The 110,668-nt window shown below is 38.6% G+C and overlaps 3 protein-coding genes and 1 long non-coding RNA gene across 8 annotated transcripts; 3 read left to right on the top strand and 1 right to left on the bottom strand.

Annotated features, from left to right (window-relative positions):
• Positions 1–3,100: 3,100 nt before the first annotated feature.
• hephl1b (hephaestin-like 1b) lies at positions 3,101–41,390 on the top strand. Its single transcript, XM_061962502.2, has 20 exons — positions 3,101–3,394; positions 13,600–13,844; positions 15,035–15,247; positions 18,769–18,948; positions 19,027–19,281; positions 19,520–19,688; positions 21,473–21,612; positions 21,697–21,828; positions 21,903–22,108; positions 25,910–26,054; positions 26,141–26,353; positions 31,371–31,587; positions 31,654–31,793; positions 33,761–33,886; positions 34,980–35,086; positions 35,377–35,608; positions 37,343–37,482; positions 37,571–37,724; positions 39,503–39,523; positions 41,021–41,390. Exons 1-20 carry the CDS (start codon positions 3,219–3,221, stop codon positions 41,089–41,091), a joined length of 3,282 nt encoding a protein of 1,093 aa, XP_061818486.1. The 5' UTR covers positions 3,101–3,218; the 3' UTR covers positions 41,092–41,390.
• A 5,211-nt stretch (positions 41,391–46,601) lies between these two features.
• slc43a2b (solute carrier family 43 member 2b) lies at positions 46,602–66,007 on the top strand. 2 transcript variants are annotated; one of them, XM_061962504.1, is made up of 14 exons: positions 46,602–46,888; positions 50,343–50,637; positions 50,717–50,772; positions 50,886–50,962; positions 53,907–53,999; positions 54,079–54,212; positions 58,379–58,575; positions 58,657–58,800; positions 59,091–59,108; positions 59,538–59,670; positions 59,962–60,094; positions 62,267–62,340; positions 62,448–62,571; positions 64,535–66,007. In XM_061962504.1, the coding sequence occupies exons 1-14, from the start codon at positions 46,729–46,731 to the stop codon at positions 64,694–64,696; spliced, it is 1,800 nt and encodes a 599-aa protein (XP_061818488.1). In that variant the 5' UTR covers positions 46,602–46,728; the 3' UTR covers positions 64,697–66,007. The 2 variants fall into 2 exon arrangements, with proteins under 2 accessions (XP_061818488.1, XP_061818489.1); XM_061962505.1 differs by lacking the exon at positions 59,091–59,108.
• On the bottom strand, positions 47,242–73,061 carry LOC133607665 (uncharacterized). Its single transcript, XR_009815434.1, has 5 exons — positions 73,013–73,061; positions 54,101–54,182; positions 53,904–53,988; positions 53,622–53,763; positions 47,242–47,303 (listed from the first exon to the last, which is right to left on the bottom strand). It is a non-coding gene; the product is annotated as an uncharacterized lncRNA (long non-coding RNA).
• Positions 72,452–106,282, top strand: LOC133607663 (prolyl 4-hydroxylase subunit alpha-2-like). Of its 4 annotated transcripts, XM_061962506.1 has the most exons (16): positions 72,452–72,595; positions 77,205–77,307; positions 77,630–77,726; positions 79,156–79,307; positions 81,683–81,820; positions 81,972–82,211; positions 82,572–82,774; positions 87,812–87,988; positions 88,892–88,962; positions 89,239–89,338; positions 89,556–89,609; positions 93,713–93,772; positions 93,833–93,898; positions 94,644–94,712; positions 98,166–98,262; positions 105,899–106,282. In XM_061962506.1, exons 2-16 carry the CDS (start codon positions 77,223–77,225, stop codon positions 105,967–105,969), a joined length of 1,680 nt encoding a protein of 559 aa, XP_061818490.1. In that variant the 5' UTR covers positions 72,452–72,595; positions 77,205–77,222; the 3' UTR covers positions 105,970–106,282. The 4 variants fall into 4 exon arrangements, with proteins under 4 accessions (XP_061818490.1, XP_061818491.1, XP_061818492.1 ...); XM_061962507.1 differs by lacking the exon at positions 93,713–93,772; XM_061962508.1 differs by lacking the exon at positions 93,833–93,898.
• The last annotated feature ends 4,386 nt before the right edge of the window (positions 106,283–110,668 follow it).

The raw sequence follows: 110,668 nt of genomic DNA, 5'->3' as shown, positions 1-110,668 counted from the left end.
AGGGGAAGAGAACCTATGGCTCTAGAGCCAGATGTGGCTCTTTTGATGACTGCATCTGGCTCTCAGATAAATCATAGCTATCATTGCTTAACACGATAAGTAATGAATAATTCCGCTGGTAATTACAGTGTTAAAAATAACCACGTATCAACCAGACTACAAAGCCATCAGCAAAACCATGCAGCACCAGAAGTTGCATTAATGGTAAGAAGTATTTTATTTATTATTGGTTAGCTTCACAATAACACTGTGATTAAAAATAATAAGAAAATAATAAGAAACTTATGGTAACGTGTGGAGTCCCCCAGGGTTCGGTTCTTGGCCCTGCACTCTTTAGCATTTACATGCTGCCACTAGGCGACATCATACGCAAATACGGTGTTAGCTTTCACTGTTATGCTGATGACACCCAACTCTACATGCCCCTAAAGCTGACCAACACGCCGAATTGTAGTCAGCTGGAGGCGTGTCTTAATGAAATTAAACAATGGATGTCCGCTAACTTTTTGCAACTCAACACTAAGAAAACGGAAATGCTGATTATCGGTCCTGCTAAACACCGACACCTATTTAATAATACCACCTTAACATTTGACAACCAAACAATTACACAAAGCGACTCGGTAAAGAATCTGGGAATTATCTTCGACCCAACTCTTTTGTTTGAGTCACACATTAAGAGTGTTACTAAAACGGCCTTCTTTCATCTCCGTAATATCGCTAAAATTCGTTCCATTTTGTCCACTAGCGACGCTGAGATCATTATTCATGCGTTCATTACGTATCGTCTCGATTAATGTAACGTATTATTTTCGGGTCTCCCTATGTCTAGCATTAAAAGATTACAGTTGGTACAAAATGCGGCTGCTAGACTTTTGACAAGAACAAGAAAGTTTGATCATGTTACGCATTTACTGGCTCACCTGCACTGGCTTCCTGTGCACTTAGGATGTGACTTTAAGGTTTTACTACTTACGTATAAAATACCACACGGTCTAGCTCCAGCCTATCTTGCCGATTGTATTGTACCATATGTCCCGGCAAGAAATCTGCGTTCAAAGAACTCCGGCTTATTAGTGATTCCCAGAGCCCAAAAAAAGTCTGCGGGCTACAGAGCGTTTTCTATTCGGGCTCCAGTACTCTGGAATGCCCTACCGGTAACAGTTAGAGATGCTACCTCAGTAGAAGCATTTAAGTCCCATCTTAAAACTCATTTGTATACTCTAGCCTTTAAATAGACCCCCCTTTTAGACCAGTTGATCTGCCGTTTCATTTCTTTTCTCCTCTGCCTCCTCGCCGGATTACTCCGGTTCCGGTGACCATGGATGAAGTGCTGGCTGTCCAGAGTTGGGACCCGGGGTGGACCGCTCGCCTGTGCATCGGTTGGGGACATCTCTGCGCTGCTGACCCGTCTCCGCTCGGGATGGTCTCCTGCTGGCCTCACTATGGACTGGACTCTCACTACTATGTTAGATCCACTAAGGACTGTTCTTTCACAATATTATGTCACTCGACATCCATTGCTTTCGGTCTCCCCTAGAGAGGGGGGGTTACCCACATATGCGGTCCTCTCCAAGGTTTCTCATAGTCATTCACATCGACGTCCCGAGGATGTCGTTGTGGCTTGTGCAGCCCTTTGAGACTTTTGTGATTTAGGGCTATATAAATAAACATTGATTGATTGATTGATCCGCCCGGAAAAGGGTGCAGTGCCATCTACGGGTTGGGGGGGAGATCTTGCCCCAAGTGGAGGAGTTCAAGTACCTCGGAGTCTTGTTCACGAGTGAGGGAAGAGTGGATCGTGAGATCGACAGGCGGATCAGTGCGGCGTCTTCAGTAATGCGGACGCTGTATCGATCCGTTGTGGTGAAGAAGGAGCTGAGCCGGAAGGCAAAGCTCTCAATTTACCGGTCGATCTACGTTCCCATCCTCACCTATGGTCATGAGCTTTGGGTTATGACCGAAAGGACAAGATCACGGGTACAAGCGGCCGAAATGAGTTTTCTCCGTCGGGTGGCCGGGCTCTCCCTTAGAGATAGGGTGAGAAGCTCTGCCATCTGGGGGGAGCTCAAAGTAAAGCCGCTGCTCCTCCACATCGAGAGGAGCCAGATGAGGTGGTTCGGGCATCTGGTCAGGATGCCACCCGAACGCCTCCCTAGGGAGGTGTTTAGGGCACGTCCGACCGGTAGGAGGCCGCGGGGAAGACCCAGGACACGTTGGGAAGACTATGTCTCCCGGCTGGCCTGGGAACGCCTCGGGGTCCCACAGGAAGAGCTGGACGAAGTGGCTGGGGAGAGGGAAGTCTTGGCTTCCCTGCTTAGGCTGCTGCCCCCGCGACCCGACCTCGGATAAGCGGAAGAAGATGGATGGATGGATGGATGATTGATTGATTGATTATACTCTAAAAATGTCGGTCTATCTTAAAAATGCACGCATTTAGTTGTATTCAGTGTTAACATTTTTTATACGGCTCTTACGGAAATACATGTTAAAATATTTGGCTTTCATGGCTCTCTCAGCCAAAAAGGTTACCGACCCCTGCACTACAGTATTATGTTCTACCAAGAGCTCAATCATCCGCAGTTGCAGTACGCACGTAACGCCAGCAGATGCCAGCATTGCATATTACACCATTGGCCACAACATAAGAGAGTCAGCAATTCTGCCTTAATAATAATAACAACATGGATAATTATTGATTAGCACTGTTAATAAGTAGTAATTTAACAATATTATTTTTATTTTACATTTTGGTAATCTGCTTCATTTATTTGCTACAAAAGAAAGGCTAAAACAACTCTAAAAGTTACTTGTTAAGCGTCTATTATTACTATTACATTACGTCGCACTATAAATGCTACACTATTATAATAAGATAATATGTAAACAAGAGTGTTTGCTTTGTGGAAATATATCATGACCGTGCACGTTCATATAATTGGATCAATTACTTTCATTTCCCAGTTGAATGATATCATTTCAAAACTGTCCTAATTATCGCGAGAAGATTGCATGGTTGTTGTTTTTTTTAATGCATGATTCCACGGAGGCGGTCGCTGCTTTCCTGCCTCAAAGGGCTGCCTGTTTCCTTGTGCACGTATTCCGCTGTTACTTGTTGCGCTGCCAGGGCACAGTGCGCGCTCCCACAGAGGCGGTCCGTAGTGTTTGTTTCTTCGGGGGGTCCCCCCACGCCCCGTCCTCAGACCAGCCGCGTGACAATGGTGAAGACGTGGAGCTTGTTGATGACGGCTTGTTTGTTGTCAGCCTTGCGTCCGTCCGTGGAGGGGCGGCGGGGCCGAGAGAGGGTCTATTATGTGGCGGCCGTGGAGGGCTTGTGGGACTATGCGCCAAGTGGAAAAAACCTGCTCAACAACGTGGACGTCGCCAAGGATGAGTGAGTAAAAAGTCAATCTGAAGTCTTTTGGAATTTTGTGGACGACATCCAGTCTATTCCACCATAAAGGTGTAGTTTCCGCTCTTATGTAATAAACTTTCATTATAAAAGCAATCCGATGATGATCCCCACTGGGGGTCTTTTGTTGTAGCATGACAAAGAAAGTGACTCTGAAAGTGTTTACTTTTCCTGTCACATTAACAACCATCTTAAGTTAAGTTAAAGTACCAATGCTTGTCACACACACACACACTAGGTGTGGGGAAATTTGACCTCTGCATTTGACCCATCCCCTTATTCACCCCCTGGGAGGTGAGGGGAGCAGTGGGCAGCAGCAGTAGTTGCGCCCAGGAATCATTTTTGGTGATTTAACCACCAATTCCAACCCTTGATGCTGGGCAGGGGCGCTGAAAAGGGGGGGGTAAAGGAGATGGATTCTAGGGGCCCATGATGGAGGGGGGCCCAGGGAGGCCCCTAATGATGATGAAATTATAATACAGAAAAAATAATGACACTGTGTTGGGGGCCCTGTAAAGATTATGTTCATGGGGCCCAAAATCCCTAGCGGCGCCCCTGATGCTGGGTGCCAAACAGGGAGGTAATGGGTCCCATTTGTATAGTTTTTGGTATGACTCGGCCGAGGTTTTAACTCATAACCTACCGATCTCAGGGCAGACACTCTAACCCAGTGGTTCTTAACCTTGTTGGAGGTACCGAACCCCACCAGTTTCATATGCGCATTCACAGAACCCTTCTTTAGTGAAAAATGAAATTATGTTTTTTTTTTCAAATTCAAGACAAAGTTATATGTTTTTGGAAACAATATGGGGAACATATTCTAAGTAACAAAGACTTAATTTAGAGTTTTTTGGACACTAGGGGAACATATTCTAAGTAACAAAGACTTAATTTAGAGTTATTTGGTTAGGGTTAGGGTTAGAGAGTTAGGGCCAGGGTTAGAGGGTTAGGGTTATAATAAGGCCATGCCAAATAAGGCATGTACTCAATAATGACTAGTTAAGAGCCAATATGTTACTAATTTGCATGTTAATGCCACGTCTCTTACTGCGTACGTAAGCAGCTTACCCTCACCTATGCAGTGCATTCACTTTTTGGTTTTGAATATTTTATTTTATGGTGAATATGTTCCACATACTAAAGTGTTATCATGTTTTTTTACTGGTGCACAAAATTAACCAATTTGCATGTTAATAAGCAACTAATTAATGGTGAATATGTTCCCCATACTAAAGTGTTACCATGTTTTTTTACTGGTGCACAAAATGAACCGTGCATGAACATCACCTTGTTCAAAGAACAAAACCAACACAGTGCATAAACTCACAACAAATTACACACCTGCAAATCAGTGTGACTTCTGCTGTTGCAGTATCCGTAATAAGCCGATAGGGAGAAGTTTTTATTTACACGATGAGTCCGGTGTGTCTTGACCTGCGCCGAACCCCTTGAGCCCGACTCACCGAACCCCTAGGGCAGTGTTTTTCAACCTTTTTTGAGCCATGGCACATTTTTTGCGTTGAAAAAATGCGGAGGCACAAGACCAGCAGAAATTAAAAAACAAAACTCAGTTGACAGTAAAAAGTCGTTGTCGCAATTGTTGTATACGACTTTAAACCATACCGCCCGAATGCAGCTGAGATAGGCTCCAGCGAACCCGAAAGGGACAAGCGGTCGAAAATGGATGGATGGACTTTAAACCATGACCAAGCATGCATCAATATACAAACCCTGTTTCCATATGAGTTGGGAAATTGTGTTAGATGTAAATATAAACGGAATACAATGATTTGCAAATCATTTTCAACCCAAATTCAGTTGAATATGCTACAAAGACAACATATTTGATGTTCAAACTGATAAACTTTTTTTTTTTTGCAAAAAATCATTAACTTTAGAATTTGATGCCAGCAACATGTGACAAAGAAGTTGGGAAAGGTGGCAATAAATACTGATAAAGTTGAGGAATGCTCATCAAACACTTATTTGGAACATCCCACAGGTGTGCAGGCTAATTGGGAACAGGTGGGTGCCATGATTGGGTATAAAAACAACTTCCCAAAAAATGCTCAGTCTTTCACAAGAAAGGATGGGGCGAGGTACACCCCTTTGTCCACAACTGCGTGAGCAAATAGTCAAACAGTTTAAGAACAACGTTTCTCAAAGTGCAATTGCAAGAAATTTAGGGATTTCAACATCTGCGGTCCATAATATCATCAAAAGGTTCAGAGAATCTGGAGAAATCACTGCACGTAAGCGGCATGGCCGGAAACCAACATTGAATGAACGTGACCTTCGATCCCTCAGACGGCACTGTATCAAAAACCGACATCAATCTCTAAAGGATATCACCACATGGGCTCAGGAACACTTCAGAAAACCACTGTCACTAAATACAGTTCGTCGCTACATCTGTAAGTGCAAGTTAAAGCTCTACTATGCAAAGCGAAAACCATTCATCAACAACATCCAGAAATGCAGCCGGCTTCTCTGGGCCCGAGATCATCTAAGATGGACTCATGCAAAGTGGAAAAGTGTTCTGCGGTCTGACGAGTCCACATTTCAAATTGTTTTTGGAAATATTCGACATCGTGTCATCCGGACCAAAGGGGAAGCGAACCATCCAGACTGTTATCGACGCAAAGTTCAAAAGCCAGCATCTGTGATGGTATGGGGGTGCATTAGTGCCCAAGGCATGGGTAACTTACACAACTGTGAAGGCACCATTAATGCTGAAAGGTACATACAGGTTTTGGAACAACATATGCTGCCATCTAAGCGCCATCTTTTTCATGGACGCCCCTGCTTATTTCAGCAAGACAATGCCAAGCCACATTCAGCACGTGTTACAACAGCGTGGCTTCGTAAAAAAAGAGTGCGGGTACTTTCCTGGCCCGCCTGCAGTCCAGACCTATCTCCCATCGAAAATGTGTGGCGCATTATGAAGCGTAAAATACGACAGCGGAGACCCCGGACTGTTGAACGACTGAAGCTCTACATAAAACAAGAATGGGAAAGAATTCCACTTTCAAAGCTTCAACAATTAGTTTCCTCAGTTCCCAATCGTTTATTGAGTGTTGTTAAAAGAAAAGATGATGTAACACAGTGGTGAACATGCTCTCTCCCAACCAATTTGGCACGTGTTGCAGCCATGAAATTCTAAGTCAATTATTATTTGCAAAAAAAAAATAAAGTTTATGAGTTTGAACATCAAATATCTTGTCTTTGTAGTGCATTCAATTGAATATGGGTTGAAAAGGATTTGCAAATCATTGTATTCCGTTTATATTTACATCTAACACAATTTCCCAACTCATATGGAAACGGGGTTTGTACTTTGTTTTAGCAATCAATAATATTTCAGTTGTTTTATCCTTCTTTGTGTGGACATTGTTGATTGTCATGTCATGTTCGGACGTACATTGTGGACGCCGTCTTTGCTCCACAGTAAGTCTTTGCTGTCGTCCAGCATTCTGTTTTTGTTTACTTTGTATCCAGTTTAGTTCTGCATAGCCTTCCCTAAGTTTCATTGCCTTTTCTTAGGGGCACTCGCCTTTTGTTTATTTTTGGTTTAAGCATTAGACACCTTTTTCCCTGCACTCTGCCTCCCGCTGTTTCGACATCTACAAAGCAATTAGCTACCGGCTGCCACCTACGTATATGGAAGAGTATTACAAGGTTACTCTGCCGAGCTCTAGACAACACCGACACTCAACAACAACACATCATTTGCAGACTAGAATTACTGGTTGGCAATTTTTTTTTAACCCAAATAGGTGAAATTATATAATCTCCCACGGCACACCAGACGTATCTCACGGCAACGCGGCACAGTGGTTGAAAAACACTGCCCTAGGGTTCGATCAAACCCAGGTTAAGAACCACTGCTCTAACAACTAGGCCACTGAGTAGGTTATTTTTAGTAAAGGGAACATATTCACCATTAATTAGTTGCTTATTAACATGCAAATTAGTAACATCTTGGCTCTTAATGAGTCATTATTAAGTACTTATTCATGCCTTATTCTGCATGCCCTTATCATACAATCAGTAAGCCATTAACTAAGAGTCTTCCCTCAATAACCTCAGAATTATTGCTTATTAGTCACCCTAACCCTAACCCTTATAAGTTCCCCTAGTGTCCAAATAACTCTAAATTAACTCTTTGCTACTTAGAATATGTTCCCCATACTAAAGTGTTACCCATATTTCATTATACAGTGCCAGAGGACATTCATTTACTCAACTTCAGAGAGTACCAGGCTGCTATTAGGGGTGAGGCGTTGACTGTCTTTGTACAACGCATTTCTTCATACAGTGACCGATTGTCACCTGCTTAAAGTAACAGACGTTTTTTTAGGAAGAGGCGTTTATTAAGTGGACACCTTTACTGTCTTTGTGTATAAATCCATTTCCTCTCATAGAGGCCAAGGTATTTTTTTACTTAACCGCAGAGAGTATCAGGTGCCTATTAGGGGTAAGGAGTTTACAGTCTTTATACAAATGCCCATCCATCCATTTACTACCGCTTGTCCTTTCGGGGTCGCAAATGCATTTTCTCAAATAGTCGCCAATGGTCTTTATTCACTTAACCACAGAGGGCACCTGGCTGCTATTAGGGGTGAGGCGTTTACTGTCTTTGGATAATGCATTTCTTCATACAGTGGCCGATTATCACCTGCTTAAAGTAATAGTTATTTGGGAAAAGGTGTTTATTCAGTGGGCGTGTCTTTGTACAAATCCATTTCTTCTTACAGAGGCCGAGGTAATTTGTTTTTTACTTAACCGCAGAGCGTATCAGGTGCCCTAGGAATATACAGTCTTCTTACAAATGCATTTCCTCAAATAGTCGCCAAGGGCGTTTATTTACTTAACCTAATGTGGGATCTGAACCGAAGATGTCGTTGTGGCTTGTGCAGCCCTTTGAGACTCTTGGGATTGAGGGCTGTATAAATAAACATTGATTGATTGATTGATTAACCACAAAGGGCACCTGGCTGCTCTTAGGGCATGGTGTTTACTTTATTTGTACAAATGTATTTCATCATATAATAGCAGACATCATTTATTCATTTAACAACAAATAATACCATGTATGGGTATATTAGGGGTAAGGTGTTGATTAGTGTACATAGTCAATGGGGATATTTAAACCACTAAACCTAAGAGTATAACAAACAGGTCTAGGATATGGCCAAAACAGTTATTAAAGGGGAGGCCTTTATTGCATTTGTACAAATGCATTTCCTTTTATAGAGGCCAAGAACATTTATTTTCTTCTTCACAGCGAGTATCTATTTGAGCAGAGGCCACTATTTGAGTTATGAAAGACGACCTATATATAGCCTATCACCCAATGGCATATTTTATCATCTATTTAAGGGGCTGATAACTTACACACACATTCATTTCAATACAATGTGATTGTTTTCTTATCGTATTCCTAATCAATGTTTATTATACCCTCCTTTAAATGGAATGGGTAACTTTTTGTACTACGACTTCTCTCACTTCTTTGATTCAGGTTTAAACTTGTCTTTTTTCACAAAGTTACTAAAGATATGATAGAGATCCGTCACGCAAGTGTCACAACATCCAATATGTGGAGCATGATTGCATAACACAGGACTTTTTTGAGTTACTGCATGGGCCAAACTGCTTTTCCCAGAAGTCAGCGACCAATGCGGTCTACTTCACTTTTTAGTTTTAGTTTTTTGTCCTGTCCAGCTACTTAGGCAAATCATATTGTTGATGTATATGCCCGTATTTGCTGCACAGATTTACTTTACAAAAGAGAAGTGTGGGATAATTTTCTTGTTGCCTTATTTGTATTTTACTTTATAAATAGATTTATATTTATGTTTGGCGCAGCCGGACCGCAGCAGAAGGAGATAGAAAGAGAAAGAAAGGAAAACAGAGGGGGAAATTGCAGGGACAAGAGAGGGATAAGACCGAGAGAAAAACAACAACAACAATAACGACCACAACCACAACAACAACAACAATAAAACCGAATCAGCAATTTACGATATGTACAAATATGACAGTAAAAGTGTGTGAGGGAGCCAAAGTACGGCCCCAGCCACCCAGAGAGCCCGACCTAAAACAGCATGTGCAGTGCCCAGGGAACAAGGGACCACTGGCCCCATTGCAGTCAGGCCGGGCAGCAACAGGAACCCCAGACCGGCCCCAACGTGCCACCCGGCAAGCCATGGGCAGACGCGCCCAGCAGAGGACAAGGCACGGGAGAAGCAGAGGACAGCCAGCGCCCAAGCCAACGAGAGACCACACCTCACGCAGGCAGAAAGACGGGACGCCCCGTGCCGAGTGGCCCAAAGACTCTCCGCAGGCAGACAGGAAGACCGCCCCCGCCCCACCAGTAACCGGGTCCCCACGAGCCCACTGTCCACCAAGAACCAACCGATCACTTCACCCCCTACCGCGCACCTCCCTCCCCTTTAGGGACAATCCCCGACAAACCCGCACCCAGACGATGGCACGACACTGGGCGTGAAGGACGGCGCAGCAGAGTGCGAGGGCAGGCCCGGGCCGACACCTGACAAGCCAAACAACACGACAACAAACGAGAATAAAGCTGGGAAGTTTGCCAGCCTCGACAACCACCATGTGCACGTGCTGCCACAAACCACAACATCGGCCAACCCCCGTACCGGACCCAGCAGCCACGGGCGCCCACACTACAAACAAACGGCAGCAGAAACAACAGCTGCAATACCAGCTGACAACCAGCACCACTCGATAAAATCAAAGCGACCGACACACGCCAACAGGACCATGGAGACCAGCCAGCGCCAGCTTGCTCATCAGCCCAAACGCCATGCAAACAAGAGACATCAACACCTCCCCCACTAAAAGACTCCACTTCCCATTCCAAACCCAATAACCGAGACACAGCACTCACACCAAACAAAGAAGGCCAGGGGCCAAAGCCACCGACACAGACCCCACAGCGCAAGCACGGACCCCGGCCAACAGGAAACAAAACCTGCGTGACGCAACACAAACAGGAAGTTAAGACAATCCACCTCTATTTAAAAAAATAAAAATGATTAAATTAAATTTTTAAACATTTAAAACTTCAGAATTGATTACCATGAATTGATTAATGTGGACCCCGACTTAAACAAGTTGAAAAACTTATTTGGGAGTTACCAGTTAGTGGTCAATTGTACGGAATATGTACTGTACTGTACAATCTACTAATACAAGTTTCAATCAATCAATCAGACCCTCAGCGAGGTCTCTGCACGGGAATGGCAGGCCCCCAGACCGCAGTCCCCGGAGCCTGCGCCGGCCGAGGAGGCAATGAGGGGCGTGCCGCACCCCGAACCCCAACCCACCCGTGCATGCGATGTGTGGGTTATAAGTAGGAGGAGCAGAGGGCCCGGACACACCCCCAAATCCCCCCCAGTCCATGCAGGAGGCAACCAAGAACTACAGTCAGGAGGCCAGCCTCCCCCCACAGCCCATGACCCCGCAGGCGCTCTACACCAGGCCAACACAACGCCACGCGAGTCCGTCCCCCGCCAAACAAAGCCAGCGCCCGCCCGCCCCAACCCTACTCTGCCGAGTCCACACCAGCAACCCCACGCAAAATAACTGCACAGCCCCCATGCTCAACACTAACACTGCATTCAAGCTATCCACACAGCAATGTGCTCACACCAGTCCCGGCCAGGGAACAAAGCCTCTCGATGGGGAAAGAAGTCAACGCATCACATGTCAGCACCCAAGCCAGCCAGTCCCCACAATTTCATCAGCGCACGTACGGTTTACTTCAGTTCAGTGTTATCCACACCAAGCTATTTTTGGCCAGACTTTTTTGTTTTGTACTCTCATCACATTTTGCTTCCTTGTTTTGGGTACGACATCTCTTTCACCTCTCAGCAATGCTGTCGACTCATCGAGTTGTTGTTTCATTTACATTTGAAGTGAAGTGAAGTGAAGTGAAGTGAATTACATTTATATAGCGCTTTTTCTCAAGTGACTCAAAGCGTTTTACATTGTGAAACCCAATATCTAAGTTACATTTAAACCAGTGTGGGTGGCACTGGGAGCAGGTGGGTAAAGTGTCTTGCCCAAGGACACAACGGTAGTGACTAGGATGGCGGAAGCGGGGATCGAACCTGCAACCCTCATGTTGCTGGCACGGCCGCTCTACCAACCGAGCTATACCGCCCTATATTTGAAGGATAAGTGACTCATTTCCTATCGAGTGTGTGACTGAAATCAAATGAACACTATTTAAATGCCACTCCTCTTGTTCAATTTAGACATCTTAAGGTAGGAAATGAGGAATTGCAGGTACACTCATACATGCTGTAGAGTTTTTTTTTGTCATATTTGAATAAAGATTTTGTTTAATACGTACTATAGAATTATTGAGTTGCACTACTATGTCTAGCTAGATTACAGTTATCAATGTTGTTCTCAGTATCTCTTGGAATGTTCTGCACTCCTGCTTCAATTTCAGTGTTGTGTTTAGAAGATTAACATTGTCTGGAGGAGTTGTACTATAGCGTGGATGTAGCGAGGGCTGCAGCTATCGATTATTTTAGTAATCGAGTAATCTATTGATTGATCAAGTAATTGGATAAAACACACTTTATATTTACATATACTTGATATATTATAATATGTAATATAATAATATATATTTTATTATATATAATATCCATCCATTCATCCATTTTCTACCGCTTGTCCTTTTCGGGGTCGCGGTGGTGCTGGAGCCTATCTCAGCTGCATTCCGGCGGTATATATAGTATATAATATATATTTATATATCCTTTAATCATGCGTAATTTAGGAAAAATAGTTTTTAAAACATGTTTATGCTTGCAATAAACTTCATTCTTTTTTTTCCTCATAAATGCACATAATCAATACTATGTTCACGTATATTCAAATGTTCGAGCACTCCATGCAGTCCGGATTTTTAAAACTTTTATTAGTTACACTCATTAAACGATTAATCAAAGCAAGTAAAAGCTTTTTTTTTAAATCAATAACAACAATATAAATTGTTGCAACCCGAGAGGTAGCTCAATTTCCTTTAGCTGACATCATGTTATTCTTTTAGATGTGATAACATTTTGATGCCATTAATCAATGCTCAATTAATCTGTTATGTTCATCCCTTGTAGTTATGTTTGAATTAGCCTAAACAACACATTTCTAAATGTAAAATAACTAAAGCTGCAGCTATCGATTATTTTAGTAATTGTGTAATCTATCGATTAGTCTGTTCGATTATTCCAGTAATCGGATAAAAAACGCTTTATACCCTCAATGCATATTTTCAGGGGAACTGTTAAAGTCAAAAACATTTCTGCTTGGAAGCATATCATCAACATTGACATTTAACATTTAACATGTGTGCATTTAAATGTTGTTTTGAACATCTCTGCTATGTCCGCGTATTTAAATTTGGAGGTACTCCATGCTGTCCGGATTTTTTAAATGTGTATTACTTACGCTCATTAAATGATTAATCAAAGCAACAGAATATAAAAGGAAGCTTTTTATCAAATTGATTGATTTAATCAATTAATCGTTGCAGCTATAGTTTGAATGAACCTAAACAACCAATTTCCGATGTAAAACAACTATAACTGCAGCTATCGATTATTTTAGTAATCAACTTATCCAGGCTGTATCCTGCCTGTCACCCGAGTGCAGCTGGGCTCCCCTGCAACCCTGAAAGAGACAACCGGTAGGAAATGGATGGATGGAGTAATCGATCGATTAGTTTAATCTAGTAATCGGATTAAACACACTTTATAACCTCAATGCCTCAAAAATAGTTTTAATTAACCATTTTTCTGCTTGCTATAACCTTCATTCTTTTTATTCTAATGTATGCACATCATAAACATTGAAATTGCACTTTTTCATGTGTGCATTAATGACAATACAAAAAAAAAAACACTCACTGCTGTTTACAAATTAAGACACCCGCACACCACCAATTTAATGTGCAATCTATTGCAGCAGCCATACAGAAATTAATGTCAACATATTTTTAAAGTTCCGGGCACTTAATCAATTTGTATTAGTTACAAGCATTAAATGATCGAGAAACAAAATATAAATCAAAGCTTTTGTCTGCTCTAAATTAATAGCTCTAAAAATGACATTGTCTTATTTTATTTGATTCATTCCAGGTTTGCGTCAATATTCCTGCAGAAAGGACCCCAACGTATTGGCAGTGTGTACAAAAAGGCCATGTTCCGACAGTACACCGATGCCACATACAGCACACAAGCCCCCCGACCACCCTGGTTGGGCTTCCTGGGGCCCGTACTGCGAGCGGAGGTTGACGAAGTTATCGTGGTCCACCTGAAAAACCTCGCATCCAGGAGCTACTCCATGCATCCTCATGGAGTTTTTTACGAGAAGAACATGGAGGGTAACTGTCCTGTTGTTGAAGAGATACTGGAAGATATCTTTAAGCCACGGGTGTCAAACTCATTTTAGATCGGGGGGCCACATGGAGAAAAATCTACTCCCAAGTGGGCCGGACTGGTAAAATCAAGGCACGATAACTTAAAAATAAAGACAACTTCAGATTGTTTTCTTTGTTAAAAAATAGAACAAGCACATTCTGAAATTGTACAAATCATATTGTTGTTTTTTTACACTTACATGTTGCGGTTAGTAGTATTCCATCTTTATTTGTCGTTATTTGTATTTTCTGAATAAATTATGTGATAATGTTCATCAGTCAACTCATTGGTGTTATTTTTCAATCTATCAAGATAACAAAATAATATCCAAATCAAATTACAGGATGTTATTCATGTAGTTTCATCATTATCCTCGACTTTTACCATGAATTGATTAACGTGGACCCCGACTTAAACAAGTTGAAAAACTTATTCGGGTGTTACCATTTAGTGGTCAATTGTACGGAATATGTACTGTACTGTGCAATCTACTAATAAAAGTTTCAATCAATCAATTTCAATCAATGATGTTCTAACATCATGTGGTTTATTTTGTACATATGTAGCATCATCTACAAATATATAAAGAATTGCTGTTGCGACATCCAGTGGACACATTTAGAACAGCTGTTTCTTTCATTCAAAAATTTCAGGTTAATTGTTATACTTAGCAAAGTCATCCCGCGGGCCACATAAAACCTGTTCGCGGGCCTGATCCGGCCCTCGGGCCGTACGTTTGACACCCCTGGTTTAAGCCTATTGTTATGCAACAGGCCCCCATCCCCCAGTCACCAGTGGGAGAGATAGCCCTTGCCTTTGGAATGTCCTTTTGCTGACGGAAACCTAAAGTAAACATTTGTTTTCCATGAAAAAGAACAGTGCTAGATATATTTATTCCAATTGATAAGCTTATGGTGAGGGTTGTTGAGGACACGTGTGGACAATGAAGAAGAGTGGTGCTTTCTGTCCGTACAAGAAAAAGTACTGATAAAATCAGCAAATGCAGAGAAAATACTGCAGCTGTGGAATTTCAACAATGTGGGATAAATGAAGTTGATCTTTACTAAATAAAAAAGTATCAATAACTATTTCAACATATTTTCATATTTTACTCACCATAATATGTTGAGTTAATACTCTTTTAAATTCTAAGGAGCGCTCTATCCAGACGGGACGTCTGGTAAGCTAAAGGAGGACGACTCCGTACCACCGGGGGGAAGCTACACGTACCGCTGGGAGGTCAGATCCCAATTTGCCCCCACGGATGACGATGCCAACTGCCTGACCTGGGTCTACCACTCTCACGTGGACGCCCCCAGGGATATCGCCTCAGGACTTATAGGGGCCCTGCTTACATGCAAAAAAGGTACGCACTGGAGACGTGTCCTTCCATGTCATGAATTACTGTATAGTGCACATTCATTTAGGTTTAGGGGACGGCGTGGCGCGGGTTGGGAGAGTGGCCGTACCAGCAACCTGAGGGTTCCTAGTTCGATTCCCACCTACTACCAACCTCGTCACGTCTGTTGTGTCCTTGAACAAGACACTTCACCCTTGCTCCTGATGGGTTAGGGCCTTGCATGGCAGCTCCTGCCATCAGTGTGTGAAAGTGTGTGTGAATGTGGAAATAGTGTCAAAGCGCTTTGAGTACCTTGAAGGTAGAAAAGCGCTATACAAGTACCGTATTTTTCGGAGTATAAGTCGCACCGGAGTATAAGTCGCACCTGCCGAAAATGCATAATAAAAAAGGAAAAAAACATATATAAGTCGCACTGGAGCCCGGCCAAACTATGAAAAAACTGCGACTTATAGTCCGAAAAATACGGTGTAACCCATTTTTGGATTTTGGAAAAACAACCAAAAAATAGGACTGAGCAGACTGCAGACTTCCATTGCATTCAACGAAAACTACTTCCTGGATCATGCTAATAAATTTAGAGACTTCAAAAACGTAATTTTGTTTGTGTGGTGGACTGTTCCATTCATACCATAAAACATCATTCCACCGAATGGTACAGTTCAGTCTGGTTTGCCTCATTTCCTGCATACGTCTCTACAATGGCAATTATTAATTACATCACTATGTAAACAATCATTCAAGTACAGTGGTATGTTTAGCTCCACTCTGCATACCGTACTACTGCGACCCATACCCAAAAGCAGACTAAAAATTAGGAAAGATATGTTCAAATATGTCAAAATATTTACCATACTGGACAATTAATCAATTAACTAATTGTTCAGAATTGGCTTCAGGCTACTTACTGAGTGCAATACTTGGCTGTAGCCACTAGAGTTGCTGTGGGTTGAGTCTCAACTACCGTATTCAATATAACTGAAGATTTTTTTAATAGAATACATCATATTTTGAGTCTATGAGTTTTAGCCATGCAAATCAACAGGTGGTTAACAAATTGCAGGGCTTTTCTTCCTGTCACTCACACACACCGGTGACTTGGGGCTTCATTTACAAAGAAAAGTTGCGTCAACAGGGGTGCAATGTACGTACGTAACTTTCTCCGCAAACGGCATTCATAGAAAAATTCTACGTCGAAAAAGTTGCCTATTCCTGCGCAACCTTTCGACCACGCGTAGAGCTCACACAAAGTTTTTCAGACATGGGAATCAGCGACGCCCGATGGTGCTATGAAGTAAAGTTCATACTCACATGAAAAAACACATATGTACTATAAAATACTTCAAGCATTCCTCTACTTGTGAATGTATTGTATATTTAATTGTTAGGGCCTAAATCAGGGGTGTCCAAACTACGGCTTGTGGGCCAATAGCAGCCCGCCGGCTTGTTCAATTTGGCCCGCTAGACGTCAGGAGTCTAATTGGAAACTAAAAAGGAATCTGGCCCGTGGGGTGTTTTCAACTTAACACACATTGGTCACAACAAAACCTGCTCACTGAACTTTGTAGATTTATTTTATTTTTTTTAAACAGTTAAGCAGAATAAGAATAATTACAATAAGAGCACAATTCATTTAGAGTCTCTGTATTCATTAATATGCAAAATATATCCTGATCATCAGAACAATACGGGGAGGAGAACATGCAATATCATTATTTAGCCCACGCAGACTGTTTTACTAAACTATAAAGCGGCATTTAAATGAGTATCATTATTTAAATAATCTGACAGTTACACACAGAATCAGTGCCGCTGCTGCAAAGACAGACGATGGACAGACAAGAATCCTCCGTCCTACGTGTGTGTGTCAACATATTTGGCCTGACATAAATAAAAAATATTAGACATATTGTCTATTCAGCAACAACCTTTTATCATTGATACTGCATGCTGAGTGACTTAGAGGGGAATTGCACTCTTTTTAGAATTTTGACTATCGTTCACAATCGTTATGAAAGACAAGACGACGGATCGATTTATTTTCAATGCATTCTAAATAATAAGTAAACGTAAATAAAAGTCAGCTTACAGCAGAGCCAATGGAAGTTCCACTATTCTGTCCATAAAATCAAATAAATAACCATTCAAAAAGCGCCAACAATACTCAATTTACATTTCGTGACTTGAATATTAACCAAGTATTAGTGATATTATTATAAGCGCTAACGCAGATGAACTATTTAAAGCAGCTACGTGATCACTTCCACGTGTCCCTATGTCCCCATGCTGCTTCCTCGCTTTCTTGCTCCCTGCAAGTTTATTCTAAACCATAAATCATGCCTCTCACCTGAAAAGTAGATGGCTGAGAATATAATGCAACAAGTTGGTACACTTTGACTGCCATTTAGGACCTGGAACTGGCGAGAACAACACGAAAAGTGCTTGTTGCCCCCCTACCCTGTTTCTTCGCCAGGATTATGAGACATTTTTTTATCTAAATAGGAATATATGAATATCCTAGCAGTTGGCATCCTAATGACAGCAGACATTGTACAGTAAGTGATGTTTTATTACGTTTGTTGGTTCTCATAAAGTCTGCAGTGAGTTGTCTGTGGAGACAGTGCACACAATGTTCATTGTTGAAAATGACTGGCCTCTGGTCTTAGTATTGTAGGAGTCAATTTCTGTCATTAACATTTTGGTGTGTGACATTTACAAAAAATCTGGCTGAGCTCAGAAGGATGTGTGTGTGTGTGTGTGTGTGTGTGTGTGTGTGTGTGTGTGTGTGTGTGTGTGTGTGTGTGTGTGTGTGTGTGCGCGCGTGTGTGTGTGTGGAAGGGATGGAGTGATGTTCCTGTTTGCCCATGCGTATGATGTGGCTCTTTGCGGTAACACAGTAAAAAATGGGGCTCTTGGTCTCTGACTGGTTGGTCACCACCGGTACCGAGCTAAAACCAGGTACTAATATGTAAGAAAAGTTGCATAATAGGTACCCTTTAGATGTCATTGTCAAGTATCATTGCGTCGAAACCAAGGGTAGTATCAGTATATGATCGATACTAGACTGATAAGGTAGATATTTTATATTTTAAAAATAATTGTTTTTGTTGTGTAAATGTTTACCAACTCTGGGAATGATTCCCTGGAAACAGGAGGACTTTGAGAACAAAACCCAAAGGATTTAAATGAGAAGTAGATAGTAGTTTTGGTTGAGTTGTTGCTTTGTTTGGCTTAAACAATTGTATGTAACAAAAGACAATAAGGGACTAGTTTGAATATTGTGTTGATATTGGTAAACTGTCAATAGCACTCACCAGAAATACATTGAACAAATTAACTGTTAATACATGTGATTGGTATTGGTGTTGGTATTGGTACAGCGGATCCCACTCATGGATGATCGGTATCAGAATCGACAGCATAAAACCCTGATCGGACCATTCCTAGTACATACATATACTATTACATACTATACTAAACAATATAAAATAATAATTTACGGCGTAACTTGTACACGTTTCATTTTGCAGGAATCCTTAATGATAGTGAAAAGGGGACCGGTCGCAACGACGTGGCCCAGGATGTCTTTCTGATGTTCAACGTAGTGGATGAGAACCTGAGCTGGTACCTTGAGGACAATATTGAGAGCTTCACAGATCGACCCGAGGTCTTCGAGGATGAAGACTTTGAGGAGTCAAACCTGATGCACGGTGAACTTAACGAAAAATTTTAAGTTTGTTTGAACTAATCCCTCCTTCTAACCTGTGCTTGTCCTCCCTGTGTGATAGCCATCAATGGGTACATGTTTGGTAACCTGCCCGGAATTGAGCTGTGCCAGCAGCGTGCAGTGGCTTGGCATTTGTTTGGCATGGGTAACGAGGTGGATATTCACTCGGCCTTTTTCCACGGGAATACTTTACTGGACCGCGGCCACCGAACGGACGTCCTGAGCCTTTTCCCGGCCACTTTTGCTACCGCTGAGATGGTCCCGACAGCGAAGGGCAAATGGCTGTTGTCCTGCCAAGTTAACGACCACATGCAGGGTACAGCGCCTGACCTTTAACCCCTATCCACATCTGAGCCTGTACTGTAAACATGCAGAGACTTGCTGTGTATCCTGAAAGTCTGTCCAAAGTCTCTCCAACAAAGAAATTATTGAGACAGTCGTAACTCCATACCCATGCCGTTCCCTTGTATCATAATTGTATTTTATTTATTCTCTGATATTAAGAAAGCGGAATCATCCTCGTTTTTATTGCTATTTCTGTCTTTTCCTTGCAGCCGGGATGCAGGCCTTTTATCAAGTCAAGTCCTGCAGCAATGAGGTCAACTCCACAGCCATGAGCGGTGTTGTCAGGAATTACTATGTAGCAGCAGAGGAATTGATGTGGGACTACGCTCCATCAGAAAGAGATTTGATCAGAAATGTTTCCCTAACTGAAGCCAACAGGTATGATTTCTAAATAGGAGAAAACTATCTCATTAGCCCTCCATAGAGCACTTTTTAAAATGCATGGTAAAAGTAGTCAGATTAAATTTAATTAAATACATTTTTGGGGAATTCCTATTATTCCATAATTATTATGTTCAATTTGAAGAAATATAATTAATTGTTTTTATATTTTATTTATATATACTACATATTAGTACCTCAACTTAAGAGTGCCCCAACTTTGTTTTGAAATAAGAGCTGTCTCTTAATTCCTTTAAGTTGCAAGCATAAATTTGAGTTACAAGCCGGTAAGATCCGCCCAAAACATCTGTACTCGCTAGCATTAGCTTATAGATAGAGATGGACATAACTTTCTTTTCCGAACATTGGAAGGAAAAAAGTGAGTGTAAAGGACAGTGCTGAGAAGAAGAAGTGGATGATATTCTTTGAATTAATGAAATAAATAATCAGAAACATCCCCTGAGCGTGTCGCCAACTTGGCAAAGCAATTCCAGCGTATTACTGCTTCTCTGCACCTTACTGAAGCAGAACAGGTCTAACGCCAACCAAGAAGGATACAATAATATCTAATCGGCGGATAGTCATCAATGAAAAAATGGAGAAGCAGCTGGAAAAAAATATCGTATAAATCCACTCTCCAAGCTCAATGTTGTACAAAACAATTACATTACATAATACAAATACTGTAGTTGTTAGTAGTACACACAACTAATTAAACTGATTTAGATTAATTTCAATAGAAATATGTATTTGATATACAAGTATTTTGAGTTAAGTGCTCTGTCACAGAACCAATAAAGCTTCAATTTGAGGTACTACTGAATTGTTGTCAGTTGAACATACAACATGTTTCTTTTCAGGACTACGCTATAATCCTGTTTATATTTATATAAACAGGAGGATAGTTTTACTAAACATGACTTTTAGAAGTATTTATAATTGTTCTCTTCATATTTAATTTATAAAAACATTATTTATATTTTGGTCAAGTTTATACACTTAAGAAAAAATTACACTATTTGTTTTGATGTTTTCAAGACTATATTATCTTTAATTTCCCTTAATATGATAACTTTTTACAGTGTATATTTATCCCATTATTTTATATTGCATACTTTTATGTATTTATATTGTAATGTGCTCTCTTTTATTTATTTGTATTTTTTAAAGATGCTGCTGTTATTTCTGGTGCGGCTAAATTGTGTTTTATTGTCTCACTGAAGCAATGACATTACATAACTTAATTCATCATTCAAACAGAAAAATAATGTAATCATATATTTAAATAAATATAATTTTTTTTAAACATGTTACATAGTCTTAGTGTTACCAATAAATACCAAAGCGGTTTTGCAGTGTCTTGTTTTGTAAAGAAAATTATTCAAACAAATAGAAATAGGATGGGCACAAAACAATTACTGTATACATTGATATGTTTTATACGCTGTATATTACATATATATACACACAGTATGTATATATATATATATATATATATATATATATATATATATATATATATATATATATATATATATATATATATATATATATATATATATATATACATATATCATGAAACAGGCCTGTAGAGATGAAATAGTCTTGTGATTTTTTCCCACACATACATATATATATACCGGTATATATATATATACATACACATATATATATATATATTTGTTAATGATTAAATAATTAATCAGTTTTTTTCAAGTGACTCAAAATGTACATTTTGTACTAATTACTGCATCACCTTTTTGTTCATTCCTCATTTCCAGTGCATCAGAGACGTTTTTCGGTAAAGACGGCGGTCGGATTGGTGGTCGCTATTATAAGGCATTATACAGAGAGTACACAGACGATACATTCAGCACTAAAAAAAGCCGTCAATCGGATTCCTTCCACCTGGGAATCTTAGGTGAGGTTTAAAGTTCCTAAAAGTTTGAGTTGAACTTAAATTTTTCCCCATAACGTCTTCGACTTACACCCCTTAAATGTTCAGGTCCGATCCTTAGGGCGGAGGAAGGAGACACCCTCCGAGTGACTTTCAAGAATAAAGCTGCTGGAAGTTGCAGTATTCAGCCTCATGGTCTGCACTATGATAAACGTTTCCAGGGAAGCAGCTATGAGGATGGTGAGAACGCAATGAACGAAGGTCGTAAAAAACCTACATTATCTTTCCTGATGTCAGTTCTTTCCGTGAATAAGGTGTTGACAAGCCTGGCGCCCACGTTGGTCCGGGGGAAACCTTTATCTACAACTGGCAGGTCCTTGAAGGTCCGTCGTCCTCGGATTCTCCATGCATCCCTTACTTGTACTACTCTGCAACGGACCCTGTGGAGGATACCAACACAGGATTAGTAGGACCTTTGCTCGTGTGTGCCAAAGGAACGCTAGGAGAGAACGGAACTCAGGTTATTTAATGTGAAATAATACTCTGAGAAAATGCTGCAGCTTTCTCTTTAAATAAGTGGTTACTTTCACTATTGTTAGCTAAACAAAACAGCTGACAACGACATTAGGTACAGAACAATATTCCTTGTGGATCAATAACGTTTGTCTAAGTCTTAGTCTAAGTCTACAGTCGCGATCAAAAGTTTACATACACTTGTAAAGAACATAATGTCATGGCTGTCTTGAGTTTCCAATAATTTCTACAATTCTTTTTTTTTTTGTGATGGAGTGATTGGAGCACAAACTTGTTTGTCACAAAAAACATTCATGAAGTTTGGTTCTTTTATGAATTTATTATGGGTCTACTGAAAATGTGACCAAATATGCTGGGTCAAAAGTATGCATACAGCAATGTTAATATTTGGTTACATGTCCCTTGGCAAGTTTCACTGCAATAAGGCGCTTTTGGTAGCCTTCCACAAGCTTCTGGCAAGCTTCTGGTTGATTTTTTGACCACTTTTGACAAAATTGGTGCAGTTCAGCTAAATTTGTTGGTTTTCTGACATGGACTTGTTTCTTCAGCATTGTCCACACGTTTAAGTCAGGACTTTGGGAAGGCCAGTCCAAAATCTTAATTCTAGCCTGATTTAGCCATTCCTTTACCACATTTGACATGTGTTTGGGGTCATTGTCCTGTTGGAACACCCAACTGCGCCCAAGACCCAACCTCCGGGTTCATTTTAGGTTGTCCTGAAGAATTTGGAGGTAAACCTCCTTTTTCATTGTCCCATTTAAAGCACCAGTTCCATTGGCAGCAAAACAGGCCCAGAGCATAATACTACCACCACCATGCTTGACGGTGGGCGTGGTGTTCCTGGGATTAAAGGCCTCACCTTTTCTACTCCAAACATATTGCTGGGTATTGTGGCCAAACAGCTCAATTTTTGTTTCATCTGACCACAGAACTTTCCTCCAGAAGGTCTTATCTTTGTCCATGTGATGTCAGATGAAACAAAAAGTGAGCTGTTTGGCCACAATACCCAACAATATGTTTGGAGGAGAAAAGGTGAGGCCTTTAATCCCAGGAACACCATTCCTACCGTCAAGCATGGTGGTGGTAGTATTATGCTATTGGCCTGTTTTGCTGCCAATGGAACTGGTGCTTTAAATGGGACAATGAAAAAGGAGGTTTACCTCCAAATTCTTCAGGACAACCTAAAATGAACCCGGAGGTTGGGTCTTGGGCGCAGTTGGGTGTTCCAACAGGACAATGACCCCAAACACATGTCAAAAGTGGTAAAGGAATGACTAAATGAGGCTAGAATTAAGGTTTTAGAATGACCTTCCCAAAGTCCTGACTTAAACGTGTGGACAATGCTGAAGAAACAAGTCCATGTCAGAAAACCAACAAACTTAGCTGAACTGCACCAATTTTGTCAAGAGGAGTGGTCAAAAATTCAACCAGAAGCTTGTGGAGGGCTACCAAAAGCGCCTTATTGCAGTGAAACTTGCCAAGGGACATGTAACCAAATATTAGCATTGCTGTATTTATACTTTTGACCCAGCAGATTTGGTCACATTTTCAGTAGACCCATAATAAATTCATAAAAGAACCAAACTTCATGAATGTTTTTTGTGACCAACAAGTATGTGCTCCAATCACCCTATCTAAAAATAAGAGTTGTAGAAATTATTGCAAACTCAAGACAGCCATGACATTATGTTCTTCACAAGTGTATGTAAACTTTTGATCGCGACTGTAAGTCCAAGGTACACTTGCACAATATAAAGCAACCACATTCAACTGGTGGACCATGATTATTATTACTAGTAGTAAAAACAACAGAGCTATACTGTCTATAGAGGATGTTATGCTATAATTGATGCAATATTGCATAAATACAGGACGTTCAATTTGAATTTTTCTTCAAATCCAAACAGTACACACAAGTCGTTTTGTTTTGAAGGGCGTAAAAATATTTTGGAGTCATATTCTTTTCCCACTTTTTTTTTGCTTAAATCAATCAAATTATTTAGATAATCTTACAGGTTTAAATGAGTAAAATTGTTAATGTTATGCCAATTTATACTAATTAACAATTGTGAGATAATTTGGGGCAGTACGGTGGGACAGGTGTTAGTGCATGTGCCTCACAATACGAAGGTACTGGGTTCGATCCCCGGGCTCGGGGTCTTTCTGTGTGGAATTTGCATGTTCTCCCCGTGACTGCATGAGTTCCCTGCGGGTACGCCATCCAAAGATGCACCTGGGGATAGGTTGATTGGCAACACTAAATTGGCCCTAGTGCGTGAATGTGAGTGTGAATGTTGTTTGTCTATCTGTGTTAGCCCTGTGATGAGGTGGCAACTTGTCCAGGGTGTACCCTGCCTTCCGCCCGAATGCAGCTGAGATAGGCTCCGGCACTCCCCGCGACCCCGAAAGGGACAGGCGGTAGAAAATGGATGGATGGATGACATAATTTGATCAAAAAGGCCTGCAAAAGGTAAACATTAGGGCTGTCAAAATGTTAACTCATATGATTAATCACAATATATACTGCATTAATTATGTATGAATGCAAAATGAATCACTCAATTTATTTTGACCGTACATGCTCCTTTACCGTAACTGTGGATGGTTACCTGAAAGGCGGCACAGGTTGTTATACAGTCAGTGATCAGGTCAATGCATACATCAGTGTAAAGATGAGTGAGGAGACTCTGCCTGCTGTGCTCGCTGGCAAATTTCACTTCAAAATACTTTCCTTACTTTCGATAAAACTCCTTAGTAAGTTTTCAGCAAATACATGACAATCATTCAATTACAACATTAAAAAATGTTCTCCAATGACATTCTGATTATAAAATTGCATTTGTTTCCAAATATTGGGCTCTTTTTTAGTTATTTCAAATTATGCCACCTGTGCTTAATCATGATTCATATGAATTCAAAAGTGTGATTAATCTGATTTTCCTTTTTTTTTTAATCATTTGACAGCACAAATTGTATTATATTTTTTTAATTTGTTTTCCAAAGTTATCATATTTATAGAAATGAACGATATCATAGTTGTAAAAACATTTAAACAAATAATGTAAAGTATTTTTAGAGTACAAATATGACCAAAATATATTTATATGCAAGTGAATAATAATATGTGACTAATAATCATTAATCCAATTTCAGAAGTGCGATTAATCTGATTGAAAAATGAATCATTTTGCAGCATTTGTTAAAATAGAATTTAATTTAAAAAAAAACATTAAATTTTTGGTATTTTTGCTTAGAGCTGAAGTTTATTTAGAGATTTTATGAACGAAATTTAAAAAAACAATAATAATCCAAAATGCTTTCATGCACTTTGAAAATGTAGAGACTTAAATGTTCTGTTTGGCTTTAGGGCAATTTCCAATAACTGTGAGTGTATTGTACACCTGTGAAAGAATCGGACATTAAAAAATCTTAGGAAAAATCATGTCCAATGGAGTCACTCAACAAGAATCATTGACTGGAAAATGCTATAAAAGGACAAAAAAAAATCAGTCTGCATGTTTGCAGTACTGGCTGAAAAACAGCAGAGCCATTCTGAGAATCCTTGACCTAGTGTAAGCAGTTATACAGCAATGTAAAAGTAAACATGTTGTTAAAATAGAAATGCATGGTTGTAAATGACCACAAACTAACCCAATTAGCAGCCGGACGTTTATGATACTGTATAAAGCATGGAACACAAACTTCTATAATAAGTTTATCAGTACATTATTATCCTGGTAAAGACTAATGTTGTGACTTAAGGTTATTGTTTGTGCCTCGTACACAGAAGAGTGTGGACAAGGAGTTCTTTCTGCTGTTTTCTGTCATGGATGAAAACCTGAGCTGGTATTTGGAGTACAACATGGCGATGTTTGGCAGCAACGACACAAACATGGATGATGAAGACTTCCAGGAGAGCAATAAAATGCATGGTATGAAAAGTATTGGGACTTTTTGGAACTTTTTTGGGTTCATACTTATCATGTAATGTACCTCATGTTTTTGTCCATCTCTCCAGCCGTAAACGGTTACATGTACGGGAACCTTCCAGGACTGGATATGTGTGCGGGTGACAAAGTCATGTGGTACACGTTCGGGCTCGGTACCGAGGTGGACATCCACGGCGTTTACTTCCAAGGGAACACCTTCAAAAAGCAGGGCACCACGCGTGACACCGTCAGCCTCTTCCCTCACACCACTGCTACTGTGGAAATGGACCCAAACACTCCTGGTGAGTCATGCTGAATGTTGACAACCTGTTTTGGGAGTGGTCACACATTCATTCATAAGACTGTATTTCATGCAAATATATCATCAACAATCCTGTTTAGATAGCTTCAACTGTGGGGTTCCTGGCAACAGACTTGGTTTCCTACTCATTGTCAGGAAACCCAAGCAAAGTTTTGACATTTTCCGCTGCAGAGATATGTCGAGTATGTACAGTATTTTATCCTAAACAGACATGAGGGTATCATCCCAGCATAGTTCAAGGAGAATTTTGACTATTTACGAGAAATTGTTTGTAGCTGAAATGCCTAGAAAAGAAAGACTGCGCGTAAAGGCCGCCTGGAAGATAACCCCTGTGCTGTGTGAAGAAGCACATGTAAAATGTCAATTAATGAATGACAGGGCGCTTTGTATGAGATTTTACCATCCACGTATTCCTAGCTACTTCCTGTGCTGTCACTGATAAGAATATAATGACAAATTTCCCCTCGTAGTTCAACTATCACGCCGCTAGCGATGTAAAGATAAACCGTAATGATGATAACCGCAGTAAAACCCCAGACGGTTAGTATTGATGTTTTAAGTTTAACTTTGATAAACTCACAAACTGAGTGGTACTAGCTTGCTAGCTTAAATGCTAACATGAAAACAAGAGACATTAACTTTTTTCCCCATTAAAAAACAATATACCCCTATTTGAACTTAAATAAACACATTGCTGTCTGAGCTTCTAAGCTATTCAACTGTGCACATTGAACCCAGAAGCTGTGCTCTCTGAGCCTAAGTGATCGAGGATTACCAGACAGAGGTGTTTTTACGGTGCGTTCAAGGAGCGCTGAACAGACTAGGACACAACACCGGCCAGAAATAATAAGTAATATCTATAGATTTTATTTGTTACGCACTTTTCATTTAATACATCTTAAAGTGCTACAGTACAAATCAATATTTGAAACAATAAAAGCTATTAAAACTAAAACCAAAACACTAAAGCAAACGCGAAACATGCAACATGGGTTTTCTAACAGTGTCTATTTATCTAAGGTTTTTTTTTTGTCTAATAACTTGGTCAAAAGATTTCAGTGTATGTATAAGTACTTTTACAGCACATTCGACAATACTATGATAATAGTGATCATTTTGGTCAGAATATTTGTGACAGGAAATGTTCATATCGTTACATGAGCATGAGTGCTTTTCGAGATAAGCACTAGTACTGGGTTCGAATCCCATTCAGAAATGAGTTACAATGATTTACACATTTATGTTATCCATTCATCCATATTCTACCATATTCTGTCCCTCTCAGGGTCGTGAGGGCTGGTTGCATTAATAATGGTAAATTGTTATTTTGCACACACAAAAAAAAAATTAAAGGGGACCTATGGTGAATTTTGTCTTTTCTGACGTATAAATGTTACAAATGTTGGATACTCTTGTTTAACAATGCCAAAGCGTCAAATCAAAAGGTTTGTGCGTTTTGGGATGAGCTTGCACACATTTCTGCATGGCTGTGTTGGCAGGGTTTTGCAGTCTGGCTACATCGTGACATCGCCGAAAGGCGGCAGCACTTATTTAGACAGTATGTCAAGCTCTGCTTTAGGCTATGAGAAAACACAAAAAGTTAGAATGAAGTATTATTTACATCTAATTTTGCCATGCGCAGAACAACACCAACGTGCAACATGCAGTGACGTAAAAGCTGCTATAACCAAAACATTTTTGTGCAGGTTTGTTCGATTGCAGAGTGTGCAGGTTTACCTAAAGTTGTGACCGGGTGAATCTAAGTTTCTTTTCAAACCAGTGACTGGGAGGAAAAATTTCGGTGACATCTTCAAGATATATATTGAAAGCATATCCAATGCATATGATATTGATCAAAGATTCTGAAACTGTGGTACGGGTACCACTAGTGGTACGCAGACATGTTTTATTTTCCTATATTCAAACAAAATGTTACTGTTTAAACTGTGTAATGTTCTAATATACTTGCTAAATGAAACATCTGTCTTGTTTTGAATCAATGCTTTGGCCTGCTACTGTATTTTATTGTTGGTCATTATGGTGGTACTTGAAGAGTCAAGTGTTTTCTGAGGTGGTATTTGGTGAGAAAAGTTTGAGAACTATAAAGTTAAAGTTAAAGTACCCATGATAAGATTTTAAATGCAGATTAAAATCATCGTAGGGCCCCTTTAGGCATTTTTCCCCCATGGTTTTGTTTTAGTACAAACAAAACAAAACAAAAATTGTTTCACATCAATAAAAAAGTGTGACATTTTTTTGTAATGAGGGGGCCTCGAAAAAAAATACTCTGCTTAGGGCCCCAATTTAGACTGGGGCAGCACTGGAAGAAATATTGGGGACTAAATCAACCTTGCAGTATTCTTTCTTCAGAGCTACTTTTAGAAGCCTCTTTCTCGCTAAATCTGGCAACTTTCCAACTCCTCTTAACAAAAGTTTTCTTCAAAAGCAACAAGCGATTAATCTAGCGACTTTCCCGGATGTTTTGGAGACATGAATGCACATGTCACTCTGCAGTTAATATGCTTGACGAGCAGCGGGGGCTGCCGTGAGCCCCTCCTCACAGACGGTTAGGTTGACAGGAGCCTCGCGCAGCAGTCCTGGCTGCAGTCAGAGCAGAGAGGAGTGTCCAGGCTGCACAAAGCTGCCGCTGTCTACGCCTTGGTTTAAAGACCGATATGTAGGGTAAATGTTAAAATGAAATCGCTGCAACGTACCAGTCCCTTCATTCATGTTAATGAGCCAGTCAATAGGTTCACTCTGTTAGTGACTATCACAACCCTCTAGTCTTTTGATCACAAATAACATGAAACTATGCAGAACAAAATCGATTTAAATTTAAAGAAAACAAACTAAGATTTAACAGACGAAAAGTAATTTGCAATTCACTTTTTATCTCTCCCACACCGTTATTCCATCGTAATTAATTACATAATTGAGGCAACCCTAGTCAGGGGTCAAACTGCATTTGTGAATACACTTTTACGACTTTGTGGTGGTTGACTTTGTCCCAGGTTTACAAGCAGTTTTTAAAGGGGTTGGAGGTGGAGCAGAGACAGTACGCCAACACCTGACACACACCTCTACCGCACTGTTGTAGTAGAAGTAATTCGGGGTCTGACAGCAGATGAAAACTAGCCTTCTGGCTAATTCTGGCTTTTTAAACCGTGTGTAGTCATGTCTTTTATGAAATTGCATTGTGTCCTTTGAAATAAACTAATGTAATCTAATGCATGTCAGACGTTAATTTGCGTAATGGAGCCACTCACTGCTACTTTGTGGGTTGCTAGCATGCCCGCTGTCAGCATTTCTTTTTCAAAGATTAAGTAGCAGCTCAACTTACAAGCTTAATTGGTTTTCTGACGTAGCTCTTACCTCAAAACACTAAATTAAATCAATGTCTCCCATTGAAAGGAGTTGCAATTGTTTTATTTGTGGCTTGGCCCCTAAATCTTTTTTACATGTTACATGTTTTAAAAGAAAAACAAAGTTTAGGATAAAAAAAAGTTGTATAAAAACAATAGAATATATCGTACTACTAACAACCACAGTAGTTTATTGAAGTAATGTAATAATACTGTACAGCACTTACCTTAGAGAGTGAACTTCTACGATATCTCTTTCCAGCTGCTTCTCTGTCAAACACACCATCAGCAGCTTTTTAATATTTGAATGGATAAATGTCTGCCATTTAGATATTATTTTAGCATTTACGACTGCGTTAGACTCATTCTGCTTCAGTCTGGTGCAGACTAGCAGTGTATTATCAATATGCTTTGCCAAGCCATCTTTTTGATGATTTTGTTCTTCAACTCAATGAATATCATCTGATTCTAATGGCGCAGATGCTTGTAACTCAAATTTTGCTTTTAACTCAAAGAACAACAATTAGCCAAGATACATCTCTTATCACAAAACATTCTTAAGTTGGGCCACTCAATGCACAAGCAAATTATAACCTGCTTCTCAGAAAAATAAGAGAAATATAACCTTAGAGAAAAATGTCACTTAAAACGTTTGTATGCATGTACAACACTTAAAACATTTACTATGTGAGAATAAATTATGGAATGGAGTATGCAAAGAAATCAAACAATGTACTAATTTGATGCAGTTTAAGTATTTACAAAGTACAATGAAAAATAATTATGATACACGTCTTAAACTTATTGAAAAAATACATTATTCATGTCATTATATATAACATAACGGACTTAACAATACTGTAGGAGAACTGTTGTATTTTGAATTCATTGATGTAAATTGTGTAACAAATTGAGAACAGGAAGTGAAAATATGTGTTAGTCGTTGCTATGAAGTGGAAAGGAGGTAGGATTAAATAAAGTTTGCTTTTTCCTACACCTTTTTGGACATGTTGTAAAGAGAAATAAAAATATATGATGTATCATGCTAAAATTGTATTCACATTCAAAATAAAAAACGCGCCAACAATACTTAATTTCCATTTCGTGACTTGAATATTAACCAAGTCTTAGTGATATTGTTATTATAAGCGTTAACACAGACAAGTACCGTATTTTTCGGAGTATAAGTCGCACCTGCCAAAAATGCATAATAAAAAAAGAAAAATAACATATATAAGTCGCACTGGAGCCCGGCCAAACTATGAAAAAAACTGCGACTTATAGTCCGAAAAATACGGTAATCAGGAGGCCCAGAATTCCTAGCAACTGCCCTGACTTTTCAGTCAAATTATTCAAAAGTGGAAGAATTTAGAGTTAACCCAAAAGGGTCCTGTTAAAATATGACAAAAAAATGTGCTCTTAGCGCTAAACACTTAAGTTGGGCCTCTCTTAAGTTGAGTGGCCCAACTGTTGTTTAAAAGGCCAAGTCGGGCCAGAGGTTCACAACCGGTACAGTAGCAGGCCCAGTCAAAATTTCCACAGGAATTGTTGTAGTTATGAGAATAAGATGCTCTGCGTGAAAGCTCCTACAAGTGTATAAAGTGTATCGTCTTCTTCTTTTTCTTTATCTGACAGACACTTACGAGGTGAGCTGCAGGGTAACAGACCACTATTCAGCCGGAATGAGGCAACAGTACAGGGTGACCTCCTGCCCGGGCCGCAACATAAAGAGCATGCACACTGTGCCTACCAACACGGTTGAGTATTTTATCGCGGCTGAAGAAGTGGAGTGGGACTACTCGCCTGACAGGCAGTGGGAGCTGGAGAAACACCACAGCACATCTGAGGACAGGTATGCAGGCCTGGGATGTGGGATGAAATGTATTATTCGATGTAAATGCTATTGTTTTTATTCCAGTCCAGGCGATATATTTGTGGGTAAAGGGCTAAATCAAATCGGTTCCCGCTACAAGAAGGCGGTGTATCGAGAATACACCGATGACACCTTCAGAGTTCAGAAGAGAAGGAATGGCAACCAACAGCACTTGGGAATTTTGGGTAATTATTAAGTCTAAGTATAGCTAATTAAAAACGGATGTACAGAAAATTTTGAAAAAATAATTACACCCCTACTTTAGTACAGTATATCTTCTCAAGTGATGATACTAAATAAATGAAGATTGGCTATGACGGAGTCGTTAGTGCCCAAAAAAGACTAAACCCATTGACATTTTTGGTTAAATAGTTGGCAACACAAGTGAATACACTTCACAGTGAACATGTCCCAACACGACACAACCATCTTTGCTTCAGGTGTGCCCTTCGTGCTTAATCAAGCTACAACTGAAGGTGTTATGTGCCAGTCATCAGTGGTTGATTTTTCTGACTTGGACAAAATGTGAATGACAGCCAATGAATGTGATTTTATGTGGAGAGACATTGTATTTAAACCTCACTTGTGTTGGTAGACATTTTTTTCCCCAAGTTGTGCCTATACTGATGAGAGGCAAAATGTCTTGTAAGTCAACCTCAACATTCCAGTTGTTTTTTGGGAATTTTGCCTATGAGAGACATGCCAATTTATTTTTTTGCATTCTAAATCAAAAGTCCGCTTACAATCGAGCCTATGGGAGTCGCACTATTCTGCCTATAAAGCCATTCAATCAGTCAATCAAAGTTTACTTATATAGCCCTTAATCACAAATGTCTCAAAAGGCTGCACAAGCCACAACGACATCCTCGGCTCAGATCCCACATCTTTAAAAAAACAAAACATCCAAAGACCTTCATTAAGGTTTTATATACATGATGTAAGTATGTATGTAATGTAGTAATGGCCACATTTATAATAGCATTTAATATTTACGTATTTTGCTCATTTTAAGCATTACTTACTGCAGACTTCATGAGAATCAACAAACATAATAAAACATCACTTACTGTACAATGTCTGCTGTCATTGGGATGCAGACTGCTATATGTTAATATATTCCCATTTAGATGAAGAATGACCATAATCCTCATGAAGAAATGGGACGGAGACCTTTTCGTGTCGTTCTGGCTATTTTCGGGTCCTAAATGGCTGTTAAGTGTACCGACTTGTCGGAATACGTCCTCAGACTTCTTCTGTCCAGGTGAAATGCACAATTTACGATCTACAATAAACTTCCAGGGAGCAAGGAAGCAAGGAAACACCTCGCCAGTCAATCATGTCGACACAAGCTTGTGATCACAGCGCTGCTATAAATAGTCTGTCTGCGTTATCGCTTGTAATAACAATATCACTAATACTTGGTTAATATTGAAGTCACAAAATGTAAGTGGAGTATTGTTGGCGGTTTTTGAATAGTTATTTATTAAATTTTATGGACGAAATAGCTGACCTGTCATTGACTCTGCTTTAAGATGACTTTTATTTATGTTAATTTACAAGTTGAAATGCATTTTTAAAAACCCTCTATCGTCATGTCTTTCATAATGATTGTGAACGATAGGCAAAATTCCCCAAAAAAGTGTAGTTCCCTTAAGGATGCCACATTAGGTTTAGCTTTGGAGGGACCTACTTGTCCACTCCATCACCTTTAGCATCTTCTAAGTGTTTGGTGTCATTACCATGTTGGAAAAATTCCATGTGGCCCATTTTCCCAAGGGAGGGTATCATGCTCTGCATCATTATGTCACAGAACACTGCAGTACATGATTGCAGCCCCAGACCATGACATTATCACCACTGTTTTTTTTACAGCAAACAAGACAGTGATTTTGCTACTCGTTTTTCCAACTATTTGTGTGTTGACTCATTTTCAATGGATAGCAAATCTATAGAAGCTGTACACTGACTACTCACAAGAATATCAATTTCATTCATAGTTTTGTCCTTTGAGAAGATATCATTAAAATGTTTGCTGAAATGAGAGCAACATAATCACTGTTGTGATATATTGTACATATAAGCCCTGTAAGAGCCAGTTTAGGGTCTTTTTCATGTTTTGGTAGTTAAATCTATTCATCTTTTTCCCGTGTAGGTCCAGTCATCAAGGCAGAGGTGGGAGAACAGATCGTGATTACATTCAAGAACAAAGCCAGCTATCTGTATAACATTAATGCACATGGAGTTCAAGCCAGTGGCACTTCGATTGCTGTCGAACCCGGTAAAAATGCAAGCGAAACTGAGGGCCTGATCTACTAAGATCTAAATATGACACGCTAAACAACGTGTGCAAACTATAAACTTGCACAGAGGGCATGTTGCAGGTGATCTACTAAGACTGCGTGTACAATTGATGACAAGTACAAAAGGGGCCCAGACAGCCCTATTTAAAAGAGGATTTTGCATGCACTATAGAAGCTGTTCCTATAGACATTGATTTCCCTCCACATTCATGACATGCTTTGCTCCAACGGTCCAACATGTGCCGTTTCGTTATGTTGTGCAATATGCAGCACAGGCCACATTTTGTGCAATAAAGAATTGTAATCTACACAACAGAACCAAATTTTTAGCACACTGAAGCTAAGATGCACTCTGGTAGGTGCCGCTGATGTGGTGGTGCATATGGAATGGGCCAAAAAATGCATGTAAACATTTATGTTGCAAGAAGTTTTTTCATATTGGATATATAATAATGAAGTATCTTCTATATGAAAAAAAACGAAAAGCCATTAAAAAAACGCAAGCAGACATCGAAACAAATTGAATTTGTTTTAATCAATTTCTTAAGTCATCAAACAGCTATACAATTATAAAATTATATTGCTGAATAGACAATATGTCTAATATTTTTGTTATTTCTCACAGTCTATATCTGTTGACACACACGAATGGAGGATTCTCTCCCAATCATCTGTCTTTGCAGTGCAATCACCTCCTTTCTTACAGCCAATTCTTTGCAACTGCCAGTTTGCACACACATTTCTGACGTTCTAAATGTAGAGGCAAAACAGCAGCTGCAGTCTTGATAAATCAAATTGTGAGTGCTAAATTATTATATTTGCATTTCCTTCTCCAAGTACTGTAGGAGTTCTAATAATTAGCATATATTATGCATTTTCATGCAGATAGAAATGCTAAATGGATTGCGCTCCTTATTTTGCTCACTTAAAAGACGCAATCTCCTGCGGACAAGCTTAGTAGATCAGCTTTTGTGTTTTCCGTGTGTTTTAATACAAGCAACCCTCTAGTAAATCAGGCCCTAAATGTAGAACACGTCAAACTGTGCTTATGTATCTATAATGTCTTAACAGGCTACGTGATGACGGTGCAGTGGGATGTACCTGAGCGCTCTGGACCGGGGGACTCGGACCCAAACTGCATTTCCTACGCCTACTACTCAGATGTTGATTTCATCAAGGTACACCTTGCCTGTATACAGTAAAAGTCACATGGAAGCTCACAATGTTTACAGTGTGTCATAACAGTGTTAATTGTTAACTTGGCTGAAATATATAGGATTTGAAATATAGCATATGGATAAAATAATTAGTACACAGATTATTACTTTGTTACAATTTTGGCAAGATTACTTTGTTCTCCCTGAAGACGTAAGACAATTTCCCTTGACAGCACATGGCCTTTACAGTGGAGGTTTAAACCCAAGAGGACACGTGACATGTTAATGATAGAGCATTTGTGTATGTTCAGGATGTATACAGCGGTCTTCTGGGCCCGCTGATAGTCTGCAGGCGTGGTACTCTGAGGGGCAAGGGGCCCGACCGACAGAGGACGGACGTGGAGAAGGAGTTCGCTTTGCTTTTTATTGTCCATGATGAAAACCAGTCCCACTATCTGAAAGACAACATCAAAGAGTACCTGGGGGAGAACCCTGACAACTTCACACCAGATGAAGCCTTTGAGGAGAGCAACAAGATGCACGGTAACATAAGGAGAGGATCGCTTTCGTCAAATTTCTGTCTCTCTCAATTCATCACTTATGGAGTTAACGCCCTTGTCGCATCCAGGACCGACCATAGATTTTTTGTGGTCCTAAACAAGATTTGGTTTGTGGCCCCATTTCTGTCTATAAAATTACTTGTTTAACACGCCAAAAAACTAGGGCTGACTACAGCCTAGTGAGTATTATAATAAAGTCGTCGCTTGGAAGTTTGCGACTTGTAAAGGTGACCATGTGGGTGCTATTTCATGTCTAGAGGGCTTCCTTAATGTTAAACTGTATTTAGAAAGCCTTCAACAGTTTTTTATGCTCCAGCTATGAGAATTTTACATTTATAAAATTCCTACTTCGCGGATATTATTTTACCACTGCCAGGCCAGGAACCAGTTAACAGCAGTAAATGAGGGTTTACTATTACTATTTGTATTTACCATAAGTAACCAATCCCTCCATCCATTTTCTACCGCTTGTCCTTTTCGGGGTCGCGGGGGGGGGTGCTGGAGCCTATCTCAGCTGCATTTGGGCGGTAGGCGGGGTACACCCTGGACAAGTCGCCACCTCATCGGCAACGATTCCCGGGCGCGGCCATCGCTGCTGCTCACTGCTCCCCTCACCTCCCAGGGGGTGATCAAGGGTGATGGGTCAAATGCAGAGAATAATTTCGCCACACCTAGTGTGTGTGTGACAATCATTGGTACTTTAACTTTTTTCTTTTTTTTTTAACACAAATAGACAACATTCACACTCTAGGGCCAATTTTAGTGTTGCCAATCAACCTATCCACGTATGATAAAAAAACACAAAGACTACATTTACAACTAAATTCAGTTCAATCCAATACATCTAATAGTTATATTTATATTCCAGATAATGTTCAAAGTTTATATGAGAAGGTAAAAAAACAGGTTGATAGGTCCAAGGGAAAAGAAAAAGTGTCAATATCTCCTATCGCAGTGAAGCCAATTCAAACCTGCTATGCCACTTTGGCATTAATTGAAAAAGTAAGCAAAACACAAAAAATAGGCAAAAACTACAAAAAACAATGTTCTTTACAAATTATATATATAGGGAAAAGGATTGGCTACAATATCAACTTAAATACGGCCATAAATCTGTCACGATGACGGCGTTCAAAGCATGCTAAATTAGCAATTATCTCTATGCGCTTTTGAATGAATGCGGCTGCGATTCTGCTATACCAAACTAAAACTACTACAAAGGACATGTTGACTCAGCAGAATAGATTTATTATTATTTTTTGTTTTTTTTGTTTTGTCCCCACAATTTCCCTCTGTGTCTTATTTTTTTCTTCTTTCTATCCCCTTCTACTCAGGTCCGGCCGCGCCAAACACTAAATACATCTAAACATTAATTTAAGGCAACAAGAGAAGTCTCACATACTTTTTTTACAGATAAAAAAATTATAATAATATTTTTTTTAATATTGGATCAGATTGGCGGGCCAGATTGTGAACGCTGGAGGGCCGGCTGGATCCACCATGCAGGTTGTAGTTTTGGGACCCCTAATTTAGTGGATAGTGCTCTCTTTGGAGGGTCCACTGTATTCACTCCACTGTCATTTATTAAATCTCATTAGATTGTGCAAATGTGCCTAATGTTGTTCAAGTCAAATATTAAGGTTTCACAGATTTAGCCTAAAAAATATTTTGTTTCTCAAGCATTATTCGATCTTTGGTTTCAATCTGTGTTTTGTAGGGATTAATGGTAAATTGTATGGTAACCTACGAGGACTGGAGATGACCCAGGGCCAAAAGGTGGACTGGTACTTACTGGGGATGGGCAACGAGGTGGACATGCACACCGTACACTTTCACGCTGAGACTTTTACCTACAAGGTGAATCACATACACACACAACGGGTGGGGTAAAAATAATTCTATATGTTTATCGTGTCAGCAAGATTAGCTGTCTGTTTTGTGTCAGACGGACCGCGTGCACCGCGCAGACGTCTTTGACCTCTTCCCGGGGACTTTTCAAACGGTGGAGATGGTGGCTGGAAACCCGGGAACTTGGCTGCTCCACTGTCACGTGACCGACCATATCCATGCAGGCATGGAGACCACGTTTACCATCAAAGGTGCGTCCAATATTACAGTAGTACCTCAACTCACAACATTAATTGGTTCTTTGATGGAGCTCTTAAAACACTTAAAATCAATGTCTCCCATTGAAATGAATTGAAGTGGTGCTTGTCTCCCCCAAAAAACAGCACAATTTGAACGTGTAACATGCATTTTAAACAGCAAAAAATACTTTTAGATAAGAAATATTATATAAAAACAATACAACAGAATGTACTACAAACAAATACAGTAGTTTTATGAAGTAATGTAATAACAATGGACAGCATTTAGTATGGGAAATGTACTTCTATGTTATCTCCTACCAGCTACGTTCTCCCTCAAACACACCATCAGCAGCTTTACCATATTTTCATGGTTAAATGTCTGCCGTTTAATATCATTTAACATCCTTGGCTGCCGTCAGACTCATTCTGCTTCAGTATGGTGCAGACTACCATTTACCTGGATTTCACAGCATTTTTTCCACAGTAAAATACTGTATCAAAATGTACTGTAACATTACAACAAATGACTGTAAAAATCACAATACCCTTATATTTCGGTGTAATTAACTGTTATTTCAAAATAAAATACTGTAATCAAAGTCTTCTGTAATATCACAAAATATTGCTGTCAATTCAAACTGATTTGTCTCGTGAGAGGTTCCTTAGACTATGTTGCACACTCTTGTACAGTAGGTGGCGATATGCTGTTAGACAGAGGGAGTACATACATTACAAGTGTAAACTTACAGCATACAGATGTAATTCTATTGTAAGTACTGTAACTATAACATCACGATTGTGAAGTTACAGCATTTATGTGCAACTTTATTGTAATTGACCCTAAAATCACAGCTCTGCATTTACAGGAAATGTCTGTAAAGATATTTCACAGTAAATTACTTTAGATGTTACTTTTTTTTACAGTGTACGCTAAAACTGCTTCACCTTGGTCGATCATTTTTTTAATGATGATTTATTTTTATTTTTATTAATATAATCCACACTCAGCACTGTCCTTTACACTCATTCTTTGTTCGCAAGATTGGAAAACAAAATGATGTCAATATCCCCCTATAAGGTAATGCTAGCAAGTAAGACCAGATGTTTTTGGGCTAATTTTACCGGGTTCAGTTTGGTTCAGTTTACAATGGACACCAAATCTGATTTTTTTTGCCCCCAAGTGACACGGATCAGATTTTTTTTTTGCCAATCCAAACGCTCCAAAGTGTTTAAAATATGATATTTTCGCATTAGATTTAGGCCACATAAGGAGGTAGTCTGAACATGTTTGGAATCAGATCTTTTCAAACCACTAACAAGCTGATCTGTGGCGTCCATGTTTTCTCATCTAGTAGTGACTTCCTTGTTCTTTTACGGAATCCAGTCAACTTCCCTTGTTTTCACCTTATCGAACTGCACTTGCAAGTGACGTCGAGGCCACATTGGGGCCTGTGTGTGTTTATAACGGAGTCTAATAAAGATCACATTTAATTTTTTAACTACTCAGTCAACTCGAAAAAAATCATATTTAAAAAAAAAAATCTGATTTGATCCACTTTAGCCTGCATTGTGACATTTGGCGGAGCTTGTCACATTTGTCACAATTCAATTTCAACTAATAGCCGGGATGCTTGTAACTCAAATTTTTGCTTGCTAAAGCATAACAATTAGCTGATAGACAGCTGTTATCTCAAAACACTCTTAAGTTGAGGTACCACTGTATATACATTTGTTTAACACAGACCACAGAGGATTTCGCTCACTGATTACCATCTGCCTTTTTTCAGATTCAAACAACTCTTCACATGGTAAGATATGATTTATCTTTATTTTTCCTATATATATATATATATATATATATATATATATATATATATGTATATATATATATATATATATATATACAGTGGTGGGCCGTCAGGGCCAGCAAGGCCTTCTCTGCTGGCCTAACATAACCAGAAATCATGATCATAATTAAAGATAAAAGTAATTTTTTATTTACTTTCCCTAAATATCTAAAAGTATTCATATTCTCTTCATGTCATATTATGCTCCTTCCAGCGCTGTTGTTTTTAGATTTTCGAGTTTTTATCCAATCAGATTTCTGCTAGCTTATGTTGCCATGCTGTACCAAATCTGTCCGAGGCCTTCAGAATCAACAATGCGGGCGTCTGTGCACTGTAAGTGAACAGACACAAACATTTGACAGACAGTTGTGATAGCCAATCCGATCACGAGCTGTTGTCAGTAAGGCCTTCTAGCTGGCCTAAGGCAGATATATGTTGTGATGTAAGAACTCCATTACCCAGCATGCCACAGTAGTGAAGAGCATGTGCAGTAGCCCCGTTTAGGTTGTTGAATGTAGACATGCCGGCAGCTGGATGTTTTTGATGAGCACGCTGTAGAGTAAACTTTAAGAACTCAGCCAACACGCCTCGTCTGCATCTTTTATGATTAGACAAGACAACACATATATTTGCAAGGCGATTTTCAAGAAGGATATTTAAAGAGAAACTACATCTTGTGAGACGATGTGGGCCAACCCCGGGAGCTATGGGGAAATGCCCGCCACACAACGAGCGGCACCACTGGCTTATACGGCGTCGAATGGGTTCTACAAATTGTAAGTTCTAATATTTTATTTGTTAATTTTTTTCACATTTATACTTTTTTGCAATTTAAATCTTGACAGTACCACATAAGATATCTTTTAATTGCTGATGCAGGTTTTTTTTATTTTTAAATGCGCAAGAAAATAACCCGTTTTGTACACTGTTGATGTGGTTCAATACATTTTTGCAATTTAAATCTTGACAGTACCACATAAGATATCTTTTAATTGCTGATGCAGGTTTTTTTTATTTTTAAATGCGCAAGAAAATAACCCGTTTTGTACACTGTTGATGTGGTTCAATACACAGTAAATGTGTTTCTGTATAGTATTTCTCCAGCAATGGTCATGTGGTGACATAAATGAGAAGTAATTTTGAGAGGTAATCATTGAAGTCGGACATCACTGAAGGCCTAGGTGGGAAACGCACGGCCCGCCACTATATATATATATATATATATATATATATATATATATAACCAGTATGTATATCTACCTACATACATACATATATATTTATATATATCCAGTATGTATATCTACATACATACATACATATATATTTATATATATCCAGTATGTATATCTACATACATACATACATATATATTTATACATAGATTATTGTAGCAAAATAAAAGGATAGTAAACGAGAATGGGTTTAAATTGCTGTCATTTGTCTTACGTACTACAGCACCTGCTACTGAAGGCTCCGTATGGATGCTGCTGCTCTTCCTCACATTTGGACTTGTGGTTGCGCACTGATGAACTCCGGGGGCTGTCAAACTACACTGGAAAAAAAAGGGCAAAATCACAATTGAGTTTATGTTTGCTTGATTTGTGTCACAATATATGGAAGACTGTACAATCATGGTTGGACTTAAAGTGAATGTGATGACCATAGAATCTTTTTATGTATCCTGTATGTGAAATCTTTCGGTTTTGTATCGTGTTGCACTATGTTCAGCGTCATTTACTCGGCTGGGTTCGCCAAGCACTGCTGCACCAAATATTTGATATGAATGTACTGTACAATAAAGCTGCTTGCTTAATATATACATCCACAGGGTGGCGCTAATTCGTTCTCGTTTGATTCATGTTTGGTGAGGCCTGCTTGTACATGCAGCAATGTTATGTGACTATATGCTTGCCAAAAATGGTTGATGTTATGAAAAGACACGATGTACTTTAAGAAGGGAGGGGTTTGTGTCTTGAGCTGGAATAATTTCAAAATCCTGCTTAATGTAAAATATTTCCTTTTTTTTTTAAATGCACCCAATACCTTTTTTCATTGAATTTAGCTAGAACATAATTTGAAAATATTCTGCTCATTCAGCAATTTTTTTCTCTCAGTCAAAATGTGTATCCATTCCCCAAAATTGGCCATTTTTCTTGCAATAAAATCCTAGATGAAACAAAGTACAGAAAATCGATGCATGACGCCGCAACTAAGGGCCTTATTTATTGAAGGTTGGCATATACTGTATTAAAACACGTGCAAACCCGATAGCACAGGCAAAGCTGATCGATTAAGCGTAGCCAAAGTAGATTGTGCCTTTTAAGTGAGCAGAACAAGGGGTGCAATCCATTTTGCGTCTGTGTCTTCATTGATATGCAAAATATATGCTGATCATCAATACGCCAACAATACTGAGAGGAGATAAAGCAAATATAAGTACCGTATTTAGCACGTGCAATGTCATTTATCAACACCCATTGCTGTTTTGTGAGCACTATTTTGCATTTTATTTAGCACGTGTCAGAAGGATTTGCAATCTAACAATGCCACACACCTCTGGAGGATATACGTGTGTTAACATTTTGGTGGACAGTCAGAAATAAATATTTTAGACGTATCGTCTATTCAGCAATTACATTTTATAATTGTATTGCTGCTGGATGACTTATGGTCTGGAGCTGAATAAAATTAATTCCAATTGTTGCATATTGGTGTCTGCTGGTCCATCCATCCATCCATTTTCTACCGCTTATCCCTTTCGGGGTCGCGGGGGGTGTTGGAGCCTATCTCAGCTACAATCGAGCGGAAGGCGGAGTACACCCTGGACAAGTCGCCACCTCAACGCAGGGCCAACACCTGGTGTTTTTTTTAATGATGTATGTTTTTTTTTTCTATTTAGGAAATATTTTACTATAATATACCTCTTACATAGAGAGACTTCTTTCATTGTGCATTTTCTTGCGTTTTTGTCATTCTATACGCACAAATACGCTGGTGATGCGAACTACAGCCTGGCGCACAAAATGTGAAAGTGAAAGGAAGTGTCAGAGGTCCCGTTTACACTGCAGGCCAAAGTGGCCCAAATCGGATTGTTTTGTATCTGATTTTTTTCCAGCTGACTGTTTCCACAGCAAGTAAAATGTGATGTTTCTGAGACTGCAGTGTAAACGTGCACAGACCGCAATGTGGCCTTGATGTAACTTGCAAGCGCAGTTCGATAAAGTGAAAACAAATTAAGTTGACCAGATTCCATAAATTAACAAGGAAGTCGCTACTTTTAATACAAAATCAAATAAAAGTCTCCACATCTTAAAAATGTGTGTTTTTTACCTGAAAATTAATTAAAGTAATATAATATATGAATGGATAATATAGTGTAATATATTTGGGAGGGTTCTAATCTTTTATTGGCTATAAAGTAGAGGAGACATGGACATTAACGTGGATCTACTCTAGCTATATTTTTCAACTCACATGTAAGCAAATGCGCCACAGCGTCAATTCCCGTCCTTCAAAAATCACTGTTTCTTCGGATTTAAAATATAAATTCATATATTACATGTAACCTATTATTTGCACAGTATTCACAAGTGATGCACCAAACATTTTGCTGTTGAAAATAAACTTTGTTTACCGAAACCAGATGTTGTGATGAAGTATCCACTTCCACTGACAGGCTGCGGCTTTTCCGCCGCACACGAATGACGTAGCTCACGCGAAGCTGACGAAAAAGTCACATACGGGACGCATTCAGGTCGCATTGCGTTTAGACTGAAGTCACATTTCAAAAGATTAGATTCAGACTACGGTACTTACTAATGGTCACGTTTACACTGCACCTCAAATCTGATTTTTTTTGCACTCAAGTGACACAGATCAGATTTTTTTGCCCGTCTAAACACTCCAAATCTGATCTTTTCCCATCAGATTCAGGCCACATCAGGAAGTAGTCTGAATCTAATTGGAATCTGATCCTTTCAAATGTGACATCAGTCTAAACGCAATGCCACCTGAATGCGACTTGACAACAGTTGAGCTGAATTCGAATCCCAGTCGAAGATGTGTCATATTTGTAAATGTATGCTTAATTGTGCAAGATTTGCTATTTTGCCCTAAAAATATTTATTATTTGTTTTTGTACAAAACATGCACTAAATCAAATTCAAGTTTGGTTAAAAAAGTATAAAAATCGTTTCTCATGAATAACAAAGTGTGAAAAAATATTGTATGGTAAGGGATCAAAATAAAATTCTGCCTAGGGTCCCAATTTAGCCAGGGATATACCTTATATTAACACAGAATAACATATATTGTACATAGTTTTCTTAGCATAACAATGTTAGATTGATTTTAGCCTTTTTACAAATGTAAAATATCACAGTGTTGCTAGCACATTGATTTTTTTAGTACCATATTCAGATTGGATCCTACGCGGATTTATAAGCTATTGTTACAGTCTTGAATTTATTGATTTATTTGATGCATTCAAATGCAGCTTAACAGGTTTTTAAATCTTACTGTTTATTTATTATCATTACAGGACAGTGATTGTATATAAAATACAAATATTTGTGTCTTTGTTAAATTATGGTATTTGTGACATTTATTGTAAGTAAATACTGTCCTTTCATGCAGTTTGATTAATCGATGACCAATTGATCAAACGACAATAGGATTTAATCCCAGACATTGACCACTTGGTAACGACACATAATAACACATCATCGTTAGTGTGATGTCTTTACCGACAAACATCCATCCATCCATTTTCAAACACTCAGTGACTAATTTGCATGTTGTTGATCACAGGTCAATGCTCTAAGTCACGCAAACCAGCAGTGACAAAAACAACATTAAATAGGCCAAACAAATATATTTTTTTTGTTTCCTAGTGATTTTCTTTCCTCAGACGTAATAATCAATACATTCCTGGGATAATTCAGCCCGCAGCATCTTATCAGCACTTGTATTGATCCAGACAGTCACCACTCATCCTTATCGACAAGAATCCATTATACCTCTAACTACATGTATTTGAACTAATCTGCCATTTGCGTCCTAGCAGTTTAAACTTCCCTTGTGGACTCAAACCAGTTTCATTTTCAAAATTAGATGTTTTTTTTTTTTTTTTAATAAAGTATTTAAATGCATTTTCACACTACAAACAAACAGTTAATTGTGTTGTAAACGCCAATCTAAACCTATTGACCTGTTGTTGTTTTTGTTGAAGCTGTTTTGGCAGAGATGACTACATCAGTCAGCCAATAGCCTTTAGGAGGCGCCCTTGAGGGACCTTGGGGGTGTGTGTATATAAAGACACAGTCTGAAAGAATGGGCCTTTTTACATATGCAGCAATCTGTTGCTGGATGGTGTTGCATACGGACTTAACAGGTAAGACCTATTTTTTCACTATTGAGCAATAAAGGATCATTTAGAGTAGCTTTATCTCAATAAAAACACTTAAGGGGCCCTGTAATGATATTTACTCATTTGTCACAAACAAAAGTAATGCCAAACAAAATTGTATTTAATATATTTTTCCACCACAAAACCTAATTTGTTAATGAACTCCGTCTTAAATACACTTACACTTTTATATTTCTAACCCCTTTAAAGGCCACATGGCTTCACAGTAAAAACAAATAGTTTATTAGTCAGTTAAACAATTTCCTTAAAATGCATTTGAAGAAGTATTTGCTATTAGGCCCAGAGGTTGGTCAGTGATTGGCAACAACAATGATTTTCATGCTGTGCTTTTAATTTATTCACCCTTGAGGTCATGATGACCAAAAATTAACACTCCCCAAAAACTGCAGCAAATACCTTATGTACCAAGAATTATTTTCTACATTAAACAAGTCCAAAAACTACTTTAGCCTGAAATATATATATATATATATATATATATATATATATATATATATAGCAAATGGTAATAATATATTGGTTATTTGACCCTTTAAAAGCGAATATATAGCCGCCGTTTTTATGGGAAATGTTGTTTTTAAATAATAACACATACACCGTCACAGACACACACACAAACAAACACTGTTAAAATACATGGTAAATCCTACAATAGTGACATGCACCCTTGCAGAAAACTGTAAAATGTGTGTAATTTTGCTGCATGCTTTAAATGGGAAAAAGTGGCACCATCTGGTGGACAAAAATGAATATAAAAATGAAAGCCAGTACAAGTGCAGTCCAAGTAATTAAAATGTTGCATTAGTGTGTGATGAAAATTTGCTTTTTAAATTAAGTGACAGAGATGACGACTGAAATATATTTTTTGAAATTAATATATCTTCTTGCAACACATTTAACACAAACAAAATTATTTGGAAAATTAAATATAGGATGACCCAAAATGTCACTAAGATCTCTTAAGCTGCTGCTCACTGCTCCCCTCACCTCCCAGGGGGTGAACAATGGAAGGGGTCAAATGCAGAGGACAGATTTCACCACACCTAGTGTGTGTGTGACAATCATTGGTACTTCAACTTTAACTTTAAGGGTTAACACATGAGACACTGGAATGAAAGCAAACGCAACTATGATGCCCTGAGTAGCTGACTTGTTTCATCCAGACTGAGTCACTTGCTTGTCTGCTGGTCAGGGTACAGTTATAGCAAGGACAAAGCTCCGTTGGATGGACCTCTATAGCTGAGGACAATTAGGCAGGGAGTTTAGGGGAGGGGGGCGTCAGCGAGTGCGGGGGCAGTGAGGTGATGAGTCCCATTTTTCTCTCAGGTCCAGTTTGGACCAGTTTTGCCCGCTTTTTCTTTTCAGCAAACAACAGAACTCTAGTGGTTCCGTCATAGGTGCTCACTCAGTCATAGTGGGGATCTCAGGCTAATAATGTTCCAGCTGTCCTTTCTCATGTGAACATGAAGGATGACTTAAACACACATGCAGCACATTCGGTTATCTTCAGCAGGGTTCAAAGTTAATTGCCATCATAAAAGCTGCCCTAACAGTACTTTTGCAACGATAGGCTGAATATAAAAGCTCCCCTTCCCCCTTGTTCTTTTGTCTTCCCAGATAAAGTGATCTCTGAGTCTTCATCAGTCAGCGAGGCGACACAACCAACTCCCTCTCCTTCCCCTCAGTCTCTCTACACTCCAGATCTTCACCAGTGTAATATTTCCTTCCCTGGACCATGGCTCCGACGCTGGCAACGGCGTTCGCCCGCCGCTGGTGGATGGCGGTGACCGCTATCGTTGAGAATCTCCTCTTCTCGGCCGTGCTTCTGGGATGGGGATCGCTCCTCATTATGCTCAAATCCGAGGGCTTCTACTCGTACCTTTGCAGCGACGAGGGTGAGTCGAACAACTGTTGGGGTAACTCAACACCACAGCTTTTTCACTGTGTTTGAACAATGGAGAGGTTCTCCTTTACCTCTTTGGATTCAGGTACATTTCAAATAGATCAAAAAGGTGCTATTTACACCAAATGTTTTACAACATTCTGTGACGAGGGAAAAAAATTGGGCATCAACACATCAAACCTTGTCAACCACCTGAAACGCCAGAGTTGCTATGACAGTGTTTTAAAAGCCTATGAAAACACCGGCTGCTAACGAAGCTGCCCTGAAGCCAGCCGTAAAGAAAGGTGTATACAAACTACTGTTAAATCTATATTTAAAAAATAATAGATATGAATAAGTTATCGGTATCGGTCTTGATAAGTGGTTATTTACCTGTATCTGAGATAGGCTCCAGCACCCCCGCAACCCTAAAAGGGACAAGCGGTAGAAAATGGATGGATGTATCAGCTTGAAAATAAAAATATTGTCTGTCTATAGCTTTTAGCATCACCAATTCAACTTTTTCTTGTTACTTTACACCCATTTTCTCTTTTATTCTACCTTTTATGTGTGTTTTCTTAATACTATTTTAAGAATATGCGACGGGCCATTAAAAAAATTGCTGCGGGCCGCACTTTGGATAGCCCTGCACCAATTTGTCTTATCCCAAATCATCCCAATATCCTTTGAATTTGGATATGGGTTGTCCTGTTTTTTTTTTTTTTTAACAGACTTTCAGTATCTGTTCATAAAAGCTAGGGCTATTCAGCTAAGTTCAGTTAAGAAGACTAACATTGTTGCAGAAGATTCTTATAAACACAAGAGTTCTGTCAGATACAGATAACCCTTGACCATCTGTTTTGCAGTACGTCCTCAAAAACAACCGATTCTCAGGACTATACAAAATAAGAATAACAGTGAAGAAATAAGTCTGGCCCCCTGGCTCTTATTTCCCACAAAATGTGGCCTCAAAACAATTTGGTTTATTAGCCCTGATATTATCAACTCTTCTACACTAGTACTGATCTGCTGCTGATAAAAAGGTGACAAATGGTCAAAATGCCCACTCTTGCTTTGTTGCCGGTGCTATTATTTTTCTTACAAGCTGTTATTAAACCCCAAAGTTTGACCACATAACTCACATTGTCTATTGATATTCTCATTCATCCAGATCATTGTAATCTCAAGACATTCAATCGATCACAACTGGACTGTTTGGTTTGTCTTAGAAGACGTTTAGAGCTAGACGAGATCTGACCAGTCTAAGACTAGATCTGACCAATCCAAGTCCATGAGCATGAACTGATGAAGACTACTTGGATGACAGGCGTAACGTCTTCTACGACAAACCAAACAGTCCAGTTGCGATCGATTGAATGCCCTGAGATAAGTCACATTGACTTGAAATTTCTCACACAGCTCTACAAAACACCCACTGTAACTTTAGGGTGTTGAGCCCAAACCCCACGTACTTTGCTACACAACTTTAGGGGACTGACAAGCACATGTGTGTAAAACTTGAACAAGAGTGTTTACAAAAAATGGCAAAACATCTTCAAAACTTTTCGCCAAGTCATTTACAAAAATGTTAGCACGTCTTCTGAAGCATTTTTGACCACAACCCATAAGAGGCACCACAAACATATTTTACAGTTACATTGGGTGTCCTTATTTTTAAATTTACTATGAACATTAGTGTTGTAATTGTACCGTATTTAGAGTATTTCTATTTACTTGTGCCAGTTATCATTGATCAATCGCAGTAATTGCATAAGACATATACTGTGAGTGTGAATAAGAACACGTTTGCGAAGGAGTAAGAGTTGTTTTATTGTCGAGCTACAATCTACGCTATATATATTTGACCAAAAAGCTGACACTTGTGTTTTTACGTGCAAAGTTTAGGAATATGCAAACCATTCCAGCAAAGAAGCAGCAAAGGTTGATTCATGTCAGACTTACACTATCATCTTCCCCTATGTACTCTTTTATAGTTAGTTTATTTAACTTATCTCCTCTAATATCCTCTCTTCTCCTCTAATTAATTAATTTGTTGACAATTCGAGGATGTGGGTCCATATTGTGGCGTCTGTCAGAGATCCTCAAAAATGCCAAAACGCTCAAAAACATAAACTAAACTAAGTCTTAAAAACAAACTTAGACATAGGGGCAGAAAACCAAAGAACAAAATGATTGTTCTGTATACTATTACTATGGTAGTTAACTGTTATTTATTAGCTCTTGTACAGAAATCAGTACTCGTCATGTAATTTTACTATATGAGGTATGCTCCGGCACGCCCTGCGACCTCAAAAGGGACAAGCGGTAGAAAATGGATGGATGGCTGGAACCCCTTATGTTCATTTTCTCATTTTGTTTGTCAGCTTAAACACAAATTAAAAGTGAATTTATAGAAAGAAAAGCAACAATGTCCTAAATCATATATAGGGACGGCGTGGCGCAGTGGAAGAATGGCCGTGCGCGACCCAAGGGTCCCTGGTTCAATCCCCACCTAGTACCAACCTCGTCATGTCCGTTGTGTCCTGAGCAAGACACTTCACCCTTGCTCCTGATGGGTGCTGGTTAGCGCCTTGCATGGCAGCTCCCTCCATCAGTGTGTGAATGTGTGTGTAAATGTGGAAGTAGTGTCAAAAGCGCTTTGAGTACCTTGAAGGTAGAAAAGCACTATACAAATACAACCCATTTATTATTTATCATTTATATATATATGTATACTGAGTATATTCTTAGGTGTATTATGCCATTTTTAGTACTTTTTATTTGTATTAATCTAACGTATCGATCTATCTATCTATATATCTATCTATCTATTATCACACAATCTCAGAGGGAATGTCAATTTAATAATAATAATAATGATACCCAGTTGTTAAAATCTGGCGATTGCATAGAACCCGAACCCTGACCTCAGTAAATATCTGACGCCATGTTTGTATAGGTAACTTCCTGCAGCGATGATGCAAGTGTCTTATCTTGCAGATGATGTAAGAGATGACTGCAGCGCAAGCTCAGCTCTTTTCAGGCATGTGACAGGTGATAGCGAGACTGAGCAACGCAGCAGCCAACACTTTATTAACAGTAATATGGAAGTTTAAAGTTCGCTGATAAAGGACAGGGAGGGAACAACAGGCTGATAGGAAAAAGTGATGAGGAGGAGGAATTTGAGGGGGGGTATGTGATAACAAAATGCAGGAAATGACGAATGATAATGAAGTGTGTCCATCTTTTCTCCATATTTGTTGCTGTTGTTTAGTTTAAAAACAACATCACAAACTTATTTGTATTTTATTTTACAATTCATATTGGGATTAAACTACTTCCTGGGATGGAAGTTTATACTTCTCGTTAAACCGATATGAATGAAATGATGAGTCACACAAACGGAGGATTCAAACATCCACCAAAACTCACTGTCATGTCCAATTGGACTTCCTGTACATTTGCAGGCAACAGCTCCAGCTACAACTTGTCCCTGACGACGACCGAAGCTCCTGACGACTACGCTGACTATTATGAAGATATCGACGGGGTGCTGGTGGCCCTGGGAGACGGGGTGGAGATGAAGCCCCTTGCCCCCGCCGATGGCCAACTGAGAATGAACGGCTGGCTAATCTGTAAAGAGCAGGATGAGATGCTGAACCTGGCCTTCACTGTGGGCTCTTTCCTCCTGTCAGCCATCACGTTACCAATGGGAATTGTCATGGACAAATACGGACCTCGCAAACTCCGACTTTTGGGAAGGTAAGGACAACCCTATGCTATCAAATGGCTGAACACCTTGGTGTCTGTAACTAAATAACGTTTTTTTTGGTCATTTTAGTACATGCTTTGGCTTGTCCTGTCTGCTCATTGCATACGGAGCATACCAACCAAACGGTTAGTGTGCATAAAGTCATACAGTGCTGTATCGTCATACAGTATATTTTGTTAGTTACTTATTTGGTTGTTGACGGACCGACAATGACCTGTTTGACCTGCTTTGTTTGCAGAACTTTCTGTCCTTATCTTTATTGCCCTGACTTTCAACGGCTTCGGGGGCATGTGCATGACCTTCACCTCCCTGACGGTAAGTGTGTGAACGGATGTTTGTGCTGAGTAAACTTTAGTAATGTTAAGCTTTTATGATAATGTTGGGATTTCAAGCTTTATATAGCTCAATAACACCATGAATGAACATCATGTAATCTGATTGGCTCCTCCAAAATGGCTACAGCAAGCAAAAACCCAATGAACATGTTCAAAAGGGGTGTAATTGCTAGTATAAATGAACCTTTGCACGATTGTCTAATTTTTTGAGTTTCACCTGTACATGTACATAGACACCGCTCATTACCATTAAAGCTATACAGGCACACTAATCAGCATGTTCCCAGTAGGGTTTCTAAAAATAAAGTTTATTTTCCAACATTAAGACTTTATTTTGGACAAAAAAAAAACTTTGCTATGGCAATATACTGCTACATTTTTTTCTATAGATTGTAATATTAATGTTTAATGTCCTGATATCTATTAAAAATGCATTAAATAATTTTTATTTCTATTTTTATATTTCTAAAGTCATGTTTTTGGCTGATTATAATTCAATGATAACTTCGCACCACGCCATGCATAAAGTAAATTGACAGTTATGGTCATGGTTATGATTATGGTGTTAGTTCATTTCGAACATACATACAATTACAATATGATAGAGAACATATTTCCTGTTTCTCATTACAGCATGTTCAAAAAGGAGTAGGAGGAAGCAGATCCTATTGAATACTACCCATTTTCATATAATAGCAGTTTTTAACATGTTTGTTTGTATTCAATTTGGAACACAAAAGTGAACAAACAAAAAAACGAATCAACAAAAAACTAAATAGACAAATGAGTAAGTAAATCATTATCAAATACATAAACAATAAATAAAGTTCTCACAAATAAATAGTTAAGTAATTTATAGTTCACATAATGAGATAAAAAAGTAGAGGGCATTTTTTTATATTCAAGTGGCAAAAAATGTGATGCTCTTTCTGTACAATTGTAATAAATGGAAATGTATCATTTAAACTACATTGATTTTTGACTGAGTTTGTCTAATGAATTATTACTATCATCTAGTGCTGTGTTTTTCAACCACTGTGCCGCGGCACACCAGTGTGCCGTGAGATACAGTCTGGTGTGCCATGGGAGATTATGTAATTTCACCTAATTGGGTTAAAAATATTTTTTGCAAACTAGTAATTATAATCCGCAAATAATGTGCCGTTGTTGAGTGTCTGTGCTGTCTAGAGCGCGGCAGAGTAACCGTGTAATACTCTTTCATGTCAGTAGTTGGCAGCAGGTAGCTAATTGCTTTGTGGATGTCGGGAACATGGTTTGTTGTTGTGATCACAATATGCAGACGACAGCGAGAGGCAGCGTGCAGGTAAAAAGGTGTCTAACGCTTAAACCAAAAATAAACAAAAGGCGAGTGCCGCGAAGAAAAGGCATTGAAGCTTAGGGATGGCTATGCAAAACGAAACCAAAACTGAACTGGCTGCAAAGTAAACAAAAACAGAATGCTGGACGACAACAAAGACTTACAGCGTGTGGAGCAGCATACGGCGTCCACAAAGTACATCCGTACATGACATGACAATCAACAACAAAATAGGAGCGCAAGACAAGAACTAAAATACTACACACAGGAAAACAGCAAAAAACTCAAAATAAGTCACGGCGTGATGTCGTGGCATTACACCTACTTTGAGACAAGAGCTATAGTGATGCATGGTTGGTTATGGTTTGAATTTATATCCAACAATTGCGAGAACAACTTGTTAGTGTCAATATCGACTGCTGAGTTTCATTTTTATATGTTTTCTGCTAGTGGTGTGCGTCAGGATTTTTTCAATGAAGAAAATGTGCCTTGGCTCAAAAAAGGTTGAAAAACACTGATTTAGTGTACATATATACAACTTCTATTTTAAGACGCATATTAAATGTATCAGTAAATTATGCATAATATCACAATATATCGCCATATCACAATATTGTATCGTTCCGTGAATCAGGTGATGTCCTTGCCAATACTCCTACCGTACAACACACTGTTGTGAGACCACTCAGACATATTTAAAACTGTGGAAAATATCATATGGGATCTTTAGGGAGAGAAAAAAAGTAGTAACAACATAAGGAACTTTAGTGCAGACACAAAATACAAAAAGCCTAGTAACACATGTAGAATTAATTATTGTCTTGAAGTTTAAAATATTTTTCGGTGTAACAACAAAATTACGTCAGCTTTGAGAAATTAGGAGCTACAGTACCTCCACTATGATGCAAGACTTCTGCTCAGTAACAAAACAATTACACACAAGTTCCAGTCATTCCTTTTGTGTTGTCGTCCACTTTTCCCACTCCAGGAATTAAATGTGGCTTAAAGCCAGAGAGAGAGCAAAAACAAGCAGTGACATCCTTTGCATTTTTTCTCCTTTTGTTTCCTCCACTCGCCACCATCTGAGCCTTATAGGGAGTCACATGGTCCAAAGTGTACCATGGTGATCACCACAGAGGGGATACAGAGGGGTCTTGTAAATCTCCCAATAAAACATTCCACCACTGTATATAGTGTAATAAATAGGGCTCTGTCACTCTTTATCACCTTTGCTGTATACATTGTATCTCCTCCTTATTTCACCCCTCCTAATACCACCTTGAAAACAACAAGCATTCAGTTAATTATTAAAGGTCTCTACCTCTAGTCGACACAGGCATGGCCTTTAAGGCGTTGGGCAACAGTCAGCTGTAACCGCTGGCTCCTCGCCATGGGGGCACCCCTCCGCTTTCTCTTTTTCCCCATCTCTTATGTAATTGAATGTTCTTGTTGTTGTTCAGTCTCTGGAAAGCAGAAGAGCTTGTTAATGTTTAATTACTTTTTTGAGGTTTGGTCACCCAATTTCTCGAACTTTTCACCCGTTAAATGAGGCTTCATGTCAGTACTTTTATGCTGAAAAATGAAAAATATCTGTCTCTCTCACCAGTTGCCCAATATGTTCGGTGACCTGCGTTCCACCTTCATCGCCCTGATGATTGGCTCTTATGCATCCTCCGCTGTCACCTTCCCTGGTGTGAAGGTAACAGGAAACATGTTCAAACCATTAGCATTTAACAACTTTGACATTGTTTTGACCACGGTCACGTCCTTTTGCAAAGGTGATTTACGACTTTGGAGTACCTTTCATCACTATTCTGGTCGTATGGGCCGCGTGTGCTGGACTGGTGTTCGTCAACTGCTTCCTCAACTGGCCATTAGAACCCTTCCCAGGACCAGAGGACATGGACTACACGTTAGTATGGCACATAGTAACACAGATATACGTACAACTAAATTAACAATGTATCCCAATCTAATCCATTTGCATTTATAAACAAAACTGAAGGACATGCGGTGGAACCACTCAGGTTAAACATTATTCATTACAGCTTGCTGGTTAAGCGCTGATTTGTTTGGATTTAGAATCATTGTAATTGAAATAGCAAAAATCAGGATATGTTTTAAAGGAGACCTAACCAACCTTTCTTACTCATTGGTACCTGTTTTTTTGTATTTGGGATCTGCATAAGTACCAAAAAATTGAAATCAAACCATAGAGGCATTGCGTAGATATTTATAAAACAATCTTGTCTTCCTTCATACCTCCTCCAAACGAGCCGTTTGGAATTTGCCAAGCTTGTGACGTTTTTCCAATTGTGACGTCGGCGGATATCTCCATATGTGGTAAAGTTTTACCAGTTTTACCAAGTTTTACCAGGAGAGTTTTGCGCGAGTGTGTCATTCTAGTCCGATTCTAGTCCGATGTTTCCTTCCTCAGAAAGCAGCTTGAAAACTGTATGTAAAACATAATCTATGCAAAATGTTGACCAAAAAACATCAATACAGGTTATGTAGACCACAAAGAAGTGTTTTAAATGTACAAAAAAATCACAATGTGAACCTTTTAAGTAAGAGTGATTGAAGACGTGAGTGCCGCAAAGCTGAACGCAGGTGGAAGAAGGACAAGCTTCAGGTGTCACTCCAGATTTTAAAAGACTGTTGGCATGGATATCAGAGCACAGTAAAAGAGGCAAAAAGAGAACATTTGGCAAACATTATTGCCTCAAATAGTCTTGACCCTCGTGTTTTATTCAAAACCATTGACTCTGTTCTTAATGCCCCTCAGCCTACATGTTTGGAACCCTCCTCTGAATTGTGTAATGCCTTTTTAGAGTATTTTATTGATAAGATTGCCACAACAAGGGCTCTCATTTCTGTTCCGACCTCTGACCCTTCTGTCCCCTTTAACTACTCTGCTGTTTTTAATCAGTTTGAGCAAGTGACTCTGCGGCAGTTACAAGAGTTAACTCATCATATGAAGCCCTCAGGTTCCCCCCATGATGCTGTCCCTCCTACCTTTTTTAATGAAGTGTTTTCTTGCATAGGGCAGCCTGTTCTTAATATTTTAAATAGCAGTCTGTTTTCTGGAGTAGTTCCTACCAGTTTTAAACACGCCGTGGTTCAACCGCTTTTAAAGAAACCTGGTCTGGACAGTTCAGTTTTAGCCCATTTTAGACCTATTTCTAAGCTGCCTTTCCTCTCAAAGATTTTGGAGAAGATTGTTTTTACCCAGTTAAACACTTTTTTAGAGGACTGTGATATTTTAGAAGTCTTTCAGTCTGGGTTTAAACCCCTCCATAGTACCGAGTCAGCTTTATTAAGGGTTTTTAATGACATCCTTCGAGCAACAGATTTAGGTGATCATGTAATTTTAGTTTTACTGGATCTAACAGCAGCATTTGATACGGTGGACCATAATATTTTAATTAGACGCCTGCAGCATCAAGTGGGCATCTGTGGTACTGCTTTGAGTTGGCTGAAGTCCTATTTGACTAACAGGACCTTCTCTGTGAATGTTGCTGGATCTGAATCCTCCGTTGCTCCCTTGACATGTGGGGTCCCACAAGGCTCAGTTTTGGGACCACTTCTCTTTTCTATTTATTTACTTCCCCTGGGCTCAATCCTAAGAAAGCATGATATTTCTTTTCATTGTTATGCCGATGACACACAAATGTATTTTCCATTAAAGAGAAATCATGCCTCTTCAATACAGCCATTACTTGCCTGTCTTGAGGATATCAAGGCCTGGATGGCCCTAAACTTCTTAAATTTTAATGAAAAGAAGACAGAAGTAATAGTGTTTGGACCTAGTGGTACCTGTGAGCTCCCCCCTGTTGACTTTGGCCCTTTGGCTTTGCACGTTAAGCCCATGGTCACCAACCTGGGCTTTCGTATTGACTGTGATTTTAAATTGGACCGTCAGATTGGCACAGTGGTGAAAGCCAGCTTTTTTTATTTACGTCAGCTGGCCAAGGTTAAAAACCTTCTTTCTAGGCAACAGTTAGAGACAGTAATCCATGCCTTTACTACATCTCGGCTGGATTACTGTAACTCTTTATATTTTGGAATTAGTCAGTCCTCCCTCTCACGTCTGCAGCTGGTCCAAAATGCAGCTGCCCGACTTTTAACTAACACAAGAAAAAGAGAGCACATTACTCCTGTTTTAGCCTCCCTCCACTGGCTGCCTGTGTCTTTTAGAGTCCATTTTAAGATTATCTTACTCGTTTTTAAATCCTTACGTGGTCTTGCCCCACCTTACCTCTCTGAGCTGCTCCATCTGTATGCCCCCACCCGGTCCCTCAGGTCAGCTGATCAGCTGATCCTGGAGGTACCCAAAACAAAGCGCAAGCTCAGAGGGGACAGAGCTTTCTCTGTTGCGGGTCCCAAACTCTGGAACGATCTCCCTCTCCATGTGAGACAGGCCCCTTCTTTGGCTATTTTCAAGACCCTTCTTAAAACCCATTTTTATTCACTGGCTTTTAACCCAGCATGAGACTTTGAACTGTTTTTAGCTTTTAACTTTTTGAACTGTTTTTAACTTTTAAACTGTTTTTATCTAACAAACTGTTCTTAGGGTAATTTATATTTGCTTTTTAATTGTGTATTTTTATTTCTGTTTTAAATGTTATTTTTTAGTCTGTCCTTTGCCTCTATTTCTTTGTGGTGTACAGCCCTTTGTTTTTCAACTGTGCTTGTTTTTAAAGGGCTTTATAAATAAAGTTGGTATGGTATGGTAAGAGTAGGGGATGCAATGCAGAAGATGTGTTGTATTGCAAATGCATACACTTAAAATGCAGCCATAATAAACTGGGTAGTCAGGACAGATACCGGTGTGTCAGCTGTCTATGGATACATTACATTACAGGTGTGAAACTCAATGTCCGGGGGACAGATCTGGCCCACCTCTTCATTTCATATGGCTGGCTCATGAACACCTGGAAATAATATGCGTCTATAAAGTACCTTATCTTTTCATGCTACATGTATTTGTTCTTTCCATTTTGACAGAAAAAATATATGTACAGCTTGAAATTGCATACATTTGAAACTTTATTAGTACAGTATTAGTAATGCAACAAATATTCTATTATCATACTTCCAAAGAATGTGTTAAAATAAATATGAATAATTAAATATCTGCTTGACTTATGATTTCAAAGCAAGTTATAAATCAAATTTTACACTGTAAAAATGGCAATGAATTTTACGGTGAAATGTACTGTTTTTTTTTTACAGCACTTTATTGTAAATTGAAAAAACTACCGCTGTTTTTTTATGGTATCGCCTGAGCTGCCATTTTAGTACCTTAAAAACTATGGTTGTTGTTTTTACAGTGTGTTATTGTAAATAGAAAAACTGGGCCACATTTTTTACAGTAAAAAACTGCCAACTCAGTTGCAAGAATTAAATAAAAACAGTGGTACTGTTTTTCTGTTTATAGTAAAATTCTGGCAACTAAGCTTTTTTCTGTAAAAAAAACAACGTGGTACTGTTTTACCATTCACTGTACATGTTGTAAAAAATTTTTTTTAATTTTACAATAAAATTCTGGTTAATGTAAAAGCTACCGTACATATGTTTTACAGTGTATGTAAAAAAAAAAAGATGATAATCAAATGCATAGTCAAATTCATATATCATTCGCTGTTACAAGCAGCTCTCTGATGGCAGCCATAACTCCAATGTGGCCCTCAATGAAAACAAGTTTATTTCAGGTTTCACGGTCAATATTTCTCCTCTTTTCCATCACGCTGTGGCAGCATCACAAAAAAATACAGTGGTACCTAGACTTAGGAGTGCCCCAATTTAAGAGTGGTTTGTGATGAGAGCTGTCTCACGTTTAATTGTCATGCTTTATGTTGGAAGCAAAAATTTTAGTTATAAGCATCCCGGCCATTAGTTGGCGTATGATCCAACCAAAACAGCCTGCATCACTTGCGAGCATTAGCCTATAGCTATAGCTCTACAAAACTTTGTTTTCCGAGCATGGTAAGGAGGAAGTGAGTGTGAAAAAATGTGCTGAGAAGACGAAGCATACCATGTGTCTCTACTCACGAATCTCACCATTCCTTCTCTCAGGGTTAAGATCAAGTTCAGCTGGCTGGGCTTTGACCACAAAATCACAGGCAAACAGTTCTATCACCAAGTGACCACAGTGGGCCGTCGTCTCAGCGTGGGTAACAGTCTAGTGCAAAAGGATCTGCCTATCAAGGAAGGCCACAAGCTCTGTCTCTCCACCACGGACCTAGAGTTGGAGAGCAAGTCCAAGGAGGAGTGTAAGAAATACGGCCTTTAGTCAATCCCCATACATATTTTCTATTTATGACTACTAATCAGCATTCTCCTCTAATCTACAGCCCAGTCATTCCTGAAAACTATCATCAGCCCCATCTTCCTGCTCAGTCTGGTGACCATGTCAGTCACTCAGCTCCGTCTTTTGTTCTACATGGGGGCCATGAACAGTGTCCTCGAGGCACTCAGTGATGGGGACCTCAACACAGGTTAGGATTTTTCCAAGACCAACATTTTCAGGGTTGGGTGTTATAGAACAATTATTTATGGCTCTTTTTTTTCTAATGCCCAGTCCCAAACTGATCGTACCACAAGTTTAAAACATAAGCAATAACCAGTTTGTATGTAATTATTGGTTTTCCGCATCATGTAACAGTCCAATTCACTATGGTACTTAACTTTTTGATAGTTTTTGTAAGCTATTGTGAATTACAGTCATGTTTTTTAATCAATGTTGTTACTTGAATGATTAAAACTGTTCAATAATTGTTGTTTTCAGTGGAAAGAATGGAAGTTGGTAAGAGTCCAGATTTTCCAGTCATTGTTCTATTAAATAGACTAGCATTTATTTAACATTTGGCAGTTTAGCATACTGCAATCTCATACTGTTCCGGTTCTTGTTCGTTTCTCTTGCCTAACATTTACTTAACATTTAGCACAACCTTTATTGTCCTGCTTTACTTTATTGGTTTTGCTACCTTATAGTTTGCCTTGGGGGTACATTTACACCACAGCATTTCATTTGGTTTCTCATTTAAAAACACCATTAATCATTTGTAGTAATTATTAACTGACTTTGCCCTTCGTAGTACATGCACCTTTCCTCGAGCAGGACTTCAAGACAAGACTAATGCATATAACTACTTTCTGTAGTCGCAGTAATCCTAGAACTCCTGCAGTATTTTCTTTTTGGTCAGTATCTAATACTATGTGTATCCCCTTGTAGTAAGTTTGTACTCCTCCATCTTTGGCGTGCTGCAGCTCCTCTGCCTTATGACTACTCCTGTGATCGGCCAAATTATGGACTGGAAGTTGAAGGAGTGCGAGGACAAAGATGAATCAAAGGACACCTGTAGCAAGTAAGCCTTGTTCATTTTACAGTGACATTGCTAAGATTTTTGAGTTGAATATCATTGCCTGAAAATATGCCCCCTATAGGTCGTGTACAGTAAAATGCATCATAGTTGCCACCAGCCCCTTAGTGAAAAAATGTTGGACGATAACTGATTTACAATGATCTACTCTTCAATCTTCAAAACTCTTTGACACAGTCCTACAGATCCCCCACTGGGAAATGTACATGTTAAGAATACATTATTGACCTCAGTGTGCATGCTTGACTCTCACATTTGTGTGTTCTTCACTGCCAGGGACATGACAAAAACAAAGCCAAGAGACAAAAAGATCCAGAAGGTGACCAACGCCCTACGAGCATTTGTACTAACGAATCTTCTTCTGGTGGGCTTTGGGATCACTTGCCTGATACCTAACCTTCCCCTGCAGGTAAGTGGTCATTAGGCATAAAACGTTACTTTGAAGCCTCTTCATGTCGCCAGTAAACTGCAAAGACAACCTGTTTTATAAATGTGGGGTTTTATAAAGCAAGTCTTATTACCTAATTCGAATTTAGTGCCTGTATCCAATTTTGTCTCACCAACAATTAACCAACATTCATGTGACCCGTGTTCAACCTTTAAAACAACAAGCCAACACAAAACTCACGCTGAAGTAAACCAATATTATTAAAGTTAAAGTTAAAGTACCGGTACCAATGATTGTCACAAACACACTAGGTGTGGTGAAATTTGTCCTCTGCATTTGACCCATCCCCTTGATCACCCCCTGGGAAGTGAGGGGAGCAGTGGGCAGCGGCGGTGCCGCGCCCGGAAATCACTTTTGGTGATTTAACCCTCAATTACAACCCTTGATGCTGAGTGCCAAGCAGGAAGGTAATGGGTCCCATTTTTATAGTCTTTGGTATGACTCGGCCGGGGTTTGAACATATTAAACATTATAGAACTGCGCCATTTGATCCACGTACTGCAAATCCATCCACGTTTCTATATTTTTCACACTGTTGACAGTGTAGCAAATACAGCACATGAACAATACTGTAGTCTTGGGTTTTGTGTAATATGTATATTTTTTGTGGCCCTGATGACACATAATGTTACTACTGAACAAACACATACATGTTGCATAATGAATCAAAAATGTAATTTAAATACAATGTCAGGGAAAAATGTAACTTGAAACATTTGTATGCACATACAACACTTAAGTATATCAGTATGTTGAATTAAATTATGGAATGGATTATGTAAAGAAATAGAACAATTTGCTGATATGATCCTGCTTAAAAACTGTTCAAACTCAAAGTACAAAGAAGAAGAATCATGATGAACATGTTGAACCTACTGATAATCTTATTCATTTCACCATATGAAATACAACTTACTTCACTAATTATTTTTTATTTTTTTTATAATTATATTATCTTTGGAGTGAATTGTGTACAAATTGAGAACAGAAAGTGAACAAAGATGTTTGCCATTGCTAAGAAATGGAAAAGGGTTAGGATTAAATAACCTGTGCTTCTTCCTACTCCTTTTTGAACATGCTGAAAAGAGAAACTGGAAATTGTGATGTATCATGTTGTAATTGTATGCATGTTCGAAATAAACTTAAACCATAAACCATTTATTTGAACACGGTCTGATAAAGCAACAATATTCTGAGTTTTAAACACCATTAAATAAAGAATGAGAAGAGCACTCGGAGAACGCAAACTATTAGAGCTTGAGGAATGAATACAACTTGATGAAGACTCTTGTTTCACACACACACACACACACACACACACACACACACACACACACAACACACACAGAAATTAAAGTTTGAAATGCAAACAGAAGGTAACCTTTCGTAGAAATGATCCAGATCAGCTTCAATATGGAACGACGTGTTCCTTTACTGAAGATCCGCCCTTTTTGAGCTATCGACAGCGCAATGAAATAAATGGAGTGAACAGTATTGTCTGTCACCACTATCTTTGTCTCGGTAGGGCTGCTTGCATACACAAACGCGTACACACACAGAAGTGTAACCATAAGATAACATAGTAGAAATGATCCGGATCAGCACCAAGGCCTAATCGGTTGCTCCTTATCCCATTTCGGACATTTCCAGAAGGTTTGATTTCAAATGCCCCCAGTTATTGAAATTACTTTCTAATCAACCTAAATTGACCCTTTCTGATACGCTACTGACACAAAAATATGACATGACAGACTAAACTGTGAGACGATTCTTCTTTTTTAAGAAAATAAAAACATATATTTCAATACAAAATAAAAATATATGTTTTAAAGACGCTGTAACAAAAAAGGATCATCATCATATATCTTAGCTGCACAATAGTTTAATGACTCTCCTATATTGATCACAATTATCTTAAAATTGGCATCATCATTCCGCGCCACTTGTGTGTGTGTCACTGAAATAGAAGTTTGTTTGGCACAAAATGTATGTATACGTGTAAAGAGCACTTCATTCAAGCTTACACGTATTCGGGACAATAGGATACTTTTCCTATGTTGGTCTGAAAATCTTCCTTTTATATGATGCTTCAATTTGGTGACTTTAATGTCTTCTTCTTCTGTCTCGTCTCAGATTGTTTCATTCATCTTGCACACAGTGGTGAGAGGATTCATTCACTCAGCCGTGGGTGGCCTTTACGCTGCTGTGTAAGTGTTCCAGCATTGCACTTGATGCAAGTTCCCATCATATTGACCTTATAGACCATGTGTAGATGTGAGTTCTTTCTGTGAATGTTCTCTATGTGTTTTTTCAGGTACCCTTCCTCGCAGTTTGGCAGTCTAACAGGCATGCAGTCACTAGTCAGTGCTGTCTTTGCTCTGCTGCAGCAGCCACTCTTTTTGGCTATGATGGGACCCCTGGAGGGAGACCCATTCTGGGTATGTATCTCTCCACACACACCCATGCAAATACAACTGAACCTTCTTGAACACAGCATGATAAGATCAAATAAAACTAGAATAAAGGTAAAAGTAATCATCTGAAGACAGGAACTCTGATTGTGTTCATGCTAGACATTAGCCAATATGGGTTCTTAACATTTTTGACCCCGGGGCCCAACTTTTCCACTACAGAGGGGCCCAGAGCCCACTGAAATATTGACACTGAATTAATAATCTTACTCTTAATCTTACTTTTAATCATAATTATATCTATCCTACTTACAGTTTAACAGGACAAACTGTGCCAATTGATACGAAAGTATGTGTTAATCACAATTATTATTATCAGGCTTAGGTCAGGCTTATTACAAAAATTAAATATAATTAAAATATACTGCAAAGAAAGGGACTCATAAAAACTGATGAAAAATTAATTTACATACAATTACACAGTGTTAAAATAAGAATATTCTACCTAAATTAATAATACAAAAAACAATAATATATGTTTCTTTACTAAGCTGTCAATACAATTAAAGTGCAAATGAAATTACAGCTTCACCACTTTGATTTTTTTAAATATTATTTTTGCACTTAAACAGGAACTGCATTTTTTTTAATTGTGCCTATCGTTCAGAATCATTATGAAAGACATGACGAAGATTGTTGTTGTTTTTTTATGCATTCTAAATATTAAATACACACTCAATTCTGCTTAAAAAAGCCCTTAAAAAAACATCAAAACACCTCATTTAGGGTTTTATATACATGATGTAAGTATATATGTAACATAGTAATGGACACATTTATAACAACATTTAATATTTACGTATTTTGATCATTTTAAGCATATGTGGCGCATTAATTTCAAAAACGCATCACAGCATTTGCTTTTATTTTTTCATCACTCATTATTACTCACTGCAGACTTCATGAGAGCCAACAAACATAATAAAATATCACTTACTGTACGAGGTCTGCTGTCATTGGGATGCCAACTGCTGGGATGTTCATATATTATCATTTAGGTGAAGAATGTCTCATAATCCTAACGAAGAAACAGGGTTGGGTGGCTGGGGGGGACGAAGTGTCTTTTTGTGTCGTTCTCACCATTTCCCAGTCCTACATGGATGTCAAAGTGTAGCAACTTAAAGGAATATGTCCTACGCCAGCTACTTTATAGCTGAGAGGCATGATTTATGATCTACAATAAACTTCCAGGGAGCGAGGACACACCTCGCCAGTCAATCATGTCGAAATTGTACACAAGCTTGTTGACACAGCTGTAGTTAGTCTGTGTTCGCCCTTATAATAACAATATCACTAACACTTGGTTAATATTCAAGTCACAACATGTAAATGGAGTATTGTTGGCACTTTTTGAATGGCTATTTATTAGATTTTATGGGCGGAATAAAGGACCTTCCATCGGCTCCACTGCAAGCGGACTTTAATTTAGTATTTAGAATGCATTAACAAAAATAATTCGTCGTCATGTCTTTCACAATGATTGTGAACTGCTGCCCATACGGACCACAGCTGAAGACAGATCTTTTTTGGTGGCCCTCTAGAGGGCGCTCGCCGTTCAACAATGGGCACCGGTGTTTGCCTATAGCTAAGAAACACTGCTTTGAGCATCATTATTTATGTTAGAATATGCTTAGTCAAATTTGTGTGTGCATTTTGTATCTGTAACTAACTGTTTATCATACTGAGCAGCCGGACCATTTTATAATGTCACTGTCAATGATATCATCACACTTTTCCTCTTTGCCATCATTAGTATCCTTCTCTTCTCTGGTAGCATGACAAAAAAAAAACTATTATAAAATGATTTTCAAAGATAAGTCATATTTCTCCAGAAATATTTGCTAGATCTTCAACTTCTATAACTTTTTGCCTTCTGCCTGCTGAGTTACTGCTAATTCTAACTAATTCAGACGTTTTCTACCCAAACCAGGTCAACATCGGCCTGTTCGCTGTCAGCATGCTGGGCTTCCTGCTGCCGCTGTACCTCATCTGCTACAGACAGACACTCCATAAAGAGCGGCACAAGAAGGACAACAACGCCAAGATCTACATCAAAATCAACGGCTCAGACATCCCAGAGGCCTTTGTTTAGCTAAAGTAGGCATCAGGGCAAAGACACCACGAAGGACGATTGATACCGGATGAAAGACAACTGAACGGTGTCATGCAGGCAGTGGCGTGCAAAAGGACAAATCCTGTTAAAATACTATATTTATAAAATTATATGAGCATATGTCATCATATTTGTGGAAGTCTACCACACATCTGTGAAATAGTGAGAAGAGGAAGAGGAAGAGGAAAAGACTGTGAAAGGAAAGAGGCATCCACACTCTGTATTCCCCCAAAATCCTCTACTTTATTTTATTCCTTTACAGTATTTCACGTAACTGGTTGTTTTGACCAGTAGAACGGAATAGTATTCTTCTTAGAGATGGATTTCACAATTATTTTGTTAATTAGACATGTTTCTTTTCAAATACCACAGTATTTTGTCGATGTTAAAATGCTGTTCATTAATGTAGGGACCAAGTTTTCGCACATTTAAGTGGCTTACATTGTTTTTAAGTATGCACTACAGCATTTGCTGTACTGTATGTTAGAGCCTTTAAGGTTTTACTGTCTTATGTACAAGGGACATCACATAAACTGCAGTATTTGTATTGCTAAAAGCAAAGTATCCATTTGAATATTTATTTTTGTGACATTCTGTCTTTAGGATTTTAAGTTTACCAAATGTGCCTTTTGAGTCTTTATATAAAAAATTGTTTTGAAACATACAGACAATCACATTAATTTCTACTGGGGGTTTCTATTTTCATATTTAGTATATTATGTCTCAATTTCACTAAGAGATGCAGCACTTGTTTTTAACAAAAAAATTTCCCCAAACGCACACAAAAATTTATTTTCTATTGACAAGTTGCCAGGTTTTAACTACCTCAACTAGCAGGTTATGTATTGTTGCTATTGGTTTGTCCGTCAGTTAGAAAGTTAGTTAGCAAAATAATTCATAAAGTTCTACATTCAGGAAATGTCCGAAATAGGATAAAGAACAACTCATCACCTTTTGGGGTTGATCCGGATCATTTCTACTACACTACATTATGTGTACGTTACAAGCTTCAACTTCTGTGTGTGTGTATGCTCCCAGCCTTGCCCCCACCAACAACAGACAAAGACTATGTTTACACTGCAGGCCAAAGTGGATTTTTTGTAACTCTGATTTTTGTCCAGCGGAAAGTTTAGATTAAAAGTAATATGGGATCTTTATCAGACTCCAGTATAAACGCTCACAGGCCCCAATTTGGCCCCAATGTGGCCTCGACGTCAATTGCATGTACAGTTCGATAAAGTTAAAAGAAGACGAAGTTGACTTGATTCCGTAAATGAACAAGAAAGTTGCTGCTACTACTACTATTTTGCCAAATAAAAGTCACCACACCTTAAAAATAAGTTTTGTTTTTTTTTACAACAAAATAAATAAAAGTAACTTTATGTATGAATGGATATACAGGTAAAAGCCAGTAAATTAGAATATTTTGAAAAACTTGATTTATTTCAGTAATTGCATTCAAAAGGTGTAACTTGTACATTATATTTATTCATTGCACACAGACTGATGCATTCAAATGTTTATTTCATTTAATTTTGATGATTTGAAGTGGCAACAAATGAAAATCCAAAATTCCGTGTGTCACAAAATTAGAATATTACTTAAGGCTAATACAAAAAAGGGATTTTTAGAAATGTTGGCCAACTGAAAAGTATGAAAATGAAAAATATGAGCATGTACAATACTCAATACTTGGTTGGAGCTCCTTTTGCCTCAATTACTGCGTTAATGCGGCGTGGCATGGAGTCGATGAGTTTCTGGCACTGCTCAGGTGTTATGAGAGCCCAGGTTGCTCTGATAGTGGCCTTCAACTCTTCTGCGTTTTTGGGTCTGGCATTCTGCATCTTCCTTTTCACAATACCCCACAGATTTTCTATGGGGCTAAGGTCAGGTGGAGTTGGCGGGCCAATTTAGAACAGAAATACCATGGTCCGTAAACCAGGCACGGGTAGATTTTGCGCTGTGTGCAGGCGCCAAGTCCTGTTGGAACTTGAAATCTCCATCTCCATAGAGCAGGTCAGCAGCAGGAAGCATGAAGTGCTCTAAAACTTGCTGGTAGACGGCTGCGTTGACCCTGGATCTCAGGAAACAGAGTGGACCGACACCAGCAGATGACATGGCACCCCAAACCATCACTGATGGTGGAAACTTTACACTAGACTTCAGGCAACGTGGATCCTGTGCCTCTCCTGTCTTCCTCCAGACTCTGGGACCTCGATTTCCAAAGGAAATGCAACATTTGCATGGTTGGGTGATGGTTTGGGGTGCCATGTCATCTGCTGGTGTCGGTCCACTCTGTTTCCTGAGATCCAGGGTCAACGCAGCCGTCTACCAGCAAGTTTTAGAGCACTTCATGCTTCCTGCTGCTGACCTGCTCTATGGAGATGGAGATTTCAAGTTCCAACAGGACTTGGCGCCTGCACACAGCGCAAAATCTACCCGTGCCTGGTTTACGGACCATGGTATTTCTGTTCTAAATTGGCCCGCCAACTCCCCTGACCTTAGCCCCATAGAAAATCTGTGGGGTATTGTGAAAAGGAAGATGCAGAATGCCAGACCCAAAAACGCAGAAGAGTTGAAGGCCACTATCAGAGCAACCTGGGCTCTCATAACACCTGAGCAGTGCCAGAAACTCATCGACTCCATGCCACGCCGCATTAACGCAGTAATTGAGGCAAAAGGAGCTCCAACCAAGTATTGAGTATTGTACATGCTCATATTTTTCATTTTCATACTTTTCAGTTGGCCAACATTTCTAAAAATCCCTTTTTTGTATTAGCCTTAAGTAATATTCTAATTTTGTGACACACGGAATTTTGGATTTTCATTTGTTGCCACTTCAAATCATCAAAATTAAATGAAATAAACATTTGAATGCATCAGTCTGTGTGCAATGAATAAATATAATGTACAAGTTACACCTTTTGAATGCAATTACTGAAATAAATGAAGTTTTTCAAAATATTCTAATTTACTGGCTTTTACCTGTATATTGTGTAATCTAATCATTTTATGGCTGTTAAGTAGAGGAACCACGGACATCAGCATGAATCTACGTTAGTGTTATCTTTCAACTCACGCAGTCAGGTCACATTCAGGTCGCATTTCCTTTTGGACTGCAGTCACTTGAAAAAATCAGATTCCAATCTGATTGGACTATACCTCCTAATGTGGGCCAAATCTGATGCGGAAAGATAAGATTTAAAGAACTTTGGGGCGTTAAGACAATCAAAAAAATATCTGATCTGTGTCATTTGAGGACAAGAAAATCAGATTTGGTGTGTCGTGTAAACAGAGAAGTGAGCAACTGACAAGAGGCTTCACTCAGTTTCTTTCATTCTGCTATAGATAGCTCAGTTATGGACGTATTTTGACTAAACTTGCAGGAAATGTCAGAAATTAGATTACAAACAGGCGATTACATTTCGGGGTTGATACGGATATAGGACATTTTTGCTTTTGGGAGGTAGTGCCTGGTGGAGGTCTGCGCTCTCCGAGTACAAGTTATGAAATGGTGTTTTCCCTAATTTACATAATGTATTACATGCATTTTATTACTACAAGACATACATGTTTAATGAGATCTTATTGGTAAAAGACACTAAAGATGATGTTTTGTTATTTTTTGGGGGATGTTCTATCAACACTTGCCCAGTAATAAGGCAAAGTGTCATGAAAAACCATTGTACATGTTTATACTGTATATAGTCGATGTGCCGATTGATACTGAAATATCAATAATAATACCAAGTCTTTGTTATAATATCGATTCTCCTATCAAAATATTGATACTTTTGATACTTAAGTTATTCTAGATATTGTATAATTTTAACAGGAACACAGTCTGTGAAGTAACTAAATCATTGAGATTGTGTCTACAACCCAAAACCAGTGAAGTTGGCACGTTGTGTAAATCGTAAATAAAAACAGAATACAATGATTTGCAAATTCTTTTCAACTTATATCCAAGTGAATACACTGCAAAGACAAGATATGTAATGTTCGAACTGAGAAACTAATTTTTTTTTTGCAAATAATCATTAACTTAGAATTTAATGGCAGCAACACATTAGTTGGCACAGGGGGGATTTTACCACTGTGTTACATGGTCTTTCCTTTTAACAACACTCCGTAAACGTTTGGGAACTGAGGAGACCAATTTTTGAAGCTTATCAGGTGGAATTATTTGCCATTCTTTCTTGATGTACAGCTTAAGTTGTTCAACAGTCCGGGGTCTCCGTTCATAATGTGCCTCACATTTTCAATGGGAGGCAGGTCTGAACTACAGGCAGGCCAGTCTAGTACCTGCTACTCTTTTACTACAAAGCCACACTGTTGTAATTCTCTGAACATTTTGAGGATATTACGGACCGAAGATGGTGAAATCCCTAAATTACTTGCATTAGCTCGTTGAGAAATGTTGTTCTTAAACTGTTCGACAATTTGCTCACGCATTTGTTCACAAAGTGGTGACCCTCGCCCCATCCTTGTTTGTGAATGACTGAGCATTTCATGGAAGCTGCTTTTGTACCCAATCATGGCACCCACCTGTTCCCAATTAGCCTGTTCACCTGTGGGATGTTCCAAATAAGTGCTTGATGAGCACTCAACTTTCTCAGTCTTTTTTGCCACTTGTGCCAACGTTTTTGAAACATGTTGCAGGCATCAAATTCCAAATGAGCTAATATTTGCAAAAAATAACAAACTTTACCAGTTCGAACGTTAAGTATTGAATATAGGTTGAAAATAATTTGCAAATCATTGTATTCTGTTTTTATTTACGATTTACACAAGGCGCCAACTTGACTGGTTTTGAGTTTTGTATATGAAAAGTGATTGTGGGTAAAACAAATATATACAGTATATATTATATGACACTACATTAATCTCACATAGGCAAACAAAGCCTACATTTTTTTAGGTAAAGTGTCCTAAATAATACATAATCTAAGTGTCATTAAATTAAACATAGCAGATGCTATAAAACAGCCATTGCATATCATTCATGTAAAAAAAAAAACGGGCATTTAAAATAAATAACTCAGTACGTATCTTTTTTTATTTTTATCGAAAGCTATTTAGAGACCCTACATACAGAGTTGAATATAGATAAGATAAGGCAGTCAGTGCAGAAAAAATGGTTAAAAAATAATTTATTTCGCCCTGTGATTTTAAATTGTTTAAAGATGGTTCCCAAAGAGCAGCAACATTTGAAATACACCACTTTTTACATTTGACCAGACACATTAAGTATATTTGCACAAAGTATCAGTGGTAAAGTACATTACTAATGTACAGTGAATTAACACATTAGGGTCACACATAGATAATATAAGGATCAATCCTACCAAAATTTTTTTTTATCTGGGATTCAAAGCTTATCAGTTTCTACCACCATACTACATATACAGTATGTTACAAAATATGTAGTTTGGGAAGGCATAATCTTATGATGATCCACAGTGACGCCTGCTGGTCAAAGGTCACCATTATTTTGCAACATTTTTTGATAGCACCAAAATAGTAGTCAAAAAAATAGTACTTGTACACAAGTACATGTAAAATTACAGGGGTACAAATCCATATCTTTTTTATTCACAATTTTTCTACTCAATAACATTTTTGATTTACAAAATGAAAGGATGGATATGGAATATGAAATATAGCGTTATATAATACTTCTACCAGTATAAGAACAAATTGAATAAAATCCCTTTAAAATATACATTACAGTTTAATTTGAAAAATTATGAAAAGTTACAATTACTAGATGCATCAAACAAGTAAACGTTAATAGAAGAGAACATAATCATGCATGAATAAATATTAGACATGAGCTGAAATTGTTCTCTGTCCCATACTTACATTTATACATACTGTACTAATATAAGTAGGCCTAGTGTGTAATAGAGAAGTTTTAAAGTATGCGGAGCAACACCTTTATGAATAAAAGTACAACCTATTAGATTTTTTTTTCAACATTTAAAACACTTCCTTGTGGTCTACATAACATTTAATGGTGGTTCTTCGGTCAAAATTTTGCATAGATTATGTTCAACATACTTTTTTTCAAGATGCTTTCTGACTGTCCCTCCAGGACTTGCCGTTTTGTGGGCGGTCTTAATACGTGGCTCCACTTCGACAGCGTCTTCTCCCCATTATCCATGTTTTAGTTTTTAGTGCTTCTATATGGATTCTACTGACAAATATAAGTTATAACTATATGCTACTTTGCATCAGAAATGGCAGCAGCGCAAGATGCATATGTAAGTACGAGCCAGTCTGCCCCACAACACGAGGATAGAGAAAAAGAAGAAGCTTATTGATTAAGTTGCGGACTACAATGGCGGACTCGCGCAAAGCACTTTGGATACATTTCTACCTAAGAAGGAGATATCCGCTGACGACACAATGCGATTGGGGTGTGAAGGAAGGCAAGATTGCCATTTAAAACTTTCAAGACTTATGCAGATCCCAAATACACAAAAACAGGTACCAATAGGTAAAAAACCTCGGTTTTGCATAGGCCCCCTTTAAAATCCTCTTCATGCGGAATTTATTGCAAATATTTGTACTTCCAGAAGCATTTTTGTTCATTTTATTCACATTTTTGCCACTCTGTAACAGATAAGATTCACCTCAGACAAGTAAAAAGCTAGTTTAATTGTATTTGCTCTTATAATGATAAAACAACTAAATACACATTAGGCTAATTAATACCGAAACGCAAAAAAGCTTGAATATTTATATTAAATGTGTGGAGTTTGCATGTTCTCCCTGTGACTGCGTGGGTTCCCTCCGGGTATTCCGGCTTCCTCCCACCTCCAAAGACATGCAACTGGGGATAGGTTGATTGGCAACACTAAATTGGCCCTTTAGTGTGAATGTTGTCTGTCTATCTGTGTTGTCCATGCGATGAGGTGGCCACTTGTCCAGGGTGTACCCCGCGTACCGCCCAATGCAGCTGAGATAGGCTCCAGCACCCCCGCGACCCCGAAAGGGACAAGCGGTAGAAAATGCATGGGATGTTTAGGATTTAGATATAAATCCTGATTTAAAAAGGCCTTAGTAGTGTCCATCCATCCATTTTCTCCCGTTCAGGGTCGCGAGTGGTGCTGGAGCCTATCCCAGCTGCATTAGGGCGGAAGGCGAGGTACACCCTGGACAAGTCGCCACCTCATCGTAGGGCCAACACAGATAGACAGACAACATTCACACTCACATTCACACACTAGGGCCAATTTAGTGTTGCCAATAGTGTGGTGACGAAAGTGCACATTTGTCCCTATTATTTCCAATTGGTATCACTTGCAAAATCACAACAACGCCTGACACGTAATCGACGTTAAAAGAAGGGAACAAAAGTAGACCCCCCCAAAAAACTAAATGGCTTCAATTAAGTCCATGTGAAATGTTTCATCATCCATAGAACAAGCTTTGGTAACTCTCTGTAAACGTGACTGACTGCATGGACCACTTTACCGTAATCACTATAATAAAGTGAACTGGAGTTTAGAACCCTGGACTATTATAGAAGGTATACATCATGTATGTAATCATACAGACATGCTGACAATGAACTGATGACTAGAACGATGACTGATGCGTCACAGCATATTTTAGCTGAATTTTACGAGGGCACTCAAATATTTCAGCCTCGCAAAAGCTAAACTGTACGAGGGGACCCAAATGCAACACAGAAATTCCAACACCCATGTCGTTGCGCGGCTATTACATGCATTATAGCGCGCCTTCTAGTAGGTTCCGTACGTGGCAACGACATCAACTTACACCCACTTCTCTGTCCTCTTCACCCGGGGGTGAAAACTGTTCATACTGCGAGGAGTGACACCACTTTTCAACCTCCGGGAGACGAAGGTGAGTTCATGCAGGATATTGTCTCTCAATGGCGACATTGGCCTCTCTTGGGGTTGCTTGTACAAAGCGAATGGTTACGAACATGCTGGCATGGTTACCTGCAACAACTGGCTCCGAACTCATTGGCTTACAAGAGTTTGGGAGTTCAAGAAGGGCGAACGACAACGGCGTAATGTCATCGTTACACACCTGCGTGTTTATTTCCGACATGTTGATTCGCTCCATGCACTCATAAAAGGAAGGGGAGGCAATGTTGTTGTCATGTTTTACCTCGCGAATGTGAGAAAGTTTAACCAACTTGCCGCAGTATCAACAACAACACACTCGGCTGTTGTTATTCACAGGAATACCTTTTTAAATGTTTAAGAAGCACAATTATTGCTATTTTCACCAGAAATTCCTTATTTTTTTACTCACGCGGACGAGCTCCCGCGTTCGGGTTCTCTAGAAACTACTATAGTGTGACGTCACCAAGAGGCGGGGCTTACGGCTCGCAAGTTAAATTATTTGTAATGATAAAAAAAATGTGTTGGGGACATGACTCATTAAATATGATTCTAAAATATTTTAATATTCGAAAAAATATGTATTAAATTTATAAAATTTTGAGGTTTATCGTTTTTGAAAAAAAAAATCTAAGTCAATTTAAAAAAAAAAACTTTCATTTATTGAAATGCTGCGATGAGGTGGCGACTTGTCCAGGGTGTACCCCGCCTTCCGCCCGAATGTAGCTGAGATAGGCTCCAGCGCCCCCCGCGACCCCAAAGGGAATAAGCGGTAGAAAATGGATGGATGATTTAGTGCAGGGGTCCCCAATCTACGGATCCGGCCCGCCAGCGTCCAAAATCCGGCCCGTGGGAAGTCCCAAGTTAAAAAAATATATATATATACCGTATTTTTCGGAGTATAAGTCGCACCTGTCGAAAATGCATAATAAAGAAGGAAAAAAACATATAAATCGCACTGGAGTATAAGTCGCATTTTTGGGGGAAATGTATTTGATAAAACCCAACATCAAGAATAGACATTTGAAAGGCAATGTAAAATAAATAAAGAATAGTGAACAACAGGCTGAATAAGTGTACGTTATATGACGCATAAATAACCAACTGAGAACGTGCCTGGTATGTTAAAGTAACATATTATGGTAAGAGTCATTCAAATAACTATAACATATAGAACATGCTATATGTTTACCAAACAATCTGTCACTCCTAAACGCTAAATCCCATTAAATCTTATACTCTCTTACGTGAATGAGCTAAATAATATTATTTGATATTTTACGATAATGTGTTAATAATTTCACAAATAAGTCGATCCTGAGTATAAGTCGCACCCCCGGACAAACTATGAAAAAAACTGCGGCTTATAGTCCGAAAAATACGGTATATATATACATACATACATACCATCCTTTTTCTACTGCTTATCCCTGTCGTGGGGTCGCTGGAGCCTATCTCAGCTGCATTCGGACGGAAGGCGGGGTACACCCTGGACAAGTCGCCACCTCATCACAGGGCCAACACAGATAGACAGACAACATTCACACTCACATTCACACACTAGGGCCAGTTTAGTGTTGCCAATCAACCTATATATATATACATATGTATTTTTTAATTATTACTTTAAATCTGTCCTTTCTAATCCATTTTCTACCGCTTGTTACTCTCGGTGTCTCCTAGATGCTCAGGCAAATCATATTGTCTAAAAATGCATTTTCCCATCGATGACGTGACATCGCGCTCGGAATATATATAATGTGTATATATATACATATATATATATATATATATATCCATCCATCCATTTTCTACCGCTTGTCCCTTTTGGGGTCGCGGGGGTGCTGGAGCCTATCCCAGCTGCATTCGGGCGGAATGCGGCGTACACCCTGGACAAGAGCCTGATTTAATGTATATTATATAGTACATACATTTTTCACCAAAAATCATGGACAAAATCTCAAGGGTAGATTTAAATTCCCATTTATAAATATGGCGTTCACTGCTGCTGCCTTAAGACAGATAAAATAATAAAAAAACATGATCCAATTGTCGTCGTCTGTGTGCAGTTGCTCATAAAATCAACCAGCGCAACAGTATAAAATGTTAAGTAGTGAACTGTACAGGCAAGAAACAACTGAACGTGTTGGTCATAATCACCTTTTGATGTATTGAAATGGACAAAATAACATATTCATTTTAACATGTGCACACTGCTTCACTCTAACATTCGCCACAAATTATACATGCGCAAGAAAAAGATGTCTGAAACGTGGCCACTGGAAGCATGTATTTATTAGATTAACTATCTTCCATAGTGCTTATATTCCACTAAAAGCGGTTTGGCACTTTAAGGAAAGTGTAGATGGGTGTTCATTTCCGCATGGATCCCCTCACATGATAACAAATGCGTGACATGACATGTATTTATTTAAGAACAGGGTCACCGCTAGGACAGGAAAAGTTCTCCAATAGAATGCAGTGTTTGAATATAAGCCTGTTTATGAATATTTGTGAAAGTTCAGTTCATTTTATACACAGTTAAGCAAACATTAAAATAGGGTAAAGTTACAATGACACCTTGTTTCACTTAACCAAATCCTTTGAGTAAAATGTCCTACCTCCTCCTAAAAACACACATTGCATCCAGACTGGAAACAATGAGTCCAGCTACATGTGATTATTTTGGAGCATGGTGACAGTTTGAATTCCAAACTTTCGAGAAAAAAAACCCCTAATGCAATAGCAAAGAGATTAAAAGCCCATTAAAAACTGAAGCAACACACATGTTTTGACAGCACATTTCATAGAATACAGCTGCTTGGCATTTCCGCCCGTATTCTCTTAAATCCTGCCCTGTTTTTACATCTGTCATAAAGGCCATATTGGGGTCAGGAACCAAACTCCTGCAGACTTCTTTGCAGGATTGTGTGATGGTTGTTTCAGTGTTTGAGAAAGGCAAACTGTGCAGTGTCTACAATACGAGTTATTGCATGATTTAGTAGTTTAGACCTCTTGAGTGACATTCATCAAGCAAACTAAAGTACTTGCAAGAATGCACTTAGTTTTAGTGAGCTATTCTAGTGTTTCTTTCTATGCATTTTAATTTGAGGCAGGTTCAAAGAATAAGACAGGAAATCTTAAAAACAAAGCTTAGGTTTAAAAAAATGCATTTGTTAAAGAATGATTGAGTATTCAAGCAGCATTTCTGTTGATTCAACTTTTATTGCCAATGCAAGTCAGTGCACAGTGAACACAGTCAACCACAAAGCCCCATGCGTGAATAAGCAATGTTTAATCTTGTTGGAAAACAAATGCAACACTTTTTGGAAACAGGTCAAAATCCCCCCTTGGCTGAACTGCCACCACACCAGCTTGTATCTGCTCTATCAGCTCAATGCCAACATATAATGGAATATTCTGAGGTAGTAAAGTCATTTGGAGGACCAAAAAATATCCCAAAGGGAAGACTGGACAATGGTTTAATCTGTTTAAGCATTATGACAGGCAAAGTAACATTCTTGCATTTTCAATTCATACAAGTGTAAAAAGAAGTTAACCGCTGTATGACAAAATGTACAAATTATGTAAGCACCTAAACACAGGTAACTCTCCGGTGTACATTCCATTCTTCTATTATTGTTATTGTTAAAGTTAAAGTTAAAGGAGCAATGATTGTCACACACACACTAGGTGTGGTGAAATTTGTCCTCTGCATTTGACCCATCCCATTGATCACCCCCTGGGAGGTGAGGGGAGCAGTGGGCAGCAGCGGTGCCACGCCCGGGAATCATTTTGGTGATTTGACCCCCAATTCCAACCCTTGATGCTGAGTGCCAAGCAGGGAGGTAATGGGTCCCATTTTTATAGTCTTTGGTATGACTTGGCCAGGGTTTAACTCACAACCTACCGATCTCAGGGGGGACACTCTAACCACTAGGCCACTGAGTAGGTTGTCAACCTATTACCGCCATATTACACTGAGCAACCAGGACAGCACCACTCATCTACAGTGTGTAACAGTAAGTAAAATTTCCGGTACTATAGTAAACATCACACTCTCTCTTTGCCATCACAAAAAATTAAATAAATGAAAAAGCCAAAGAAAAATGTAAATAAACATCTGGCGATCCTTTGGTTAGTATATTATTATATAATTATTATATTTGCTATTGCTGTTAAAATACTTTTTTTTAATTTTTTGTCTTACTATATTTTTTGCAAAAATCCACTCACAATACTTTTTTGTACTCACACAAACAAGCTGCAGTGTTGGGGTTCTCTAGCAATGACAATGATGGTAACGTCACCAGGGGCGGGGCTTATATCACTGCAAACTAAATCATCTGTAATGACATATTGGACATGTGACTCATTAAATATGATTTTAAAACATTTTATGTAGATTAAAAGACAGATTAAAAGCAAAACAAACAAAAACAGAATAACAATGTGGAGATAATTTGGTAAATATTATATTGTATTATTTGCTATTGTTTTTAAACATATACATGTATTTAGTTTTTGTATTACTATTTTTTGCAAATATCCACTTATAAAATTGTATTTGTTCTGTAAATAATGCGATTATGATGTCCATGTAGGTTATTGAATAAGACAAAATGAAGATGTTCCTGTGTCTTATCCCCTGGACTTTCCTATGCTGCTGCTGCTGGATAACCCATGCTGAGATCTTCTCCTCCATAGGTACAGTAAGTTCCAAGATATTATAGATTGTAATGTATTGCAACTTGACTGGTCCATTCCACTGCCAAGATTCTTACATGCAAAAGCAAAACAGGTTATTATTTGTCTCCCCTGGCAATGTCCATTGAATTCCTCATGGTTCAACAATTCCATGGAATTGTCCACTACTCTGCTCCAGGACAAGTGTTTTGCACAAATGGATGCCTGGCTGTTTACGACGCATGCCGCACCATGAACATGGCCTCAAAAGCTCTTGGCCACTGCACTTTGTTTCAAGATCCAAACCAATCTTTAAAGATGTCCATCTTCTCCACACCCACAGGCCAAATGACAGACCTCCTGTACACAGAGAAAGAACTGGTCCACTCCCTGAGAGAGTACATTAAGGCAGAGGAGTCCAAGCTGGCTGAGGTCAAAAGGTACAGCATTCTTTAATATGAGTGTAGAGGCAAAGCAAACTAAATGATAATGATGATGAGTTGGCACTGGCAGTGGCAGGTAAGGGCATGATGTTGGAATCCAGCTAAATTTCTCTGCCACATTTTTGTGCTGTGAAAACAAAACAAATCACTCAAATTACATGAAGAAAAAAAGCCTCTGTGGTTTTGGGCACTACAAGTAGTATGACAAAATAAAGAGTAATCAACGGCATTTAGCTTATTACTTAGCAGTTGTGTGCACCTGACCTTTGTTGGTTAGCATACGGTATTCAAGTCCATATCAGTGCCTTTCAAACTTCGCTCATTATTAATAGACATTTAGCATACATTTGTTAGCTTCTCTTCAGTGTGAGGTTCATCAGGGCTCCCTCCTTACACCGCTGCTCTTTTTTAAAGGGGACCTATGATGAATTTTGTATTTTCTGACTTAGAATTGTTGTTACAGTGTTGAATATTTGTGTGAAACAATGCCAAAGTGTCAAATCATAGGGTGCATGCATTTTGGAGTGAGCTTGCATGCAGTTTTGCACACCTGTTTGCGAGGTGTTTCAGTCTGGCAAAGTCGTGCTATGTACAGTCGCTCTTTCCCCTCTGCTTCAGGTTATAAGGAAACACAAAAAAAGGCAGGATGAAATATTATTTTCATTAATCATGGAATGCGCATAATAACGCCAACATGCAACATGCAGTGGCATGAATGCTGCTTAAAGCAGATTTTTTTTCATGCAGGTCTGAATTAATCTGACAGTGTGCAGGTGTACACTATGTTATGACCTGGTTAATCTATACAATGTTTATGAAGTTAACTTTTAACCATTGTTTGGGAAAAAAATAGCGTTGACGACTTCAAGATATATATGTAAAGAGTGTACATTTTTAAATGATAGATGATACTTTTGAACAGGGTGTGGCTTTGTTTAATTTTCAAGCTGGGATCAATCCCTCACAAACAAACATGTTACAGACCGGCTCAAAAATCGGGTTATAAAAGTTACTATGGAGCAAAATTTGCTCCGAAGCATATATCTTGGAGTGTTTTGAATGTAGATTAAAATCATTGAGTGTCCCCTTTAAAAGTAATAAGACAATATAATAAGAAATCAACTGCTTTTACATTTTGTGTTAGCTTTTTACTTAGCCAAGTGCTACTTACCAGTTGTGTGTACCTGAGCTTTGTTGGTTAGCTTTTAAAGTCTAAATCAGTGTCTTTCAAACTCCCCTTATTAATAATATACATTTAATATAGATTATCACACATCTTTGTTAGCCTCTCTTTAATGTTTGGACCGCTGCTTTTCTTTAATATGCTTTCTCTTTTTCAGGGAATACTCCCTTATTTCAATGATGTGAGAACTTTTCCACTTGCATTGTTATTCATAGCCCTAATAAGATATTGCTCTGGTTCAAGCTGGGCCAAGAAGCTGGACGATCAGACCAAAGTGTCCACGTCTGACCCGGAAGGCTTCCTGGCTCACCCGGTGAACGCGTACAAGCTGATGAAGAGACTCAACACAGAGTGGTCACAACTGGAAAACCTGGTGCTGCAGAATCCTTCAGATGGTAGGAAAATAAGTACACATGGAGCAATACTGTTTTGTTTGTCATCTGTCTGTGATGGTGAAAACATTATTCACTGTCTGTATGACATTTGCTTTGTTTGGTGCTACTCTTCTGTACAAATCTTTCGTTTACTGTCGATAACATAAACGCTACGCAGGTTGCGTTCATTCTGTATAAGGTCAAAAATCAACCATTTCTCTGTACTATGTCTGGTAAGCAACAAACAGACGCCAAATTCAGAACACGTTGGACAATGAACCATTTGCTCCACAGATGAGTTAGAGAGGACCAAAAGCTGTAATGTTTTTGCTGCAGCTGTTGATCATCTGACAGTTAGCCCATTTTTGGTGTCAGTACGTGATTGTGTTTTTGCTGTATCTGTGAGCCAGATAAGCATATCTCAAGTGTGGATTTTGGGTCTGCAATAAGTCCAAATTCCCGAGAAGGTGAAACATTATATTGATGCGACTTCGACTGGGTCGTAAGGCCATCATTGAACAGTGTAAAGAAAATACATATGTACTGTATAATGCAACATCTGTCAGTTGATTTCTTGACAATTATTACCAAACTACAAGTCACAACAAACCCCCCGCCAACCCCACCTGACTCCCATCGCAATCACGCGTTCTTAAACACACAGAGACAAACAGCGCCCATCACGGCATCACAAACATTTCTACTAAACTGAATTCTTAACATTACAAATAACATAATGGTGGCTATAATAAGTGTTAACAGTAATTTTTGACCACAAGTGTCACATACGTGTAAAAAGAAGTTGCCCAATCGATAAACAAGCACATTTAAACTTGTAACTGTACTTTCCATTCTTCCTTTTTGTTAATACGGTCGACCGAGCTGAATTTTACTGGGTAGCCCTCTCAGACATGTGTACTGTACGCTTTATAGGGGAACTCCACTTTTTTGTAATTTTGCCTTTCGTTCACAATCATGACAATGGATGGATTTTTTTTATTGCATCCTAACTAAATGTTAAATAAACGTAAATAAAAGTCTGCTTACAGCAGAGCCAATGGGAGGTCATCTATTTTGCCCATAATATCCAATAGATAACCATTCAAAAAGCTCCAACAATACTCAATTTACAATTCGTAACTTGAATATTAACCAATTATTAGTGATATTGTTATTATAAGCGCTAACGCAGACGAACTATTTATAGCGGCGCTATAAATAGTATAGAAATATATACACACGGTTAGCGCTAGCCGGCAACTAATGCGCTAACCGCTAGCAACCATAGCACGCTAATCGCTAGCCGACAATGAGCACGCTAATTGCTAGCTGACAACAAGCACGCCGATCACTAGCTGGCAACTCGAATGCTAAAGGTTACATGGCAACAACAGCGCTAGCATGAAACATGAATATAATGGATTAGATTTAGATTCATATAGCTCTTTTCTAGACACTCAAAGCACTTTCCAGTGAGAACTCAGAACTTGTCATTTAATCAATATAATATTATTATTAGTTATTCATGTTATATGTTAACAAGCGGTAGAAAATGGATGGATGTTATATGTTATTATTTATTCACATTCAACTACATGATAGTGTTCATGTGTATTTAAAGACATTTTTATACATGGAAAAATTGCGAGGGGAAATACAATCAAGATATTTTTTTTAAATCATCCAAAAATTTTACGGTCCCCCTTGCAGCATACTTGCCAACCCTCCCGATTTTTCCGGGAGACTCACGAATTTCAGTGCCCCTCCCGAAAATCTCCCGGGGCAACCGTTGTCCCGAATTTCTACCGATTTTCACCTGGACAACAATATTAAGGGCATGCTGTGATGGCACTGCCTTTAGCGTCCTCTACAACCTGTCGTCGCGTCCGCTTTTTCACCATACAAACAGCGTGCCGGCCCAGTCACATGTTGTATGCGGCTTCTGCAGACACACGTAAGTGACTGCAAGACATACTTGATCAACAACCAGACAGGTCACACTGAGGGTGGCCGTAAAACAACTGTTACAAATATGCACCACACTGTGAACCCACACCAAACAAGAATGACAAACACATTTCGGGAAAACATCCGCTCCGTAACACAACATAAACACAACAGAACAAATACCCAGAATTCCTTGCAGCCCTAACTCCTCCGGGCTACAATATACATCCCCGCTACCACCAAACCCTGCCCCCCACAACCCCCCCCCCCCTCCCCATGCAAGTATGCCTTGCAGTAACTCTGTGAACCCCCCTGGGGTCGCGGACCCTCTGTTGAAGACCTCTGCTTAAGATGCTCTGTGTGGGGACGTTTCACAGTAATTCGCTCTCAAGTTACACAAGATGTTTTGATGTCTTATTGTAATGAATTAATTTTCTCGCTTTGTCCAGGGTTCATTTCTAATATGACGCTACACAGACAGTTCTTCCCCGATAAGGATGATGAGACCGGTGCGGCCAAGGCACTGATGCGTCTGCAAGACACTTACCGACTTGATTCAGAGGTCTTTTCAAAAGGAAAGCTGCCTGGTATGTCTCAAAATTCAAACAGTAGTTGGACGCCATTTTGGAGTACTGGCATTTTTTAAGCATTCAAAGAATTTGGAAGGAATTTTAAGTCTAAAAGGACTTGGCAACAATGTTGAGGAATAATATCGCCTCACGCTGTCTGTTGACCCAGGTATGCACTCCAATGCCATGCTGTCAGTGGACGACTGTTTCGACATGGGCAAGACGGCCTATAACGACGCAGACTACTACCACGCTGTGCTGTGGTTGCAGCAGTCCCTGAAACAGTTGGACGCTGGCGAGGAAGTGGTGGTTTCCAAGGCGGACATTTTGGACTACCTCAGCTATTCTGTTTACCAAATGGGAGACCTGTCTCGTGCCGTCGAGCTGACCCGCCGGCTGGTGGCCATTGGTAAGAGACTTCACTGATTCAAATGTAAACTTTGTGCTATAATACATACTCTAGATCTATAAAATTACCCATTGCATTGTTTTGTTTAGCTTTTCTCTTTTGAATTTGCAATCCTTTCTGGAAGGGCACTCCTACTATCTCTATAATTAGATTTTGGGCAGGGCAAACCCACAGGGTGTGTCCCACCCTATGTGTGGTTTGTGGTTTGTACGTATTAATTTAGTCCCATTGTCAAGGGCCGTGGTGGCAGCTGTTGGAAACATTTCGATGAATATAGCTTGATGCACAAGCAAATGAATGAATGAATGAATGCATTGTGTTTAGAACATGTTCATGTCATAAACTTACTTGTATTGACAGATCCGAGCCACCAGAGGGCAGGAGGAAACCTGCGATACTTTGAGCGGCTGCTGATGAAACAGCAAAACGAGGAGGAGGAAAAGAAGACCGACCAGCCTGCTTCAGAAGAGCCCATCCACCTAGGAACCTATAACAGACCTCTAGACCAGTTGCCTGAGAGAGATATCTACGAGGCGCTCTGCAGAGGGGAGGGCGTCAAAATGGTGAGGCAGGAACAAAAAAAATACATGAATCATCCATTTTTCTTTCTATCAAGGGGGATTTGTATTGCAACAGCTGAAAAGAGGATAGTGATTTAGGAAAAAAAGGAAATTATAGAATCTAATAAGTCATCATTTACATATTAAAAGTAAGAGTGTGTCTGATACTTGACCAATAAAGCTGATTTTGATATTGGCTGATATTAAAAGAAGAATCGGATAATATCGGCTTGCATCCATATAATCTCAGATACAAGCATTTCACATCTAAATGTACTACAATAAGCACACAAGGTTGGTCTTTTCTTTTCTTTTAGTCAAGTTATTTACAAAAGGTAAACATGGTACACTGTAAAGCTAAGGCTGCATGATTATGGCAAACATAATAATCACGATCACGTGGTCTTTTTTCAGTCATTCGCTCCTTGTCCGTTTCACCGTCACAAGCGCAGTAATTTGCATGCATGTTGCGCAACCCACTAATCGTTTTTTCCCGATTATTATATTTTTATGATTGTGAGAACCCATTATCGAAATTTCAATCAAAATTAAATTTATTGTCCAGCTCTACTATAGGATATTAGGAGCTACACTACAGCCAAGCACAATAGTACACAAGCTAGACATATGTATTAAGTGTCCTTAATTTAACAATATTGTGGTCTAAAACACAGGATTTGTCAATATAAACAATAATCAAATAAAAAAGATACATCTCCACGGCAGAAGCCTACTGGAAAGTATCCAGTAACAAATATGTCCGCATAATTCAACTTACTGCGTTATGAATTTAGCTTACTAAATTAATATTATGAAACCAATTACCACTCAACTTCAACTTAAAGATACCATAAGCCATAACAAACGATTATTAATAAATGGGTTAGTGTTTTCCATACCTACCATTGTTCTTTGTTTGAGTAATTGCACTTGATCAAGCCTTTTTTAACATACTGGCCTTCCATTATTGATTAGATCATTAGATAGTCCCTGAGCCAATTTAAATCTAGACTAAAAGCATAAATAGCAGATAGCAGAAAACAAATGGAGGAAGAATAAACTAATGATTAACTATCAAATATTACGAGAGCAGCAAAAAATATACAACATGGCGGTTAAGAACGCAAGAAACACTATTTTTTCAATAAGAATTACCCCAGTCATTTTGCAAAAATGTGTTATTTGTTTAAGCCTGATTTTAATAATATACCTCGCACACTTACATACTCCCTTTGTGAGCAGTTTGCAGACCACTTCAGGGAAAAAATAAACACAATCAGGTGTACTGGAGAGGAGGCTACGCCGGATAGTCGAACCTCGGATTCAGGAGGAACAGTGTGGTTTTAGTCCTGGTCGTAGAACTGTGGACCAGCTCTATATTCTCGGCAGAGTCCTTGAGGGTGCATGGGAGTTTGCCCAACCAGTCTACATGTGCTTTGTGGACTTGGAGAAGGCATTCGACCGTGTCCCTCGGGAAGTTCTGTGGGGAGTGCTCAGAGAGTATGGGGTATCGGACTGTCTGATTGTGGCGGTCCGCTCCCTGTACGATCAGTGTCAGAGCTTGGTCCGCATTGCCGGCAGTAAGTCGGACACGTTTCCAGTGAGGGTTGGACTCTGTCGAGGCTGCCCTTTGTCACCGATTCTGTTCATAACTTTTATGGACAGAATTTCTAGGCGCAGTCAAGGCGTTGAGGGGATCCGGTTTGGTGGCTGTAGGATTAGGTCTCTGCTTTTTGCAGATGATGTGGTCCTGATGGCTTCATCTGGCCAGGATCTTCAGCTCTCACTGGATCGGTTCACAGCCGAGTGTGAAGCGACTGGGATGAGAATCAGCACCTCCAAGTCCTGGTCCATGGTTCTCGCCCGGAAAAGGGTGGAGTGACATTTCCGGGTTGGGAAGGAGACCCTTCCCCAAGTGGAGGAGTTCAAGTACCTCGGAGTCTTGTTCACGAGTGAGGGAAGAGTGGATCGTGAGATCGACAGGCGGATCGGTGCGGCGTCTTCAGTAATTCGGACGCTGTATCGATCCGTTGTGGTGAAGAAGGAGCTGAGCCGGAAGGCAAAGCTCTCAATTTACCGGTCGATCTACGTTCCCATTCTCACCTATGGTCATGAGCTTTGGGTTATGACCGAAAGGACAAGATCACAGGTACAAGCGGCCGAAATGAGTTTCCTCCGCCGGGTGGCGGGGCTCTCCCTTAGAGATAGGGTGAGAAGCTCTGCCATCCGGGGGGAGCTCAAAGTAAAGCCGCTGCTCCTCCACATCGAGAGGAGCCAGATGAGGTGGTTCGGGCATCTGGTCAGGATGCCACCCGAACGCCTCCCTAGGGAGGTGTTTAGGGCACGTCCAACCGGTAGGAGGCCACGGGGAAGACCCAGGACACGTTGGGAAGACTATGTCTCCCGGCTGGCCTGGGAACGCCTCGGGATCCCCCGGGAAGAGCTGGACGAAGTGGCTGGGGAGAAGAAAGTCTGGGATTCTCTGCTTAGGCTGCTGCCCCCGCGACCTGACCTTGAATAAGCGGAAGAAGATGGATGGATGGATGGATGAGTGTCTGTTTTTACCTGAGAAAACGCTGGACAGTTTTGTCCTGGTTAATGCTGAGATGCTTGACAGGATTTTTTATACTATGAAACCCACCACATGTCTTTTAATTAAATTCCAACCAATTTTTATAGAATATTTTATGGTTATTTGAGAAAGGAGATTTTAAACATCTTAAATTATTCGCTTTAATTGGGGGTCTTTCCTGCTGTTTGAAAAACAGCAGTGGTGAGGCAACTGCTAAGGAAGAGCAATTTGGATACAGGCAATTTTAATAATTACACCGAGCGGGGCCTCTCTGGTACGCTTTACAAATGGTTCACTTCCTATCCCTGAGACAGAAAATATTTGGCAAGTATGAATACATGCTCTTCAAAGACCAATGAAGTCACATGTGATGTGCCTCAAAGATCAATTGTAGGTACTATTCTTTTTAATATTTACATGATTCCACTTGGGTCTGTTATAAGGAAACATGGAATCAATTTCCACAGTTATGTTGATGACACACAGTTGCGTATGTCTATGCCTCCTGATGACACACCAATTGATACTCTTTTTAATTGTATTTTAGATATTAAATCCTGGATGGCCGATTAACTTTTTATAGCTTAACAGGACAAGACTGAAGTTTTAGTCATTGGCCCAGAGGCCCTGAGAGAGAAACACATCAAAACTACAAATATTTTCTTTAACTCCATCAATGTAAGTGAAAAATATGGGCGTCGATTTCGACTCTCAACTCAGTTTTATACCACATATAAAAAATATAAAACAAAAATAGGTTTTTATCATCTTAAGAATATAGCCAGAGTTCGCCCAATTCTCTCTTAGGGGAATATAGAGACGCTAATGCATATGCTTTTATTAAAGGTTGTATATATTATTGTAATGCCCTGCTTTCTGGTTTTCCTAGAAAGGTCATTGCACCTTTACAACTACTCCAAAATTCAGCGGCACGTGTCCTGACGAAGACGAGAAGGCGGGCTCACATTACATCAGTTTTAAAATCTTCTGCATTTGAGGTTCTTTTTATGGTTTATAAATATTTTTATGGTTTAGGGCCTCCTTATCTTTCAGATTTGCTTTTACCCTATGAACCTTCACGGGCCCTGAGATCCTCTGGTATTAATATCCTAATTATTCCAAAAGTCAGGACGCAAAGTCACAGGATGCCATCTTTCCACTATTATGGCCCCCGTCTATGGAACAGCTTGCCGGAGAACCTCAGGGCTGCGGAGAACGTTTATGTTTTTTAAGTGCAGGCTTAAGACCCACCTTTTTGATTTGGATTTTACCTAATATTTATTAATTGTATTTAGGTATTGTATTAGTTATGCAAGATTGTATTTAGTTGTATTTATTTATTATACATTTACTGTACATTTATTTAAAACATTTGTATCTTCATATATCTTACTTGTATTTTATCCTTTATTCCTACTCATGGTTCTTACTATTTTACAGGTTTTATTATTTTTACTTTCCAGCGTTCCTCAGAGGGAGCCATCTTCATCAGGGGTTATTGGCCGTGCTGTAGGGGAGCTTTGTGTCAGCGTCCTGGTGGCCATGGTCTGATGACTTCCTGGTGCAGATGGCTCCCGTGATTATGTTTACTCAAATGTCTCCTCTGTACTCAGCCATGCATTCATTTGTTCATATACTGTATGTGTGTGAGTGTATGTGAATGTGTGTGTTTGTGTTTGGTATTTGTGTGTGCGTGCGATAATGGGGGATCTGGGTCATCGGGGTAATGTTTTTAAGTCTGTAAAGCACTTTGCGTTGCATTTATTTTATGTACAAAATGGCGCATCCTGAAGAGACAGTCTGAAAGTTGCTTGAAAATGGTCCATAAAACATAATCTTTGCACAATCTTGACCAAAAAAACATCGTTACATGTTATGTAGACCACAAGGAAGTGTTTTAAATGTAATAAATAAATCATAGTATGATCCCTTTAAGTGAATGAAAAGAACCGAGCCATTAATTCAGTAGCGGTTTTAAATGCGTATGCAATGGTTCATTGCCCTGATGTGGCTATGTAAAGAAGTTCAAGTGTCCTCATTTTTTTTTTTTTTTAAGTATTATTCTTTTTATTTTATTCTATTTATTACTTACTACAGATGTATTATTCCAAATTGTTAAAATGTTCTTGTGCTAAAAAAAAATTCAGAAAATAGTGGTGTCACTGTCAAAGCATGGGGATATGGCACCACCTTGTGGAATGTACACAACAAAGATTAAAAAATATATAGTTCAATAGTCAATAGTTCTGAATAATTCCCACCAATAAAGTAATACATTTGAATTTTTCTGATTTACATCCTATCTTATAGCTGCCTCCAGGGATTGTTTCCTTGATTTAAAAAACCCAGGAAAAAAAACGAGCCTGTCTTTTAAACGGCTCTTTAAAGAGCCATAATTCCCATCTCTAATCTGGTGGTGACCCAAATGTATGAGTAAAACTGCATTTTAATTGCTTTCTTTTGAACAGACTGAAGCAAGGCAGAGCCGTTTGTTTTGCCGCTACCAAGATGGCAGGAGGAACCCTCGTTTGCTGCTGAAGCCCATGATGGAGGAGGACGAGTGGGACAGCCCACATATTGTACGCTATCTGCACGCCCTCTCCGACTATGAAATCAAGAAGATAAAGGAAATGGCCAAACCCAGGGTGAGGAATGGAAGCAAAAATCATTTTAGCTACAGTGGAACCTCGATTAACAGTGGAACCTCGATTAACGAACTTAATTGGTTCTCGTACATAGTTTGTAAGCTGAAAAGTTTGTACAGTGAAGCATAGTTCCCCATAAGAATCAATGTAAACATGAATTATTGGTTCTAGCGTCAACAAAAGTCCCTATTTTACATTGATACACACATTTACAATACTTCACTATTCCAGCCACACATTAACAAAACATAATTAAGTCAACTTCTTGCGGTCTAAAAAAGTAAATTAAAAGATGTAAGGTTTTACTTTCAAATGTTAAAGCTCCAGCAGGCACCAAGCTGTTTGCCCTCGGGGTAAAGAGAGCACACTCAACATTACGATAGTCAAGGTCTCATATTTTAACACAAACTTATCACTACTGACATCCGAGCTTGACATGTCTGCTTTTAGCTGTTTTACATGAACACATAAAACTATACTTACATTTTAAAGTCGTTCTTTCCGCTCCACATAGCGCCGCCATGTTGAAAATAATTTTCAGAGTTGAGGGCGCAAAGGATCTCAGCATATGAAAGGACGCTAAGTGTACACAGATGCAACCTTTCTGCTAATGAAAGAAAAGGACACATTTGTCGGCCGGATTCAAAGGACATTTGGAACTGTTTTGAATTGGGACAGCCTTCGCACACTGTGATTATGTCAGCACCCCACAGATGTGCACTGCAAAGGATGCAGACGCCGGACTCCGACACAGCTATGGTTCCAACACAGAGGCATATTTGGCACAAAGTAAATGTTTGTAAACCGAAAAGGTCCCAAATAGAGTCGTTTGTAAATCGAGGTTACAGTGTATGTCGTGCAATATGTAAATATGTATTTTGACATAATTTGTCTTCTGTTAAGCTTGCCAGAGCAACTGTACGTGATCCCAAAACAGGAGTGTTGACCACAGCCAACTACAGAGTATCAAAAAGGTGACTCTTGGGCAACTGCTCTTTGCTGCTACCTATTGCATTTGTCAGAAAATGCTCTCATTCAACTGAAAGTGGAGTCTAGTAAGGAATTCAAAATGCAGGGGAAATCATTGACATTTGCTGATTGCTTATGTTGAGACTGTGGTAATGTTTAAGTAGCATCAAGTGTCAAGTTAACTCAGATCATACATCTTCTCATTAGAAATAACCAGTGCTTGCCTTGAATGCATGATTGCTAAATGCAGTATTTGCTTCTATATGTCTGCATTACATTAGTGCATGGTTAGAGGAGGAGGATGGCCCGGTCATTGCCAGAGTCAATCAGAGAATACAAGACATCACAGGCCTAACTGTTGACACAGCAGAGTTATTACAGGTAACGTGCAGATGCATGGAAATATAATCCATTTCCATGTATTCACAAGTTTTGATTACATAGAGATTACTAATAGGATTCTGTGCAAAAAATAAATAGTATACTTATTATTTGGTTTATTTTGAAATTAGCTTATTTCTTCTTTTGTGTTAAAAAGTGTACATATAGCAATTGTGTGTTTGTTGTATACAAATCAACTCTTTTAATGGCTGACCAGGTTGCTAACTATGGAGTCGGAGGACAGTACGAGCCACACTTTGACTTTTCGAGGGTGAGTTTACGAAGAGCATTAACGTGTGTGCAAGTGTGTACATCAGGGGTCACCAACCTTTTTGAAACCAAGAGCTACTTCTTGGTTACTGATTAATGCGAAGGGCTACCAGGTTGATACACACTTAAATAAATTGCCAGAAATAGCCAATTTGTTCAATTTACCTTAAACTCTATGTTATTATTAATAATTAATTATATTTATCTTTGTGGAAACACTGATCATCTTAATGATTTCTCACAATAAATATATATAGAAACAGATAAATATCAATATGCAACACTTTATTTTTATATTTTCTCTAAGCGCACATTTTTCAAATTGAACATTTTCAAATGATCACTTCTAAGACAGTCTTGTGAAATCACAATATCCCATGTCACACTTTGAACTGGACACCAAATCTGTTATCTGTTTCTTTGTCAGTTAGTGAAGACCAAGTCTTTAAAATATTTTCTTGGATTTTCAAATTCTATTTGAGTTTTTTCTCTCTTAGAATTAAAAATGTCGAGCAAAGCGAGACCAGCTTGCTAGTAAATAAATACAATTTAAAAAAAAAAAAAAAAGCAGCTCACTGATAAGTGCTGCTATTTGAGCTATTTTTAGAACAGGCCAGCGGGCTACTCATCTGGTCCTTACGGGCTACCTGGTGCCCGCGGGCACCGCGTTGGTGACCCCTGGTGTACATGATTGTGATTGAAATTAAACAATGTTTGTGCTTTCTATCTGGCAAGCATGGCGTTAAAAGTTATCCGGCTTTATGTACATCTGTGCAGCTGCTTGGTTGGCGACTGAATTTTGAAATAGATAAATAAAAGTCTTAAGTCATTCTGTCAAAATGATTTATGATTGATGTAATTTTGAACCACTTTTGAATAAGTTAATGTTACTGTTTATTAGTTACAGCCATGAAATAAACCACAGGTATTTGTTTTTATCAGAGACAGATGATTTTGTAGATTGAAATGATCTATGAGTGTAGTCGCCAGGCTTGTGCAAAATTAAAATTTTGGAATTTCACTTAAATTCAATTGAATAATTGGAATTTGAATGGAATTGAAAGTAAAATTAAATTTACTACAATTCAGAGAAATTCTTCATAGCCAAGTAACAGGAAGAATTAGTCACGTTCAACAAAGGTTTTTGGCGTAAAAACTATATACTTTACGAACACTAAAGGTAAAAACAAATATCCTCCATTTTGACTACTTGAATGAAGTAAATCATTCTGGAAAAAGGAAGTTTTTTTCCAGCAGTCTATAATTTTGAAGGTTATATTGCATCAAACTAGAGAAAGTAATTTTACTGAAATGCTTTCTGAATGTGCTAAAACGTAGAATTAAAGGAATAATGCTTTGAATTTTAAGAATTGTAGGATTTTTGCCAACATAAAATCTAGAATTACAAAAAGCCTGGGAGTCCGAAATGAGTTGAAAAATATGCACGTTAGCATCAATTGTAATGTGCTTATGTGCAGCCTTAACGCTCCTTGCAACATAGTGCTATGGAATGAAAGTATTTCAGTAGTTCCATAGTGCGTTTAAATCATGGCATGTACAGTACTAGGTGTACTGTACACCCATGGAAATGCTACAAAAACTGCTACATTTCTTGAATAAGTTGAGCATTTTGATGTTGGAATGGTTTGAAAAATTTTGAAATATATGGGAGTTGTTAGTGGACGGAAAGTGGCAGAATAAGAATAAATAGTACATTAATGATGTATATTTTCATATGTGTCTGTTTTAGGATTGCAGCTATCGATTATTTGAGTCATGTATCAATTAATTTGTTCGATTAATACATTTTTCTGATAAAACACACTATAGCCTCAATCTGTATTTTAGGGAAAATAGTTGAAACAAACAACACTTTCTGCTTGCCATAATCTTCATTCTTTTTTTTTTGTAAATGCGTGTTGAAATTGCAGTTTTAAAATGTGTGCATTAATAGGAATACAAAAATACATTTTAAAACATCTGTTTGCTCCACACACAACTGCTCTTATGTGTGCTCTATTGCAGTGGCCAAGCGGAAACTATGTTCGTGTATTTAAAGTTCCGGGCGCTCAATGCGCGTGTTGAGAATTTTATTTTTTGTTATGTTTGTTAAACGATTAATCAAAGAAACAGAATATAAGTCGTAGCTCTTGTTTTTATCAAAGGAATCGATTAATCGTAGCAGCCCTAGACTGTTTTATATAAACTGCTTTGTTTTATATAAACTGCTTTTGTATTCCTAAATGTCGATTAAAAATGTATGCTTTAATTATCAATTAATCAAACTTGTAAAAATAGTAATACTATTTCTATGAAATGTGTAAAATGGAATATATTGTAAAGCAAAATTCTGGAAAACATCAACATTATTAATTGAAATGATATACAAATCCCGTTTCCATATGAGTTGGGAAATTGTGTTAGATGTAAATATAAACGGAATACAATGATTTGCAAATCCTTTTCAACCCATATTCAATTGAATGCACTACAAAGACAACATATTTGATGTTCAAACTCAAACACAAACACATTTTTTTTTGAAAATAATAATTAACTTAGAATTTCATGGCTGCAACACTTGCCAAAGTAGTTGGAAAAGGGCATGTTCACCACTGTGTTACTTGGCCTTTCCTTTTAACAACACTCAGTAAACGTTTGGGAACTGAGGAGACACATTTTTTAAGCTTCTCAGGTGGAATTCTTTCCCATTCTTGCTTGATGTACAGCTTAAGTTGTTCAACAGTCCGGGGGTCTCCGTTGTGGTATTTTAGGCTTCATAATGTGTCACACATTTTCAATGGGAGACAGGTCTGGACTACAGGCAGGCCAGTCTAGTACCCGCACTCTTTTACTATGAAGCCACGTTGATGTAACACGTGGCTTGGCATTGTCTTGCTGAAATAAGCAGGGGCGTCCATGGTAACGTTGCTTGGATGGCAACATACAGTATGTTGCTCCAAAACCTGTATTTACCTTTCAGCATTAATGGCGCCTTCACAGATGTGTAAGTTACCCATGTCTTGGGCACTAATACACCCCCATACCATCACAGATGCTGGCTTTTCAACTTTGCACCTATAACAATCCGGATGGTTCTTTTCCTCTTTGGTCCGGAGGACACGCCGTCCACAGTTTCCAAAAACAGTTTGAAATGTGGACTCGTCAGACCACAGAACACTTTTCCACTTTGTATCAGTCCATCTTAGATGAGCTCAGGCCCAGCGAAGCCGACAGCGTTTCTGGGTGTTGTTGATAAACGGTTTTCGCCTTGCATAGGAGAGTTTTAACTTGCACTTACAGATGTAGCGACCAACTGTAGTTACTGACAGTGGGTTTCTGAAGTGTTCCTGAGCCCATGTGGTGATATCCTTTCCACACTGATGTCGCTTGTTGATGCAGTACAGCCTGAGGGATCGAAGGTCACAGGCTTAGCTGCTTACGTGCAGTGATTTCTCCAGATTCTCTGAACCCTTTGATGATATTACGGACCGTAGATGGTGAAATCCCTAAATTCCTTGCAATAGCTGGTTGAGAAAGGTTTTTCTTAAACTGTTCAACAATTTCCTTATGCATTTGTTGACAAAGTGGTGACCCTCGCCCCATCCTTGTTTGTGAATGACTGAGCATTTCATGGAATCTACTTTTATACCCAATCATGGCACCCATTTGTTCCCAATTTGCCTGTTCACCTGTGGGATGTTCCAAATAAGTGTTTGATGAGCATTCCTCAACTTTATCAATATTTATTGCCACCTTTCCCAACTTCTTTGTCACGTGTTGCTGGCATCAAATTCTAAAGTTAATGATTATTTGCAAAAAAAAATTTTTTTTATCAGTTTGAACATCAAATATGTTGTCTTTGTAGCATATTCAACTGAATATGGGTTGAAAAGGATTTGCAAATCATTGTATTCCGTTTATATTTACATCTAACACAATTTCCCAACTCATATGGAGAATTTCCTTTCTACATCCTTCAGTTTGAACTTGAAACTGAAATTTTGAATTTTGCACAATGCTTGTAGTGACTGCCTTTTGCGGCGGGCTCCTGTCGTGCATGTCTGGGTGAGAAGAAGTTCAAATTATAAACATCTGTTGCAGCGTCCTTTTGACAGCAACCTCAAGGTCGATGGAAATCGACTTGCCACCTTCCTAAATTACGTAAGTACGGGTGTGCGCTTTTCTCACTGTGTATTTTACTTTTGAATTTTATCTTCATAGAAAGATGAGCCTGATGCTTTCAAAAGATTAGGCACTGGAAATCGTGTGGCCACTTTTTTGAACTATGTGAGTACGAGCATCCAGTTGCCAATAAGAAAGTTGTGGCCCTTGGTCCACATGAAATTTACACTTTTTGGCTTCTCGGGACCACGTCTAAACTCTGCTTCAATCTTGAACTTGAATTGATTGACTTTGATTGAGATAATTGATTCGCATAACTAAATCATTGATGTATATTGTCAAATTAAACTGTCAAGGAGCTCACCATCCTGTCAATCACTTCCTGTACTTATTGTGACAAGGTTGTTGGCCACTCCCCTTTTAACACGCTGATAGACAAAGCCCCTCTTTGATGTAATCTTGCTAACAGTGAACTGTATTTTTCCCCAAAATGTTTAATTGAGGTTCACTATTGACTATGGTGCACGATGTGCTTTTTTTGGTGTTATTGAGGTACTTTTGGACATCATCATTTATGAAACAATCTTTTATTAAGTAATAAGCCACTTTAGTAACACAATGAATGCATCAAGTATAAATAATGTGTATGTATGTATATATGTATGTATGTATATATGTATGTATATGTATGTATGCATATGTGTAAATAATAAAAAATTATCACTGTCTAACAAGAATGTGGCTAAGACAACAGCACTTTATAAAAGCACCATTTTATTTAGAAATTACATTTAAGAGCCACAAGGCAAATGTAATGCATTGTTATTATTAATATTAATATTATATTGTTGAAAACATGCATTAAATCGTGTGTGTGTGTGTTCCTCCCCCTCCCCTAACCCCTCCCCAGATGAGTGATGTGGAGGCAGGAGGCGCCACAGTCTTCCCTGACTTTGGAGCTGTAATTCAGCCGAAAAAGGTAATAACATCCAAATAACTGTTTTGTATAGGGCGACTGTCTGTAAAAGGGCATAACAGTAAATGACAGATAAACTCGATCTTGCGAGATTTTAGGAAAATTATAAAGAAAACATAACGCAAAATCAATAATTGTATTGTTTTGAAGTTGAGTATGTTTTGTAGAACTTTTTATGATAAAATATTCTGTACTGTATACACACACATATAATATATATACTGTATATATATGTATATACATACATACATACTGTATATATAAATGCAAATATATATTAGGGCTGTCAAGGGATTATTTTTTTTAAATCAGATTAATCACACTCTAAACCTGTGATTAATCATGATTATCACAGGTTATTATTTGCTTGTATAATTACAATTTGCTAAAGATAATACCCCAATATTTGGGTACACATGCAATTAGGTAGTCAGAATGTCATACAGGAATGTATTTTAAATGTTTTACTGAACTGCAAGTCATTGATTACAAAACAATGTGAAAATACAGTAAGTATAGTAAAAATGCATGCACATTTTGAAAGTATTTGTAGTTTGCATTAATCTTTGTACAGTTACTAATCGATATTGTAGTAAACACACTCATAAACAAATTAATATAGTGCACCATTTACCCTTTTTTAGTTTAAACAGTTGTTTAAACATGGATGACTTATATAGGCTAGTAAGGTAAAGTTTTGTACCTGACAAGTTTCGGCTACCTCCTAAGTGGTGGGACACCACCATCCCACCACTTCAGGTGGGATGGAAAAATCCATATAACACGTCACAGACGTCACGCTAACATCACGTGACACCTCTGATGAAGGCTGCAGAAGCTAGGTAGCCGAAACTTGTCAGGTACAAAACTTTACCTTACTAGCCTATATAAATCAACCATTTATAAATACACATCAGTAGGCTAGATCAGTGGTTCTCAACCTTTTTTCAGTGATGTACCCCCTGTGAACATTTTTTTAATTCAAGTACCCCCTAATCAGAGCAAAGCATTTTTGATTGGAAAAAAAAGAGATAAAGAAGTAAAATACAACACAGTCATCAGTTTCTGATTTATTAAATTGTATAACAGTGCAAAATATTGCTCATTTGAAAAAAAAGAGATAAAGAAGTAAAATACAGCACTATGTCATCATTTTCTGATTTATTAAATTGTATAATAGTGCAAAATATTGCTCATTTGGAAAAAAAAAAATTAAAATAACCAAAAAATTGTTGAAAAATAAACAAGTAATTCAATTATAAATAAAGATTTCTGCACCAACTTAAAGTGCCCTCTTTGGGGATTGTAATAGAGATCCACCTGGATTCATGAACTTAATTCTAAACATTTCTTCACAAAAAAAGAAATCTTTAACATCAGTATTTATGGAACATGTCCACAAAAAATCTAGCTGTCAACACTGAATATTGCATTGTTGCATTTCTTTTCACAGTTCTTTTTGACAGACATTTTAGTGAGAAACCTGCGCTTGTGCTTCACTGAGTTTTTGAACTTACATTCATATTTTGTTGAAGTATTATTCAATAAATATATTTATAAAGGATTTTTGAATTGTTGCTATTTTTAGAATATTTAAAAAAAAATCTCATGTACCCCTTGGCATACCTTCAAGTACCCCCAGGGGTACGCGTACCCCCATTTGAGAACCACTGGGCTAGATGAACCTCTTCAACATAGTTGTTTAAACAAACACATTTCTTTACCTTTTTCAGATGACAATGTTGATCTCTTTTTTTTTTTTTTGTACAATGCGAGCCCAGTGTGTTGTGATTACTTACAAATGTCCAACGTTCTCCAGGAAGAAAAATAAATTCACATTCAGTCTGTATTTGCTTACTTTGTTAATGATAATGATAAATGGGTTGTACTTGTATAGCGCTTTTCTACCTTCAAGGTACTCAAAGCGCTTTGACACTACTTCCACATTTACCCATTCACACACACATTCACACACTGATGGAGGGAGCTGCCATGCAAGGCGCTAACCAGCACCCATCAGGAGCAAGGGTGAAGTGTCTTGCTCAGGACACAACGGACATGACGAGGTTGGTACTAGGTGGGGATTGAACCAGGGACCCTCGGGTCGCGCACGGCCATTCTTCCACTGCGCCACGCCGTCCCCACTTTGTTGATGCTCTTTATTTGTGTAGTACAGTTGGTTTATCCTTGCTGCAATTGTGCCTCTCCAAGGTATTGTATGACAGATCAGCTGTGGTGATATGAACGACATCTTCTTGCAGTACTTGGTCTTCACAGATGTTAGATGTCCTACATGCGGTGGCTGTCTATTTAGCAAAGGCATATGTTTAACTTAACTGTGGTACTTTTGTTGACATCATTGAATCAGTAAACTTTGCCAGCGTAGCGTTCTCATCTGCTTGTTGTGGCTGTAGCTAGCATTTATGACTGTGTGTTGACCTTTATGTTATATATATACATATGCCAAATGTAATACGCTGGCAGGCTGCATTTGGCCCAAGGGGCATAGTTTGGACAACTCTGTTTTAGAGTCTTTCCAGTATGTTTGATTGACTCTTGTGCTCAGATTTTACAAAGTAATTGATAAAATAAAAAGGTACAGCATACAGTACAGGCCAAACGTTTGGACACACCTTCTCCTCATGCAATGTGTTTTCTTTATTTTCCTGGTTATTTACATTGTAGATTGTCACAGAAGGCATCAAAACTATGAATGAACACATGTGGAGTTATATACTTAACAAAAAAGGTGAATTAACTGAAAACATGTTTTGTATTCTAGTTTCTTCAAAATAGCCACCCTTTGCTCTGATTACTGCTTTGCACACTCTTGGCATTCTCTCGATTAGCTTCAAGCACACCTGTGAAGTGAAAACCATTTCAGGTGACTACCTCTTGAAGCTCATTGAGAGAATGCCAAGAGTGTGCGAAAAAATAATCAGAGCAAAGGGTGGCTATTTTGAAGAAACTAGAATATAAAACATGTTTTAAGATATTTCACCTTTTTTATGATAAGTGCATAACTCCACATGTGTTCATTCATAGTTTTGATGCCTTCAGTGACAATCTACAATGTAAATAGTCATTAAAATAAAGAAAACGCATTGAATGAGAAGGTGTGTCCAAACTTTTGGCCTGTACTGTGCATTCCTCATTGCCACACTGAATGGACATTTGGCAAAATAAATTTAATTCGGCAGCAGTCTTGGTACAGAATGTTTGTGTTTTTTGCATGCAAACTCATATAATATTTTGACCTTGTTTTTAAAACCTTTGCTTGCAGATGTTTCACATGCTTTTCCATGGTATGGAAACATGACTCTAGTGCGTAGATTGCCTACAGATCACTTGCACAGGACACACAACTGCAATAAATAATTGTCTATTTCCTGTCACTCATGCTTCGTTAACACTCTGAATGTTGCAGTCATGATTGCACTTGTCTCATTGCTGCAGGGGACAGCAGTGTTCTGGTATAACCTCTTCAAAAGTGGGGAAGGAGATTATAGGACGAGACATGCAGCTTGTCCTGTTTTAGTGGGAAGCAAATGGGGTAAGTAAAGTTGGACAAGTATGACTTCTAAAAGTATGCATTTAAGAATGTATTCAAAAAATGTTTGAGTGCTTTGGAGTATAAACATAGTGTAACCTTGAAAATCAAACATAATCAGTTCTCTAACACTGCTTGTCTTACCATAAGTTGTGATTTGAGAACGAACCATGGGCCAAAATGTAAAGTAATTTTAGGCCCCTTTTTATTAAAGCATTATTTTAACATTCCTAACAATCCTGAAAGTATAAAGTTAAGCACTGTGAAATTCAACAACAATAAAATAAAACTATGGTGATATCTGTGTTTTCGTATGCCCCACTTTACATATGATTCAGTTTTCGACTGAAATTCTTGCCAAAAATGTGTACAGGTTTTCGTATATTGTCTCCGTTATCGTACAGCCAAACACTGCGCCTAACAAACTAGCATTGCGTGAAATTTTGTGGCCGAGCAAAGAATCCCACATGTTGGTGACTCAGTCTCCGTACATTTTTTAAATAGACTACAGTTGCGATATGACCCGCAATTGGGCCAAAGAAAGTTGCGAGTTTGGGCATATTGTTATCGGCCTGCAAAGTTTCGACAGTATGATGTAGGGTGTAGGGGTGCAACGATTAGTTGACATTGTCGACAATAAAATTTGGCGTTGACAATTATATTTGTCAAAAATAGTCGTAACATCGTCACTTGTTTTTCCGGGCGGAAGCGAATCCGCGTCGCCACTCGCAAAAATATTGCCAGTGAAAACATGTATAGTGTTAGAACCTTTTCCTCCTATTTTTGTTAATGACATAAATATCTTGCTCAGTTTGCAAAGTGGACCTTGTTTTTATGGCAGTCCATCTGTGATACGCGAACGTTTAAAGCAGAGGCATGACGTCGGGCGTCTGGAGGGGGGATGCGGTCTCAACTTGGTAAGAGTGTTATCTTGTACCTTGCTAACAAGTGTAGGACAAAGTTGTATTAGAAATAACTAACTATCATTTTAACCAAAGCCAGCCAGCTAAACTTTGTCTAAATCAATTCAAGTACTTTTTAAAGCAGGGTCAATTTGCAATGCAATAAAAAAGGCATAATAAACAAATGCTAATATCGCACGCACACACAGACAGACATAAGGCACCAATGCGGAGGTATCATAAGATTGAACACACAATCTATTACAGTGGTCCCCAACCACCGGGCCACGGACCGGTACCGGTCCGTGGATCGATTGGTACCGGGCCGCACAAGAAATAAAAAATAAAAATAAAAAAAATAAAAATATATATATATATTTTTTTTTTAAATGTTTTATTAAATCAACATAAAAAACACAAGATACAACCCAAAAACCCTCCCTCCTCATTCACTTTCATTCGCACAAAAGGTTTGTTTCTTTCTGTTATTAATATTTCTGGTTCCTACATTATACATCAATACAAATCAATACAGTCTGCAGGGATACAGTCCGTAAGCACACATGATTGTATTTCTTTATGACAAAAAAAAACTTTCAAATTTTCAAGCGTTGACCGGTCCGCAGTTACAAAAAGGGACCACTGTATTAGATCGCTAACATGTTAAGAATTAATCAACGATACAATTCTATACATTGAGTCTGTTAGAATGCTAAAACTGCCAGGAGTTAATCAATAGTCAATAATCAGTGTGCAGCATTTTAGCCACATCATCACAAAATGCTTTTTTTATTTCTGAGAAAGTTAGATTTAGTGGTTTGTTGTTTGTTTTAATTGAAGCTATTTTACCTGTTTGTTTTATACATAAAAACAAGGTTAATTGTTTTATTTTTAGCACGTTGCCTTTAAACAGCATTTTATTAGGGACGGCGTGGCGCAGTGGAAGAATGGCCGTGCGCGACCCGAGGGTCCCTGGTTCAATCACCACCTAGTACCAACCTCGTCATGTCCGTTGTGTCCTGAGCAAGACACTTCACCTTTGCTCCTGATGGGTGCTGGTTAGCGCCTTGCATGGCAGCTCCCTCCATCAGTGTGTGAATGTGTGTGTGAATGGGTAAATGTGGAAGTTGTGTCAAAGCGCTTTGAGTACCTTGAAGGTAGAAAAGCGCTATACAAGTACAACCCAACCCATTAGATATTAAAATTTTTGTAACAGCTGAATGAGCAGCAGTTACAGTATAAATAAATAGTCATGAATGAATTAGTCATCTTTATTTGCAAGCAAAGTAATTATTATAGTAATTCATTGAATTACTAACAGAATTAGTTTTTAATAAATGTAATTAATTACTGGGGAAAGTAATTATTGTGTTAATAAAAAAAAAAAACGTCAACTACTTGTGTCTGTGCCTTTTAAATGGCGGTGCCTGTTACTAAGTGACTCGCAACATTAGCAAGAGAGCCAGAAGGAGCAGCAAGTTTATGGCGACTGGGGCCAACGTGTCTGAACAATCTGTGGTTTTAGAAGGCACACAAAATAAATCTAAATATTTTTTCACCTAGCAGGCAGCTACAGTTGTCATTTATCTAGTCTTCCATATATTTATACCGTGCAACATCCAAAAACTGAAAATGATGCAACACTGTGTACGTCTTGGCTTATGGCCGCAACCTTTGACTGTACAAGTGCGAGGCATGATTTATAAACGAGCACAAACTTTTACCAACTCAGGGACAATGCAGCAACTCAGTTGGTCAAGAGCTGCAGTAACTATGTTACCTCCGTGGTAAATGCACCGTGTTACTAAATAGTTCCTCGGGGTTAGCTCGTAAAATAACAATGCCGCTTTTACTTCATTAATATACAGGTCACGACATGTAAAAGGTGGTTTTTGGATGCTTTTTAAGAGGGCTTTATAGGCTGATTAGATTACTCCCATTAGCTACACTGTTAGCAGGCTCGTAATGTGTTTTTTCCAATTTAGAATGCACAAAAAGGAGAAAGACATACAGTATATGTTCTTGTCTCACATAAGTATTGTGAATGATAGATAATATTGGGAAAAAAAAGTGCAATTGTGCAGTAAAATAAATCTTGCTATGCAATATGTAAATCTGCCCACGTTGTATTATAGGTTTTTCTATGTCACACTACAGCAGGCGTCCCCAAAATCCGGCCCGCGGGAAGTCCCAAGTTTAAAAAAAAAAAAAAATAAATAAATTTTTTTTTATTTTATTTTTTAATTATTATTATTTTTTAAATTTGTCCTTACTAGTCCATTTTCTACTGTCTCCTAGCCACTCAGGCAAATCATATTGTCCAAAAATGCATTTTACTATCGCTAACGTAACATGCAGCAAGAGCGCTCTTTAAGTCAATTAGTGCGCGAAGAATATATATGTATGAATATATGTACATATATATATATATATATATATATATATATATATATATACACACACACACACACATATAGACACATATACATATATACACATATATACATATGTATACCCATATATATATATATATATATATATATATATATATACACACACACACATATAGACATATATACACATTTACATATTATATACACACATATATATATATACATATATATATATATATACATATATATGTGTATATATGTATATGTATATATATATGTATGTATATATATATATATATATATGTATGTATATATATATATATATATGTGTGTGTGTGTATATATATACATATATATATATATATGTATATATATATGTATATATATATGTATATATATATATATGTATATATATATGTATATATATAATATATATATATTTATATATATATATATATGTATGTATATATATATATATATATATTTATATATATATATATATACATATATATATATGTATGTGTATATATATATATATATATATATATATATATATATATATATATATATATATATATATATATATATATATATATATATATATATATATATATATATATATATATATATATATATATATATATATACATAGCGCGGCCCCCAGCCAAATTGTTTTACCCCAATGCGGCCCCGGAGTCAAAAAGTTTGGGGAACCCTGCACTACAGTACCGGTAAGTTACATTTCTGGTTGTGGCACTTTTCCTCTTCACTGGTACACTTCACACATAAAATCAAAGCAAAACACACCATCTTTGTCGACAAAACTTTATGTTCTACTAAATTTTGAGGTAATTTTTTCCAAAAATGTTTGATCGCACTTCAAATTGTAAATTTTTTGGGCTGTTTAATCCCCCAAAAAAGAAGTGTCTGGTTGTCTTTGACTCAGTGGAAAATTACTGTGAATCCTGTCAGCATGTGTGTGAATCGAAATGTTGTTTTGTAATGTGTCCAAGGCTTCTTTGCTCTTCTTGCAGCCAAGAAACTTTTGTGTAACACTGTCTCTCGGCCCTTGGGTGTTTCTGGGGAATCCAGCTGCACGTGTCACTGTGCAATAAAAAGTTTAATATTGTACAGCAGAACATTCATAACGTTAAAAATAATTTCTTAAAATAACGCACAAGCCAAACTCCTATAATTAAAATGTCAGGAGTCCTGATTTTTTCACAATAAAGGCAAGGCACAATTTGTACGTAAGGCAATTCAAAGGGCTTTACAAATGCATAAAATTACAATATGGCAAATAAAATCATAAAAAATAAAATAAAATCGTCATCAAAATAATCATGACTTACCGTATTTTTCGGAGTATAAGTCGCACCGGAGTATAAGTCGCACCTGCCGAAAATGCATAATAAAGAAGAAAAAAAACATATATAAATCGCACTGGAGCCCGGCCAAACTATGAAAAAAAACTGCGACTTATAGTCCGAAAAATGCTGTAATTTAATTGAAATTAAAGAGTGCCGATAAAAAACTCTCACTTGTCAAATGCAAAGCTAATAAAAAGTGTTCTTCTAGATTTGAACATTGCCAGAGTTGCGGAATGCCTCACATCTTCTGGAAAACTTCCAGATTTTAGCAGCGTAAAGCTAAAACGCAGCTTCACCATGTTTAACCCTGTCTCTGTGCACCAGCAGGAGACCATGCTGCGAGGTTCTCAGAGCCAGACATGGTTTATTTGGTTCTAACATGTCATGGCGCTAGATCATGAACAGTATTGTACGCTAGCAAAGTTGTTTCAAAGTCTGCTCTCAAAGCAACAACACCAGACTGATTTGGTCGTATTTCCTGGTTCTAGTCAGGACTCGAGCAGCAGCATTCTGGACGTACTGCAGCTCGTTTATAGAGCCCGTCAAAAAGGTCTTTGCAGTAGTCATGCAATAAATCATTAAGCATAACTATCTTCTAAGCTTTGAATGTGCGGAATATATATATATTGAAGATACAATGGAACCGCTAAACCAGGGTTGTGGCCGTTTGCTGCCCCTGGATCTTTTTTATTGGCCTGTGGCACATTCTATATATATAATTAAACAAAAAAAAGCCCAGCAAAAATAAGAAAATGGAGCAAAAAAAGGACAATATAAAGAGACAAAATTTAAATCTTGATACTCATATAGTGGAACCTCTAATTACGAACTTGATTTTGTTCTTTAACTGGGTTTGTATATAGAAGAATTTGTAAATTGAAGCACATTTCCCCATGAGAAAAAATTTAAACATGAATATCGGGTTCCAGCTTTGACAAAAGTCCATATTCTAGTAAAGGTTTGTGCACTTTGAACACAATATAAAGCGCTATACAGTACTGCCTATCAAACAAACATAACATGGGGTGATGGATCAAAACTTTCTATTTAATAACAAAGCCAAAACAACAATAGCTGAACACCTTATGCAACGGCCCTGCACAAGCACACACAATCTGTCACTAGCCCTGTGGTGCGCTTACAGTTTGAAATCACAAAACCCTTGAACTTTAACAACCAGATTACTACAATGATTAGCAATAAAAAAAATTAAATCCACTTCACCTTGTTGGTTATTCGTATTTGCATGCAGCCAAGAAAGTGGGAGGAGGGGGCGGAAATGAGGCAGTTGTGACAACACTGTGGATACTGTTATATTTCAAACCACACATCGCTTGTCCATTGATTTCTTTGGACCCATATTGAGTTAGCAAAACTAGAAAAATGCTTTAAAAAACGCTAAAATATACACATAAAAACCCACAAAGTAGTAATTAGCACAGTAGCTAACAACAGCACTGCTGTGCTGGCTGAGTGAGTATCCGAGATCCATCAGCGTTCCCTCAATGGATGTGCTGCAGGCACAAAATGGCTCCCCCGTAGGCACATAATGAGTAGATAAAACGTTTGTACACTGAAACATGATTCCTACAACAGATCATATTTTTATTCGGTCTGCTTTTCGTAAATCGAAAAATTTGTGTAACGAATGGCTCGTAGATCGAGATTCCACTGTAACTAATGTTAATGTGACGTGAATGCGATGTGAATCTTACGACACGTCAAAATTCACTTTGATTCCGATTCTTTGAGTAACGATATTTTATTTGACATTCTAAATTACAATAAAAACCTTTTCAAAACAGGTTACAGGTTACAAAAGCTCCTTTAGGCTGCTGACATATGACAAACAGTAGGGAAGGGATTGTTTCGGCCCCATTCCTGGGTGGATCTCGTGTGAAAGGAAAGGGGGGCGGGAGGGGTTAATCTTTTTTCAATGCAGTCTGCTGAAAAAGATGGATAGTGCCATATTATATAACAACTGACTCTGTGATCAAAGTTTGAATTGCCGCAATACACATTTTAAGATATTCATATATTTGGCGGCTGAGGTGGTTTCTGTTTCTGTTCCTCCCCCCTATCATTAAATATATATATATACAGTATATATTTTTGTTAAACAATTTGAATTCATTCAAAAATGTAATTTAAAAATAAAAAAAATCAAGATTCAGATGAAAATTTATTTTTTTCCAGCACCCCTATTCACTAATAATGCCAATGGACAGCATTGTGTTTCGCTCCACCTTTTAGATACAGTAACATATCACTGCAGGTGGTACAATAACAGATAATATAGATTAGGGGTTCTCAACTGGTCTCATCCTGGGACCCATATTTTTCCATCTTTTACAATATTCAAGCCAAGCAGAAATATTACTATATTTTTTTAAATCGCCTCTGAACATACACCTTTGCCATCTCTATAAACACAAATCCACATTATCGGAAGTGCAACGTGTTTTTCACAGCACACTATTCAACTAAACTACACCTATTACTCAGATAGAGGACGCCCATCAACATGTTTATTTTATAATAAAACATTTTTAAAAAATCAGACATTGTTAGTTAGCTAGCACAAGTTTGGAATCACTGGTTAGCTCATTAATATTGATTATATTGGTCATGTTGCCTAGTGTGTGGATGTGAGTGTGAATGTTGTCTGTCTATCTGTGTTGGCCCTGCGATGAGGTGGCGACTTGTCCAGGGTGTACCCCGCCTTCTGCCCGATTGTAGCTGAGATAGGCTCCAGCGACCCCAAAAGGGAATAAGCGGTAGAAAATGGATGGATGGATGTTGCCAGACTCTTTTCTATGTGGTAGTATTATGTTCTTTGTTTTGTTTTTTGTACACCTTGTAAGCATCTGTCCCTGACCCACTTTTGGTCCCCGAGCTACCAGTGGAGAACCCTGCTGTAAATATTGCAGCAATGTGTTTTACACCTACATTTCTATTTGTGCTGTTTTCCCAGTGTCCAACAAGTGGATTCACGAGCGAGGACAGGAATTCAGGAGACCCTGTGGCCTCACGGAAGTGGATTGAACGTTGACCCGTGAGACGCACGAACACAGTTCCGAAACACTTTCCATGTGCATTATTGCCATTGTCTTGTCAAGGTGTTGAGTTAAACATTTTTACCCATCTTAAGCAAGCCCATCGGGACGACCAGCTGACGAATACACAAATATGTTTTTAAAAAAATGTCTTACTTGGATGCAACAACCTGACAGGACTATTTCCATTTGACCTAAGAGCTGCTTTATTTATACAGTGTTTAAATTATTAAATGAAAATATGTGCTTTTTCTACCAGATGGCCATCAGAAACAAGTCAATAAATGGTCTTTTATTTGAAACCACATGTCACCCTGTTTTTGTGTGACTTAATGTCCTAACCTATAACATATCCTGTTGCAACATTTGGCTAACGTCATGTATTGATGTGTCTTCTGAGACCGGTGGAACAGTGGTCATCCCGTGTGGCCCTGCCTTGCACGCTGCTATTCCATTCCATCTTAATCTCAGTTTATGTGTGTATTCAGTACAACTGTAATACAACATACAATAACACAATACAAAATGAATGCACTTTGAAAGGCACCTGATATTTATTTGTAAAAAAAAAAAAAAGGGAACAGGTAGTTTCTGTAATTATTCTCATTCACCCGAGTCCACTCAGGCCATTGACTCGATAGTAACTCCCCTGATCGGGTTGTCTTCAACAAACGTTTTGGAACTTCATCCGAGCAGGCTTCATCAGTTCATGCTCATGGACTAGTTAGGACGGCAACTAAATCGAACTGTCCTATCTGGTTCATCAGTTCATGCTCATGGACTAGATGGGACAGCAACTAAATACAGTTGTCCTACAGAAATTAAATAGAGCTTTTATATCTACCTCATCAGTTCATGCTCTAGATAGGACAGCAACTCAGAACAGCTGTCTAATGTGGTTAATCAGTTCATGTTTATGAACTTGATAGAACAGCAACTAAATAGAGCTGACCCATCTTTATCATTAGTTTATGCTCATAGACTAGATATCTAACAGCAACTAAATGCAGCTTTTTTACAGCAGTTAAATAGAGCTGTTAGATCAAGCTCTTCAGTTCATGCTCATAGACTAGATAGGACAGCAGCTCAATAGAGTTGTCCTACAGCAATTAAATAGAGCTGTACTATCTTGCTAATCAGTTCATGCTCATGGACTAGATGGGACAGCAACTAAATACCGTTGTCCTACAGAAATTAAATGCCTACTGAAATGCGATTTTCTTATTTAAACAGGGATAGCAGGTCCATTCTATGTGTCATACTTGATCATTTCGCGATATTGCCATATTTTTGCTGAAAGGATTTAGTAGAGAACATCGACGATAAAGTTCGCAACTTTTGGTCGCTGATAAAAAAGCCTTGCCTGTACCGGAAGTAGCAGACGATATGCGCGTGACGTCACAGGTTGTGGAGCTCCTCACATCTGCACATTGTTTCCAATCATGGCCACCAGCAGCGAGAGCGATTCGGACCGAGAAAGCGACAATTTCCCCATTAATTTGAGCGAGGATGAAAGATTGTGGATGAGGAAAGTGAGAGTGAAGGACTAGAGGGCAGTGGGAGCGATTCAGATAGGGAAGATGCTGTGAGAGGCGGGTGGGACCTGATATTCAGCTGGGAATGACTAAAACAGTAAATAAACACAAGACATATATATACTCTATTAGCCACAACACAACCAGGCTTATATTTAATATGCCACAAATTAATCCCGCATAACAAACACCTCCCCCCTCCCGTCCATATAACCCGCCAATACAACTCAAACACCTGCACAGCACACTCAATCCCACAGCCCAAAGTACCGTTCACCTCCCCAAAGTTCATACAGCACATATATTTCCCCAAAGTTACGTACGTGACATGCACATAGCGGCACGCACGTACGGGCAAGCGATCAAATGTTTGGAAGCCGCAGCTGCATGCGTACTCACAGTACCGCGTCTGCGTATCCAACTCAAAGTCCTCCTGGTAAGAGTCTCTGTTGTCCCAGTTCTCCACAGGCCAATGGTAAAGCTTGACTGTCATCTTCCGGGAATGTAAACAATGAAACACCGGCTGTGTTATCCGGCACAACAGTCAGGGGGTGCATTCTACGGCGGGGGTGCGTTATCCGGCACAACACCTGCCGCAATACACCGCTTCCCACCTACAGCTTTCTTCTTTGCTGTCTCCATTGTTCATTGAACAAATTGCAAAAGATTCACCAACACAGATGTCCAGAATACTGTGGAATTTTGTGATGAAAACAGACGACTTAATAGCTGGCCACCATGCTGTCCCAAAATGTCCTCTACAATCCGTGACGTCACGCGCAGGCGTCATCATACCGAGACGTTTCTAGCAGGATATTTCGCGCGAAATTTAAAATTGCACCTTAGTAAGCTAACCCAGCCGTATTGGCATGTGTTGCAATGTTAAGATTTCATCATTGATATATAAACTATCAGACTGCGTGGTCGGTAGTAGTGTGTTTCAGTAGGCCTTTAAATTGAGCTTTTCTATCTACCTCATCAGTTCATGGCTATAGACTAGATTGGACAGCAACTAAATTGTGTTGTCCTCCAGAAATTAAATATAGCTGCTCGATCTAGCTTATCAGTTCATGCTCTAGATAGCACAGCAACTCAGAACAGCTGTCTAATCTGGTTAGTCAGTTCATGCTTATGAACTTAATAGAACAACAACTAAGTAGAGCTGACCTATCTTGATCAATAGTTTATGCTCACAGACTAGATATCTAACAGCAACTAAATGCAGCTTTCCTACAGCAGTTAAATAGAGCTGTTCGATCAAGCTCTTCTGTTCATGCTCACAGACTAGATAGGACAGCACAGCAACTAAATCGAGCTGTCCTACAGCAATTAAATAGAGCTGTTCTATCTTGCTCACCAGTTCATGCCCATAGACGAGATAGGACAGCAACTAAATATAATTGTCCTTGCATTTAAATAGAGCTGTTCTACTCTAGCTCATCTGTTCATGCTCATAGATTTAATAGTACGGAAACTAAATAGAACTGTCCTATCCGATTAATCAGTTCATGATCAAAGACTTGGTCGTACAGGAACTAAATACAGCTGTCCTACAGAAGTTAAATAGGGCTGCCCTATCTAGTTTGTCAGTTCATTGCTCAGATACGATCATACGACAGTAAATTAATAGAGCTAAGCTCGAGTCAGACTACAACTTTCCTATCTAGTTCATGTTCAAAGACAAGATAGGGCAGCTCTTGTTGAGATCTGTTCAAACTATTTCTGAGTAATTAATCATCTGACATTATATCACGCTACAAATTGGCTTAACACCAATGCATAGGATTCTTGTCTTAATGTTATGATCCGCTGCCCGGATCATAGTCTGTTTGCGTTTTCGATTCACTTGTGTTTTCAGCACCTTTTGAGTTTGTGTGTTTCAGTTGCCATGACGGCAAATTACACTCACCTGCCTCTGGTTAGTGTTCGGGACGCTCACCTGTTTCCCGGGCACTAATCAGAGAGCTATTTAGTCCATGCCCTGGCCTCACTCGGTCTGGTGGTTTTGTTTGCTCCCATGCAACAAGTTACGTTCTCGTTTACGCTCCTCGTCTGTATTATTACTAGCATCTTTTTGGTTATCCTTCTTGTTTTCCGTGCCGGGGGCACCGCGCAGCATATTTTTGTCTGCAGCTAGAATAAATAATTTCTTCTCACCTGCAAGCCGCTTCCTGACATCCCTCTGCATCTTGAAAAGACGACCACTGGCATCATAATGCCACGACAGCGTAACATTCAATGTGGATTAAATCCACACTTTGACACAGCGGAAAAATTATTTTTGTTATACTTTGATGTAGTTTATCGTTCCCATCTTTTATTTAGCCCTCTTGCCAACACTCGAGTCTTCAAAATGTGAAGTAAATCAAAGCAAGACTAAACAACTGAAATCAAAGTCTATTTTTACCAGGCCCTCTGTTTGTTAGAGCACTTTGCTTATCTTAAAGGTCACCTATTATGCAAAACTAACTTTTCTTTGTACCTGTTTTTGTGTATTTGGGATCCCCATGAGTCCCGAAAATTTGAAGTCTAAATTTCGACCAAAGAACCACCATTACATGTTATGTAGACCACAAAGTGTTTTAGATGTGGAACAAATATAATCATAATATGACCCCTCAAATGGAAAACGTTTTGCATACGTCTTTCACCTTTCTGTGCGTTCTAAATAGTAAAAAAAAATGCTAACACGAGGCAACCATCAATGCAAGTAATAGGGATTATTCTATTTCACCTATAAAGCGTTCTAAAAAAAAAACTGCCAACTACGTTTACATGCCATGACCTGCGTATTAACAGAGTTATAGTGACATTGTTACTATAGTTGCTAACACTGAGAAACATTTTTTCTGGCGACGTGACACATTTCCTTGCTCATCCTCTGTATATTCAGGCTCAAAAAGATATGGTTTTGGATCATCATTTGTTCAAAAGTAGTCATTGTCATCTCTAATGAAATCTGCCATGATTAAGAGTAGCAAACACAGAACAGCTCTTTATGCTGTTATTGTTGACCAACATAGCGTTAATTGCTATGCGCTCTGTGAAATCAATGCACCCAAATATTAAAATACTAGAGGTATTACGTTACTTTAAATGTGTCTGTTACGCTACGGTTACAGCGGTTGAATAAATGCGATCAAAAGTCTGCTC

The sequence above is a fragment of the Nerophis lumbriciformis genome, linkage group LG09, assembly GCF_033978685.3.
Source record: "Nerophis lumbriciformis linkage group LG09, RoL_Nlum_v2.1, whole genome shotgun sequence".
Taxonomy (NCBI): domain Eukaryota; kingdom Metazoa; phylum Chordata; class Actinopteri; order Syngnathiformes; family Syngnathidae; genus Nerophis; species Nerophis lumbriciformis.
The sequence above is the reverse complement of the archived record's forward strand: the minus strand, read 5'-3'. Positions and strand labels throughout refer to the sequence as shown.

Coding starts and splice junctions, on each gene's coding strand:
- hephl1b (XM_061962502.2), top strand. CDS start 3,219: ATGGTGAAGACGTGGAGCTTGTTGATGACGGCTTGTTTGTTGTCAGCC. Junction 15,248..18,768: donor CCTGCTTACATGCAAAAAAG/GTACGCACTGGA, acceptor TTCATTTTGCAG/GAATCCTTAATGATAGTGAA. Junction 26,055..26,140: donor GGAGAGCAATAAAATGCATG/GTATGAAAAGTA, acceptor CCATCTCTCCAG/CCGTAAACGGTTACATGTAC.
- slc43a2b (XM_061962504.1), top strand. CDS start 46,729: ATGGCTCCGACGCTGGCAACGGCGTTCGCCCGCCGCTGGTGGATGGCG. Junction 50,773..50,885: donor CGGAGCATACCAACCAAACG/GTTAGTGTGCAT, acceptor CTTTGTTTGCAG/AACTTTCTGTCCTTATCTTT. Junction 62,341..62,447: donor GGTGGCCTTTACGCTGCTGT/GTAAGTGTTCCA, acceptor GTGTTTTTTCAG/GTACCCTTCCTCGCAGTTTG.
- LOC133607663 (XM_061962506.1), top strand. CDS start 77,223: ATGAAGATGTTCCTGTGTCTTATCCCCTGGACTTTCCTATGCTGCTGC. Junction 79,308..81,682: donor GCTGCAGAATCCTTCAGATG/GTAGGAAAATAA, acceptor CGCTTTGTCCAG/GGTTCATTTCTAATATGACG. Junction 87,989..88,891: donor AGGAAATGGCCAAACCCAGG/GTGAGGAATGGA, acceptor TCTTCTGTTAAG/CTTGCCAGAGCAACTGTACG.